The following is a 111,321-nucleotide window of genomic DNA, read 5'->3' as shown; positions in this document are numbered from 1 at the left end:
TTCAGGTCGACCTCTGAAAAAGTTATTTTAAATACTTTCCAGTCCAGTTTAAAATGCTTTCATCCAGTGATTATATGATGTATTTTGGCCATCTAAGAGAACCAGGCTCAGCCTCCTGGTAAGTTTTGAAGGGATTTCCCATGCTTGTCTTCAGTTTGTCTGGTACGCAGCCCTTAACCTTTCTTGACCCTCACCCCTTACCTTTGGTTTACTGTAAATACTGTAAAGTGCATTTTGATATCATTGACATGTTTTGATATGTCAGTCACAACCAATGAGTACAACTGAAAATAAGTTATAAAGAATCTGTTTGTGTTTTTGTAATTTAAAGAGATGCTTTTGCTGTAAAAAAAATGAAACGAAACGGCAGATTGATGGTCACCCCTATTGTAAATCAAATCCGCAATCGGTTTATGCGTTTATTTCTTCAGAAATATTTCCTCAAACACGTAGTTGGTGTAAAGAAAATGGCTTGTTTTGAGAATATTGTGATTTTTGAACGGAATGGAAAGTTAACTGTGAGTCTATATGAATGTGAAAAAACTAAATCAGACCAATTAGCCATCAAATTTGTTAGCGTATTTTAAATTTCAGCCATTTTACATTGAATTTAATGTCCTGAAGGCCTGAATCGTTTAGTTGCTCACTGACCTGCTTCAATGTCCGGTTGTTGACCATCTCTGCACTTCTGTTGTGATGTATAATATTGTAACATTAGAAACGTTTGAGAGGAAAATGTGTATTTTGGAGCAAGAAGGGTCATGGGAGGGAATGACAGAAATTTCTCCTGTAATTTTCATTGTCCTTTCTTGCGACATGACAGTATTCAATATGAAGCAGTCTGTCCCATTGGGTTTGCTTTGTATTTCATAGTAGGGTAGCTCAGATCTCTGTCCTAGGGCCTTAGGTGTCTTGTGTAGCTAAAAATGTCCTTTGTATGTTTCTTTATATTGTAAAGTTTCTTTAGATTGAAAAAAAAGAAAAAAAAGAAAATTTGCTTATCAAAAAGAAATGATTGCATCAATAATAAATGTAATTTGATATTTTTATGTGTTCGAGTTTTGTTATTTAAATAAAAATAATTTGAATGAAAACCCTTTAAAAACCGAAAACCGATATAAATTAGTATACCTTTATAAATGTATTAATATAAAACCGATATATTAAGAATGGTGTATAATACGCATTTATGTTTTAAAAACTAGCGTAAACGTTTCATATAAAAGTCCCTTGCAGTCATCGCAACGACCTTTACTGTGAGACTTTTATTTTGTATTGGTCGGGATTGGACCATTGACATTTAACCGGAAGTTACACAGATTGAGCTTGTTTTGTTGTCGAAGTTGTTGCTCTGCGCAGCTCCGTGTGGGGTTCCTTTCCCATCGCGGTAAGTATGTTCATGTCATTTCTATTCTTTTAAATCGCACTTTTAAAATATTTTCTGTACATAAACCTTTAGACGAGAGTGGTTTCGTCAAACTATTTTTAACGCGGCGAGAAGTGGCGCGTGCAAGGCGCGAGCTCGTTGTCAAAGTTGCAGGAATGTTCTGGAAATACCATCCTTTCTGCAAACGATCGCAGGGTTTCGAAATTATTTCATGAACTCCCACCCGTAATTAAACACAAATCTCCTGAGAGCTTATTAGATACCCGTTTAATTGCTGTCATGCGTCTAAAGAACTCACAACATCAATATCTTACAAATACAGCAACAACAACAAAAAGTAAATACGGTAAATACCATGAAAAGTCAATATGGTAGTCATTCAGTATTAAAGTATTTCTGTTGATGTAATTGTGATGGGGATAACTCTTATCTGTGGCCAGTTTTATGAACGTGACAATATCTTATTGCCAATGAATGTATGATAAACACTTAAACTAATTGAACTTATTTTGTGAACAGTACTAAGTAGGCTTATATAATGTTGTGCACGAGCATAGAAGTTTGAGAGGAGATGACACGGGGAGTTAAAACTCAACTAGTGCTGGTTTATTATTTACAGAGATTGGGGAATAATGCGTGCTGATTCTTCTATTCACGTTGTGTGTAATGTCACAGGTTGACCTTCATGCTGAGGATTTCTGTTTTTTTTTTTTTTTTTTTAAGTTGAGCTTATTCTAGAAATCCATGTATAGAAGTGCATAAATGTGTACATGATAAACAATATGTGGGAGGAAGCATGTTTAACTGTTGTGTGTGTGAAACCCAAAAGCAGACGTTTAACAGAATGTCCAATCTGCTCTTTTTCATACAATGAAAGTTGACTTGTAACTTTATGCTGCTGCTGCTTCTTGCTTTCTGAAGTTTGGTCATTTAATGGTCACTATTTTTTTTTTTTGTATGTGAAAAAATGCTCAGACATTCTGCTAATCTCCTGCTTTTGTGTTCTACATAGATTGGAGTGACTGAAGTAGTTTACAAGAAAATGAAAAGTAGCTGAAAATGTGCTCACCCTCAGGCCATCAACAGTTTGTTTCTTCATCAGAACAACAAATTTAGCATTATATCACTTGCTCACCGGTGGATGCTCTGGAGTGAATGGGTGCCATCAGATCGTGGGTCCGAACAGCTGATAAAAACATCACAATAATCCACAAGTTATTCACACCCCTCCAGTCCAACAGTTAACATCTTGTGAAGCAAAAGCTGTGTTAAGATTTTTTTTTTTGTACTTTAAACCATTGCATTTGTGTAAAATACAAGTCCACAATCCATAATAATGCTTTTTCCAGTGGGTTTATGTGATTTTATTTATTTTTATCATCTGTTCAGATTCTCATTCTGACGGCACCCATTCACTCCAGAGCATGCATCGTTGAGCAAGTGATGTAATGCTACATTTTTCCATACTCATCTACATTTAAAGAAGTAAACTTGAAGCAATTTCTCATTTTTGGGTGACGTGTTCTTTCAGGTAATCTTGTTGTTTTGGCTCTGGTAGTAGTGTGTCCAGATGGCCGACGGTGAGGTCGTGAACGGCTCCGCTGAGAACCAGGAGGTGGCTGAGAAACCGGGACGTGCCTCGCTGCTTGATAGCGGGGAAGACTTCACAATGCTGGATGATATGGAAGACGACGTGGATGACGACCTCCCGCCGTTAGAAGATGCAGGTGGAGGAAAGAAGAAAGACAGTTCTGTTAAAGACGCTACGAAAGCAGATCAGACTCCTTCGACGGAACAGGAAGAGTGGCTGGATGTTTTAGGTACCCCTTTTTACCTCATCGCCACTGTAGCAGCGATAATTCATTAAATGATGGTGATTAACACTCTAATGGACAATTATCCACAGCATTTGTTCATGTGTCCGGATGTTGCAGTGGTGGTGTAAAGTATGAAGGTGAATATTTTTTATTTTTTAGCTTATGAAATATTTTCTGTTTGAAAATACAGGAAATGGGCAGCTTCGAAAGAAAGTTGTGGAAGCCGGAGCCGGTCCAGACAGCAGACCCCAGAGAGGCCAAAACGTCACAATTCATCTTAAAACCAGTCTTACTAATGGACCTGTGCTAGAAGAGCTGCCAAAGCTGTCTTTTACTCTCGGTGATGGGGACGTTCTCCAGGTATTATATTATAATATTATTATTAAATTATTTGAATAATCATTTCATAAAGTATTTTTAATTTCATTATCCACTATAGTTTTTTTAAGCTTTACTTAATTCATACTTATAAATGTTCTGTATTTCAGGAACCTTAATGACATGTTTTGTTGTTCCTTTTGTAATTAGGCGCTGGATCTTACTGTACAGATGATGGAAATGGGAGAAAAGGCCTTGATTGAAGCAGGCGCTAAATACGCATACGGTGCCCTTGGCAGGTTAGATTATTTTACTTATATATTAGGGATGCAACGATTCACTCAACTCACGATTCACATATAGTGTGAGCACTGAACTTCTGATACGTGCAGCATGATTGCGTACATGTATTGTGAGAGGGCCGTGTGTCACAACATCCCTGCTGTCTTCACGTGCTATCGGAAACTTCCTGTTGCCCACATATGAAGTGGCTTCATATGAGCGCTGCTGCAGTCTTAGGCCCACCCCAAATGCTCTGATTGGTTGAGACGTGTGATGACGCCCATCCCCAGCCGGTACTGATCAACATCCCACCCCTCCAGTGACCCATGGCTTGTCTGTATGTGTATTCAGAGCCAGTGAGCAACAGACTTTCATAATAATTCAAAACATGCGCTATTAAAATAATTGTCTGTGTTAATCAATTAATGCGTTAACATGATAATAATGCATTATATTGCCCAGCCCTAATAAATAAATATATGCATTTTCTTTTAAATTGTATTGAAAATTTAGTTGGGTGGTTTAATATTTTTTATTGTATACTTATGCATATGCATACTTCTATTCAGCAATGACGGATTAATTCTTTATCAAAACTGACAGTAAAGACGACATTCAGAATGTTAGCAATACAAATTCTCTTATTCTTTTTTTTTTCTCTCTCTTTCTATTTTATTTTTTAAATATGGTTTCCGCAAAAATAAAAAGCTGCACAACTGTGTTCAACATTGATAATATAAAGAAATGTTTCTCGAGCAGCAAAGCAGAATATTAAAATGATTTCTGAAGGATCGTGTGACTTTGAAGACTGGAGGAATGATGCTGAAAATTCAGCTTTAACATCACAGGAAGAAATTACATCTAAATTTCTATTCTTATAGAAAACTTTTTTTTTTTTGTAAATGTAATAATATTTCACACTATTACCGTTTTACGGTCTTTTTGATCTAATAAATGGAGCCTTGGTGAGCAGAAGAGACGTCTTTCAAACACATTGTATGATTTTTTACTTTTGAACAGAAGTGTGAGGTGTTAACCCTGCTCTGTCTGACTCTCAACCCCGTTCTTCTCCTCTGTCAGCTCTACTCCAGCGGTTCCTCCTGACGCTGATCTCCTCCTGGAGGTGAGGCTGTTGTCTGCAGAGGATGCCCCAGACCTGGAGCTCATGCCGCCCTCTGAGCGAATCAGTTTGGCCAACAGTAAGCGAGAGCGAGGAAACGTCCACTACCAGCGCGCCGACTACGCCTTTGCCGTCAACTCGTACGGAATCGCGCTACAGATCACCGAAGCAACTTCCAGAGGTGATACTGCTTCCTAGTAGAGTTCATTTCCTAATAAATCGCTGTATACATCTGCAAACATGTTACTCTTTTATCTTAGTGGACATCAGTCCACAAGAAGAGGAAGAACTTCTGGACATGAAGGTGAAATGTCTGAACAACATGGCCGCTGCTCAGCTCAAACTAGACCACTATGAAGCGGCGCTGCGCTCCTGCGTCTCCGTCCTGGCGCACCAGCCGGACAACGTCAAAGCCCTGTTCCGCAAAGGCAAGGTTGGTTTCCTGGGTTCAGGTGCATGTCATTTTCACCTGCTTTTTATTTAATAGTAATGCACCTCTGGTTTGGGACCCAGCAAAGTAGGTTGTTTCTGTCGTTTGGTTTCGGTTCCGTTTAGGTTTCCAGCCACAGCGGAGGAAAAAATGAACAGCTAGAGGTGTGTTGAGATGAAAAGTGCTGACCCGTCCCGTGTGTTTTTGTCCACAGGTGCTGGCTCTGCAGGGCGAGTATGCTGAAGCCATTAAAACACTCAAAAGGGCCTTGAAGTTGGAGCCAAGTAATAAGGTAACACAAGTGACAATTTAACAGAACAAATTTGATTAACTCTATCACTGATGATCAATGTTTTGTTTTATTTTATATTAAAAAAAAATTATATTTGTTATATCGTCTTAATTTGTTCTCTTATTTTATTTTGTATTAAACAAATAATTATATTTATTTTATTATTTATAGTTATATATTATTTATTAAAATAATTAAAAAAATGCATAGTGTTTTATAAAAAAAAAATGCATTTGTTGTTGACTATTTTATAACTTATTTTTGTTTTAGTTTTATTTTATTTTATATTGTTTTATTGGAATCTATTTTATATTCTATTTTATTTATACTATATCTATTTATATATATATATATATATATATATATATATATATTATTTTTTTCTGATCTTTTATTGAAAATTGGTATATTTTAGATTTTTATCTTTTGTCTTATTTTAATTTGAACTCATTTTTATTTTGTATCTTTTTTTATTTTCAAATTGTTTTGTTGTTTTTAAAATTGTATATCTTGTTTTTTATTCTATTTCTTAATTGTTTTATCTTATTTTATCTTTATATTATATTAGCTTTTTTTTCTGAAACGTGTATCTTCATTTTTATTAGTTCTTATTTTTATCTTATTAGTATATATATAATATATATATATATATCTTATTGTAATTTATATCTTATTTCATCTTATGTTATTCTATATTGATTTATTTTTTATATTACTTCATCTAACTTAAGTTTTATATCTTATTTAATCTTTATTTTATTTATCTTTTTTGAAAGTTGGTATGTTTTTTATCTTATTTTTTAATATATATTTTATCTTTATTTTATAGTCTTATATCTTAATTTTATTTTTACATCTTATTTTATTTTACCTTATATTTATTTTCGTATTTATCTTTTATAAAAAAATTGGTATCTATTGAGAGCCATTCTTTTATTTTCATTTGTCTTATTTTATTTTTGTGTTATTTCTTTATTGCATTAGGATAAATAGTTTGTTTGAACTTTGGTTTCTATTAAGAACTACTTGTAAAACATGTCCCAGAATCCCATGCGTTCCCCATTATAAGCAGCAGATGGAGCTGCAGACTCTCAGATTCAGTCAGACTGCAGCCAGGACACAGTGTTCAAAAACTCCCAGGATCGCATTTCTTTCCGTGTCTATAAATAGCCGGGTCCCTCCACACACTTACCATATCTAAATCAGCATTGGGCTGCTCTGCTTACACAGGCGGACGGATGAGGTTCCCTGTGTCCCTCCATCTGCCAGCTCCTGACTGCTGTATGACCAGCCTGCCACTGCCAAGCCACCTACGTCTGCACATTTACACCTCTCTCTTCTCATGTGTCTGGCCTTAAGAGACGCTCCAGTGCAGAAGTCCTTCATCCAGTCTCATTCCATCTCACCACTTTGCCTTTACCCTACTTGTTTTAGTCATTAGCCAGTAATTAAACGTTAGCGGTAATTAAACTAAATGGCAGGTTGTCATGGAGTAGTTTGACTCGGGCGGCTCCTGAAAGTCTACATTCAAAATGCCATTCACAGCCCACGCTCCTTACTTATTAATAATGACACTCTATTACATCTAATTACCCTTACTTTGTTAAGCTTCATGCTTTGAACTGTAATTTTGATGTTTGTAGGTTACGCTTTGATTTAGCAGTGTTTCTTCATCGTAGCGATTCTTTTTAAGTAACCATATAAGGTGTGGATCCGGTATTCAAATGATTCAGTTTGCAAACGAATCTTCTTTAAACCAGTTCATTGAAACAGACTGATCTGATCTGATTGATTGAGATTTGTTTGAACAATTCACGCTTGACTGTAACTGCAACATTTTCAAGATCAACTGAAATATTTAGTGATGTCTTGAAATGAATCAATGAACTTTTTTAAAAATCGGTACATTTGGAAGCAAACTGAGTGAACTCATTTGCTAAGTTAAATCAGAATGATTCCGATTCACTTGAACTATTCAGACTCAATTGTTAAACTAATCAATTTAGAAATAAGTCATTCTTTGAAATCACATGAGTTATGTAGTTATGATGCAAAATAAATAAGTGACCTGCTTTTTTTAAACCAGCCTATTAAAGCAAACTGAATGAAAGAACCAGTTCACTCAAGTGAACCTGAATGAATCCGATTCACTTGAATGATTCACACTCAACTGTTGAACAGTTCATACATGAGTCCTTTTGTAAAATCACATTAATTATATAATGATGCAAATTAATAAGTGAACTGATTTTGTCGGCCAGCCTATTGAAGCAAACGGAATGAATGAACCAATTAATTCAAGTGAATCTGAATGATTTAGATTCACTTGAATGATTCAAATCTAATTGTTAAACAGATCGGTTTATAAAAGAATCATTAATCGGTTAACTATTTCTTGAATCAGTTGAATATCCATTCACTCAGATATAGAGAGAGAGAAGAAAACTCCAGGGTCTTGATCTTGAGGACCTATAAGAGGAAAATGATCACATGTGTGTGTGATCCATATAAAGACACGTTTCATTAGTACAAGATGCTTTCACTTCTGCTTTTGTGTTCTGTGGCATTGCAGCTGATATTGGGAAAACAAGTGAATGCGATTTGAATCTTAAATCGGTTTACATCTTGACTTTTGTTAGGCTTTCACTCAATCTCTGTCAGCCCTGTCATGTTTAATCATTTTCGTGCCGCCCAAAATGTGTTGGTGTGCTGCAGTGAGCAACAGTTTCATCAGCCTGACGATACCACACACACACACACACACACACACTTTTCACTCTCTCTGCCCTTTCCTCGGCAGACCATCCATGCTGAGCTGTCGAAGCTTGTGAAGAAACACTCAGAGCAGAAAGGAGCCGAACAAGCCATGTATAAAAAGATGCTGGGTAACCCGACAAACACAAGTGTGCAGAAACACAGTGCCAAGTCCTCGTGGGTGAGAGCTTAAAACGGCCCTTTTTCAACTATTTAACACCATGCACTGCTTATTTAAGAGGCTGCATGTCTGTTTACTCTCAACAGGAAGTGGGTTTTACAGATGACAAAGTGCACATTTATGCCTTATTCTGTTAAAGGGATAGTCGACTCATAAAAAAAAAAAATGATTAATGAATTAAAAATGTTTAATCACCTTCATATTGTTCCAAACTCCTAGGTGGCAATTGTTTGAATCGTCACGTGTGAATGAATCATCGAGTTGAACTGAACTTGAAAACCGGATCAGTCAGATTTTTGCATTAGCTTGGAAAAAATAGCTTGTATTTCTCACAAAAACGTCCGCATTCTTTCGCAAAAATATTACATTACATTTCTTGCGAAACTTTTACTTTTTCTCATAAAAGTATTGCGTTTCCCTATAAAACTTGGTGTCCTCTTACAAAAGTGTTGCATTCCCCTTTGAATTCCCTTGAGAAATTCTGCATTCATTCGCAAAATCTGTTGCATTCTCTCTCAAAAATATTGCATTCCCCGAGAAACTATTTCCAGAAGAAACCTTGCATTCGCTTGCAAAAGCTTTGAAATACAGTTTTTCCGTATACCACATACATTATTTCAATCAGCAGTTGAGCTATGGAAGGAAAAACACTAAGCTTTTGAGTTATTCGTGAGGCATGAAAAATGAATAGATATGAAAAAATTACTTCGTACAAATCATTTCTTTGAGCCATTTCTTTTCTAGTTAATCTGGTTCACAAATCTAACCGAATGATTCATTGACTATTCGGACTATCTGATTCTCAAGTTCAACTCAAACCCTCACTTGTACAGAAAATGATTAGTCAATAATAATTTCAGCACTGTTGCGCTACGGGTGTCCCGAGTTCAAATCCTAAAGCCTCGTTCACACCAAGAACGACACCTATAAAGAAAATGATATTTGTGTCCACACCAGCGGACGATATCGCCTGTTTATTCTGAGCGCATGCTCGCCTGCCACTTTAAATTATTGAGCTCATTACAGCAGAATGGATTCTGATTGGCTGTCAATGTTGGTATCGTCCTAAAAGTGATTTAAACTATATTGTTTCTCTGTGCCTTTATCGTTATAGTTGTGGTGTGGACTCTGCTATTCTGTAATATTGAGAACGATTTTTAGAACTATATTGTTATCTTTAGTTATCATGCTTGGTGTTCATGTGCCTTAACTTTAGCACCTTTCTTTTTACAGAGTCTCAGCTGGAAGTGGCTTTTTGGCGCTACAGCCGTTGCGATTGGCGGTGTAGCCTTATCGGTCGTCATCGCAGCAAGAAATTAAGCAGAATTCACTGTGACGGGATGACATGATGGATGACGGTGCTGAAGACCTTGAGAAAACCAGGCCCCCAAGCACCTTTCTGACCTTCATAAAAAAAAAAAAAATTGTAATTGAAAGTAGAATGTTGTAGTTCTGTTGCTGTCCATCGCACAGTAGAGGTTTTAACTGGCATTCACTTTTTACTTTGAATGCATGAAAGATGAGGTGGGGAGAAATAGATGTCAGAAATATTATATAATTCCTATTTATGTACAGAAAAGTTCCTAGTTATAATAAAGAAATGTATTGATGTACAGAATGATGCTCTTTAGGTTGCTGGACACAGTCATGCAGAACTCTTCAATGATGTGCGTGAAGTTCTGTGATCATCTTTTGGCGAACTGAAACTTGCTTGTGAACATTCAAGAATATGATTGTACGCTTTCTCTTTAGCAGTATCTACAGGCATCTGATGCTAAAGAAAGACAACACTATTTCAGAAGTCCTTACACTGATGTGGTACGTTACTGGTTTTCACGCTTTCTTCTCCTTTATAGGCTCCAAAATATCCCTGGAATCAGCTGCTGTCCCTCAGTGATGTTCCCAGAGTTTCTCATTTTCATGACCAAACACTGCAAGGAAGTTCATACAGACTTTTTCAGTTTATTTTTCAGCTCTTACAAGAATCATTTTCATTTATTGAGTATTATTTATTTAGGATGAACAGACATGTGTCAGTTTTTTTTTTAATTCTTATGATCCTTAAATTGATTGTCTCAGATGGCCATTCTATTCCATTTTTTTTTTTTTTTTTTGTGTGTGTGTTTTTTTTAGTATTGGTAACTTTCCACATTCCCTTTGAAGTTATTTTGTATATCATATAATAAACTTTTGCACTTTCTGTTCATATGGTTGAAAATAAAGTGATTTCTTGAAAATCTGTTTAGAAATCCGAGTTACTGTATGAATTCTAAATTTGCGTTCCCTGAAGGCAATATATGGTTGCTAGGTGAAAAAAAAAGAATTAAACGTGAATGGTGCTAACAGAGGAACAATACAATGCGTTCTTGCATTGCCAGCTCTTTTATGACGTACGCATTCGATGTGAACGTTCTAAGCGAACATTCTATTTAAAGTGTGAGTTGTAATGAAATAGAGAACGTGACGAAACCTCGTCCCTCTAGTTGGACTCTGGTGGGGCATTCCCTATTCAAGTTTTTTTTTCCAGACACTGACGTTTTTCTGACGCAATTCTGTGAAGTGAGAAGCGTTCAATTCAAAAGCTTCCCCCAAGCCCCCAGCCAAGAGTTTTCCAATGTACAAATACTCTACCTAACCTGGTCAAATCACAAATTTAAAGTCATATAAGTTTGCTTTATTAATTTTTTATATATTCGAAAAAATAAATAAATGTATCATGACTCATTGTGATTACGCCATTCATCGGTCATTTCCAGCGAAGTCCAACCCGAGAGAGTCGAGTCGGATCTTTTCAGTGAAACGGTTCATGATGATTCGTTCACCAACTGAACTGAGCGGATCTCGAGTCAACAATTCTGACTGAAATAACCTGTTGTATTATTGAACTTTCAAAGTAACAAAATTCAGCAGCAAGTGCTTGACATATTTCTCATATTAACACATTTTGTAAATACAAATGAAACACTTGTAATAAAAAAATAACAAATGAAAATAATACAGGTGCTTCTCAATAAATTAGAATGTAGAGGAAAAGTTCATTTCAGTAATTCAACTCAAATTGTGAAACTCATGTATTAAATTGAATTCACACAGACTGAAGTACATTATGTCTTTGGTTCTTTCCACCATTTTGATGATTTTGGCTCACATTAAAAAAAAAAAAAAACACCAATTCACGATCTCAACAGATGATGGCATATGATGACATGCCAATCAGTTAATCAACTCAAAACACCTGCAAAGGTTTCCTGAGCCTTCACTCTTCACAAGGAGTGTAAGTCACAAAAATTCATTGCCAATAAGCTGGCTGTTCACAGAGTGCTGTATCCAAGCATGTTAATAGAAAGTTGAGTGGAAGGAAAAGGTGTGGAAGAAAAATATGCACAACCAAACGAGAGAACCGCAGCCTTATGAGGATTCTCAAGCAAAATCGATTCAAGAATTTGAGTGAACTTCACAAGGAATGGACTGAGGCTGGGGTGAAGGCATATAGACGTGTCAGACAGTTGTTGTATTCCTCTTGTTAAGCCACTCCTGTACCACAAAAGATAAGTTAAATTCATTTAGCAGAGACAGTTCTTTGGGCTTTATGATTTTTAAAGACTACAGAGTTTAAATAAGCTTTAAAGGCTTTTAAAACTGGCAATTTTAGTTTGATTATTATAAAATTTCCACGATAATAAAAAGAGATCAATAATAGATAACAGCTTAATAAGCAGAAGTTATGTTACTTTTTAATCGCCAAATTAGCTGGAAAGTTCTTAAAAAAGTTCACGATTTGATATTAAATGTCCATACCTGTTCAGTTTTAAACTAAGATATGTAAATGAACTTAACTTTTGTGCAGAATTTTATTTAGGATCAAGATAAGGTCTAAATAAATCATACGGAGCACAAAACCAGTCATAAGTATCAGTGGTTATATTTGTAGCAATAGCCACAAATGCATTGTTTGGGTCAAAATGATTGGTTTTTCCTTTATGCCAAAAATACTTAAGATATTAAGTAAAAAAAAAAAATTCCATTAAGATATTTTGTAAATTTTCTACTGTAAATATATCAAAACGTAATTTTTGATAAGTAATATGCATTGCTAAGAACAACATTTGGACAACTTTAAAGGTGATTAAAAAAAATTTTTTTTTTAGATTTATATTTTCTTTTATTTATTTATTTTTGCATTGCAACCATCAAATCCAGATCTTCAAATAGTTGTATCTCAGTCAAATATTGTCATATCCTAACAGACCATATATCAACCGAATGCTTATTTATTCAGATTTCAGTTAAGAGTATAAATCCAATTTTCAAAACATTGAACCTTATGACTGGTTTTGTGGTCCACGGTCTCATATTTTATCAGGACTGCAGAACCGAGACGATATAAACCCCCAAATCCCTCAATTTAATTTGTTATAAACATCAATATGTCTTTTTAGAGCGATGATTATGATGCTGGTGTAGAAGAACAGCTGAATCGTTTCAGAACCGGATCTTTGAGAGGAACTGTTCGAAAGAACCGATTCCCGGAAAAGCCTCAGACTTCCCATCACTGGTCATCTCTGTCATGATTACCCCGAAGCCCCGCCCCCTCCCGCCTGTACGTAATTCACGGCTCATGAATAATCATGTCCCTCGCTCGCTCGAGCTGCTTGTTGCGTTCACGGCGGAGGCGCGTGAGCGTGGTGGGAAATGCGAGCAAGATGGCGGCGTTGAAGGAGGAGCAGTGCTACGGACTGTCCTGCGGAAGAGTGAGCAACGGCAGCAACATCTCCGTCTATCACGTCAAGCTGACTGACAGCGCGCTGCGAGCGTTTGAAGACTACCAGAGCAACAAGGTAAGACGCGCGTCGACCGCAACGCGAGACTAGAGAAACCGTGCTAACAGGCTAAGAGCAGGCGACAGTTATTTATTTCCCTGCCTGACAGCAAACCACCCTCTCAGCTGAAGAAATCCCCCTCAGAGCGAGCAGCAGCCTCGGCTTCCTTCTCAAGCACTTTATACACCAGTGAAGCATTAATTAACCAACCCGCTGGTGATAAAACACAATAATTTGTCTAATGTGTGTTGGTCTGCTGGAAGACAGTCTAGTTTGGTTGAAAGTAACTGGGTTCCAAGGATCCTGGAAAAACCTGGAGATGTCTGGGAATTGTAGGATTGTGGTTTCCAGGTCAGGGAAAGTCATGGAAGTTGAGTAAGTCTTAAAGTGGCATGGGAATCCCACTGATGAGTAGGCTTTTTTTTAGTTTTTTGTTATGCTGGACTCTCAGCCAGGGGCCCGGGGCCCTCAGCTAATGTCCAAAATGACAAGATCGCTCAATTAAAGCAAATGGGAAATGAACCAGAAAGGTTGAGAACTATTGTATCGTTTGAATATGTGTATTGCGCGCACACACATTGTAATGTAGATTAAAACTTGAGTGATATTTCAGAGAAAATTGTAATAAATCGAGTTAAATAATCTGTATCTAACATAGTATTCTCTCTCTCTCTCTCTCTATCTATACATTAATATAACTTCAGATATTTCTATTTATTAAAATATATTACAATATGTATTATAATTGTACCAGTCTGAAATAATTATTGAAATTCGTTACTCAATTGTCAACTAAATGCCTTATTCCTCTTTTCTTTTTTTGTCACGGCACAATCAAACAATTATTTGTTTATCTAACATGCCAACAAGCTTATCTACTTAAAAAAATTCAGATTAAAGAATGTGAAGTAGTCAGAATTGTATTAAACCCATGACCTTTGTTGAATATGTAAGTAAAGGTTAAACGGACGCTAGTGCTCAATTTTGCATTGAAGTTTGCATTTGATACGAAAGATGCTTCTTTCCGCCTAGAAGCCAGAACTCATTGTTTCGATGTTAAATCAGCCCTGTTATTAATTGGCCCTCCCCAGTTTTAGGTGGACGCTGTTTTCCATGTAGCAAAGCAGTGAATCCGTGTCTTTGACAGATCGTAGGTTGTTAATGCCATTGGATTCTATTGAGCGTCAACACGGTAGCCACATCTTCAAAACGCCAAGATGAGCGTCCGCAGACCAGCAAAGTAAATATTTAAAGTCATGTTTGGAGTCGATAAACTTGGTTTGGGTTCTCGTTTTTTGGATTAAAGGTTCGCGAGCTGCTGCAGACGCAACCGGGCCGGTCAGGTGGACGATATTTGATAATAAAATGCATTGATTTGTCTGCATGGTTTCTGATCAAAGGGAGGTTTGGTAAAATAAAACAAATGCAACTCGATCCAAGACGCGACAAAGGCCGGGTCTCTCTGTACTCAAACTAGAGTGAAGTTGAGTCACTCTTCTGGTGATCTCAGTAAATTGGACGATAGGAGTAAAATTACAGCTTTCGGTCTACACCCAAGCTTACACACCGGGGGTAACAATTGGATGAAACCGTGAATGTCTGCTTCTTTAAGTCTGCTTTGAGTATTGCTGTCTTATGTAGTGATTACTGTGGCATATTCTTTAGGTGATATGTGAAACTCAAGTCGACTGGCTACATGTGACACTGTGAGGGAGGCTGAAGCTCTGCTTGGGAGTATTTTTAGCTGCACAAATGCTACTAGTAAGTTTAGAGTCGGTCTTGGTTTGGTGTATTTGCATATTTGAATGTGCTTTTATTGCTCAGGGCTATTCTGGTTGCCTGTGAGAGATGTCTAGCTGTATATGGGAATTTTGAAACTTTGTGTAAATGTGGTTGAATCACTGTGCTCTGATGAACTCGATGATTTTTAATTGTTGCAGTAGTCAGAAACATGGATTGAAATGCATTTGGTGTCGTTTCTTCATTGCGTGTTTTAAACTCACGTGACTGGTGTCGCGTAACACGTGCACATGCGCTGACGTTGTATAATGTGTACTGGATTTCACCAACCCTATATCTGTTGATTGACAACATAACCTTTTTACCTAAATGGACTGTTGTAAATAATATTTTAGAAAATTGAGTTAACGTGAAACATTTACAGCCTTAAAAAATAATTCACGCTATTGTTTTTTTTTTAATGCGAGATGTTTGTTGTACATGGTTAATTTTTCACAATTTGGTGTTTGTATATACTCTTTATTTATTTGTTTGTTAATTTTATTTTAATATACTATTATTTGAAATTATTTGTATTGGTCTAAATTTTAGACCTTAAGTATATATTGCTGAGACATTGTAAAAATATATTAATAATAATATTACTATTATTAGCATTATGTATGCATTTAAAAATAATGAATAAAAATATGTTTGATTTATAGATCATATTAAATTAGTCTGAAAAATGTATTTCAGTTCACAGTTGTCAACTAAAGTGCTTTATTCTACTTTTTTTCTGTCACGGTGTAATGAAAAATTCAAATTTCTTTTTTATTAATTTTAACAGAACTTTACAAACTTGGCAACCATATCTCCTAAAGAAGTTATAATAATAACAATGCTGAATTTATTATAATATTCTTGTTATTAATAGTAAATATGATTTTAATCAATCTGTATTGGTCAGTCAATCTCTTTAAGTGTGCACTGATTTTTATTCTATTTGCTCTAATCTAACACTTCAAGTTAATATTTAAAAACACTAATAATTTAAGGCGAATGTAATTTTTGTGAATGCTGTGCAGCTGAAATGAATTTGGTTGATTTAGTTTAGTATTTAATTTTAGACAATTATATTAGAATTTTAATATAGTACATTTTTTGTTAAAATATGTAAAAGTATTTAGCTTTATTTGCCAGACTTTTAGTGTCAGTGCATCCCAAGTGAAAATCAGAATTTTGACCTCCTTATGTCTTCTCATTAGGTTGCATGATTTGCTGTGTCGTTAAAAAAGTCTGCAGCTCAGGAAACTTCTGCTTAATTCAGTCTAATTCTGACCGGAAGGAACCATTGTTGTGCACTTGACTTTCACTTCAGCCGTAGATGACCAGCTTGCCTCACATCTGCACTTTAGCTTCTTGAAGAAAACAACAAAACGTAGAGGTTGTGTCGGTCGCTTGGTCATCTGGTGAATGCTGTATTTGGATGAGAGCTGGGCTTCACCTCTTCTATTCTTGATGCTTGTTTGAGAGAGAAAAACACTGGTAGTCAGAATGACTTGGCTCTGCAGATAAATAGGTCAGCCGTATTACTGGGCCGCCTTGTTGTTTGTATGTCAATGGGGAAATGCATTGTGGCATCTTGGTTTATTGCACATGGTTCCTTTTTCTGTTTGTTGTAACTTTGAGTCCGAAGGTTTTGTTTTATCCAGCAGAGGTTTGTCACCCAGCAAGCAAAGATCGTTTCTATAGAGATTTAAAGGAATAGTTCACATGGAAATGGAAATGCTGGGAAGTCATACGCGTTTTTATTTGAATTTTTAACAACATTAGGGGGAAGCAGAACTTCAGTTTTTGGGTGAAATGTCCCTTTGAGATATGTAATTGCAACAGCATACATTACTAAGAAAATTCGATAAATTCGAATTAGATTTTTTTTATAAACTTCACGCACTTGAGTTTTTATTTTATTTTTTTATAATTGAAAGTGAAGTACAAATGTTTTGGTACTTAAATTTGCATAATTGGATAATTGAACTTTGTGCAGTTTAAAGTGTTTTCTCCGATGATACATTTAAACCATTTGTGGTAAAGTCCTTTGCCAACAAGCCACTTCACAAAGTTTCAGCCAAACAAATTAGACACAAATCTACTCCAGGATTTAATTTAATATTTATTTTTGTTGGTCACAGTGAAGTGAGTCCGTGCTGCTGACATGTTCACCTGTTGTAGTTTATCACATTGTGTGCATGAGATATGGATGCTGAAACGGTCGAAATGTGTCGCTAGAAAAGTGCCAAAACTTGCAAATGTGGGGACGTTAAGTCACAATTACTTTCCTTGTTTTTGTTGTTTAAATTCCACAGTGGAAAGAAAAACAGAATTGCGAGATGTAAATTTAAAATTAAGGAAAATGTCAGAATCTTTAGAGAAACTTTTAAAAAAAAAAAATTTTTTTATCACAATTCAAATTTTTTTTTTTTTTTTTAAGAATTCAGTTTTTTTTTTTTTAATTCTGAGTTTATATTTCTCAATTCTGCCTTTTTTATTTTCTTAGAACTGTGAGGTTCTAAATATGACCGCTCTAAGTTTATGGCTTGCAATTCTGGGGAAGTCTGAACTGTGAAATGAAAAGTCATAAATCCTTTTTTTCAGTGTTTTATTCCGCGGTGGAAACGAGCTTCCATAAGATAAGCCGCATTGCTATCAAACTGACATGTAAGAGAGAATCCAGTTGGACTCGGTCTGCTCTCAAAAGAAAGTCCGACTCCTGGCGCAGAGTTTTAAGGAGTCAATAGTTGAAGTAGTTCAGAGGTTGTTCTTGGATTACAGGTCGGCCGTGCCAGTTTCTACGTTCTGCTCCTCTGGAGACTAGCATGTAGTGTACAGATGGCTTCAGTCAGCAGGCTGCACAAACACTCATTAAAGGGCCATAATGATCTTGGGAGGATGTTTATCTACCCTTTCTTGATGGGTAAACTACATTACATGCTGGGTGTTTTGCCCCTGCATTTGGTGTTTGGGGTTATCGACCTACGTAATGGCTTGTGTGACACCGGAGGGAGAAGCACAAGCATCGGCGTCTTCGCCTTCCTCTTAGTTTGCATTTCTGTGCAGCTCCACAGGTGACTGCCATTGATTTGTTGCTAAAGCTGTAGCTTTATCTGACCGGTGCCAAGCCTGGTGCTATGACACGTCCACAGGTAGTTTAAAAGGCATAGTTCATCTCAAACAAAGTGAAACTCACCCTCATGTTGTTCGACACCCATCTGACTGAGTTTTTGTTAAACGTCAAAGATGAAGTTAAGCAGAATGTCTGAGCTCCTCTTTGATGGTTGTGGTCACCATTTACTTATATTTAATGTAAATGATTTTTTTTGGGTGTGTGAACTTTTAAGCTGTGACTTTAAAGTTGCTGCATGTCAGATTTTGACTATGTTTGCAGATATTTAAGAAACATGCTAAGTTAACATACTTGTTTATCTGAAAACGATAGTCGGTTATTCTTCTTTGAAAATGTGTTTCCGGGCCGGAACGTTGGTCTCCGTTTTGGTTTATGAAACCCGTCTACTGCCAGTTTCCCCAAATGTATTTCTGCACCTCTGGTTGCCAGTTGGTGGAAAACAGTACATTTCATTTAATTAATTCTCAAGTGTGCTCATTCCTGTTTGTGTCATTAATCTGGCAAGAGGCTCCTGGTGGAAAAAATAAAAATAAACTCCAATATTTTGAATTTGGACTGCAATACCTAGTTCAACCACTCGGTGTCAATCATACAAATAGCACCTTTAAATAGTCACCGAATATAATTTTTTTTTAGTAGTGTAGCAACTTTTAGTGAATCGCTTCGCTCCGACAATTCATTTTAATTGTTCAAACACGGATCTTCTGTTTAATTACTTAATATTCATTACTTACTTAATATGCAGCAGGATTTAATGTATTTAAGTAATTACGGTTTCAGTGTTTTGTGAGCTGTTTGAGTTAGCACACCCTAGGGCTGCATGATTAATCGAATGCGATTTTGTCATTAGCATTTTTTCAGTAAAGCCGGTTCTGTAATCAGCAGTGAATCGTCATCACGTGCTTTCAGATGGAGCAGCATTTAGTACAAAGAGCCATAGTTCATTGACACAAAAAGCTTTTCAGTGAACTACGGCTCTGTGTAATAAATGCTGCTTCATCTGAAAGCATGTAATAAAAAAATACCACATTTAAAAGCATTTTTACTCCAAACTCACTTCATAATGTCAGGCGAGTGTTTGAAATAAATCCTTCTGTCATATGATGTAGCTTCTTACATAAAGCATGCAACATTTCATAGAATTCTTAGCAGTGATAAAGGCATTGCATTATCAATATACTTTAATATAAAATAATGAGAACTCCGATAAACCATATATAGTCATAAGTCGTGTGTTTATTAGTTATGCTGAATCAATGAAAGCAGCTAAATCTTCTGTTTATCCAGCTACCGCTATAGGCACTTCCTGGGTTTCTTTCAGAGCCAATGTGGATTTTCAGTGCTAGAGCGCCCCCTTGCCTTCAGATGGAGATTTACTGTGGATCACAGAACTGTGCTTCACTGCGCATGACAATCGAAGCTTCTGTCGGATCGTGATTTCAATTCCATTTTAATTAATCGTGCAGCCCTAGCACACCCCTAATGAAGATTTGTTATTCTACAGTATATGATATTATAACACCATTAAATCATTTTATGTTGTAGTTTTGATTTTATCAGAAAAATCGCAATTCGCAAGACTTTATGGTGACATAACCATGACATTTGATAACATGAACTCAGAACAAACCAGTCAAGTAGTTATTTGTCCATTTAGACTTGAGGATACATTGAGACAACATTGATCGCAAACCTTGTTGCACAACCTGACTGCAGTAGATGGACCAGATTGTGACTGGATCCACGTGGAGGTCAGTCACTGTGGCATGGATATTTAAGGAATGCTGATACTACGTTTTTCAGTGCTGGAACTAGGGCTTGGTAAACCAGAATTAGTGCCAAATATGACTCTGAAATGTCAGGCTGTCATGAGACCGTTGCACTTTGTGTTGAGGTTTCATTTTGACCTTTTGACAGTTTTAGATTGTAAGCCTAAAATTGCTGTTAAACCATTTCAGTCCTGACTATGATGTTATCTGTATATTGCAGTTCCAAGGTCCAGATTTTTCTCATTTTAAAATCTGAAAACGAAGGAAACTTATGCTCATTACAAACAGGTTTTTGATTTATTTAGCAATTTTGGTGCATTCCTACTCTAATTTTAAAGAACCAATCTATTTGATGACAAACATAATTTATAAATATTTAGCTTATTACACACCGCAACTGTTGTTGTTGTTTATGGTCAACAAGTGATATGGTGACTGGTACTATAAATATAGATCAGACAACACAATTGTCAACTAAAACAGAAAACTTTTGGGCCATTTGTTTACAACAAGTGCCTTTTTGGTGGCCAGAAATCAAAATAGTTTAGGCATAAACAAATTTCAAAGTGTCTCTGCATAAACAAAAAAAACGTGAGTTTGCGGAAAGGATGTCATGTGATTTTGTGAATTACGTGTCTGGGCTATAGGTATATGTGTGCAGGTGTGTAGTGTTTCTTTACAAAGTGACATTGCCATCTACTGGCCTGGCATGCAGAAGGTAGTGGGGTTTTTTTTTGCACCTTTTTTTTTTTTTTTTTGAGGCAGTTGTCGTCGTAATTCAGGAATTTTCAAAAAATGCAAAGGAAAAACTCTCACTGTTGTCATGTAAACATACCCTAAATCTAAAAGAAAATAGGCCTATATATTGAAGATAAGTCTAAAAAACACATTTGAGAGAAAAAATGTATATAATTCTTAAATATCCTGCTTACTGCCAACTCCTTTGTATTGTATTGTACTGGTCATCATATCACTTAAATGATTTTGGTCGAGGTCAAAATTTCCATATCTGTGCATTGTGCATATCTTGCGTCGTCCAAAATTAGTGCCAGCGCTCTGCCTAGATCTGCGTTGTGTGATCCGCTGGGGTTCCTACTGTGAGTGTTGGTCCGGAGCCACCCTCTGTCCCAAGGTTAGCGCTGTGGAACATTCTGGGCTCGTGTCCCAGAGAATAGTGACATGTCAGCAGCCCATTCAAATGAACAGGCTGAGGGCTGCACTCTTTTTAGGGCTGTAGAGAGTGATTGGCTCGGTTTGATGCCTGTATTTAAACCGCTTCTGTTGAGATCTGATGTGGATCGTCATGTTTATCTCTAACTTATTTTCTATTGGAAAAAGAGAACTACAGGCCTGAACTTTTTTTTTTTTTTTTCTTTAGTTCAGATTTTTCTTACCTTCCCCTTAGATTTTTAATTATTTTAATTGTCACAGAATGCATTAATAGAATGTTCTCTTAATTAATGAAGTAAAAATTGTAAATTTGTATAGTACAATACCAGCTCATTTTTACAGCTTCTATGAAGACTACACTTCATAAAACACTTGCTGAAATCATTACTGATCACTTTATAATGGAATTACATTTTGCAGGGTAGCCACCATATTTAATTTTAATCAACTGACCTGAAATGCTCTCTCACTGGCCATCGGCTCGTCCATATTGTTGAGCCCTGAAGTAATAAATCCTTCAGTCTTCTCAACTAGACCTAATTATCCTCTGTTGCAGTTCATAAGAACCTACATTGATGTATTATTCTAAACCTAAACAACTGGGCTTTGTGTGTGTAGAATATACATGAAGTACAAATTTCCTGTGTCCTGTCTTCTGTGAATGTACAGATGCCGATAATTACCGTAGCATTGGATTTTGACGTACAAAGCCTGTACTGGCGGTGTAATGTCTCCATTATGTGTGCCTATCTCAGTCGCAGATGGAATCAAAGGGATGATTTATTCATTTCCTGATGAGAGCCAGAACCCTGTTGACTGAACACAGTGCATCACTGCATCTGTACTATTTGAAATGAACCATGATAACATGCTACTGCAGTCTTAAAATTTCAGCTGGGATAGGATGAGATGGTGACCAGTTTTGCCTTTTTTTGCATTACCTGCTTTGTGCCTCCTGTTGCCCAAGTCATGTTGATTTATGAATGTTCTCGATGAGATAAGGGTGAAAATCTTGAGCTAAATTGTAGAGATGCTGTTATTTTACAAAAAGGTTCATTATCTGATTTAAGATGACCTTTTTAGTTGATTTGAAAGCCTGAAACATACTATGTAGTAAGTCATCACGAAATATACTAAAGTAGGTTGCAGTGAGAACAGAACAGACCAGGCATACAGACGTAACGCCAGGTTCACACTCCATACATCTGTGGTGCGTATGCAGTGCATAGTTTTTTTTCCTGTGCTGATGTTAACAGATCAGTCAACGTGTGTCAAAATCGTGATTTTAAACTCCTTTCATTTTATGCTCACGCTGTCTGAGAGACAGATTCTGAGCGCTGTCAGAGAGGCGTATGTAGAAACTTGTTTTTGCTGCTTTACCATTGAATAACCATTAAATACGTACACTGGTATATGTGTCAAAAAGCCCACCTTTGCAAGTATCCTTGTAAACACTGTAGTTTAGGTCTTAAGTTAAAGGGAACAGTCAACAGAGAAAATGTGTAACATTTGATCCGGGCAGCTCTTATAATGACAGCAGTCTGTCATTCCTGTTAATCAAACAACGAAAGCGACAATCTCTCACTGCTTTTGACTGAATCACTTTTGTAACTTTTAATAAGAAACATTTAATTTACACGGGGAAGAATATGCAGTGTTTTTGTACATTTGATTTCTTAATACGATGTATGTAGCCAGAGCCCTAAAATTAACATTTTCCAAGCGCCAAATCAGAGTAAAAATCTGCATTGGTGAGTATATGTAACAGTGTCAGTTGCTAGTTGGCGGGTAAAGCTTTTATGAAGTATAACAATGCAATGTAGTGGGAACAACAGCCCATTTTTTTAAAATGTGCTGTTTCTGATGGAAGCAAATAAAATAATCTTTTCTGAAGACGAGATCTTCGTGATGGTTAAGCTTTTCTGTCATAAGTGTCCAGAGTGAATCAAATAATAGGATACAAACGGACTGATCAGGTCAGAGCAGAGTGTGATGGCCAGCTTGTCCCCAGACACAGTTCTAATAACTTTTACCTGAGAAGATATTGCGGCTTCATTTTGGAAGTAACTTTTCCCTTCTTTATTGTTCATAATCTGAGAATGCGGCGACAAATACCTGGAGTTATGCTGCAGAAACAGTGCAATGGACTAGGCTATAGTTGAAAAGGTTGCTTGTTGACGATGAGCCACTTTAAACAGCTCACCAGTTGTGCTTCAGTGGTTGAAAACCATACAATTATGTCAAAATAAGTGGATTTGGTGAGTAACCTTGTGAACATTATTTGTTTACATAAAATTTAGGCTAGTTTTTTTTTTTTTTAGGATATTGACACTTGATAAGAATTATAAAATGTGTATATGGTATAAAAAAATATCATAAAGACCTTAGTTAAAGCAAAATGAACTAGGCAATATTGTGATTGTTCACCTCTAGCAGTGCACGTTAAAGTAAATAGTGTAAATTTAGGCTCTGACAACCTCTTTAAACAAACCCTAAACCTTAATTATGCGTAGTTGCGATGCTAGTCTGGTGGGATCTGCTTGGCTGACGTCTCTCCAAAACACCACCTGTCCTCCCCGCTGATACAATCTTCCGCTTTTCTTTACGGTTTCCTTTTTTCCCCTCAACGTCATTATCCGAGGAAGGAAGTGCGACACGTTTTGTTTACACTCAGTGGTTTGCGAAACTCTTCCTTCCGAAAAACGAGTCCTCGGTGACTGGTGCAACTAACCAGACCAGATCTTCTCATTCTTTTTTTTTTTTCTTTTCCTCTTTCTCTCTCTCGTTCTCTCTGAACTTCAGTATGATTCATCCAGCCAGACGCTTTCCAGCTCATCTGACTCGCTAATTAACACCAAAGCACCTTGTTTGAGATTCAGTCGTTTGATTGGCTGATTGGATGCTTTTCCGGCCTGACATTAATGTAATAAGTGCCTCGCACTCCGATTTATCCGTCAACCCGAGATGAACCTAGCTTGTTTACTGAAACCGCTTTGAAGTCGATGAATGCTTGTCCATAAAAGATGCATGTTTTAGTCTGAAGTGGGTTGTAGGTGGCATGATAGCTTTAGACAATGATAGCCGGAGTTGAACCTTTCATATTGAAGTAGTCTGTGTTACTCAAGGGCATGTAGTCGACGTAGTTTACTCGTGTGCGTAATTGTCCCAGAACACTCTCTATAAATGTCATCGACTAGACTTTACGGAGTGCCATGGGTCTGGTTTGTTGACTTGATTGTGGTGTTTTTGTTGGTTTTCTTGGCACATTCTCCAGTCTTTCGAGAGCCTGCTGAAGCTGCTCTTGCCTGATCTAAAGCTCTTTATATTGGGAAACAGACCACATGGCTCAAGCGGGGAATTACTTGTAAAGCGTCCTCTTATTGCACTTGTGCGTCCTGTGTTTGACATCTGAAATGCCAGACGTGGTTTCGGGGGTGTAGAGGTTTCTGCTGCATAGAAATAGTGTTGATCAAACAGTCTTCACGTGTTTATTGGTGCTTGATCCCTTCTTGAAGTATCTGAGAGCGTCTTGTAAATTTAAACTGCTTTGACTAATGGAAATGCCAATGCTTGTTAACTTGAAATGCATAAAACATAAATCCGGTTATGATTCCTCGTTTTATAATTTCTCCTAAACTGTGCTTGATGTCTAGAATCTTTTTTTAATTATTTTTTTATTTACTGTACTTCTAAAGTCAGGGTAATAGATGTACAAGTTTTTAAATATACATTTTATTTAAATTAATCAATGTATACAATGCAATAAAAAGCATTTAAGTGCAATTTTAACTATTAATATCAAATATTGTTACATACGAAAATTAAGTTGACAGGAATGGTAATTTAAGTGTAATTTATAGATCCTGTAATTTTATTAACAAATATTTAAATGTTTAATCACATTATAAAATGTATAAAAAATACATTAGGCCTACTTATTAATTGATATACAGTGGTTTTAATTACATTAATATATAAAAAGATTACGTGTAGTCATTAATTGCATTGCTTATATAAAATATTTTTAAATGATTAATTTAAATTATTTAATATAAAGTATTTTACATTAATGATCTGATAATTTTACTTATTTAAATTACTTCTATTTTATATATATATATATATATATCATTATTTTAATTGCATTGTTTGAAAAATTAAGTTTTATATTAATGATTTGAGAAACGTAATATTTAAATGACTTGTATAAATGATTTTTGTTACTTATGAACTAATTGATAAATACCAGAATTTTAATTGCATTGTTACGTTACTTGTTCATATTCATGACAGAGAAGATAAATATAACATCATTATATTTGTGTATATACACAAATAAATTTGGATGTGAATGATGTTTAGTTAATTTCTGAATAATGATTAATTATTATTATTATTTTTTTTTTTTTCTTATTTTCTTTTTATTTTTTTTTTGCAGGGCCTGACGTCTAAACCATTAATAGGATTCAAAGGAAACCAAGGGGTGAGTATGCAACTTTATTTTAAACTTATGTTTGTTTAGTGGCTGTAAACCACTTGAGACGATGATTGTCTTGTTCCATCATGGAGCCGCAGACCTTGCGTGAACCCGGGACTCTCCCCAGTTCTTGTGAAGTGTCCTGGTTGTGAAGCTAATGCGACAGCACTGAGACTTCCTGCTACACAGTCATCCATCGCTGAAAAAACCACAATATCCTCTGCTCGTTGTTGCAAAATCAGCATCGAATCACAGACGGTCATCAGTACGATTCTGCAGTGTGTCTTTATCTCCACTTTCTTGGACGAATAAGACAGGAAGGTGTCTTTAAGATCGTAGTCTGTAGCTGTAAACACATGCCCCACGCTGGCATCAGACATTTCCTCCTCGCTTGAGATCAGAACCCACATGCTTTGTTGTTGTACCTCGAGTTTTGTTTTTTCATGAGTTCAAGCTCAGCTCAGACCTGACAGTGAACAGCCCAAGAAATGTTCATTCTGCTTTTATCTGCATCTCATGTTGAAGAATGCGGTTTTTCTGCCTCGGAGCCATTTAAAGTTCTCCTGCACACATCTTCTGTAAACATGCAGACACACGGCCGCAGTTGATACAAGCAGCCAAATAAAACCACCATGTTCTCTGATTTGGAGAGGTGACGTTTATGGTGGATGTTTCCAAATCTTCCAGCCAGTAAAATTAAGAATCTGTCATTATCCGTATTTTTCGGACTATAAGTCGCACCTGAGTATCAGTCGAAAAATACGTCATAAGGAAAAAAACATAAGTCACACTGGACTATAAGTCGCATTTATTTAGGACCAAGAATCAAGAGAAAACATTAGGGCGCTCTGTTTATTAGGGGTAGACTACAGGAGCACTGAGCAGCATAGAGCGCCTTCTCATGACTGGAGACGGTAATGTTTTCTCTTGGTTCATTTCTCCTGGTTCATGTCAAATTAATTTTGATAAATAAGTCGCACCTGACTATAAGTCGCATGTCCAGCCAAACTATGAAAAAAATGCGACTTATAGTCCTGAAAATACGGTACTCGCCTCATGTCTTTCAAAACGACGTTTCTTTCTTTAGTGGACCAGAAATTCTGTTATTCTTTTAATTAAAAATAAAAAGGTAATAATATTTTATAATGTTACCGTTTTTACTGCAAAATCAAATAAATGCAGAGCCTTGGTGAGCACAAAATTTTTAAAAACAAAATACTGCCCCCAAATGTTCAAAAATCGTGTACATTTAATAAAGTAATTACAAATAAAGTTGAGTAAATTTAATAGTTTATACAGTATTATACATTTTATTTAAAAGTAAATAATTGAAAATTATTTAATTGAAAAGAAATTGTAATCGCAATAAAAATCACTTGGTGTTTTTACTGCATTTTTAATCAAATACAAACAAATGTATCCTTAGTGAGACTTAAAAAAAATATATATATTTCAAAAAAATTTCAAATAGTAATGTAAATCTAATTTTAAAACTAATAAATTAAGTTTTTTTTTTTTTATAAATAAGTTGAAGTTTTAAGTTCAGTCTGTCTCTTCTCAGATCACAGTTTGTTGCCCCGGTGGATTGAGGCGGAAGTTTTGGCCTCTGTAATCCACGCTAAACGTTACTAGCGCTAACTGTTAAGTGCACTGGATTTCACACTTTGAAGTGCGTCATGTTTTTTGGCCTGTGACTCAAGCTCTTCCTCTCTTCTGTGGGTTTTTTCCTCTCAGCGCAGACATCTACAAACTGAAGTCAGGAGCCGTCTCATGCTTTCTGAATGAAGAAATTAGAAGTGCAGTTTTAACGACTAAAGCTGCGACGTTTCAGCCAAAGCGGGTAATAAAACGCAACAATAGAAAAGGCGTTAACTGCTAATACAAGTCGTGATTGTGACAGGCAGAGCTTGCTGAATCTCTGCTGTGGCAGTGTGAAGAGCGAAGTGAAGCGTTGAGCAGAGCGAGTTTATTTCTAATCGGCCACCTGCAGGCCACACACACACACACGTGTGAGGAACCTTGAGTAAACCGTGTGTCTGTGAGCGAGAGAGAGACACGGCACAGTGTGTCCCGCTGCAGGGGTCCTCCAGCGCCTCGGTCAGGGCCACGCTCTCTGACAGCTCACCCACAGCGGTGGAGCGCCACGTTACCAGACAGGGTTTTATTAAGGATTTACAATGTTAATGTACGGTTTTCAATCAAATTAAAAATATATAAAGAATTTGAATGAATAAATTGGTGTGATTTGAATTAATTAAACTGGTGAACTTGGTGATCAACTAAATTTAACAAATAATAGAAATAAATACTTTAAAAATATTTCAATTTATAGCGTCCTTGTTGTCGTCTATTATTCTTTGAATTAAGTCTTATTTTTTATTGATAAAACTGATCATTTTTAGAATGAAATAAGAAAAATGCTAATAACAATAGACTTGTTTTATTTACAATCAAAATATGCCTTAATTACAAAAACCTCAGATATAATCATTTGAAAAATAAAATGAAAACATATATATACATCTTATATTTTAGTCCTTATTTTTAAAAATGTGAATAATTATGTAAATGTAAAGTGAATAATGACTTAAAATGAATAGAGTACTTATAAATACTAATACTAATATAAATACTACTAATATAATGTCATGTAATTAACACACTCTGTAATGGTGTTAAAGGTCTGTTTTAGCTGAGTTTAAGGAGATTTGTCTACTGTGCAGGAGCTCACACATCTAGACCAGTTCACACTTCTCTTGTCGCTGCCTGGGATGCAGTGAATGTTGTATTTTTTCATTTATTTAACAAGGCCGACAGTGTGGCCAGTCACACAAAGCAAGTGTCAGGAAAGTGCTGTAAATGACTGCCGTGTGTGTGTGTGTGTGTGTGTGTGTGTGTGTGTGTGTGTGTGTGACAGCTGCTGCCACCGTTCAGTTGTTGGCTGTAGTTTGGCTCACGACGGCGAGTCTGAGACTCGTTTGTTTGCGGTCATCTCAGGTGTTCTGCTGTTGGTCTGTATGGCTGCACATTAATGGCTGGAGATTACAGAAGACCCCTGAGGGTCACAAACAGCAGTTGTCATAAGTGGTCAAGTGCGGATCTTTAAAAGATGATGCTTTTGCAGTTTGGTCACTGTAGGAAAACTCATGGATGACACACAGACACACACACACACACCATCTACCATGATCTCAAACCGTTTGGAATTTAGTGTAATGTAACTTAATTTATTCATTTTAGTAAATTCATATTTTGATTTGTTTATTTGTATGTTTAGTCATATTTTTATTTTATATATAGATTACGGCTACTGTTTTATATTTTTGGTATTTATTAATAACTTATATTTTAGTCCTTATTTTTTCATTTTGTCATTTATTTGAGGTTTATATATATATATATATATATATATATATATATATATATATATATATATATATATATATATATATATATATATATATATATATATATATATATATATATATATATATATATATATATATATTTCATTTTATTTTTCAAATGAAATATATATATATATTTCATTTTATTTTTCAAATGATTATATCTGAGGTTTTTGTAATTAAGGCATATTTTGATTGTACTCGTATTCATCCATATTTGTATACAGTATTTAAATATACAGTATATACATTGTATTTATCTTTATATTTTTATTTATTTTAGATATTTAAAATTGTTATTTATATTCATATATATTTTAGTTTTTAATTTACCCATTTTGTTATTTGTTCATTTAGAATCATATATTTAATATTGTTTGTAATTATTCATGTTTTGAGGATCTATATTTGATTTATAAATTCATTTTTATATTTTAGTATTTGATTTGTGTATTTAAATTTATTTTGATTTAGGCTATTCATTTTATATATTCATAGAGGTTTTATTTTGAGAGGGATTGTTTATATTTAGGGTTAGTTTATTCGTACAGAGATTTTACTTTTTATATATTTTAGATTTATGCATTTTTATTCATTTTCTTATAGTATCTAGATTTTTGAATGATTGAATTTTTTTTGTATTTTTATTTTTGTAATCTTCATTAAAAAAAAAATCCAGGTAAATCTGTGTAAGCCATTTTGTACTAAGCAGCTGTTTTGAACAGGCGATCTCTCTCTCGTCTGTCTCGGTGCTTATATTGGCTGTTCTTCTGTTCTGCGTCAACAGAAAATCTCAATACCGCAGTCAGAGAATCCAAATGAGCTGCGAACGTTTACGTTCTACCTGTCCAATGTGGGGAAGGACAATCCCCAGGGCAGCTTCGACTGCATACAGCAGTATATTACAAGGTAAGAACAGAAGCAACATTAAACCACATGATTTATTTCAACAGATTCACGACCCTCTCAAGCTACTGTAACGACTTCTATACAAGTGTTTGTATTTGCAAAGGAAATGTTGCCATGAAAACAGTTGATCTGATGTTTGAGTGTTAAAAACTCTTTGTGACTGTGTCCATGGCATCTTTATGAGCGCCATCTGTTCCTTTCTCTGTTCACGCTACTGGACGAACACCAGAACAGAAAGAATAAATGGAATTTGGCCAATTGTCCAACCGAATGAGGAAGAAACAAGAAATCCTAATGCAGACTCGCTGTTAATGTCTTCAAATGTTCGTAAGAAGCCCGAAGGGTCAGCAGAAGTTCAGGCCTAATGTTTCCTTGTGAACTCTGAGATTCCCTTTACAGTGTTTAACTCAAGCCACAATCTTTATTCAACGTCTCAGGGAGATGAAAGACACAGTTTTTCAATCTTACGATGTCGGAGCTAAAACCGGTTGCGCAATTACTGCTCCCTTTCTGTTGAATTGGCCTTTTGTTGTAGATCCGTGTTAATGTTTCACTGGCTTTCTCATATAATTAATCCAACTTTTCACTCCGTTCAGCCTGTTGCGCCTCGTAATTAGCCAATTTGTCATTTAGCTGACGCTTGCACCTAATGAAAGTGCGCTTATTGTATGCAATAAAAAAAGCTCTTTAAGGTCTTTGATATCAACATTATTGGTACCATAGAAGTTTCATTATTCTTGTCAGCAGTGTTAATATCACAAAAAACTAGTACTATCCTTATCCATATATATATACTAAAAAAGCTGAAAACAAGTAAATACTCGGCGATTTTAAGAGAATACGAAACTAACTACAAGAAATAGGACAAAAACAGTAGAAAAAATAAGAAATGCTACGTTGTAGAAATCAGAATTTGTAATCAAACGTATAAATACACTGCATATTCTTCACAGAATATATATTTATTCTTAAAATTAAAGTTACAAAAGTGATCGAGTCAAGAGCAGAGAGATTTTCTCTTTTGTTGTTTGATTAACATGAATGACAGACAGCAGGAATATAAGACTGCTGTCACTTTAAGAGCTGCCAATGTTCTGTTACACGTTTTCTTTCTGCGGCTGTTTGTAGTTTAGGTCTTAAGTGAAAACAGTGTTTATAGGATACTTGCAAAGGTGGGCATTTTGACACTTATTTAATGGTTCAAGGCCTATAAAGGAGTTAAAATAACTCTACATGCGCCTCTCAGACTGCGCGCACATCTAATGAATTGAGCTCTCTTTCACTGCGGATTGCATTTTATTAGCTGAAATCATTTGTTTTTAAACCACAATGCTTAAAAACGCATGCAAACGATATATTTTGTGACCACGTAGCAGAGGTCATGTCTAACTGCGTGTCTCATGCTCACCAAGGCTACATTTTATTTGATGCAGAAATATAGTAATACATTAATATTGTAAAATTATTACACGTTAAAATAACACTTTTCTATTTGAATATATTTTAAAATGTAATTTATTCCTATGATTCAAAGTTTTCAGCAGTTTTTAGTTTACTCCAGTCACGTGATGAATAGAATAGATTTTTAGTGAATAGAATAATGTAAATGTATAAGATTTAAGAGGATAACTTCGGAAAACAACTTTTCATCTCTACTGTTTTTTTTTTTGTTTTTTTTAATGAAATTTTGAAATTAAAACACAACAACAGAGATTCTAGATCAACTCATTAGTCTACCAAATCTATATTGGTAGAAATGTTAATATAGTTTTTAGTGTGTTTATATAATATTTATAAATAAAAAACAATTAATTATCTGTAATTACCTCAACTGAAAAACAGTATCTGCAAACACTTATAAACGTAATTTTATAATACCTCATTGTATATAACTATATATTTGTTTTCATTACACAAATGGATAATCGGAGTCATATATATATTTGATCCTGATGATCCATTTGTGCTTTTGGTATTATAAAAAAAAAAAATTGTTGGACTAAAATGAATCACAAATTTTATTTTAGTCAACCTTACTAACATTCTCACAACACACACTTCATCTGAGTTTTTCTTTAGCGCCGGCCAGTGCTTAATTTGAGCCGGATCCTGTTCTTGAAAAATTGCAGGTTTATGTATTTGGAGCATGATTTGTAGATTATGCATTGGTCCTCAACATATTATTGACCATATTATCAGCTTTTAGTTCAACATCGCTCTCATTGATTGTTGCTACTCCTTAACCAACTTAAAGAGAGCGTAATAATACCAGAAATAATACAAAATAAAGTGAAATATTAAACATTATAACCACTAGTTCCCCTCAGTCCAAAACATGTAAGGCTATGCAGAACCGATCAAGAGCGAAACGAATATAAATCAAAACTGAAAGTACCATTGGGCTAACGTTCCTCTCTCATTCGGCACAAATCCAATGTTTTCATATTCACAATGCATTTCAGTGTTAAACTATTTTGCGTTCGCATATTGACGGAAACGATCATCCTCTTCACATGCGCAAAAACACTTGGCACGCAGCAGCTGTAGACCGGTTATACTACAGACTCTTTAAATTCACGTTTGACTGACTGTGTTGTATTTTGATAATGAACAGTCTGTGATGGCAACACCGGCTCAACACAGTGATGTCTATCAGCTAAACCAGCTAAACTATGCAGGACGTGTTTCGGACTAGCTCGGAAAACCTGCCAACTTGCCTATATTTCAGATGAGCTGTTTTGCTCTGTGCATTGACTGTGATCAGATGTTTTGACTCGGAGGCAGCTGGCAGGGTTTCAAGGTGGATGAGGCGGCTGTAAGAAAGCTCTCTCTCTTAGAGGACGCCCATCCCACCACCCGGGCTGTCAATGAGCCGTGGCCACACATTTGAAAGTGGATAACTGGTGAGCTGGTGGTGCAGTCGGTATCTGACAGTATCTTGGTCTCTCTCCAGCGAGGGGAGCATACAGCTGGACTGCCTGGGAGGGATCCAGGACAAAATCACCGTGTGCGCCACGGACGACTCCTACCAGAAAGCCAGGCAAAGCATGGCTCAGGCCGAGGAGGAAACCCGCAGCCGTGGAGCCATCGTCATCAAGCCCGGCGGGAGATACGTGGGTAGGTTTGACGCACCTCTTGCCGTCACGTTTCCTTGGCCTTCAGCTGGTCAAAATCTGCTGTGTTTACACGTAGTGTGCTTCTTAGACGGGTGGAAGGGGGCGATTGGAGCCACTGCGACTCCACATGTCTGGAACTGCAGCGTGCTACATAATTTATGAAGCTGTCTGTTCCGGTGCTCACTGATGAGACGCCTAAAACTATCATTGACAAACACTAGCTTTCACCAAAGACATGTAATGAGCAAAATCAATCAGCTCAATACATTCCCACCGACCCGCAGTGCTAAGTCACGACACAAATGTATTTCCCCCTCAAATCTGAATAATATAATATTATTTAGATTATGTAATGCTTAAGATGCTTTATTTATTAAATAGGTTATTTTAATGTTTTAAATTTGGGCCACAATCAGCAGTAGTGAAAGAAGAAAATCTTTAATCTTTAAATCTTTAAATTATTCGCTTAAGTCTGACGTCACGTATCAGCGCTTCCGTGTCCAAACGCTCTATCAGTTACCATGAGAAAACAACAAAAGGTGCTAATATAAACTCACAATGTGATAGAATACTAGCGAAAAAAGTTATAATCTTAACCTTTAACTCCATACCGAAGTCCCAGATAGGTAGACAATGAAAATATAAATATTAAAAAATATATATAAAAATGATTTGTGTTTGGGACGCTGTGAGCACGGAGACTGTAGTGTATACCGTAAGTTTGAAAGCGTTTAGTTTAAATTATTAATATGAATAAACAGTGCTCATAAACGGCTGCTGAGGTCGTATTCTCAAGTGAAGCGAGTTGAGGCTTGGACCCGGAAACAGCGCTTCTTACGTCATCACTTAACAACCGAATACTTTAAAAACTTTAATCCAAAATTCTTAAGTCTGAATAAATTACCTTTTTTGCCCCGCAAGAATATCAATTATATTATTTATATATTTGGAATTTTTTAAATGTAGTAATTTAATTTGTAATCTTTAAACCATTTAAAAATATGCACCTTTATTTCTTTTTTTTTATTTAAAAATGAAATTTTAAAAATATAAATATTGCAAGTATATACATTTTATTTAGTTTAACACTGCTGAAGGTGGCCCAAAATGTATTTATTAATCAATTATGAATTTTCTTTTTGTAATGGTTTCTATATATTCTACATTTTATATACAATCTTATAAAAAAAAAATTGTCAAAGTAAAGATGTAAGACTTACTGCATTTTGTATCAGTAAGGTTAAGTCTGTAAATTCTTTTTTGCAGAATGTGTAAATTTATTATAATCATTAATGCAGTTTAAAAAGTGTCTACACGTGTGCAGTAAATGCTTGTCTGTTCATTTAACATTAAATCAAATGTCCTTTTTGACCTCATTACATAACCTCTTCTTTTTTTTTTTCCTCTCCCTCTTCTCTTGGCTGTTCAGGGAAGCGTGTACAGATCCGGAAGCCGATAACGGTTGTGTCGGATGTGGCTCCGTCTCGACGGACCTCACGGCCGGTCATCATCTCCAGCAGTCAGAAGAAGAGCCCGCCGCGGCCCCTGAGGGAACGGCTGGTGCATTTACTGGCCCTAAAACCCTACCGCAAACCTGAACTCCTGGTGCGGCTCACCAAGGACGGCCTGTCTCCTCAGGACAAGGAGACGCTGGACAGCCTCCTGCAACAGGTTCATAACCAGTGCTGATATTACTGTGTGATAACTTTATTCAGCTACATACGTATAGAGCAAGTATCCTATTCTGAGCATAGCCCGAGCAACCAAGAACCTCTTGAGAAGAAGTTATAGTTTTGGTTTATGACTCATTTATTTAGTTTGGACCGCTCAAAGTCATGTTTTTGAATTCTACTTGGACCTAAAGGCTGAAACTAGACACATTTGTCATTACATATACAAACAAGCTTAGCGCTGTGTAAAGCCAGAGTATATAACACACAGACTGTCAGCAGGCCGTTGTTGTGTAGTTTGCTTTTCTGCGCTGGTGTTGAAAGGCACCGCTTGTACTCTTATTTTTAGAAAGTCAGAGGCTTAAGCCTGGTTTTATTTTGCTGTGTTTTTCTGGCCGGGTGTAGGTGGCTAACCTGAATAGTAAGGACAGCACCTTCACATTGAAGGATTGTTTGTTTAAGGAAGTCCAGAAGGACTGGCCTGGTTATACCGAGGTGGACCAGCAGATCCTGAAGAGAATTCTTGTACGGTAAGCTTCACATTTACAGTGAAAAATATATTTTTTTGTCTTTGAAATGAATTGAAATAGTATTTTTTATTATTATTATTAAGTGATTTGAATAGTTTTCTTTGAAATTATTTTATTTTCTGTGATTATTCTGTGATTGTGTGTGAACTTCCTATGATGTATTAATACATAATTTCAAAGCAAAAAAAAGAAAAAGTGTGTGTAACTAGGTGTTTTTTTTTTTTTTATTCTATTTTTTAAATTTTATTTTGACTCCTAATCCTGAGGTTTTCTTTTCTCTTTGTATTAATTTCATGTAACTATGTAGGTGGTGTGTGTTTAGTGATTTTTATTTTATATTTTTATTTTTAAATATTACTTATGTTTTTTATTATTTCCTACTCCTAATGTATTTTCCCCTTGGTATTCATTTATGAAACTAAGTGGTATTGGTAGTTATTTGGAATGTTTGTTTATTTCAATTTTTATATTCTCCCATTCCTTTTTTTTTTTTTTTTTTTTTTTTGACAAGCTGCGCAAATCTAAGCTGATAATGAACGTAGATTTGCACATCTACTCCGTTAACAATGGCTCTGTGTGAAATTACGCACCTGATGGAATTTACCGCTGATTAGAGAACCGGCTTTACTGACGAGATGCGCATTTATTATCGGCCAATATTTATCGTGCACCCTTAAACATGATTTTATTTTGGCTCCTACTCCAAATTTATTTATACATGTACATTGGGCAGCAGGACTTATTTGCCTCACAGTGAAATGGTTAATTATATATTCACCATAGGGCCGGGACTTGATTAAAAAATTTAATCTAATTAATTAGAGGCTTTGTAATTAATTAATCGAAATTAATCGCAGATAAATATTTGACCTGAGAACAGTGAGAAGTAATTTTTTTCACATGGATTTATAGTATACCAATGAATAATGACTGAATACATAAGCTTAAGCAACAAAATATTGTTTATTTTTGTTCAACCAAGTCTAGCAGACCAGTGCAATTTTTGCCATGAAGTGTAGCAATAGCATATTTAGAAACAATTTAGAAATAGTACATTTCAGAAATTCAGGAAGCTTATAGGTGCTGGAACCTTCTGTAAAGAGTTTTTTTTAAGTAAAACACAATACTGTCAATTACATTCAGAACATTGGAAACACTGACTATTAGAAAACATTTCTCTGTTGCTTCAGAGGCCATAACATACTAAGTCCAACTATATATAACCTTGGCCAAAACAATAAAGAGTTCAACATAAACTGTTGCACCAACAAAATAATACATAGTTCAACATAAAGTGTAAAGTCCAGGCTAGCTGCTATATGTTTTGCGTTGAGGTGATACTTGAGACTCGATGAGCTGCGGTGATATGTGAACGCTAGTTGGTGCTTCAGTATAACCGGTCCGCGGAAACTCATCCAGTGAGAAACGTTCAGCGGTGCAAAAATAAGTTATTAAAAATGCGGGATTTTTTTTCTGTAATTAATTAATCTTAGTTAACGCGTTATTTTTTGTGTAATTAATTAATCTCAATTAACGCGTTAAAAGTCACGGCCCTAATTCACCAGTATACAAGTTTTTTATTTTATATACATATACACCCACACACACACACACACACACACACACACACACACACACACACATTTATTTAGTAGTATTTTGCATAAAATGTATACAATTTGATGCTGGTATATGGTGCAATGGTTGGTCACAATACCTCCAAGAACCTTTATTTGCCCACAGTATTAGTTGTACAGCTGCATGCACCCTTGTTCCCCGAGCTCTTGATTGGCTCTAGAGGGAGAAGTCTGGGTTCCCATGAACTCTGGCTGTGGAAGACTGGCCCCTGGAAGCTAAATTTAGAGAAGGCTGTGCTGCGTGCTAGACTGGCGAGAACATGGTGTTGTGATATCTGTTCAAAACAAAATGGAAATATTTGCCAGCAACAAACCCAACACCCAGGTGGAACACACTCCACACGCTTGCACTTTGAGACCCGGTGGCGATGCTTATCAGCTGACAGCCCTTTTACGTCCGCAGAACCCCCTCCTTCTCGCACCCACCCACTTTCCCATCTGTTCGTGGACGAGCTGTGTGCAGTCGAGAGGGTAGTGATGCAACCTTATTCCAGCACATGCTGATCCATGTGTGGGTGGCACGGGTCCAAGGTCCGGCCGTGCATGGGCACACACAGTTCGACAGCGACTGTAGCGACTCATGCCTCCTACTCTCAGGCATAGTCCCCTGTCCGTTTACCCTTGATGGAGGCAGGGCCTGCTATTGGGAAGCATTGGCCCGTGTCATACTGCCCCCTGTTGACATACAAACCTCAAGCAGCATTATAAACTTGTGTTTGAAGGCATTAAGTGTTTTCAAGTTGGTAGTTCTGCCAAAAATGAAAGTTCTGTCATCACCTTGTTGGTCCAAACCTGTATGAGTTTCTCTTTTTTTGCTGAAGTAAAAAAGACAATATTTTGAAGAATGTTGGTAACTAAACAATTGATAGTAGCCTGTAGTATATATTTTTTTCCATACCAGTGGTTTTCAACCTGTGGTCCGCGGCCCACGGTATTGCAGGTGGGCCGCCAATTATTTTCTGTTCATTTCCAGTACATTCTAGGGCTGTGCGATTAAAAGAAAACGTCCTAAAATCACGATTTGAGCGTGCGCATATGCCTAACTCCAGGTTCACACACTGTCTGTGATGCGCCTTTTTTCTGAGCCAATGTTGACGGATCAGAGCGTTCTCACTGCGGTAAAAGGCTAGAAATAAAAACGTGCGAAAATAATTCATGTCTAACACATGAGCATAGAGTGAATTTGTTAGTGAACAGGATGCAGTTTAAGTGAGAGGAGACACGTTTTAAGTGTGCACACTCTCTCCTCGCAAAGCAGCGTGTATCTGAGCAAGCACGACCGGTTTTGTGACGGAGCAAAGGAAATCTGCTGCGAACAGAGAGATTCGCACTCGTGCATTATTTTAATGTGCTTTCGCGTTATATTTATGCGCTCTCACTGCTGACCGCATACACATACTGTATACACACTGCAAACACCTGAGGCACCGCTACAATTAATGAGCTCTATGAACAATGCATGGCAAAAAAGAAAAAAAAGTCCCTGTATACAGGATTTTTTTTTATTTTTTTGCCACAAGTCTATACATTTTTTTACATCTTCACTATAGTGATAATTTTGACTTATGTCTGTTCTAGAGATGTTACAACTTTTTGATAAAGCTCTGATTGGTTTTCTTTTGGAAATATGTTTCAAATTAATCCTGAATGCATTTATGACTGTAAAAGCACAATTGCAAAATTGATCAAAAAAATCGCGATAGTTTTTTTTTTTTGTCCATATCGCACAGCCCTAGTTTATTCAATAAATATAGTTTAAAATCTAGCTTCTGAGTACGAAGTTATTAACCCAACAATAGCGGGGTCAGTTCATTTTTTTGAAGTGGGCCGCGCAAACATATGTGTTTGGTTGTGTGGGCCGCGAGTTGAAAAAGGTTGGGAACCCCTGTTCCATACTATAGAAGTCGCTACCAGCAACTATTTGGTTACCAACATTCTTCAAAATGTTGTCTTTGTGTTGAACCGATGAAAGAAAGAAATGGGTTTGGAACAACTTGAAGGTGAGTAAATGATTTAGTTTTAGCGGAACTGTCTTTTTAAGAGCACTTAGTGCTTTTGACATTAAAATATGCACATTTCGATGGAAAACTAAATTGCGTAAAGTGATTGGAGTGCCTATTCTCTACCATGTAGTGATGTTTCACATAACCGCGACAAACACCACCATTTATACCACTTAACGAATTTGTATTTGTTTGTGCTTGACATATTTTGGTGTTTGTATTGTTTTCAGTGGTATATCACACACCAATAAGTTAGTCTTATTGAGGCCAGTTTATTTAGTTTCTTTCCCTTTATTTAGGGCAATTAATGCAATTCCCAAAGCTCCTTAAACCGCTTCATCTGGTTTGGTCTTCATGGATACTAGTCAAAAATGTTGTTGACAAGTCATGACAATATTTGTATAACCAACATCTCGTTATAAGGAATCACATAAGATTTTCTCGAAGACACTCTTGGCAAGTTCAGATGGGACTAATGAATGTCAAATATTGTCTATTATCCATCAGACTTTAAAGGGATAGTTCACCCAAAAATGAAAATTCTGTCATTTAATTACTTGCCTTCGTGTCGTTTAAAAACCTTTAAAACCTCAGTTCATTTTCTGAACACAAATGAAGATATTTTTGATGAAATCCGAGAGCTCTCTGACCCTCAATAGACCGCAACAGATCTGACCCGTTCAATACCCAGAAAGGTAGTAAGGACATAATTAAAATGGTCCACGTGACAAAGAAATTGTTGAATAAAGGCAGGTCTCTTGGTTCTTTAAAACTAATGATGGTCTTTCTTTCGTTCCCTGCAGAAAGCTGTGTAAGCCTCAGAGCAGTGGCCCTGTGTCTGGGGAGAGTCCGGTCAGCCCACACAAAGAGCCGGCCAGCAGCTCGCCCTCTCAGGTCAGCCTTTTCACCCCTTTCAGACCCGTCAAAGTCTGTTATGATTGATCTGTGTAGATTGAGGAAATATTAAAGGGTGAATCCTTTCCTGTTCACACATTTCTTCATAATTGTTCTTCAAAATGCTCCGCCTCTGATTTCTTATTACTTATTTATTTTTTGTGGACATGCCTAACGCCTCTCTTATGCACTTACACAAGCATTGTTTTGCTACCTAATCAAATCATTTTAGTGTGCCTGATTCTGTATTGTGTTATTCTTAAGTTTTACTAAATCTTTGACCAAAATATGATACTCATGTTAAATTTCATTTTCTCTCTCTCTAAAACGCTGAAATTGAATCGCTATTTAATATGACTGTTTAAACCGTCCCAGTTTTACGAACAATCATTGCTCGCATCCAACAGAAACGACCTGCAGAGTTCATCGATCCCCTGGCCAATAAGAAACCCAGAATATCGCACCTAGCCAGCAAGTCTACAGGGCTCATTAACGGCAAACTGAGCTCGTCCAATGTGAATGACTCCTCTAGCTCTCAATCAGCCGAGACGTCGTCGAGCTCCAGCTTCCCTCCGTTGGAGATCTCCCGACCCTTTGACCCCCTTTCGGACGTCAGCAATGACTCCAACGGCCGAGACTGTGATAGTCAGGAGGCGGCGGTGGCGGAGAGACTGAGTCAGCCCCCATCGTTCGCCCCTCGCTCCACAACGCAAGAGGAAGTGCTGAGCTCCATGTCCCCGGCCCACAGTAGTCTGGACGTCTCTCAGACCCAGAGCGCTCAACCCTCCCTGCATGGCAAGTCTAAGAAGAAGTCCAAAAAACACAAGGACAAAGACAAGTCCAAGGAGAAGGATAGGGGCCGAGAGCGGGACATGAAGAAGGAGAGGAGAGTTGATGAAGACCGTGGCTTGGACCAGAGGAAACCCTGTGACATCACGACGAGCGATAGGAGCCCAGGTGTGGATCAGTTTCTCTGAATCATTTATGATGTCAAGGCTTATGAGCTCAGATAGTAGTACACAGACAAACTTTTGTCTAAATTGAATCTAGTCTTGATTAGATCTGTTTATGTTGACAGACTCTGTGAGATAATTAGGTTGAATAGTCATTTAGACAGTCCACCAACCAGTCGATTACCGTATTTTTTGGACTAGAAGTCGCACTGGACTATAAGTAGAATTTTTTAGCACCAATATAAAACATTACCATCTACAGCCACGAGAGGGCGCTCTATGCTGCTCAATGCTCCTGTAGCCTCTCCCTGAAAACATAGAGCGCCCTCTCGCAGCTGTAGATTGTTTTCTCTTGGTTCATGTCAAATTAATTTTGATAAATAAGTCGCACCTCACTATAAGTCGCAGGACCAGCCAAACGATGAATAAAAAAGGGCAACTTATAGTCCAGAAAATACGGTATTAGTTTAGCAACTGAACTAGTCAGCCAGTGCGACTGATTAGTTTAAACATCCCACCAACAGTGGTGTAATGTAATGAAGTAATAATACTTTAAGTACTTGAGTATTATTTGGTAGTATTTTTTGCATCTCTGAGCAATGGATGGTGTTTACTTATTGAATGAATTAGCCGTTTGATTCAGTGATTCATTTATTAACAAAGTCAAATGGTTTGTTTCTGAATGAATCAGCCGTTTGAACGAATCGGTTGAATCTCAATGACTCATTCATTTCACATTTCGACTTTTTTATTTATTTCAAATATTAGTGTTCAATGTTTTATGTTAAAAACTAAAAGACTCCAGAAAAGTTTTCTTATGTTGAAATAAGTACCGTATAAAGTGCTCCTCCTCAACCAAAAATACAAAATGGAAGAAATTGTTAAAACTGAAGACAATCTTGCTACTCAAGCTGTGTATGTACATTTTTTATATATATATAATTTTTTTTTTTTTTTTTTTTCCATTTTGCATTTACTTGTACTTTAAATACTTTAGTACGTCAAAGATTATAAAAATACTTTTCGTAATGAAGTTAAAAAAAAAATCACATACTTGAAGACTTTTTTAAATGTATGCATTAAGCAGACGCTTTTATCCAAAGCGCCTTACAGTGCATTCAGGCTATCCATTTTTACCTATCATGTGTTCCCGGGGAATCGAACCCCCAACCTTGCGCTTGATACCGTAATGCTCTACCAATTGAGCTAATATTCTAAACGGTGACTTCAACTTCTACCAAAGTCATCTTCTGGTAAGATATCTGTACTTCTATGGCTTTCAGGTACGTTATACACCACTGCCCACCAATTAGTAAATTGTAAAAATGTTGAAACCCCCTTCAGGTTGTTTCTAGCATGTTTTTCTTTTTCTCTCCAGTATAATTCTGGACTGACGTCACAGTGCTCTGTCCTTGTCCCTCAGTCTGCAGGATAAAACTCTGTCCTTGAATTCACCTTATGTTTCTTTTCAGGTCTGAACGGAACGTGCAACAGCTCCAGTATCCCTGCGTCATCGTCTGAGACGGCAGACTATTTATTGTAAGCATCTCTTTGTACATTACACATTGCGGTTACCTTTTGCGTCAGGTTTGTTAGGAGAAAGTGCGTTGTATAACTGAAAGAAAATAACGTTAAACTTTTATGACGCTGATGTTTTTTTATGCTTGGTTTCCTCAACAGAAAGTACACGGTGATAAGCTCTCAAGAGCAACGTCAGAGTTACAAAAACGACTTCAACGCAGAGTACAGCGAGTACCGGGGCCTCCACTCACGGATCGAGAGCATCACCCGACAGTTCACTATACTCGACACCCAGCTCAAACAACTCCAGCAAGGCACAGACAAGTATAAGGTATCTCCACACTCAAAATGCAGTGCATCCATCCACACACATGATTACAACTTCCTTATTTTTTATTAATATGCTGTCAGCCCCTGCCCTGTCCCAGTAGTTGCATCTTCCTCCGGAAAATGAGAAATTAAAGTGTAGTTGACTCATCCGGAGTCCTAGTGTCATTTTTTTTTTTTTCATCTTGATGAACATCACTATGCAAATGGTAAGAGAAGAAAAACAATGTAGTCTTGGAGCGTAATGAATAAACGACACAATCAACCGAATGATTAGAGGCGATAATGTTAAATAACCGGAGCAGAATGTCAGAAGGATCATTTATTTCTCCTGCACGCAGTCATAATCGTTTATGGGGCTCGATAATGAGGATGGCCCTCTGGCGTCGGGCCCAGTGCGAGAGTTTCGGGGTCAGCTGACAGAACTGCCACTTATATTATAGTTGTAAAACTGTGTTGCCAGATCTGGCTAGAAAAACGTAAGCAACATTGTCTAACAAAACCACTAAAAAGGGAAAAACACGAGAGGAAATGTTTGTGCATTATACACCGAGCTGGATGGATTACTGAGAAATTGTAGTGTGTGTTAATAAATCCCAATTGCATGACATTTTTGTAGTTCGTTATGTAATCTTTTCCATTACACATTTTAGGTAATGTAATCAGATTACTTTTGGCCTAAATCATTTATCACATTGATTTAAATAGGATAATCTTGTACCATACTGATATAAAAACACAGAGTAAGAAACGGTTTCCAAAACTGGGGTTCAAATAGGAACTGCAGGGGGTTTGTGAGTTTAATAAAAAAAAAAAAAAAGCTAATTAAATCATGAAAAATTTAAATAAGTAATTTTAAAATAAGTTTAAAAAAAAAGCTTTTTTTTATATATATATAAATATTTTATAATTATAACAAAATAGAACCATAAGCAAATGTTTCTTTTACAAGTGTTAAATTATTAAAATAATTTTACAATTAAATGTAAATAAGTAAAAGAACGCGAATTTGTGCATTTTTTGTGTTTGAAAGACAAAAGCTTTCAAAGCTATACTAATCCATGGTTAACTAACCTACTGAGTGATGATTCAAATAAAAATGTATGTTTCTTCGCTAGTTGAAGCAAACACTTCTTAAACCTGAAATGATTTGTGTAAATCCAGCAGAGAAAAACTGGAAGACTTTGAGTGTTTAAAAGCAGAGGACAGGAACATTTTAATAAAAATAAAAAAATTATACATAATTATGATTATGGTCGTTGGGCCCAATGGACAACTGAAGCCAGCAGAAAGAATAATAGAAAAGAAAAAACGTATGTAATGTATTATTTATTTTTAAAAAATTAATTTGCTTTAAAGTACAATTGAACACATTTTACATTGTTTAAAGGCATTCAACAGACTTTACCCAAGTTTGACTATTATATGACACTACTGGATCTGATTCTTGAAGCTACATTTATCCTAAAGCGTTCCATAGACCTGTAAGAAGAGACTGAACACAATTTGAAGAGTTCATGTAAAAATATCAGACGACTCTGCCTGTATTCAATCTGATAACACATTTCAAGCTACTCTATCCGAGCAGGAGCTTCATTGTAACGATCGGTTTGTTCTTTTCACAGACAATCCACAATCAGATACTTGAAGAGTATCGCAAAATCAAAAAGGTAAGCTGACTGTCTCTTCCCGATTTTCGTTACGTAACATCCAACGTATATCAAGTTTGAAATACTCATCACATTCTTTTTGTTTACATTTTTTTTTCTTCCCAGGCTAATCCAAACTATAGCCAAGAGAAGAACCGCTGTGAATACCTACACAACAAACTGGCACACATAAAAAAACTGATAGCAGAATATGATCAACAGCAACTGCAAAACTGCCACTAATAACAAGATTGGTTTTCTCAATTTTTTTTTTCTCCTTAATCTTTGTCTCGAAATCTCTGGATTTTTTTTTTTTTTTTTGGCTTGCTCTAAAAACAAGTTGTTCTAATGTAAAATGCCACGAAAATTATTTCCTTTTTTTTTTTTTATGGGACTCGGGACATGGGCATACTCAGCCATGCTTACCTGTGTAGCCTAATGCATTATGGGATTGGTTGCCAGCTTCCTTCCCTTATCAAAGGTCTCTGAGTGTGAAAGGAAAAACTGTTCTTTGGAGATCTCTTCCGAACAGGGATAACCAACTCCCATTCCCAGAATCTCATAGTTTAAGAAGTAAAAATTGATTTTTTTTTTTCTGTATGTACTAAAATGGAAGGTCCTATATTTTATTTTTCTTTTATATTTATTTTCGTCTTCCATAGGGATACATAAGTCCTATTATGAGTGCTAAAACATCTCATCCCGTCCCTTTTGGTCTCTCTTTCTTGAATCAGTCAGTATTTTATGCAAAAGCTGCCTTGGATTTTTGAGAGATCCCTAATGCAGTACACCCCCCCACCCCCCCCCCCCCCCGTTTTCTTTTCTTAGAGTGCTGTAATGTCTGAAATAGCACTATTTGGCTCCTTATTTTGTGCAATGTGCTAGACCACGTGCAATGGACATGAATCGGATGCCTATGGGAAGGAGATAACCATCTGTTTAAAGGCTTTGACAGTATCAGTATTACCATGGTAGAGCTCCATATGAATGAACTCGCCATTCTAAAGATGATGGAGCGCTTCGATGTTGGCACATTTTTACAATATTTTACGCTTTTAACTGAAAAACATATGACTTGATCACAACCCAATCATGAATCAGTTGTGGCAAATCTTGTAAAATTGTGCCTCGGGTATCTGCAGTAATCCAGTATTGCTAGTTACAAGTGTGACTGTGTAACATATCACATTTGCGGCCAAACTTTCTTGGTATTCTTCCAGAAAATAGCGATTGTATCCCTTTAACGCAGCCTTGAGGGCTGGTTGGTGAACACGACGCAAAAATGGTAGAAACGCAACCTTGGCTAGCTGTCTGAACCCTTTAGCAATTCAATGCTTGCTTGAATACTGAGTATTTGTGGGGGGGTTGAATACTTCTGACAGTGTTTTCGTTACGAGATGACTGTTAAATTCCATTAAGGCATCTCATCGTGGAGGATCCGTTACAAACCTCTGACGTGCTCCTCACGTTACCTGTGGACGCTCGACCACAAGTTGCTCATCTGTCGGGTCCTGTTGAACCATCAGTTGTACTTCTGATATCTGAACTATTATGTTTAAATATTAAAATTCAGCACTTTGCTCAGCCTCTTGCTGTTACTCTTACCTGGGTTTTGTTGCAAGGAGACACTTGCCTTGTCTGTGTATGCATGCTTTCTGACTGTTGAAGACACAAGAAAGGGTTAAGGCCAGTGTTTGCAGCGGATTTACACTGCTGTTTAATATTCAAGACAAATATTTATAAAATTTCCCCCTGAATTTACCTGGTCCGCTTTGGTTCAGTGTTGCAATTTTAGGAGCGGAATTGCAAAAATTTAAATGGTTGAATTTTGACTCTTACGAATTAACTGAGAATAATTCTCCATTACGAATTTACCACATAAAACTTTTTTTTTTTTTTTTTTTTTTCAGAACTGATCATGATCTGCTTTTTGGTATTTTGTGTTTCCTGCAGAAATGGTCTGAAAATGATGCACAAGTTCAACGACAAATACGAATGACGTTTGTTTGGATTTGAAACCGCTACGATACTTTCAAAAAATGAGACAACTGGGGGGGAATGTGCCAAATGACCTGTTGTATAGGTTTGGATCAGATTAAATATGTTGCTGTTTCAGCAACAACAACAAAAAATAATAATAAAAATAAAGGGAGTGGGAGGAGCTTTGGGACGAAGGCTTGATGTCAATGCTAAAACCCAAAGCGTGCTTTTTGAAATATGGGACTGAAATTTATCTTGGTATTTCAATAAAATTCTTGGAAAAACTTGCGTTTTATTCTAATGTTTTGTATGTCCTCCTAATGATGTTTGTTTACCTCGTTTGCTCTTTTTGCTGTTAACTAATACAACACCAGCACGGAATTTACACTGCAAAAGTGGCTCTGATGCGCTTCTGAAGAGGCATTTAGGTGTCTTTACACAGACGGTTTAATGCAGCTCAAAGGTGGCATAAATGCATTTACACCTTACACAACAATTCCACCTTAATACAGTAGTTTGATACTAGGGGCTGAGGTGGGTCAGAGCAGCCATAATTTACTCTGCCTTTTATGCAGCATTATGAAGTTTATATTTTAAAACAAAATTAAGTAGGCACAGAGCAAAATTACTTTAGCTAAACAGCACTGCTGTGAAACTTGTATATTATATTAATTCATTACACACAGACTTATATATTGCAAATGTTTATTTCTTTTCATTTTTTTATGATTATAACTGACAACTAAGGAAAATCCCAAATTCAGTATCTCAGAAAATTAGAATATTGTGAAAAGGTTCAATATTGAAGAGACCTGGTGCCACACTCTAATCAGCTAATTAACTCAAAACACCTGCAAAGACCTTTAAATGGTCTCTCAGTCTAGTTCTGTAGGCTACACAATCATGGGGAAAACTGCTGACTTGACAGTTGTCCAAAAGATGACCATTGACACCTTGCACAAGGAGGGCAAGACAAAAGTTAATTGCAAAAGGCTGGCTGTTCACAGAGCTCTGTGTCCAAGCACAATAATAGAGAGGCGAAGGGAAGGAAAAGATGTGGTAGAAAAAAAAAAAAGTGTACAAGCAATAGGGATAACCGCATCCTGGAGAGGATTGTTAAACAAAACCCATTCAAAGATGTGGGGGAGATTCACAAAGAGTGGACTGCAGCTGGAGTCAGTGCTTCAAGAACCACTACGCACAGACGTATGCAAGACATGGGTTTCAGCTGTCGCATTCCTTGTGTCAAGCCAGTCTTGAACAACAGACAACATCAGATGTGTCTCGCCTGGGCTAAAGACAAAAAGGACTGGACTGCTGCTAAGTGGTCCAAAGTTGTGTTCTCTGATGAAAGTAAATTTTGCATTTGCTTTGGAAATCAGGGTCCCAGAGTCTGGAGGAAGAGAGGAGAGGCACATTATCCACGTTGCTTGAGGTCCTCTGTGAAGTTTCCACAGTCAGTGATGGTTTGGGGTGCCATGTCATCTGCTGGTGTTGGTCCACTGTGTTTTCTGAGGTCCAAGGTCAACACAGCTGTATCCCAGGAAGTTTTAGAGCACTTCATGCTTCCTGCTGCTGACCAACTTTATGGAGATGCAGATTTCATTTTCAAACAGGACTTGGCACCTGCACATAATGCCAAAGATTCCAGTTACCATGGTATCCCTGTTCTTAATTGGCCAGCAAACTCGTCTGACCTTAACCCCAAAGAAAATCTGTGAAGATTTTTGTGAAGAGGAAGATGTTATAAGCCAGACTCAAGAATGCAGAAGAGCTGAAGGCCACTATCAGAGCAACCTGGGCTCTCATTACACATGAGCAGTGCCACAGACTGATCGACTCCATGCCACGCCGCATTGCTGCAGTAATTCAGGCAAAAGGAGCCCCAACAAAGTATTGAGTGCTTTTCATGCTCATACTCTTTATGTTCATGTTTTTCAGTTGGCCAAGATTCTTAAAAACCCTTTCTTTGTTATATTCTAATTTTCTGAGATACTAAATTTGGGATGTTCCTTAGTTGTCAGTTATAACCACCACAATTAAAAGAAAGAAACATTGGAAATATATCAGTCTGTGTAATGAATGAATATAATATACAAGTTTCACTTTTTGAATGGAATTCGTGAAATAAATAAACTTTTTGATTATATTTTAATTATATGACCAGCACCTGTATAATGCAGAGACTCCTCAGTTCAATCAACGCGCACTAGATGGCACCACAGGCTTTATTTTAATCAAGCTGTCATACTTCCCTTATTTACTTCCAGTAGGACCATTTCTCTGGGTTAATGGGACTTTATATCTGTTCCTAAATATCATAACATGTACTGACCTACACCAGTGGCCCTTTTGTGCCTCATTTGGTACTCGAACCCCTCGCTCTTTATAAACATCCGTAACAAATGCTAAACCCTGAGAGGAAGACGCATTTGGATGTATGCTCAGGGAAATGTCATGTGTGAAATCCTCAGCTGGCTTCACAGAACGGAGTTTGGCTCCAACGCCTCTACGTTGGCCTCAATTTTAGGGGAGCTCGAGGAGAGTCAGTGAGTTCAGTCTGGCGCGGAGCCAGCCTCCCGTTCCTGCCTCATTTACGTCTATCCCTGTCCTCGTTCATCCCGTTACGACACACCGAGCCCCCTGACAGCTGGAAGACGCCCTCAAGATTTAAGGCTTTCCTTCCTGTTTGCTTAGGCCCGCAAATTGCGCTATTAAAGTCCGCGTTTAAGTTTCCCTCAAGGTTGTGGGAATGTAGTTTTAATATAGCTGTGTGTCCATGGTTAGGCTGGGTTTGCTGTTTGTCGTTAGTTGAGTGAGGAATAACACATTTAATTGGGTATCCACATATGGAGTGTGATATCCTGGAATGTTTACATATTTAATATGCCTGGAATCATGTTGACAAGACACAATATGAATCTGACATGTAAATAGAATCGCTTAGTAATAACAGCAGTTCACATTATATTAAATTTAATTAAATTTTATTTATGCATTTAGCAGAAGCTTTTATCCAAAGCGACTGTTCAGGCTATCCATTTTATTATTATTATTATATAGGAATTAAATGTTCCAAACTTAGAAAATGTTTTCATTGTCAAGTAGTTTTGGGAAGTTTGATTCATTTTAGTGAAGAGGTCATTTACTTTGATTCTTCAAGAAGAAAAAAAGAATCTCATAAGCTGAGACATGTTTCCAGATTTTTTCGTTAGTATTTATTAATATTTTGAAATAAACTATGTATTTTTTTTTCTTAAAAATTTATTATTAGAACGGATTTTAGTTTTAGTGGGCCTAGTTCTGTCCTCGGTTTTATTTTTTTTTATTTTTTTTTATTTATTTTAATAGAGTGGCTGAGCCACAACACACAAATCTACTTTAAAATACAGAAGTCAATCACTACTTCCAGTGTTTTTATTATTAACTCAAATTATTTAAATGTGTTTAGTTGCTGAAATAAAATAAACATATTAGATGTATATAAAAACAACTGATAACTAACTGAAACAAAATAAATAGAAATGTCAATCAAATACACTGACAATTGCTGTAAGAGTATTAAGTAACAAAGACTTTTAATTTATATTTATTATATTATCCTGTCGTGTTTATTATTTAGATTAGAAACTAATATTTCGGGAGTGGTAAAAAATTAAATAAAGTTATTTTGTCTTGATGTTGCCTAAACACCTGTTTAGGGGTTTTTTTAAGAATGAAGCAGCTGCTTATTGTTATGATCTGAGATTTTTCAAGATATCTTAACTTAAAACACATTCCACAAGTTTACAGCTCAGGGATAGATAGATAGATAGATAGATAGAGACAGACAGAGTTATGTCTGTGTCTGTCTATCTATCTATCTAGCTATCTATCTGTCTGTGTCTGTCTATCTATCTATCTATCTATCTATCTATCTGTCTGTCTGTGTCTGTCTATCTATCTATCTGTCTGTCTGTCTGTGTCTGTCTATCTATCTATCTGTCTGTCTGTCTATCTGTCTGTCTGTGTCTGTCTATCTATCTGTCTGTGTCTGTCTATCTATCTAGCTATCTATCTGTCTGTCTGTGTCTATCTATCTGTCTGTCTGTCTATCTGTCTGTCTGTGTCTGTCTATCTATCTAGCTATCTATCTGTCTGTCTGTGTCTATCTATCTGTCTGTCTGTCTATCTATCTGTGTCTGTCTGTCTGTCTATCTATCTGTCTGTCTGTCTATCTGTGTCTGTCTATTTACTGTCTGTCTGTCTCTGTCTGTGTGTGTCTATCTGTCTGTCTCTATCTATCTATCTATCTATCTATCTATCTATCTATCTATCTATCTATCTATCTATCTATCTATCTATCTGTCTGTCTGTCTGTGTCTGTCTATTTACTGTCTGTCTGTCTGTCTGTCTCTGTCTGTGTGTGTCTATCTGTCTGTCTGTCTCTATCTATCTATCTATCTATCTATCTTATCTATCTATCTATCTATCTATCTATCTATCTATCTATCTATCTGTCTGTCTGTCTATCTGTGTCTGTCTATTTACTGTCTGTCTGTCTCTGTCTGTGTGTGTCTATCTGTCTGTCTGTCTCTATCTATCTATCTATCTATCTATCTATCTTATCTATCTATCTATCTATCTATCTATCTATCTATCTATCTATCTATCTGTCTGTCTGTCTGTCTGTCTATCTGTGTCTGTCTATTTACTGTCTGTCTGTCTGTATCTATCTATCTATCTATCTATCTATATATCTATCTATCTGTCTCTGTCTGTCTATCTATCTGTCTGTCTATCTATCTGTCTGTCTATCTGTGTCTGTCTGTCTGTCTGTATCTATCTGTCTGTCTGTCTGTCTCTATCTATCTATCTATCTATCTATCTATCTATCTATCTATCTATCTATCTATCTATCTATCTATCTATCTGTCTGTCTGTCTCTATCTATCTATCTATCTATCTGTCTCTGTCTGTCTATCTATCTATCTATCTGTCTATCTTTCTGTCTGTGTCAGTCTATCTATCTTTCTGTCTGTATCTGTCTATCTATCTATCTATCTATCTATCTGTCTGTCTGTCTATCAATCTATCTATCTGTCTCTGTCTATCTATCTGTCTGTCTCTGTCTATCTATCTATCTATCTATCTATCTATCTATCTATCTATCTATCTATCTATCTATCGGTCTGTCTGTCTGTCTGTCTGTCTCTGTCTATCTATCTATCTATCTATCTATCTATCTATCTATCTATCTATCTATCTATCTATCTATCTATCTATCTATCTATCTATCTATCTATCTATCTATCTATCTGTATGTCTGTGGATTTCATGCTCTTTATAAGTTTACACGAATGTTGATATTCCTTTATGCCACTATCATTTTAATTAATTTCTAAAATCTTTTCAAGAAAATTAATAAAAGTGCTATCTTAAAGGAAACCTAATGTATTAGTTTCACTTCACGTTCTCTCCCTTTATTTTAAGTCGAAAGTAACGGTCTAGCAAACTGAACCTGATAGTAAACATGGGTCCTTCACATTCTGCACATGTGCTGGGGGAAAAAAATGGTATATCCCGCCCATTCAACGGTTATTGGCACCGGCATCCTGATTCAAACCGCCCGGTTAATTGTCGATCCGTGTCATCGTTACCCAGCCAATGTGAGAGAGTTGTCGCGGAGAAATCCCCGCCGTGTGTGTGTCGGAGAACAGACGCCTCGCCCCTCTAGTTTTATACATACCAATTTCCACTCTCCCTTTCGTTTCGTTTTTGATGGTACGGCCTGTGCACCACACACGAACGAACGAATCGTTCACGCGAGTCGGATCTTTTCAATGAATCGGTTGAACCGCTTAACAAAACAGTTGAGTTGAGAGCGATTCGTTAGGGATATTTACCAAAAAAAAATACAATTGTCATAATTTACTTACCCTAATTTTATTAATTTATTTTGTATAAACAGAAAGAGTGTGTCTGAACCCGAACGTTATCAGTAAGAGTTTGGAGTCAAATGCGAGTGGACGCCATTAAGCGTTCGGTGACGTAAAAGGTTCATCTGAGCCGTTTTTACAAGAATTGTTTAAAAGAACCGATTCGAAGAAACGAATCGGCCCTCCCACCACCACCAACACACACATACACACACTCGGGCGCATTTTTTTTTCATCGTGAGCCGGTCAAGATGGCGGCGGTACTACCAAGACGGAGCAGCCGCTCGGCTTAATCGATCATTTTCTCTAAATCACCGGGGCAGATCGGGTTCAGACCGACCGAATCGCGTGGCACGACTGTGTGAAATCACCCGCGGCCTGCGATATACAACGTGAGAATCAATCGCGTTAAACCCGGTGTTTTTTTTTTAACGGAAATGCTCTTACTCTAGTTTGTGTCTCGTCCGTTAGCTCTATTTGGGGAGAATGGGAGACAAGCTGGAGTTAAAACTGAAGTCTCCGGTCGGAGCCGAAGCTGCAGGCTATCCGTGGCCCTTACCTGTTTATGTAAGTAACGTATTATTGTAAAATTGTTATTGTTTTAATACAAGCCGAGTCCAACACCGGGATTCCCTTGCGATCAAGCGAAGTGGGTCAGAGTACAACGAGTACATGCTGTGCATAGTGTATGAATATCTTGTTTTGATTTGTAAAATGTGCTTGTTTCAAAATTAGTGTTATAAGAACCAAGAACCGCTTAAAATTGGGACATGAGAGTGTCAGTACATCGTGAAGGCGTTGAATGTATCCTAAACTTGTAACGTTATCTGTTCATAAAGGTGTTCGGTAGATCACTAAACACTGCCGTTAGATAGACTTGAAATAACATAATTGTTTCGTTTTAAAATATATGAAAGCTGTTATCACCTCAGCTAATATTAATATCTGAATTGCAGGAAATGTGTGTAGCCTGCTGACCCAGTTGGCCGTCTCGTACAGTGGCTGTGTTTCAAATCTTAGTAAGCTGTCTTGCCTAGACAACAACTAACGTATATAACATGTTTATTACTGGCTAAGCCGTTCCGATACGATTTAACGCGTAAATAAAAAAACAAAATGACGTCTATGTTGTGATTCAAATCTTTGGAATTTGAATTATTTTCATTTGTTAGTTACCCTTTTCGAAGGACAGCTACGTTAGTTGAAAAGTGGGTTTATTTTTGGATGTTATGAGCAAGTCATAATAATATTCACTCAAACGAAATACCCAAACAAGTCTTAATTCGTTTTTTTTTATTTAATATTGTTTATTTACCATAAGCTTTTGAGTTGATCTCACTAGGTAGTCAGCTCACGAGAGTTTGAGACACCGCCGCAAACCATAACCTGCCATAGCAAAGTGTGTGTGTTTGTGTGTCTATAAACACTTATTAATTCACTTCAGAAATGCGAGGCTATTGCCGAACGAAGTGTTTTACACGTTCATTAATGCACACATTCAGCCTGAAACGATAGTTTGTATGACTCTGCGTTTAAAAAAAATATTTCTGGAGGCTGAAATTCACGTTAGCCGTCATGCTAACAGTCAAATAGCAGGACTTTATCGCGTTTTACCCAACATTAACTGTCGTCCAACTCTAGATAACTTAAACATTGTAAATATCCGCCATAAGTGTGTGTATGTGTGCAGAACTCTAGTGTAATGTTTTAGGGTGAAATAAGCATCGTGCCGGCTCAATATCACACGGAGGGTGTTAAACAAAAGGCGAGTGGACGGTATCTCCATATTGTTAGTGTGTTTTATTGACATCTTTTATTTGTGTCACGTAATATGGGTATCTTACGGGTTTTCACAGTTTTGATGTTTCCTTTACACTGTTTCGCGGTTGTATCTTTCTAAATGACTACGTTTGGGATCTTATGAAGTATTGTGTACTGGACGTGTCAAGTTTGTCGCTGATGTCTAAAAACGGGTTTGCTTGGGATAGCGCTGTGTTTTGGTTACCATTTGGATACATCCTGACAAGGGACTGTGTCATAGTGTAGCCTGTATGGCTGATATTTCTTGAAAAACAAGCTGGTGTGCAGGATTCACTCTAGGAAGTTTGACAATAACTGACTTTTTATTGGGAACAAAGGGGTTGTAAAGCCTGCTGGACTCGAATATTGCCTTTTAAAAGTTGCTTTCCAGCATATGCATTATTATTGAATATTGTTAGCTGCTATTATTACACATCCAATGTACTCCCAACTCTTAGTGTTAAATATTTAGTGTGTTACTTATCCTGTACTGTTGTACTAAAAACACGAATGATGCCTCGTCTTGTTCTAAAAGTCAAAGTATACCTTGTTTTTTACATGTTCTTTAAAGGTTCATGTCATCCTTATATGACTTCTTTATACTCATTTAAAGTAGAGTTGTGTGAATTTCTGAACTCCTCATACAAGCACGGAGGTCTGTTGTTCAGTTTCTTTTCTGAAAGTGAAAGAACAATCAATGCATCAATATGTGAAGCCTGAAAAATTGCTAAGAGTTCACTGCAGAGATGAGTGGGCGGAGCTTGACGTAGTCTAGCCCCGCCTCCGTGGATCTTATAAGGGTAGATTGACCTTTGATTTGGAAATGTGGAGTTGCGAATATTGTGAAGACTTGATGGTGGTGGCTCTTAAACACTGTAGCAGTGCCACCCAACCACCCAAAACGCCCTCGCATTTTGGCGACAAGTTGTTTTCCATTGACATTATCTTTTGAAAATGTATTAGTAATCTAATTTCTATGATTCTAGTGCCCTGAATGGAGTCGAAAAGGCTTGTGTGGAGTCGTATCATCCATTCTGAGTCAGCCGCTGCTCCTCTGTCTGTGTTGTTTCTGAAATCATACAGTCATTGCACATGTACAGTAATCATAACACACAGATTCCACGCAGTGATTAACTCCAGTGATGCTGAACTGGTTGACAGTGGGACAAGACACCCCCATAAAACACACACCCATGCACATGCTATTAACCCTGTTATAGCAGGCAGTGCGAGTAAGAAAAGAGATGAGGAAATGTCTTCGTGTTCGATGTAACTAAAGAAAATACAAGGCGGGGATATTTATTTTAATATTTTATTACGAGAAAGTGTTCGGAAAGTCTCCGCGTCATCTGAAAGTTCACATTTCTCACACCACCAAAGTTGCCACCGCTGTTTCGGTCGTAGACGGAAATTTGGGGTGGGGGGGGTGCAGATCAAAGCCTGTGGTTTCCACAGAAACGGCTGTCTCATTTGTCCCTCCCGATGTTTAATATACTACGATTCATGCTCTTTTCACACAAACCGAGAATGCGGCTTTCTCAGAAGCGTAGGTTATTTTCAGAGCTGCTGCATCACTGAAAACTCCTCTCGCTTTCATTTGAGTCACTCTGCTTGTAGTGTAGTAGTCGTGACCTCAGCCGCTTTACTGTCTCGCTTGGCCTCCGATGACTTCCATCTTTGACATCGGCTGATAAGGGATGGATGCCCCACCTACGGAGAGCCATATTTCTGACCTGCTGTTGGGTAAACAGAGTTACAGAGCGCCTGTGTTTGGAGAGCTGTGGACGTGCCTTGCAAATTTTTGTTTAGGGAGGGGCGGATTGTGTAAATTAGGGAGTCTGGGCGGTGGTTATCCACATGCACTGCTGATGTAGACTTCCCTTACAGGATAAGGCCATTTGGTCACCTTTATGTTGTTCCAAGCCAATATGACTAGCTTTCTTCTGAGGATAACCAAAAGAGATGTTTGACAGAATGTTCACGCTGCTGCTTTTGTGTACAGAAAGTGAAAGGAGATGCTCCTGGGGTGTTTTTTTTGTTTTGTTTTTTGACTCTTATGAGCCAGTTATTTTTAGTGAATCCAAAATATACAACACTATCAGTGTAGCCTGATTCACTAACAAATGATTCTCTTGAGCGGATTCTTTTTTTGTGAATCATATATGTATATGTGTGTGTGTATATATATATATATATATATACAGGGCTTGAATTTCGGTGCGGGAATGCGGGGATTGCGCATAATTTAAACCATTCCCGCAAGGTTAGCTTTTATAGTGCGAGAAATTCCCGCACAAATATATTTGCTTCATCTCAGAGCAAATGATTAAAAATAAATTCACAGATGCGAGAAAAAATATGTCAAATTGTCTTTTATTTTCGAATATAATTCCTCAATCAGCGCTGGACCGGCATTTTCTGTCTCAGCGCTGAGCTCATAGACAGTAAACGGCGGAGCCCTGGCTGCTGTAGACAGATCATGTTTCACGCTGTCAATGCAGCGGTCTGCGTTGCGCTGATCTTATTCACACTATCAAGTGTAGGTGCAGCATTCTAACATTTTGAGTCAAAATGACCTGTTTGTGAAGAAATTATCCGCTTCCAAATTGTCGTTGTAATAACGAAACTGAAACATTAAAAAACATGTTGCTCTTTATGGTGTGGGAGTGATAGAGCGCGGCAGCAACGAACCAACTGATCAGCTTACAGCGTCACAACATTGAATGCTCGGCCGAACAGCTTTATTATTTTTCATCTCCATAAATATATCTATAAATATATCTAGTAATAAAGTTAACGCAAGGGCTAGAAATCAATTAATATTTTGCTGATCCTTATTGTCATCATGGAGAGCGCAGTTGGTTGCATGGCAACGACAGACGCCACGAGAGTGCAAGCGCTTGTGGAAATGAGACTGCGGCGCGCGCGCCCGAGCTTTCCACTTGTTTGAGCATGTGACTGTGCGTTTCCCCTTGTTTTCTATTCATATTTCCCGCGCGCACAAACACGGCCACAGACAATGAATTGTTTGGTTAGCGTAGTAGTTTAAATATGGACCGTTGGCTGAAGCGAAAGACAAGTTCGGATGATGCAGATCACGATCCAAAGAAAAAAGTTTTCACTGAAATGGAGACACTCATTCAGACAGCCATGGTCATACCAGTAGCGAGTGTGTCGTGTGAACGTGGATTCAGCACAAAAAACAGGATCAAAACTAAATTCAGAAATTCACTGAATAATACAAGTCTAACAAATCTAATGATCATTTCAGAGCTTGGACATTCCCTTGAGCAGTTTGACTTCAACAGAGCCATCATCAAATGGAAAGAAATGAAGATGAGGAGACAGATGAGAAACTTAGAATAAGTCACATGAAAAAAAGAAATGGAAAAAATTGACTGAAATAGAACTGAAATGTATGAAAGACATAAATACTTATAGTTTAAACTGAGTTCTTAATATCAATTTACGATATCAATATCAAAAGTAAAAAAAAAGCAAAGAATTGAACTGAACTGAAACACATGAACTGAAATAGACATTAATATATAGCATAGGCCTAGTTTAAACAGAGGTCTTAATGTCAATTTGAAGAGCATGATGTATTTTGTATAAAGTTTTTTTTTTTTTTTTGTTAACTGATTTGAGAACTGGAAATGCACAATTCATGCATACACATCTGTAGATATTAATAAATGAACATGATTAAATTAGATTTAATTAGATTAAATTAGACCGATGCATCAAAAGTTATTCTCCCCCCCATAATCTTTAGATCCCCCCCATGTGACCCATGTAAGGGGGGAATTCCCCCCCAGTTTAAAAAACGAAATTCAGGCCCTGATATATATATATATATATATATATATATATATATATATATATATATATATATATATATATATATATATATATCAGGGTTTCCGTTGTCCGGTAATTGCCGGACATTGGCCGGAAAAAAAAATGAAATGTCAGACAAAATTAAATATCTCCGGTCAAATTGTCCGAATAAAATTGCCTAATAATCCCGCCCCCCCTAACACAATCTGAATTTGAGAATAAGCCTAAAATGTATAAAGCAAAAATACACCGAACTTTGGCTATGTTATGAAGGAACAGGCTCGTTTGAAAGTTATTAAACATTATTACATGGCTTGCATGAATTCCAATGTGGAATGCGGTCTGTTATTTCTTGATATCAGACCGCTGCGAAGCACTAGCGGCGCCAGGATTTTGATTGTAGGTGGGCCTTCAGAAAACTGGATGGGCCAGTTAAAATAAGCCAAAAAATAAATAAATAAATAAATAAAAACGGGTTCCCCTTTCATCTCCGTTTCAGCGCTTTTCTGGGCACTGAGGACAGCGACTCCGTAGCCTACCTGAATTTAATGTGTAATTAGCATAGGTAAAAAAAAATTGTTTTAAATTTTTAAAAAGACATTTTAAGATATATTTCATGTCTGTGAGGCCTACGCTGAGTTTCGTTAAATTAGGATGAGATGCACTCCAGTTCACTAGCAATGCAAGTGGCCGCGAGGGCACCTGCATGATTAGGCCTGTCGTCTGCTATATTTGCTTCTTATGTATTAAATCCAGGCAATTGGTTGATAAAAAAAAAAATATTAAAATTAAGATACAATTTATACAAAACGAAATTCACTTCAAAAAAGTATTTCTACTAAACAAAACTTAATTAAGTGGTCAAAATCATGTCTGACCCGCTCCATGTCTCTCGATATTGCACATCTTATCTTACTCGTGCGGTTCACTTTTCATAATCAACATAAATTAAAAAATAACATTATAATATTTTAACAAATATTAAACTAAATAAGCATATTTAATGTCTACAACATGTATAGTAGACCTAGAATCTATATTTGTACAAATTGCTGCACATTCATTTCATTCTGAATTTTGCACTCATAAGTTGAAAGGCATTTGTTTGTGCATGCATGTAAAACATATCTGCAACTTTTATCAAGTTCACTGATAATTATGCGTGCATTTATGAATTGTTATCTTAATCTATAATGAAACAAGGACGAAACATATGCTTTGTTTGTTTAGAATGGAATGGATCGCAAATAGATCAGAATGAAGAAATGAACCATAGTAGAAAATGTTTTTTTTTCCGTCTATTTGAAAGTTAGGCTAATAAACATGTTGCATTCGGCGGCCTGATTATGTCATTTTTTACGTTACATAGCCTGCCTCCAGTTTTCCTCACCTTGACTAATTAAGAGGCGATACTTGACCGGCATATCATCAAAATGTCCGGAAAAGGAAACCTGGCACCATTTTTTTCTAGCGGAAACTCTGAGATATATATATATATATATATATATATATATATATATATATGAATGAGCTTGTGGATACCCTACCCTAGTCTCCATTCACATTGATTTCATTGTATGGAAAAGAGCAGCGTGTGCGTTCTACAAAACCTCTCCTTTTGTGCTGCTCATGACAAATAAAGATTGTCATACAGATTGGAAACATTACACAAGTAAATAAATGATGCCAAAGTCCTCATTCGTGAGCGAATTAACTCTTCAAACACCCCAGACATGGGGAAAAATAAAAAAACAGGGAAGGTGAGAAACTGAAGTGCTGTGTTTTCCTCTCCCTGCTTTTTAAATATTTCTTGCTTTTATTCGAGGTTACGGTGTGTTTTACAAGGGACCAAAAGCCCTCCATTCATTCAAATCTTGTTTTTCAGAGACTCAACTGAGTGTTTTTTTTTTATTTTCCTCTCCCGCTGTTGCCGGCTCCTTGTCCACTAGCCTCATGGCTTCACATTGTGCTCTGAACAAAAGCGTCCCACTCACCTGGGGCGGGAGGAAGGAGAGGGTTTTTATCCAACACTGAGCTTCAGTGTTTTCTGTCTTCCTTACGCTCCTATAACCTACATATCCGGCTAAATTTACATCCCATATCTGGCAACTGGTCTTTAATTGCTTCCACATGAAAGTGTCAATTCCTTAAACCTGGCAACAAAATGATTCATTCAGGGTATGAGGAATTACAATCGAACACCTCTCACAGTTCGAGCATTACGACCCGGCTAAGCCCATTATGACACAAAGGTGTGGCGTCTTGCCACCCCGGCCAAAACAAACAGTTGTGCAGTGCAGATGAGTGTTCACGAGGCGTGATTTTAAGTTATTTTTTCCTCCACCTCCCTCCGTGAGTCACGTCAGGGGTGTGTGAGCTGGACGAAGAGCCCATTTTTGCCCTCGTGAGTCAAGCCTGCTCGTGACCGAGGGCTGTCGTGCTTTATTTTTTGCTCTCTGTCATCCTCCCCTCCTTTCCTATGGATATTTTTAGCTGTGGCGCTGGTGTTGCTGTGCGCCGGAACACCCCGTACACGCGTCCTGAGCCCCTCCTCTCTGCTTGTGCACGTACACACTCCGCCATCTGTCTTAGCGTTTGCATTTAACGCAGTATTGAAATAATGCCACATCCCTGCTTTAAATAAGTGCCCTTGTTTGGCCTCAGACTACGGCTGCATTATTTCCCAGTCCTGTGACACTGCCTCGGATCTGCAGGGGTGGGCAGAAGAGCACGAGACGCGCCGTACGTGCAGCTGAGCGGGAAAACGGCTAGGAGGAGCTTTGCGAGGCAGAGGAGCCCAGCAGCGGCACACTCAGGCAGGATGAGGGCTTCTCAGGACTCTGTTGACGGAAAGTGGGTCACTGGGTCAGGCAGCAGCAGAGCTCCAGCGGCAGGCTAGAGCGAGATCGACGGGGTCCCGTCCATACGTTGGACACAATCCGGGATTAATTAGCCTTGATAATTATTCATATTGACCTCAGAGCTCTTAAAGGGCCAGTTACATCTTTTTAAGTGCAGCACAGTCATGTGTGATGGCTCTAAGGATTTTTTATTTGTAAAGTAACCGTTTTAATAGTTAAAATGTAAAAAAAAATATATATAAATGAGAAATCTTGCTGATGGCCTTGTGGGGTGTTTCGCTTCGGGCGTCGCAAGTTTAAGTCCTGTCTCGCGGACATTTCCTTTTCCTGATCCTCTCTCTCTCTCTCTCTCTCTCTCTCTCTCTCTCTCTCTCTCCCTCTCCCTCTCCCACTTCACTTCCTATCCACCTACTGTTCTAACTAAATAAAGGCATAAAACACCAAAAATAAATATATATTAAAAAAAAAAAGTTGCTAAATTAAACGTTACTAAAACTGAAATGTAATTTCCTTGTTAATGTTTGACATAATAAGTTAGGTAATTGACAAGCTGAAATAAAATAATATATAAATAGGAGCTAAAATACAGTATTGTTCAAAATAATAGCAGTACAATGTGACTAACCAGAATAATCAAGGTTTTTAGTATATTTTTTATTGCTACGTGGCAAACAAGTTACCAGTAGGTTCAGTAGATTGTCAGAAAACAAACAAGACCCAGCATTCATGATATGCACGCTCTTAAGGCTGTGCAATTGGGCAATTAGTTGAAAGGGGTGTGTTCAAAAAAATAGCAGTGTCTACCTTTGACTGTACAAACTCAAAACTATTTTGTACAAACATTTTTTTTTTCTGGGATTTAGCAATCCTGTGAATCACTAAACTAATATTTAGTTGTATGACCACAGTTTTTTAAAACTGCTTGACATCTGTGTGGCATGGAGTCAACCAACTTGTGGCACCTCTCAGCTGTTATTCCACTCCATGATTCTTTAACAACATTCCACAATTCATTCACATTTCTTGGTTTTGCTTCACAAACAGCATTTTTGATATCACCCCACAAGTTCTCAATTGGATTAAGGTCTGGAGATTGGGCTGGCCACTCCATAACATTAATTTTGTTGGTTTGGAACCAAGACTTTGCCCGTTTACTAGTGTGTTTTGGGTCATTGTCTTGTTGAAACAACCATTTCAAGGGCATGTCCTCTTCAGCATAGGGCAACATGACCTCTTCAAGTATTTTAACATATGCAAACTGATCCATGATCCCTGGTATGCGATAAATAGGCCCAACACCATAGTAGGAGAAACATGCCCATATCATGATGCTTGCACCTCCATGCTTCACTGTCTTCACTGTGTACTGTGGCTTGAATTTAGAGTTTGGGGGTCGTCTCACAAACTGCCTGTGGCCCTTGGACCCAAAAAGAACAATTTTACTCTCATCAGTCCACAAAATGTTCCTCCATTTCTCTTTAGGCCAGTTGATGTGTTCTTTGGCAAATTGTAACCTCTTCTGTACATGCCTTTTTTTTAACAGAGGGACTTTGCGGGGGATTCTTGAAAATAGATTAGCTTCACACAGACGTCTTCTAACTGTCACAGTACTTACAGGTAACTCCAGACTGTCTTTGATCATCCTGGAGGTGATCATTGGCTGAGCCTTTGCCATTCTGGTTATTCTTCTATCCATTTTGATGGTTGTCTTCCGTTTTCTTCCACGTCTCTCTGGTTTTGCTCTCCATTTTAAGGCATTGGAGATCATTTTAGCTGAACAGCCTATCATTTTTTGCACCTCTTTATAGGTTTTCCCCTCTCTAATCAACTTTTTAATCAAAGTACGCTGTTCTTCTGAACAATGTCTTGAACGACCCATTTTCCTCAGCTTTCAAATGCATGTTCAACAAGTGTTGGCTTCATCCTTAAATAGGGGCCACCTGATTCACACCTGTTTCTTCACAAAATTGATGACCTCAGTGATTGAATGCCACACTGCTATTTTTTTGAACACACCCCTTTCAACTAATTCAACTAATTGCCCAATTGCACAGCCTTAAGAGCGTGCATATCATGAATGCTGGGTCTTGTTTGTTTTCTGAGAATCTACTGAACCTACTGGTAACTTGTTTGCCACGTAGCAATAAAAAAAATACGAAAAACCTTGATTATTCTGGTTAGTCACATTGTACTGCTATTATTTTGAACAATACTGTACATGATCTTAAAGTGATAGTTTACCCAGAAATGAAGTTTCTCTCATTAATAACTCCCATGTCGTTACAAACCCTACGTTCATCTTCGGAACACAAATTAAGATATTTTGTCCCTCTCTCTGACATCAGTAAAATAGTCCATGTGACATCAGAGGTTGAACGGTAATTTCACGAAGTTACAAGAATACCTTTTGTGTGCAAAGAAAACAATACAAAAAAAAAAAAAAAGTTACTGTCTTCTGCCATTTTGGAGGGTCTACTGGCGTTCAGTAGACAGCGCGCATTCTGAACGTAAACAGTGCTGATCACCTTTTGGGGTAGAATTGCTGAATAAATTGTTATTATTGTTTCCTATTTCTTTTTATTGTGACTCCCTACTTATTACTTGTGATTTGTAAATGGGGTCGATTTTCTTTTGCACGCACAACATTTATGCTAAAATGCTGTAGATTAAGCTGTGCATTCATGTACTGTAACACACAGGATCCGTGTCAGCTTATAGTGACATAATGCATTTATCAATCCAGCCATGTGTGCCCAATGAACTTGTTTTTCCTCACTCGTTGCTGCGTGTGCAGGAATGTGCTACAGTTGTGATCTGTGACCCGTCCCAAACTGGAAAGGTCAAGATTCTGTTGTAGTTGTAGAAGCTTGTTTCTTGTAGATGGATAACTACATGCCACACGCAGAATGAGTAGTCTGGCGAGGAAGTAAAACATTAAATTTGGACTTTCTTTCATCTCCACAGGATAAACACCATGATGCTGCACATGAAATCATCGAAACTATTCGGTAAGTCCATTGGTTTGATTTTGCCGTTATGTTTGTCAGCTCTGCAAGTTTTATGTGCATAATTAAAACATGACTCTTCTCTTTCTCCAGCTGGGTTTGTGAAGAAATCCCAGATCTTAAGCTGGCCATGGAGAACTATGTTCTTATCGACTATGACACCAAGAGGTGAGGAAACCGTCACCAGTTGGACTCTTAAGATTGGGTGGATAAGGTATCATTGGAAAATGACGCCTAAAAAGTCTTAATAATAATAGTATTTTTTATTATATTACATCTATTTATAATTATTTAATTGTTATTAATACTATTTGTTGTTAGTACTTAACAATTATTGTTTTTATTTAAATTATTGATTATTATCATTAATATTATTAAAAACGGCATTTGTGCATGCTAACGAAACAATTCAATACAAGTTTTGTGAAAGATATGAAATGAAAAAGCTTCATAAAATATTACAAATTGAGTACTTGTACTAATTACTCTCATAATTGTTAATTTAGAAAGTTTAACTGAAATATCATGCATCAATTTATTAGTTGTAATATGATTGCTGCTTATAAGAAAGTGGATATTATGATATAACATGCTTCATAAAATATTACAAATTAAATTCTAATTTATTACTTTTTCATGTTTTATTATGTACCATTTAATAGAATTATCATGAATGGTTTATTTGTACTTTTAATAATTTTGGTAAATTTGATATAAAGTTAAAAAAGCTTCATAAAATTAAGTGACGTGACATTCAGTCAAGTATGGTGACCCATACTAAGAATTCGTGCTCTGCATTTAACCCATCCAAAGTACACACACACACACCCCCACCCACACCCAGAGCACTGGGCAGCCATTTATGCTGGGGAGCAGTTGGGGGTCCAGTGCCTTGCTCAAGGGCACCTATGTCATGGTATTGCCAGCTGAGATTCAAACCCACAACCCTAAGGTTAGGACTGAAACTCTCTAACCACTAGGCCAAGATAATGATAACAGGTTTTTGTTTGTTTTTTTTTTCAGCTTTGAGAGTATGCAGAGACTATGTGATAAGTACAACAGAGCCATTGACAGCATTCACCAACTGGTATGTAATCTTGTTTTGCGAAAAAAAAAAAGTCAAAATAAAACATTTTTAAATGTGTAAAAATCTGTGTTTGTGTGTTGCAGTGGAAAGGGACAACCCAACCCATGAAACTCAACAAGCGGCCTTCCAACGGCCTGCTGCGTCACATCCTGCAGCAGGTCTACAACCACTCCGTCACCGACCCAGAGAAACTCAACAACTACGAGCCGTTCTCTCCCGAGGTGTACGGAGAGACCTCCTTCGACCTGGTGGCTCAGATCATCGATGAGATGGAGATGATGGAAGACGACACCTTCGTGGATCTGGGCAGTGGTTAGTAACATCTGTTATTGAAGGCCTATTCTGTGGTGGCCCAGCAGTGCAAATTAAATTCACAAATCAGAAAACTCAACGGTGAATTGAAAAACACTGCAATTTAGCTACCATAATTGGTCTTGATTAGCAGTTCAAGACTTAAAGTCCAAAATTGGCTAACTTGATTGGTATAAATGAGTCGTTATTGTTGATTTAAGATTGAAAGTTCATCAAAAATGCACAGCTCTTTGGAAAACTCGAAGTTCATGACCATAATTGATATAAACGGATCTTTACTAGCAGTTTAAGAGTGAATTTACAATAAAACACCACAGCAATTTGGAAAGCACGAATGTAAACTGAAAGATGCAAAAGCAAATTCACTACCATAATTGGTATAAAGTAAAAGTTTAACATTGAAAGTCAAAACAAAAAAATGCAACAGATCTTGATTACCAGTTTAAGATTGAAAGCTCATTTAATATGTGACCTACAGTGTTGTCTTTGCTTGATTTGCAGGAGTTGGTCAGGTAGTCCTGCAGGTCGCTGCAGCCACCAACTGTAAACACTACTACGGCGTGGAGAAAGCAGACACTCCAGCAACCTATGCAGAGGTGAAACATTAAACACTCGGATTTCTTATGTCTGCCTCAAAGTGTATGTTCGGCACTGGTATTTATGTCTGAATGTGTTTCCAGTCAATGGACAGGGAGTTTAAGAGATGGATGAAGTGGTATGGCAAAAAACATGGCGAGTACACGGTAAGTGTGTGTTTGGTTAATAAAACAGATGTTATTACTTCTAGGGCTGCAACTTACGATTATTATGATAATCTATTAGTTGGCCGATTATTTTTTCCGATTAATCGATTAAAACGCACTATTCCACATTCTGCCCAATGTCCTTAAAACAAATGTGCCGACTGAATGCTTTGAAAACATACAGTGCGTAACGATTTATTAGACCACCTTTCATAAGACAAAAGACAAATATTAGCAATCTGTCAAAAAAAAAAAAAAATTCTAAAAATGTTATTGTAATTTTTGGACAAACTAAAACAACTAAATAGTATTTATTTTTTGCCTCTGATAAAAAGCTTAAGCGTATTGGAGCTCTAACCAATGCAGAAAGCTAAAAATAATTTTGATAATTACCAATATTGTTAGTTAATAGCAGAAGTGGCACAAAACCTTACAAAATTAGTTGAAAACCTTACATAAATCACTGTGGGCTACAACTGTGGGCTAGACACTGAAAAAGTGTCTGATATTTATATTCGGACAATTACACGCTGCTGTCCCGTCACAGTTCCTACTCTCAGAAATTAGTCGCACTGCATGTTGACTTTAAACCTAAATATAAATGTTAAACAACAGATATTTGTCATCGTGTTCTGTCTGTTTAAAGCGCGCCCACCGCGCTCTTTCAGTAAATATTTCAACTTAATGCAGACTGTCAGGGCGGGCCTTTAAGCAAAAATGGAAAGGCTTGCATGAATTTGTGACATTTACAGATAATGATATGACCGTTAACTAAACCTTTTTTGTGCAGAGGACACACACAAGCATCTGTAAAAGCACGAATGCATCAGCTTATAGCTTAAAATAAAGATTTCTCATGTTTTGGGCAGCTTGGATCACGTACTTATCCTGCAGGAGCTCATTCTGTTTCCTCCAATATTTGTAGATGCATTTTGTCCGTAGAAAGGCGTTATTCAATGCTGTAGCTTGATGCAACCGGCTGCAGCTGCACTGTGGGCAGACCAGACTAATCGATCATGAGAATCATTGTCGATGATTTTCATTATCGATAAAAATCGATTAGTTGTGGCAGTCCTAATTGCTTCATTATTGTGACTGAAGGGATGAAGTCTATATATACTGATGTTGTTTGGTCTTGTCCGGCAGCTGGAGAGGGGAGATTTTCTTTCGGAGGAATGGAAGGAACGAATAGCCAACACAAGGTATGATCACATACAGACTAGTTAACATTTTTCAGATTCGTGAGTTTTTTTTTTTATTGTTATAATTTCTTTAACCGTTTGCTTGTTGTTTATTCGTCTTGTTTAAGTCTATAGTCTGATGTGCTTTTTTACAGTGTTATTTTTGTGAATAACTTTGCCTTTGGTCCTGAGGTGGACCACCAGCTGAAGGAACGATTCGCCAACATGAAGGAAGGTGAGCGGTGTCACGTGATTTCAAAAAGATGACTAAATAATAAGTGCGTCTTCACAGTCGAGTAGGCAAATTGAAATAATTGAGAGATTGTGTAATTCTATTTGTGTAGAATGTTTTCGATCAGTTCAAATCACACTGTTAGTCACATTTGACCATTTTGTGCAGCCTTACCATGAAGTCAATAGCACTTGGCTGCTAACATTTAAAAAAGAAAGGGGGTCTGTGTCAGTGTAGCTCAAAGGCACCTGTGTCAACATGTCATTCTTGACCTTTGACCCCAGTCGGGCTTGTTTTTTGGTTCACATTGATCTGCAGATGTTGAGGGGGTGATATGCGTTTAGGTTTTCGCCCCTCTGTTACTTGGGAGTGTTTTTACTCCATTTTGTCTCTTATAGGTGGAAAAATTGTATCCTCAAAACCTTTTGCACCTCTAAACTTCAGAATAAACAGTCGAAACTTGAGTGGTAAGTATAAAACTTCTCTCACAAAAGATGGTACTATATACAATAACTGCCATTTAACTTTAAAGATGTATTATTTAAGTACCATGGTTATGGTAAAGATGCGGACACAGTTAACGTTGTTTGGCGAAATTTCACAGGTTAAATCCAGTCATTCTGATTGGAATCTCCACGATCGGGAGTGAGGAAAAGTTGGTCGTATGTCTTAACGCAACATGTGTTAACGTTTTTTCATGCGAAATTTCACTAATTTGCAAAAATTTAGCAACAAACAGTTTACAGTGTCAATCTATGTCAATTCTGTAGTAATGTATGAAGCACCACTCACACAGAATTTAAACCGAGCAGCCTTCTGTTAGCCAACGTCGCAAATTCGCGTTAAAAATCTGCGTAGGAAATACCCATCCTTATAGATGCAGCGCAATGTAACTATGACCGCACTTTTCCAATGTTTAATGGTCTTTATTGCATTTTTTTATTATTTATTTTTAGATATTGGCACAATAATGAGAGTAGTTGAGCTGTCCCCTCTGAGGGGATCGGTTTCGTGGACGGGGAAGCCAGTGTCGTACTATCTGCATACGATAGACCGCACCATAGTAAGTGCCCTTTCATTTGAGTCACATGGGTTTCGCTGTTCCTCTTGGTGTACAATGGCTCTCTTATTTGCATTAGCCATAATTGTTAGGCAAATGTTGATGAATGTGGCTTTGTGAGCATTACATGAACTGATATCTAACCAAAGGTGGTGGTTGTTGTTTTTTTGCAGCTTGAAAACTATTTTTCTTGTCTCAAAAATCCTAAACTCAGGGTAAGACTTGATTGGTTCTCATGTTGTTTATGGGTTTTTGGACAAAATATCAAGCTAGATCTCTTCCCACAACACTTGCGGCTTGTTTTTGGTTCCAGGAGGAGCAGGAGGCGGCCAGAAGGCGCCAGCAGAAGGACAGTAAGGAGAATAAGAGCAACACCACCACCCCGACCAAGCCCAAGGAGAACAAGGTAGAACTACAGGAGTTACTCCTTTATTTATTTAAATTAATGTATTTTAGTCATTTACACACACACAAATAAAAATATTTATACATTTCTTTTTTTCAAATGTATCTTTATATACATGCATTTTAAATAATTATCTATTAATAAATTAATTTGTTCAATTTAACTTTTCAATTAACATAATTTGACATTTATAAAAAAAAAATTTTTTTTATTATAAATTAATTTATTTTCAATTATAATTGTTTAATTACATTTCTAATTATATTATGTATTGTAATTTTGTGTTATACGAATATTTTTAATTCATAAATACATTTATACATTCATTTTAAGTGTATTTATTCATAAACATTTTATTTACCTAATTCTATATTTATTTAGAATAATTTTTTTATATTAATATTATTTCAAATTATTTTGTTTAATTACTTTCCGAATTAAATTGTATTTTAAGTGTATGTATTTTAAATATAAAAATAAAACAAAATACTGTTTATCTATTTAAAAGATTTATGAATCTATTTTATTTATATATTTTAAGTTTTACATTTTCTATATTTTAATTTTCTGCACAAGGAACACTATGTAGACCTACAGAAATGAAATTTATTTCAGGTTTAATTTGTTCATCTGAAACCTAAATTTCCATATTAATATATTTATTTTAAATTATTATTAATGTTTTTAATTAATTAATTTTCTGCTTAAGGACCACAAGGTAGACCTGCAGGAGTCATTTTTATTTATGTAAAAATGTCTGTATTTTACGTTTATGCATTGCAAAAGTATGTTTTTGTATTAATAGAAAATTCTCTTTACCTTGTGCAGCAGGCGCATCATGACTCTGGTGGTGAGGAGGAGCGCTCAAACTCGCTCGTGCCAGTGAAACCGTCACCCAAACCCCGCCGGGCCAAACTGCTGCCCAGGGGCCGCAAGCTCAGCAACAGGAAGCGTGGACGGCCTAAGAAAGCTGCCGCTGCCACTGCAGCCGAGCGCAAGAACAAGAAGAGCCAGAGCGCCCTTGATCTGCTGCATGCCAAGACCCTCTCAGCGGCCCCCCCTCAGGGTGAGACACTTACCTAAAACTGACACGCCTTTGATGGCCATTTATCAGCAACAGTACCTTTGACTTTTGTGGTTTGTTTTAATCCGCAGATGCATACAGGTCACCTCAGAGTCCATTCTTTCAGCTACCTCCCAAAGTGCAGCATTATACATCCAGCCAGCTTCTCATGAGCCCCACTCCACCAGGCCTGCAGGCTCTACTCGGTAAGTTCTGAGCCAATCTGTTTCAGTCAAACAGACATGCTCAGGTATCTGCTCTAGTTACGAAGTCAATCACCCAGTTGATGTAAACCATCCTTGCTCTCGCTGCAGATAACGTGAAAGTCCAGTACCTGCAGTTCATGGCCTACATGACGACACCCCAGTACCGGACCAACCTGCAGCAAGCCCTTGAGCAGGAAAAGGTCAATCTGTCTTCTGTGTGTGTGTGTCTGTGTGTGTGTGTGTGTTTATTACTAATGAAATAGTATTTTATAGTTTATAACTATAAAATAACAAATGAATAAAAACGGGATTATAAAAGAATTAATCAAGTAATACGTAATTATATTTGCCATTTTAACTGTGTTAATTATTAATCTCCATCATAATTAATAATAATAAAATAAATAAAATAAAATGACATACCTAATGCTAATATTGTTATTTATACTTTTTATTTGCTTAATAATATAAATAATAATTTAATTAATGAGATGTTGATTGTATAATCAATAAATGATTGCAAAAATTTTGTATGTTGTTTTTAAAAATATTTAATTTAAATGCCATAAATTTGTAAAAATATTGAAAAATATTTGTTTACCAATACTACTAGATTGTATAAATAATAATTAATGGGAAAACATATTTTTGTTATTTATAAATTACTGTGTAAATTATTATTATATTATATATATATATATATTCATATTCAATCAAATTTAAAATAAAATATTTGTGAATGTTCTTTATTATAACCTATTAATTAACAGTATTTTTCCCCACTTTTGTGAATTTGTGAGCTCGAAAATATATGGACTTTATGGTTTTGCCATGACATTATTTTAAATAATAGTAGAAATAATAATAATAAATGAATTGGTGAGAAAATATTTAGATATTTAAATGTATAATACATGTTATTATACAAATGTTGTATTTTGTTAGTTTACTTTTTAAATACAAACAATGGCATGCATTTTATTCAAAATATTTTCAAAATATTTGTTTAATAACAATGCTACAATAGAAATATTAATAAATTAAATATTTGTATATTTAAATATAAATATTTTTGTTATTTATAAATTATGAAAATTATACTTGTTTTTCTTTATAAACGCTAATAAAAAGAACAGGCGAAAATAAATCATTTAAATCATGTCTTTTAATTGCGAATATGTGGATTTACATTTAAGCATAAATGTCAAATATATTATAATTTTTTAACTTATTAGCAGTCTTTTTTCCCCAGTTTTGTGAATTTGTGGGCTTAGAAATGACATGGACTTTATGGTTTTGTCATAACATTATCGTTTAACGTTTCTCTCGCCATGTCTTGTCACAGCTGAGACACACAGAACTGTCGGGTCAAGCCCAGCAGCTGCTCAACACTTGTCACGCTCATAAAGAGAGGATCAGAGACCTTTTCCAGTCCAAACTGGAGGAGGTAAGGCTTTTCACAACCTAGTGAGCAGTCTACCTAGTCGTCACTTTCAGATCGGTGATATGCTAAATGTAACCCTCACAGCTGGGTGTGAAGGCGGTGACCGTGGAGGACCTGGTGCAAGCTCAGAAGGAGATCACAGCCCACAACATGCAGCTGAGGGAGCAGACCAAACAGCTGGAGCAGGACATGGCAGAGCTTCGCGATCAGAGCCTGGTGCTGGTGAGTGAGCCGCCTCAGCGCAGCAGAAGGATACGCTTTCTGGCAGAAGAGGAACTGAACGCCCATTGCTCGTATGTTTGTGTGTTCGTCAGCTGAAGGCTCGGTGTGACGAGCTCAAGCTGGACTGGGGATCTCTGTGTCTGGAGACTCTGTTGAAAGAGAAAGCGGCTCTGCGAAGACAAATCTCGGAGAAACAGCGCCACTGTCTGGAGCTCCAGGTACTCACACGCACAGGTTTCTCAGTCAGCTCAGAGCTAATAGGCCATTGCTTCTTTAGAGCTGTGGCACGCTGATTTTGGTGCTCGTGCAGGTTTCACTGGTTCAAACCTGGCCTGCAACATGGTACGATCTCATTTTCCCTCTCTGGTCTTTAGCAATTTTCCTGTTTCCCCTCTATTTCGGTCTCATAACGATGCACTAGGATGTTTTTGTAACCCTTGTGTTTTACATGAATTATGACAGCTTGCACGCGTGTGTACCATTTTATATCCAATTAAACATCTGAAAAAAAAAAAGGATTACAATTTAAATGTATTATGAGTTAATCATTTTCGTTACTTAGATTCAAGAAGATTTCAGTTCTTTGGGTCATTAAAAAAAAAAAAAAAAAAACTTGCTAGCAACAGTTCATATTTGCATGTTAACATTTTATAAATTGTTATCTTAAAACATTTATGCCTTATAAAAAAAAAAAAGTCAGATCTTTTGACGATATGAATATACTACTAATAGTTAATTACATATAAATTATAAATCTTTATTTTGAAATGATCAATATTTAAAATCCCAGCAAAATGTGTGTATCATTTTACATGTAATTATATAATAAAAATAATAGCCATAATAAGCAAACTAATTTTAAATAGTTAAATGTGTAATTTCTTTATTTAAATATATATTTTGGTGCTGTCAAATGATTAATCGCAATTAAGCGCAGTTTTTGTTTACATTATGTATATATAAATACACACACATGAATGTATGTATTTCAGAAAAAAAGATGTTGTTTATAGATTTATAATAAATTTGATAAATATAAACAAAAACATGTTAATACATGTAAATATTTTCAAAATATATATACTGTATGCGTGTGTACTAATATACATAATAAATATACACAGAACACGCCAATATATTATGCAAACAAAAACTTAAATTGTTTTTGTATGCAGTTTAATCACGAGTAATCATTTGACAGCATTAATATTTCTCTAGCTTTTATCTTTCTTGTCATAGACTTGTTTGTAAATGTTCCGACAAAAGCTTGTTTACAGAAAACTGAACTAGCTCCTGCAAGGATATATTTGTTTTTATCATGAGCAGTGTGGGTTGACCGTGTCTACATCAACGGCTCCCCCTGGTGTTTATTTGCAGATCAGCATCGTTGAACTAGAGAAGAGCCAGAGGCAGCAGGAGCTCCTGCAGCTCAAGTCTTACAACCCGTGTGAGGACTCCCCCTACCAAAAGGCCCTTCCTGGTCCAGATCCCCGGCCCACACTGGATTCCGACACCCCCAAACTCACCCCGCACGCTTCTGTAGCGCTCAACGGCCTCAGCCCAGAACTGTCCATCAATGGCACGGCCTCGCCGGGTTACGAGAGGGGCAGTGGCAGCGGAATGGGCAAAAACAAGCTTCTCACCCGTTACCTGCCTATTTCCCCTGACCACGAAATTGTGCCGCCCACCCCCGACTCAAGAACCAGGCAGCTAGGGCAACCCCTGCCCGACTACACCCGTTTCTCTCCAGCTAAGATCGCCCTCCGCAGGCACCTCAACCAAGATTCGGCTGCCAATCAGTTTAGAGCCCTAAGCAACATCCACTGGTGAGTAAAATTAACGGTTAGTTGACTACGTCTCTGTTCATTGGTCACTGATCACTTGCGGCTTTTTTCAGGGGTGACACCAGTGCCGTTTCATCTCCAACGCTGGGATTCAAACATTCTTGCTCCTCACCCAGTTCAGCGGATATTCATGCGACCACCACACCCAAGAGCACAGATAAGGAAAAGAGCCCAGCTGCCCCCGGCGACACCATAACCAGTCTACCAATCAGCATCCCCCTCAGCACTGTGCATCCCAGCAAACTTCCTGTCAGCATCCCACTGGCCAGCGTGGTGCTGCCGAACCGTGCTGAAAGATTGGTATGGATCTGTGTGGGAGGAAGTCATGATGTGCAGTCTTGTGGGTGTTTTCTGCAAACATTTTAGCAGTTACTCAGACTGTGGTTTTCTTTTGGCAGAGAAACACTCCTAGTCCAGTTTCAAATCCTGCAGGACAGAGCAATGGCAAGCCGCCTCTCACGCCTACCTCAGGTACAGTCCCACTGCCTGCTTTGTTGGTCATAGATGAAGCCTAGCAGTTAGTTAGTGCATGTAGTTCAAACCATTGCACTAGGAAACATGACTTTTGCCACGTTTTGGAAGTCCGCATAAAATAAAATGGCCTGTTATTAAAATTAGTATTCCTTTTTAGAAATAAATAAACCACAATTTAATGAACCCTTTTTTTTGCCCCCATCATTTCCTGTGCTTTCTTAATTTTTGTAATAAACTGAATTGGCCAAATGGCCAAAGGCATGCTTTTTTTGACCACCTCTATCATGGAACCACATAACCAGATGTCCAGAAATGGGACAAGGATTTTGCAGTCTTGGAAAACCTGTATGAGGGAGCCTCATTTAAAAAGTGTGATTTCTAGACCTAGATAAGTCATGTAAATAAAGTCTTAATTTCTATACAGCTAGTTTTTTCTAGTCATTCCAAACTCTCAATTCCAAAATATTTTATCACATAAAAATTGATTAAAAAATATTTGGAAAAAAAATCCTTATCCAGTCGGTGCCAATAGCCTCATGGGCTGTGTGCCGACATAAAGCACCGTTGTGCTATTGGCATCCCGAGTTTGAATTCCTGTTTGAGGACCTTTCCCGATCCCAGCACCCTCTCTGGCCCACTTCGTTTCCTGTCAACTCTAAAATGTCCTATAAAAATAAAGGTAATAAAAAAAAAACCCCATTAAATAACAAGTGACAGCAGAAGGCTTGTAAATTCATGATTTAAAAAAAACAACTAACTTTGACGCCAATAGCTTTGTGATTAGCGCATCAACATACTGCACTCGCGGCAACCCAGGTTTGATTCCTGTCTCAAGATCCATTGTCGATCCCACTCCCAAAATATAAAAAGAAGAACATTCAACTCTTTAAACATCTGGAATTGTGATATTTAATTCACACAAACCAACAAGTGTCCATACGTCTAAATGTAACTTTTGCATGTTGGCATAGACACTGGGGGGCCTGTAGTCAGAAAGAATTGAGAACGTCCAATCTAATCTAACATCATCCATCCATGTAGTTTACATCGTTCTGTACTAAATCCAAAATTTGTTTCCTCTTAGTAGAGCTTGCACAGACCATTCGACTAGTTCACGTCAGTGCTCTGCCATTACACTTTACGTCGCTTGACATCGACTAGTCGCCGGTCCTATAGAGGGCGCTACATGATGAAAAATATTTGAAAGACTTCCACATTTACATTCCGTTTCCAAACAGTTAAAATGACACACAAAAGTCACTGCTACTACTAGAGAGATGCTGCCATGTAGAATTAATTCACACATGCATACGCTCTCACTAATGCATTCATATAAATGTAGTCATTACTGTGCTACTTTATCTATATCTGATTTAGAACGAGCAGAAATCTGTGAGAAATATAATGACCCAAAGACAAAAGAAGTGCTTAAAATTAGCTTTTATAGGAGCAAAAGCCATGTGGGGAAGCGCTGTGTTATATGCCATAGCTGTGCACACAGTGTTTGAGTCTCAGCTCCACACTTATTTGTTTATCATGTCATCAGCGACTAGTCAACTTTGACTTGACTTTCATCACATAAGTCCACTTAAAAAGAAAAAAAATCAGAAGTCATTCAACCCCTACCTCTTAGGGTATTCCTCCAGCTCAGGATTGGTGAATGGCTCTCACTCCGCCATGCTGACCGAGGACCAAGACTGTGACGCTGCATCCCCTCCCCCTCACAGCACTCCCATCATGAGCCTCCAGCCTCGCGGCCCTGGCCTCAGTCCTGCGCTGGGCACCGGAGGTGTGCTGCAGTACGCTGACGGCCCACCAAGGCTTCCCCCCGAGGACGGCCATGACCGGCATGGCCCCGAATCCGACACAGATCTTTTGGACAGCGAGGCTCGTCGCCGTATCTTTTTCTCCTCGTCCTCTTCTTCCTCCTCATCCTCGTCCTCCACAGGAGGTTCAAGGCTCCACCACGGATCATTAAAGCAGGGTCACCATCATCACAGTAAGCAACATCACCACCACCACCACCACCATCATCATCATCACTCTCCGAACTCCCACAGCCAAGAGGGCCGGAAACGAGGGCGGCGGAAGCGCAGCTCCTCTGGGGCCATTCCCATTAGTGGATCCCCCAAAAGAAGGGCATTTCCGGGACTTGGCTGCTCAAGCCATTCTTCTGGATCACCGCTTAATATCAATTCAATGGTGAGTGGACAAAAATGGCATTTATTGGTATTGCTCAACTTACGATTGGCTTGAAATCAGACCTCAAAATGTTTGTCGTTTTACCAGGTGAACAACATAAACCAGCCTTTGGAGATCTCCGCCATCTCTTCCCCAGAGCAGTCAGGACGAAGTCCGTGCGGGACAGATCTAGATCAGCCTCCTGTGCTCAAAAGAGAGCGTCCCCTGGAGCTCAACAACACGGGTCGTTATTCCTCCGCCCCTAGTTCTGATGAAGAGGGTGCCAGTTTTGCCCCGGACACCTCTAGTTCAAGCCGGTAATTGCTCTCTTCTTTCAAATCCAGTTCATTAATCAGTAAGCTTTGTAGATTGTTGAAAAGATGGTTGATGGACAATTGTTTTCTCTTTCAGAATTGAACGGAAAATCGCCACCATTTCTTTAGATCGAGATGGACCTATCAGAGATGTGGAAAGAGGTAAGTTCGATGCATTTTGGCTAACAGACATTTCACGTTCTCCACTATTTATTTCTCATGGAATGGGGCGTTTTACAGGCTCGCAAGGACGTAAATCAGGTGCCAGTAGCGTGAGCAGTGAGGTATCATCTTCCTCTGGGGCCAGCAAGTGGAAATCCACCTTCTCCCCAATCTCTGACCCCAAGCCAACTTCTACGGATCTCCGCCAGGGTGGCTCGCCTTTTGGTGTTGGGGATTCCCGAGGCGGTACGGATTCCGACTCGGACCAGAAACCGCAGAGGAGAGGGGAACGGGAATGTGAGCGTGAGCCTTACGGGAACTCGAACCTCTTCCTCAGTCAGGATGGCAGCGGTCGCCCAGTCGTCAGCGCATCAGAGCGGCCACAGCAGAAACAGAAATCGCGAGAATGGGACCTGAAATCCGTAGGCGGATTGGCCAGCCAGAACCTCTTTATATCTGCAGCGGCCAATGGCGGCATCTTGAGTGGAAAAGTGGGTGGGGCCACCACCATTTCCTCCGCCTCCTCAGTGGGACAGTACTTCCCCCTGGGTGGGGCTTCGGTCCTCCAGTCCTTTTTTGGAGCTCAGACGCCTGGACCCACCACCGGCGGAGCCCCCCGGTTGGTCAACGGACATTCGGCGCTCAGCAGTTTCTCCAGTGCCGGGCTGGCAGGGGGCGCTGCAGGAGGTGAGTTGAATATCTTCGCTTTCTCATTCTATTTTCCGGTGAATATTGAGCTCATGGTCAGAACAGTCGCTTGGGTGTACATAAAAGGTAAGTTATGACCCAGTGCTGCCACCTTGCCTGGCTATCCCACACCGCTTTGCTGTGCTGATTGTGCAAAGGCTAAAGCTAAACACCTAGAGGAAATGATAGCAGGTTGTAATAATGAATTTCACAGAAACATGTCTGACATATATTTCATCCCAAAGTCGAAAGGAAAAAGTATACTTATAATTTAAATTTTTTTTGTTGACTTTTTGCTGTGCAATGTAACTTGTTCTTGACGTGCTTCGTGGGATTCACCCAATTGAAACATATACTATTTGAATACAAAACTTAAAGAGCTCAGGCCTTTTAAATAATTTTCACTGGCCTTGATGGTGTAAACTGCTGATTTACAGGCCTGTGAAAATATGTTAGAACTGTTAAGCGATCTGTTGTTTATGGGATTGGCGAGAAACTCCTCGACTTTTATGGCTGTATTTCAAGCCTTCACATTTTCTCTGGGTGTTTGACTTTAATTGCAGGTCTTGTTTTTGGCTGTTGAGGCATTTCACCATTTATCCGCACCTCGTAGACCACAAAGATAAAATTATTTCCTTAATCAGATAGATAGATAGATCTAGAATGAGAGACATTTATAATCTGACATACAAATATGGAGATAGATGGATTGAAGTGTAGAAAGAGATATTTGCATATAGATATAGGTAGATGGATATTGATAGATGGCTAGAGAGAGAAATGTTGGATAGACATAGATCTGGAGGTAGGTAGTTGGATTTAGATGGAGGTAGATGGATGGGTTGAGATAGTTGGATATAGAGGATAGAGAAGTGATAAAAAGAGAGATGTGTGGATGGACAAAGGTAGTTTGATTTAGATTGACATAGATGATAGTTGCATCGACTTAACGATGGCTATAGATGAATGGATGGATAAACGGATATAAATTGATATAGGTAGATGCATGTAGATGGATAGAGAGTTGCATATAAAGATATAGATACGTAGATATCTCTACCCATGAAAATCCACTATTATTATAACTAATATTTATGAGGATAGATGGATATAGGCAGATGTAGAAATTAAACCATGTATTTAGAATCTTTACATGAAAGCTTTACATTTATGAACAAGCATTAACTGCAAATCATTTATGATCCTTTAGAAGAGGTGTGCTGCTCTCAGGTTTGGTGTCCATCATCCCATCTGGTCTGTGCTTGCTTGTCTGTTGCTCTGGCTTGCTACTGTGCACAATCTGGCTCAGCCCCATCTTCTGTCTTTTGCTCCCTCTCTGTGCTGTATGTCTGCAGGGATTTTTCACCACATGGTGCCTTCAGTCTCCTCACAGCAGTCTGGGGCCAATCTCCCGGGCCCCGGGGCCCTCAGTTCCCAGCAGAGGCATCTGGACACAAACCCCAAAGCGGGGGCCTCGTTCTTGGCCTCGGGCCCCTCGCAGCACAGCCGCACACAGACAGTCCTACACACACCCTCCCCACCCGCCCTCCCCCAGCCCCCTCCCCTCCTGAACGCGTCCTCTGCCGCCCCATCCCAACCTCCCTCCCCACGTCCCGAGCGCCACCAGTCCTCAAGGCCGCAGTTGTCCCTCCCCGCCTCATCCTCCTCACCGTCTCTGGCCGCCGCATCAGCTTCTTCCACCTCCTCTGCTTCCTCCCGGCCCTTCACTGTGCACTATCCCTCGCACCTGCCACCTCCACACCCTGCCGGCAGCGCAGGTTCAGGTGGGGCTGGGATGTCCTGGAGGACTCTGGGTATGCAGGCGTCCTACACAGCCTCGCAGATCCCCGGCAGTCACCCCAGATAGGACCCGTCCAGTCGTAGGAGGGTGGGGGGAGGGTGCGGTTTGATGTGGAAGTAGACTATTGCTAGACGGACACAGGGAAGCTACTGCGCTCTGCCGGCTGTAATGTTATGAGTCCCAACAAGGTATGTGGTGTTGGCATGGAAATGGGCTACATGCTTTGCTGCTTATTTTTTCTTTATTTTTTTCTTTCATATTTGCATTTCCTGCGAGTTCTTTGGGTTTCAGAAAGCGACTGTAAGACCATTTATGTCAGAATTGCCATTTTGTCTGAAAATATCATTACATGTTCAGGGCTCAACAATGTGAGGAGTTATTTCTACTTTTACTAACCCACAAAAACGCGATTTTAATTTGCGTAGTATAAATACACAAAACCTATAAGTAATGTATTTTTGGAAGTAATGTATTTTTGGAAGTGTTTTAAAAAAAAAAAAAAAATATATATATATATATATATATATATATATATATATTTTCTCCATTAAATGCTTCTTCCCCTGCGAAAAAATGGATGTTTAAAATGGGTAATTTGGATATTTTACTATGTTTCATTAAAATAAAATAATTTAATATTTTTATAATGTAACTAAATTTCATAAACTTTTTTGCGGTTTTGATTATGATGATTGATTGTGCAAAATCTAATTGAGATACAATATATAAAAAAAATGATTTCATAATATTTTTTTGTTAATTGATTGATAAATGTGTGTGAATCATTAAAATAGCTTATTTAACTTGATTTAATTATAGATTTTGTTATTAATATTTGATTTTATATAATTATAATAATAAATTCAGAATTGGAAGGTCCATATGATGAAATGTAGCTAGTAAACATTGTTGCACATTTGAGTAGTGCATGCTATGTACGTTTTCGACTGTAATTATAAAATATTAACCAGTTTATTAATAGTTCATTATAATATAATGTATAACTAATTATCAAAAAACAACTTTAACATTTAATTTATTCAAATTTGTATATTTGTACATAAATCATGTTTTGCACAGTAAGTCATAATAATCACCCAGGACAAATAGTTCTAAAACAGCTTATGTATTATTTTGTTGTATGTAATATTATTACTTGTATAAAAACAAGATCAAATTCATTAAATTTTTAGCTCATTGTAAATCATTTACAAGCAAGTCCGTCTTGCAGAAACATTGCAGTCCAAATACCCAAGTTTGTCAGGCATGTGAATTGTTGAGCCCTGATGCTGATGAAACATGTCCACGTTTTTTGTAATTCCTGGATTCTACCCTCGACTGGTTACAGGTAACTGAAGAAATCTACCTCAACCCAACGTAACCTATGCAACGGACAGGTGTGGACCAATGGGCTCGACTCGCTCGCTCACCGGTGCTCTAACATTTGCTAAAAGACGCCACTGTAAACTGGCATGGGTATCAGAACTTATCACAGGTGCAGCTTAACACACACACACACACACACACACACACACAGCCCCTGAATCACATTCAGATTGACACAGTATGCAGCTTCCTTGTTTTTCCGAGTGTTTTAAGGTGGCACCATGTTGGGCTGATGCTAACCTCCATTTATCAATAATTGTGAGTTTAACATGGCCTTACTGATGAATGGTTTGCTAGATTTGTAGCCATCCTCTGGTGGATTCACAATCGATGTGAAGTGTTTTATATGTCAGGAATATAATTACAGTCAGCCCGGTTTCAATGGGCCGTACACACACACACACACACAAAGACTTGTGAATCTCTGTAACCTTGCTGCTGTTATCAGTGGAAAGAAATGTGGCTTTTTGTGATTGACAACTCCTATTCAGATGGACTCCATGAAGCCCCTGGAGCCCGATACTGTTCCCCTGCTGGGACGTCACCCTCACAGCCCGAGCGTTTGCGCTGAACTCACTACTTTTGTGAAATCGATGTTAACAAATCTGTCCGATAGTGCAGTAGTCACCTTGGCTTGGGCATTTTAACTTCTCATCATATGAAATCATTTCTTTGTAAGGTGAAATGAAAAGGAAACCACAAGCTCCAGCTGTATAAGGGTGAATCTGCAAGTGATATTTGACCTCAGAAAGACGACAATTCGAAATGATTGCTTAATATTAAACCAAGATTTTTTTAGTTAATTGTACATTTTTCATGACTGTTAAGCACATTTTCCCAAAATTTTGATTACAATAATGAAAAAAAAACAATTGTCATGTACTGTAATTCATCTGAATGTTTATATATATATATATATATATATGCATATATGTATATGCTTGGCAGTTTTACCTAATTTAGTTAAATTGCAATACTATTTATCACTGCAGTACTAAACATGCTTATTATGTAACATTTTTTATGCATTACAGTATTGGGAGGTGAAATTCACTACAAATATTTTTTTTTTTTAATTTCACGTTCCTTTCTGGGGTGAAATATGACCTGGCATGTTCTTGATGGGCTTCATGAGATGCACCAATAATTCAATAATTTCACGTGATTTGTACACTGGATAATTTACCTGTGGAGCTGTTAATGACAAACGTATTCAAACAGCATGTCTTTTTTTTTTTTTTTTGTAAGCTTTTTATTAATCAAAGGGAAAATGGTCATTTTACACGCATGTAAAATAAATTGTAATTTAAGAATGAGACGGACACAAACGCACCTTCCAGGAACACACGATTAAAACACAATCTGCAGGGAGAGCCACAGAATGAGTGACGAACCTGTAAGGAGCTATTTAATCCGGTTAGTTGCTTTAACTGCCGGCTCTTATTGAATCACTACGTTTAGCGTTTGGTTTAGGGCCCTGTTTTAATACTCAAGCTTCCATGTTCCTAACAGTTAGTTACTGCTGAACCTTTAATACAATGCACATATTCTGTTCAATCGGAACGCTTGGTCTTACACGGTACAGGCTTATTCAGGTGAATCTGGTGCTGAACCATACTCCTGGCAGATTTCATAGGTGTTTTCCTTTGGATTACCAAATCCGATGTCATCGTGGTGCTCTTCGCAACCTGGAAAACCAGCACACGCTTGTACATACAAACACACTGATTAAAAGATGAACACACACTGGGAAAAACGCAAGATCACAAAACTACTGGGCAACTTCAACTCATCCTTTTGTTTCTCTTTTATTCCTGTTTTTTTTCTGTACTGTGAATGGATGTCTTTCTCAGACTGTATAATTGTGTATATAATTTTAGGGTTATTTATCAATTTAATTTCCTGTCTTTTTGTTGTTTCTTTTGGTTTGTGTTCGCTCTTATTTTGTGTTGGAGCAGAGCACAACGTGTGCAAAGTGTATGTACTTGACTTGCAGTCTAAAAAAAAATGGTGCTACAATCTGTACAACTTTAGACTGTGCTTATTTATATTAAGATCCTTAACAACAACAACAACAAAAAAAAGAAATGAATAAAGATTTTTGGTGCTTCTTTTACACAGGGATGTTTTCAAGCCTCGCGGCATTTATTTTCTCAATATTTATAATGTATTATTTGGCGCCCAGCATGAAACAGCCCCTGTCTGTTTGGATCGGTGTCGTTTTTATTTAGAAGAAACACCTTTTGGTCTTAATCGAGCTTAAAGAAGCATGAAAGTACATTGCAGAACTTTATAGGATGATAAAACTTTTTTCTTTTGAAGTATTTACTTCAATGGTGCTCCGGAGTCGACCTGTGTTGGCAGGTAGTGAATGCTTTGAATTACACCTATGGCACATTGGTGCCATGTGGCATTTCATAACATTTTTGATTTCTCGTAAAGAGATCATGTGCTAAGCCTGTTTGCCTACCGTCTTGGGCCCGTACGGCTCGGTGCTGTTTCTAAAAATCGTTGAAATCTTCGCAAATGTAAAGCATACAGCTTCATCTTTCACAAACTGGTGCTGCTGTTCACACGGATGTCGAAAATACCAGTGCGCCCATACCAAAACCTACTATCCACTGTCAAAGCCTGTCCTAGAGTGCGTCGTGTAACCTAGAGTTTGAGCCTATTGCGTATCATGACGTAAAGTTGTTCAGATGTGACCGGTCGTAGATTTGGCTAGTGTTTTGTCAGTTGGCTAGTTCTAGTGGTTGACCGATATGGGTTTTCCAATGACTGTTATCATATCTAGAGTAGAGGCTATTAAAATGACTTATGTGAAATATTTGGACAATAAAATGGGTAGTTCACCAAAAAAAAAAAAAAGAAATTTGACATTGTCATTGTTTATTCACCCTCATGTCGTTGCTAACCTGTACGACTTGCTTTATTCTGCGGAACACAAAAGACAATATTTCAAAAAAAGGTGGAAAACCGTTTTTGTTCACACAATGAAAAAATCAAAGTGGTCCAAAATTTTGACCCCATTGACTTTGTATGGACAATTTGGGAGATTTCCACTTGCCCGATATATCGATCTGTCACTAACTGGTACAGCGTTCATAAAATAGTAATTGGCGTACAACATCGCCAACTTGGAGACAAAGCAGGAGTGGATGTCCTCATCGTTTTGCGTCCTTATTTTCTTTTTATTGTGTTTTTGTTGCTTAAGTATGTGCTCAAGGAAAAATCAACCTCGCCTAAGCTTTAGTCAGAATGCTGTGGAATAGACTTTGGTGTATAATCCTATAAAAAAACAAACAAAAAAAAAACCAATGTGTAAATGGTCTTTCTGTCCAATTAACATGACATTGTGATGAAATCACAATGACCAGTACATGAGTACATTGTTACCAGCACTGATGTTTTTTTTTTTTTTATTGATGGTAATTAATAGTCATTGTTAATGGTACCTGTTTTAATGGCCAATTTGTGTTTTAATATCTTTGCGACTCTTTATCAATGATGGTTTTATGATTTGGTAATCCTGACCATTTGGATACTCCATAGAACAGTAAGGTGCTCTCCTACACTTTAAACAAGGAAAATGCAGCTATAAAATCCATGCACCTCTTGCACTGCAAGGGGTAAACATTTAATAAACATCAATGCAAGCTTTGCTTGTTTTACATCATTGTAATGTCTCATTTGAACTATCTTGTCCATCGACGCTGTTTCCTGTTGGGGTGGCAATTCTTGAAATTGATGTTAAACTATTTAAAATGTAAACCGATCATAACTCTTGATGTTGCGTTTTCTCAGGTACATGTATGAGGTTGCATTGCAAAAGGCAACTCCAATCCTTTCGCATGTTATAAATAGAATAAAGAATATGTACATTTAGATATGTCTAAAAATGTAAATTCATATAGGCTTTGTCTAGTGTCTCAGGAATGTCAGTTCTGATTTTTTGTTAATAGTTTTGCATAAAATGAAAGGGAATGTTGGAAACCTTGGCTGTCTTCCTAGATGACAGATATAAATGAGAATGAAATTGCTTTACTGTGCATTATTTACTTGTGATAGAAATTTCCACTGAACGGCATATACTATTTTGTCTGTTGTAACTTGACCCCTTAAAGTTGTTATTTGTAATACATGCATTCCCAATTTCAGTTCATCACATTGTTCTGCTTTTTCATGGTTCAGAAATCAAACGTCACAGGATAATTGTGCAACAACAGCAAACTCCTAAGAGTCGTCATATTTGTGACACTGTTTGGTGCTTTTAACGTAATGACAGCCTAATTCAGTTGAAGTTTTTAAATCTCAGCTTTTTGTTAATAAAGTGTTTCTAATGAAAGCTCAGTTTGATTTCTTTATTTATTCTTATTGCCTTACTAGTATGATGTACAAAGATGAATGTCCATCTGGGAAAGGTAATAACACCCATTTAGAAATGAAACAATTGCAACCCAATTTAAAAATGATCTGAGGCTTTTGTGAAGGTCACTATACTGTGGCCACATTCCCTGGGACCTGCTGATGAATCACGATAACAGAATGAAATTTGAAAAGTCCTTGACATGCAATGAAGACCATTCCCTTGCAACAACATCAAGCGTGTAAGCATTCAAGAAATACCCCTTTCCCCTTTCATCAGGAATCCCAGATATGGCAAACAATCTAGCATTTTGTCCTCCGTGATTTGTTCCTGTTCTTTTGGCTAAAAGATACCTGCCTTATCTTTTGGGACTGGTCAAACATCTAGCACACCAGCGCTAGAAGGACCTTGAAAGTCTGGAAAACAAGTGCAGCTGTATGCCTTCCAGAGATCAGGGCTAGGAGTAATGAAAGGATAATTGTTGCTGTTCCTTTGACAGTCAGCAATTCACCCAAGTCAACCTTTAGCACTTTTCATTTTAGGGCTTTTTACCTTTGTCATAAAATATGCCAGAGATAGGCAAATGTTAGGGCAATTGGGAAATGGTGCAGGCGTATTTGGACCTTAGTCCCCTTGAGAACTACGGCTCTTGAGTGTTGTAATCACCCTTGCATATTAGCGATCTGTCAATATCATGCCCAGTAAGGCACTTAAACTTGGGTTGCTCGAAATAGATAAAAACTAAAAGCTGCAGGTGTCATGGCGCTGTCTTGTCTAAATGGTAACCCATGTTTTGCAGAATATCTTGCAACTTTGAAAAGCCATTGAGATTGTCTTAAAGTTTTTCAGTTCAAAGGTTTGCCATTTAGATACAACGGTGCCCCTGTTCATTGTTTTTTGATCAACTCCTTTCAGGGTTTGAACCTACACCCTTTCAGTTACTGACCCAGATATGTCCTGTTACCATGCAATGTTTAATGAAGTCGAGAGCAAAATATAGGAAATTACAATGAGGATAACAAAAATGTACCCCAAGAGATGAGGACACTCGTAAAAGTCTTAACTGCGTCCCATGGGAATGAAAGGAAGAAATTTAAAAATAGAACTTTGTTTCAGTTTGCCACCAAGGAGGACCAAACTATTATTCGATACTACATCCGTGTTTCTGGGGTCTACAAAGTAATCCATTGTCTGTAAGAGTTCCTCCTCACCTTATCAAAGCTCCAAGGCATGTGATGTCAGGTCACTATCTCTCGAAATTCACACATCCACTGCATGCTTCAAATACCCACTGTTACTCCAAGGACGAGCTTTCTTGGCGGGCTGGCTCCACTCAGGAGCACAGGAATGGGGTGTATATAAAACACATCCCCGCTGGTAACCCACCCTAAAACAAGTGCTGGATTTCTCTGTGATTGAATCGGAAGATGCTCTTCCACGCAGGATTTTGGCTGTTGCTGATTGTGGCGACTGGATCATGTGCCAGTGTAGAACACACAGAGCAGGATAACAGCTCAAAGGTTACCCGACTATCAGGTCAGTCTTTTCCATTTGTCCCGAATCTGTGTCTTGAGGTACATTGATGCATTAAACAGATGGTTCACAGCAACACAACTGACAGATTCAAGGCCCAGAAAGGTAGTGTGGTCATTGTTAAAAGTTAATGTGACATCAGTAGTTCAACCGTAATTTTATAAAGCTACGAGAATACTTTGTGCAAAAAGAAAACAAAAAATGACTTTAATCAATAAATCGTCTCTTCCGAATCCGACTTAGACGTGAGCTCACGATAGTACCACGATGCATGCATGTGATGCTGCTGACGCAAGAACTGGTGTTTTCACATGTGTTTGCAAACAGATGAATGCACGCGCACGCATCCAGGTACTGTTGTGAATGTGCATTGAAGTCTGACACAAAAGAGAAGAAATTGTTGAATAAAGTTATTTTTTGCTGTTGCTTCATAAAATAAATGTTAAACCACTGATGGCACATGGACTATTTTAACAATGTCTTTACTAACTTTCTGCTCATTGGACGTGGTATTTACGTTGCTGTCTGTGGAGTGTTAGAAAACGAATCTTAATTTGTGTTCAGAAAATGAATGATCTTATGGGTTTGGAACAATATGAGGGTGAGTAATTTATGATAGAATTTTCAATGTTAGGTGAACTATGCCTTTAATTGAACTGATTGCCTTTTTACATTTCACAGACCAATTAACGTGCTTAAGCAATAGCTTTTAACTTGCAGTGCACAAGTTTGTTTTCTTGATTACATTTCTTGAAAATAGTTCCCTGAAGTGGTTGCAGGGGTGAAGGAACCATTTGATAACTTTTGGGAACAAGTAAAGGCAGGGGTGTCCACTAGTGGTCTAGGACTGCCACTTTCCGGTAGAGATTAGATCCAACATATTTGACTGGAAGTCCTTGATTAGCTGGTTCAGGTGTTTAACTGGGGCTAGAGCTAAACTCTGCAGGGGAGTAACTCATCTGTAAAATTTGAATTGGGTGTGACCAACGAGGAAGACATCCAAAATGTGCAGTGATCAGGGGTCCCCAGGACCGGTTTGAGAACCACTGCTTTAAGTGACATGTTCTGCCCTTGAATGTATATCTGACTGACCAACAGGATGGAATGGAGATGAGCAGGAAGTTGCAGATATGGTACGCGTACCCCGCAGTGCCAGCGAACGGCTGATTGGTCCGTCAGCTTATTCAACACATTCCATTGAAAACGTGCCATGTGATGAAGAGCAACAAGCTCACAGTCATGCCATGGATGACTTCCTGTCAGCCCTGAACAGGGAAAGTGAACTGGAGAGGATGGATCACCAGCAGTTCGGAATATGTTCATCTGGAACTTCAGGTTTGCAGATTTCACACCTAGTACCGACTTTGGACCAAAAACGAAGTGGCCTCAAGGGTGTACATGCCAAAAAAGGTAAATCCCAGTAATTTTATTTCCAGCTAAACCCCTGTTTAAGCTGGATATTCATTCTTGTCGACTAGTGAACACCATTAGATGAGTTGTGGTTAATTTTTTTAGTAGATATTTGGGATGCCGAGAAGGAAGGAGAGATGACTTTAACCCTCACGTTCCCAAGGCATCCTCAGCCGAGCAGCCCAGCCTCTGTGACGCTCCTGTTCAGTGTCGATTCCATTAAAGGAGATGGTTTGAGAGTGAAATTCAACAGTCATTCCATCCATCCAAATACACAGGTTAGCTGCATGATAATGATTTCATATTTTTGACACTTTTTGACTGTTGTGGTAGAGAAAGACCATGAAATGGAGTGAAATGTCATATTGCTGGTATATGAAAGCAGGCGTGTAGTGACTACGTACATTTCATAGTCTTCCTCAACTGGGTAAACATTATCTTCCCTTAATACTCCTTATAATAATGTATGCCCTCAGCATTCCTATGCTTTCTGCCTTTCAGAGGGTTTGCATTTCTGAAGCTACACGTTTCCTGGTCCTTAAAGCAGGACAAAGCCATGCCCACGCTCACCTTAAGCTAAGTGTAACAATTGAGACCTGGAAAGATGAAAACCGTGAGACCTTTTCCCTTCAAAAACAGCCTTCTCTTAAGAAGCCTTCCACACTGTACATTTGAACTCTTTCTGTTACTTCTCAGAGCCAAAACCCAGTGTGTCTGAGCTTCGGGACGTGTTGATGAGAAAGGTAGATGGCAGCAATATGTCAATGAAGCCGGTTTTAGTTTTCCTCTCTGACCGTGACGAGCAAAGGACACCGCACTTACAATTTCAGGGGTAAATTATTCACTTGCTAAAGGTTTAAACTGCTCAATTTAATCAAATTGTGTGGAGTGCTGTATATCACAATGCTGACACATATGCTACACAGTATTCCCTAAGCTAATATTCCATTCAGAACATTGCCAATGTTTTTCTTTTTCTTCAGAAATCCACTGGATGAGAAACTCCCATCCAGGACTTATCTTTTCCTCTGCGAGCTGCAGAAGTTCTTGAGTGACGTCCTTCCTCAGAAAGAGGGGCCGACATCTCAGGAAGGTGCAAAAATCGTCTCTTTGGAAGCGCTGCATTCCCTTCCACCTCTCAGCCTCGGAGCGTCATCCACAGAGTCCCTGCTATCAGGACTGGTGAATTCCTCCACGCCGACTGTATTTGTATTCCCTGAGAGGCAGCAAGGCCTGCAGACTCACAGAGTGGAGGTGACACTAGATTCTCCTCTGCTGTCTGTGCTGCAAATGAGACTGGATGAAGCCATGGCTCAGGTGAAACAGCAGGAGGTGGGGCAAAACATGATTGACAGGCTTCAGAAACTGAGCGAACTAAGTGCTCTTTCTCCGAAAGGAGAGGACGAGGAAGCAGGTGAGCATTTCCATATATATACTATCTGTCAAAAGATTTTTAAGCATCAATATTCTCAGCTCTATATGTTCCCATTGAGTTACTAAAATTCATTTAAACTATGATTCATTTATAGTTGCTAAGGAACAAAAACGGGCCCAGTACCGATCCGTTTTGCTGTTGAAGGCCCTGCAGTTGGTACTCAGTACCTGGGAGGTGGAAAGAGCTCAGAGAGCAGTCAGAGCGGATGAAGATGGCCCATCAGTGCCCAGTCAGTGTCGGCTTCAGAGCTTGTCCGTGTCCTTGAGAAAGTTCTTTCTTGAGCCGTCTAAAGTCAACATCAACAACTGTGAGGGAGAGTGTGGATTCCCCCTGAGCAGCGGCAACAATCACGCCATCCTCCTGAACAGCCATATTCAGAGCGGCCATCCCGTCAATCGCTCTCTCTGCTGCGTACCGGTGGAATTTGATGACCTGTGTGTGATCGAGCTCGAGAGCGAGGGCACTAATATCTCCTTCAAGACCAATGTGGTAGCGACCAAGTGTGAATGTCGCTGACGTCCTCCTTTTGCCCTTTGAAATGCACTTATGCATGCGTATATAGCAACATGAATAAAACCTCAAACATCTGCATTTATTTTTGCTTGTTAATACACAAAGCTCTAGGTTTTCTTCAACTGACCTAGTACATTATGCAAACATGCAACTTAAAATGTCATTTGAAGTGTAAATTAGGTATAATTAGGGGGACGTTTTCCATAGTCAGTGATATAAACAATATTTTAGCCAACTTTAGCTGTATGAAATAATGAGCTGTCCTGTTACCATAGATTTGCATCATTGCTGAGAGCATTAAAATATTTGGCTGTTTTAGAATAAAGTTAATATTCAAAAAGCATATTTTCTCTGTCTATTCACTACAATTCCTGCATAATTCTCTCAAAATGTTACAGGTGGTTTTAGGTTTATATGAAACATTTCAGATGAAGATTTTTATATGTGTGTGTGTGTATGTATATATATATATATATATATATATATATATATTTGGAAAAAATAATATTTTAAAACGTTTTTGAAGTCTTCTACTTTGCTGATTTGGTGCTCAATTGTCATTAATGGTTCTCATTATTGAAAATGAAGAAAAGAGTTTTGGTTAATATTTTTGTAGAAACGGATACATTTTATTCAGTATTCTTTGATAAATATCAAGGTCAATGAACAGTATTTATTTGACAAAAAAACTAAAAAAAAAAAACTTTTGTAAAATAAATTCCTTTGTTTCCTTGCTGAGTAATAGCAATAATTTATTTTAAGTTTTTCTTTTTAAATTTAAATGGTAGTATATCAGTTTCCACAAAAATACTGAACAGCACACAGACAAAGAAATTTTGGCAATTATTATGTAATGATTTCTGAAAGATCATATGATGCTGAAGACTGAAAAGTTCAGCTGCGATCACAGGAATAAAGTACATTGTATTTTATTAAAATAAAAGGAGCAAATTTTAGAATAAATATTTAGAATATTACTGATTTTTTTGACTGGTATTGTATACATATTTCATCTGAACTGTTTCAGGAATATTCCCTCCCAGACTATTCCCTCTCCTTGAGAAATCCTTTAGCCATTTCTTTGTTACGGATCTTGCGTGGTCCAACTTTCTCTCCATCCTGCTTAGGCCTTGCTGCTCTTTTCTTTTTAAATTCTTCCAGTTTATCCTCAGATCCCCAGTTCCAAAAAGCAAAGGTGTCCCACCATGAATCAGACTACAGCAAAAACAGACAATTCAGAAACAACAAACTAGCCAAAAACTGTTCAAGCAGATTGAAATAAGCCTTACCTCTCCGTCACCAGCCTGAAGCTCTGATTCAGCTTCTTCTTCCGTTGCTTCAAAGTATGGCTCTATTGTCTCTGTTAAAACAGTTGTGGCAGTTTTGATCAATTTAATGTGTCCTTGCTAAATACATTTTAAATGACCCAAAACTTCTGGGTCCGTATTCACAAAACATCTTAGGGCTAAAAGTAGCTCATAACTCGCCAATTTAGGAGAAGATCTTAAAAATAATGGGCATGTCAATCCTAAATTTAGGACTCTAAGGCCAGGTTTCACAGACAGGGCTTAGACTAAGCTTGTATTAGACTGTAGTTCAATTAGGACTTAGAAGTAATTTAAAAAAAAAAAAAAAAAACATTCCTGGTGTGCATCTTGAGACAAAATAAGGGCACTGACATATTTTAAGATCAAAAACAAAAATAACGGCTTTATTTGACAATTCCTCTCCTCTGTTTCTCTCCACATACACTCTTCTGAGTCATCCGCGCCACAAGATTTATTCTTCGTATACAACAATTATCAATATCGCTTCATAACAGTAAAACTACTGATGGTAGATGGATAATTCTGATGAGACGTCTTTCATACTTTTCTGGACTTTGATAGTGTAACTTTTGCATGCATATGTTTGCATGCACACATATTTACTTCATAACTCACATTCAAGAATTCACCTTGTACTATCTCAACCGCTGAGCTGACCACCACAACGACCATAGCCACTAATATACAGCGATTCAGAGTAATACCCTTCCATGGATTTTCCACCTTAGACAAGGATTCCACTGGAAATATGCGCCGATACTTCACTGTTGAATAGAGATAGTTGAGAAACTCAGAAATTCAATCTAATTATGACATATACAGTAATTTAACTTAAAGTGTTGTATATGTAAATCAAGGGTCAGAGATACATACTTGTTCTGATGATCCTTTCTGGAAGATTCTGTGGAATTAAAACAACGTAAATATCTTGTAAAATATATAAAATTTGTAATTTTAAAGGGCATTTTTAACTTAAATATACCCTTATAACATGTTGTTATTTATTATATGATCTTATTTTACAGATTCACACGAGTCTGATGCATTTATGTATGGTGTCGCACAGCTCAGGTGATGTTCTCGAGGTGGCTAACGTTGAAATGCTAACTTAAAACGATTTACAATTACGAGAGCTGACTACTGAGTAATAGTGCTGATTAATGTAATGCATATAATTCTGATTAATAAACAAGCAAAAACAACTGCATTAGTGATAGTTAGTAGTTAAACGAGGATTTCTTACCAGGCAAAGCCGGAGTGGACAGGAAAAAACTGTGTAGGGAGGAGTGTCAAGTTCTTCAGAGCCCTGATGGACAGCAACAGCTGCGACTTTATTATTAAAAATACAAGCACTTCTGATTTTCCATGACCGATTTGCAATCTTGAATTCAGTGTTGGTATTAGCCTGTGTTCATTTAGATACAAAGTAGACATTTTTTAGATGTTTTCCAGTTAATTTTGTATTTTTTTAAGTTAATAATTAAAAAAAGTTAATTATAATGAATCTTAGATATAGTAGCCTACATCATGCTTGCACTGCTTATGATACTGTAACAATGAGAAGTATAATTAATTATTAACAGATTTTGTGTTAGTTTTTTTTTTTTTTTTTTTTGCGTGCAGCACAAATATGCATTCATAAACCAAAGTTAGTCTTATCATTACGAAATGTGTGACTGATAAATTTTAATTGGTTTATTTCCACTCGGGGCTTATTTGTTTGCGAAAGCACATGACGTAAAGCGGAAGCAACGCCCACTCGTGTTTCAGAGTATAAATACTGCGGGCCTACAGCATTCAACACTTTCATACGGCGCGCGGACGGAGAAGAGTAGGGTTTTGACGTTGGCCGGATGGTTAAATCCAACCTCCAGACGATCCTGAATAGCCACTGTTTTGTCAGAGAAAAAGAGAGTAATATATCCAAGATGCCAGTGATCGAAATGACTCGTAATAAACCCGAGAGTGACAGGTAATGTGGGACTTTTACGTAACGTTAAATAGCTCACGCGCGGCCTTGTTTGCGCTGTACAGCCTAACGAGCTATAACGTGAATTGTATGACGAAATACAACGTAATGTATATTCGATCTAATGTTTCTAGCTTTCGAAATTAGATCTACCGTAAGTCCACCCTCCTATCAAAATTCCTTCAATAAAGGTATTTCTGAGTGGATTGTCTTAAACAAGTCTGTTTAACGTTAGGTGGTTATGTTGTCAATCAGTCAAGGATTAGAATGATTGACAGGTCTGTTGCCAGGTAACAAGTTTTGTCGAGTTCGCTTATCTTTCCGTCTAGAAGCTTCCAAACCACAAACTCTAACGTACTTCAAACTGTCGTTACTGCCATTGTCTGTTTAAATGATTTAGGAATCTCTATGATTTCAGTTCGGCTTTTGAGCTAATATGAGCGGATTTAAACTTCATTATGCACCATCATAACATGGTGTTATTCATTATGATATTATTTAATAGTTTTACAACAGCTCGGCATGTTTATTCAGGTGACGCTCAGCTCCGCAAGTGACTGACGTTGTGTTCGCGAGGTGGCTAACGTTTAATGCTTAACGTTTATTGTATATTACCCTTATGTCACTGTTATAACCCGAATCCTACGTTGAGTATGAATAATATACCGTTATATAAATGATTAATTTCCCGCTAAATGGCCATTAAACCCGGTGTGTAGTTTAAGAATTGTAATGTGCTAATGGCTAAACGTCGCCTCGCCCATCCCCCTCTTGTTTGTTCCTCTATCACGCGTCGTTGCTGAACCGCATGGAGTACATTACATTTACATACCATGATGATTGTGTTGGGTTTAAGCTATACTTTCTTAATTGTATCTGTATCGTCGAATGAGAAATTAACTGCTCAATCAACCAATGTAATCCGAGAGAACTCCATTTTGGGTGTTATCTTGAACCACTCTCCTCAAAGAATAGCCGGTTAAAAAGGGAAATATTGGTTAGTGCATGTGATTTTTAGATGTAGTCATGTTTCAACTTGTCTGTGTTGTTGTAACACCAGTTACCTCTCCTCTTTGGGAGGAAGTAGTCCACTAGATTATTCATTTTTGTCTTTCATGCAGTGAGGTGTCTCAAATCCAGCCCTAAAAATATGGGTGGGTGTTTTAAGCTTCCTTTATTTTGCCTATGCCTTCATCCGAGTCTTTCTGGTGTTGCAGTAACCCCTTGTACTCATCGGGTTTGAATGATGTCGGTGTTCATTCAGCCACTGCAGGGTGTTGTGTAACTACGGTTCCTCTCCTCCAGTGTGATCCCAGCCTCTGTAACAGGCTCGCGGTGTCCCTTGTGAATGGGGAGGCAAAGTAGTCTGACTTCAGGGGTTAGGCTGCTTTCAACAGGACACCTGAAAGTTGCTTTGCTGAAGTGAAATGAGGTTGCGCTGGTTTACAAGATGCATGCATTTTTGTTCAGGTTAAAGATTTGCATATGCCCAATTTGGCCTGTGATCTTATTGGCAGAAGCACCATTTTATAATTAAAACTCTCATGATCTTGCTTAGACCAGGAGTTTTTCACTCAAATCTCAGACTGGACTAATTAACTAAAACTACTACTAAACGCACTGAAAAGACTTAGCCAGGTTTTCTGCATATTCCCATAATCTTTCATGTATTATGTATAGCAGAAAATAATTGCGTTTGATGTTCCCAATGTGCTAAACATTTTAGCATTGGTGTAATTTTATTTACTAGTTGAGCTACTAGAATTCAGTGAGTAAGGTTGTGTTTTTTATTTATTTTTTTTTTATTTTTAAATCCAGACATTGTGTTGATGTAATCCTGTCGGAGTATTAAATGCATTGTGTTCTGGTTACAGTCCCCTTCGCTGCAGTAACCCGTGTCCGGGGCCTCTGTGGTGTTCCTGATGTCCCTCACCCACCCCTGAAGATCCCAGGTGGGCGAGGGAATGATCAGCGGGATCACGGTCTTTCAGCTAAGTTATTCTATTCTGTGAGTATAAAGGGTTTGGTTCATGCTTCACATCACATGAAAATATATTTGTGAATAAAGAACATTAATTTAGATTAAAGGAGAATGTATGCATGATGTTTGCTCTTTAGTTATCTCTCTGTTCAAGGGTCATATCTTATCTGCATATTAATCTAATCACCTTTGGGAATTGACGGACATTTCCCCTCGCCTGATTTCTCATGTTACTGATTTAAATGGCTGTGCTGTAGTTATTGTCCCTGACTACATGTATGCATATAACTGTTTTTAAAGGATGCTCGGTTACTGGTTCTTGAGGAAGCCCCGCAGTTGAACAGCCGCGTACGTTTTTTGCTCTTTGAGCGACGCTGCTCTGTGAGCAAGCACTTAGTTTGGAGAGGAGCACTGAAGGGGGCAAACCTTTACATCGAAATCCCCACTGGTGTCCTCCCAGAAGGGAGCAAAGACAGGTTAGTCAAACACTTATTTTTATTTTTTAATCCTACAGAAAACGTGTGGCTTAAACTGTCCCATCTTTTGTTTTTTTTCGCATCAGTTTTTCACTCTTGCTGGAGTTTGCAGAGGAGAAGTTACAGGTTGATCACGTTTTCATCTGCTTCCATAAGAGCCGAGATGACAGGGGTAAGCCTTTTTCTCTTCCTGTATTCTTGCCCCTTTCTTAATGAACCCTATTTTTAACTTCCTTTGCACTTCTGTCTCTAGCATCGCTGCTGCGGACGTTCAGTTTCATGGGCTTTGAGATTGTGAGACCGGGTCATCCCCTCGTCCCAACCCGCCCCGACGCTTTCTTCATGGCTTACAGCATCGAAAGAGACTCCGATAGTGACGAATAAAGCTTACCAATCACCTCTTGCTTCTAATTACTATGCTGTATCTCACTCAACATGGTCACCATTAAAAGAACATAGTAAGAATGTCAATCTGAGTAGTTTTGTTTTTCCTGTTCATTACTACGCTGTAGTTCTTGTAAGGGTTGTGCAGGGTTTTCCTAAGTTTCCTAATCCTATTTTTTCTTTTTTCTCTTCAGTCGTTTTTTGCACTAGTGTTAACCAAATTTGTGACCATTGGTTTAAGACATTACCACTGGGCTTAACTTTCAATGCAATTTGATTCTTTGCTGATTTCCCCTTCACCATTCCCACACTGATCCTTTAGTGCATAATATTTATGGTTAAGATCCTTCAAGCAACAGTGTTTGTAGAATCGTGGTTTTCATTGCTGATGTTAATTGTCTTTTTACCAGTGTCTTAAAGATGTTTTCTTGTGTGCATGAATTGGAGTTTAGTTATGACTCCAATAGGATCTGTCCGCATGTTTGACAGTGTGCAGAATAAAAAGGCTCACCTTACATAACTACCTTCGTTTTACTACCTTTTCATTTTCTTAAGCATAATGTAAATTTATTATGACTTGTTTTAGTGGTTTTCAGAAGGCTTTATTGTGCACTTAACCCTGTTGAATGTTTCATATTGCACTTTTTTTTTTCCCTGGAATTGTTAAGTAAATGCCACAAGGTCAAGGTCCAACAATAAGCTGATTTTGCAATACATGGTTTATTGCCATCAGCCTGTACTGTAAATCAGAGTAACTTGATCCCTCTGACTATGATAAAGCAGAAAAAAGTGTTTTGCATGTTTCTTCTGTAGCAAGAAGAATTGGGGGGGGAGTGGTTTCGTATGTATAGGCCTCGTACATGACAAAGGAAAAAAAAAGTTCCTTTATATTGTGGCAATGATGTACCTAAGCGAAGTCAAGTTAGTACAACATCGTAACAATTTACCCCCCCCCCCCCCAAAAATAAAATGTGAGGACACTAACTCAAATTTGGCCCCAATTTAATAAAATATGGCACCAATTCTTAATTTTTGGCCACAATATCTAGATTTTTCTGTGTGTTTTGCAGGGCTTCTGAAGTATACAGAATCTCATGAATATGACTTTACAAATATGGGAAAAGGTGATCTGTTCTTCAGATTGTAAAACTGTTCTTTTACATCATATCAGTGATATTACAAAGTATAGATTAGTTACATCTGAGGCTCACCAACTCACAATTGCTGTCCTTACTATTTACATTTTTATATGTTAAGCAGTTGTAACAAAATCATGAAGGCCCATTCGTTCAGTTATGGTACGCATAGTCTCTGGGTCAGTAAGGGATAGATATTGCAGACAGAGATAGTCTTCCCAGTCCAAGCCAGACTGATCCTGAAAGAGTCCTTTTTCGGCAAGCTTGAGAACCAAAAGAGAACGCTTAAGTAGTAGCCAATTAGAAAACACAGAATTCTCCATTTGGTTCTGCTGAAAGAGACCCTGTCGAGGACCCCAAAGCAGGGCCTGGAGGACACCCGTCACATCGGCTATCAGTAGCCCAGGTTTCTCAGATGTAAGCTGGGTGACCAGCCACAGCAAGCCTGGAGTGTATGGAGTTCCTCGAGGCACCTTCCACACAGATGAGCAACTGTCACTAAGATGTAGGCAGTACCTCAGCAAAGTCCCCAACTGGAACTCTTGGGATTTTGCTTCTTGCAGATCCTCATCCTCAAAATGACTCTTCAGGACCAAACGAGGTGTGCCCCACTTCTCCCATAGGGTTTGACAAATCTCACTTTTCGTCCTTACGTTGTCTGTGTGCTCTTTGGACACTGTGATTATGGGTATGCCTGTAAAAGTGTCTACATTCATGCTTCCCCTTTTCATCTCACTAGGGTAATCATTAGAGTCAGCCTCTTTGCACATACTAGGCCACGCTAATGTCACACTCTGTGGATTAATTTGCCTGTAAATGACTTTTAAACGTCCCATTTGCTGTAGTCCTAGCACCAACTGGAGGGCAAGAAGACAAAGCCTCCTCTCATAAACCTCAGGAAGGGTGGAGTGCAAAGAGTGTCCTTCCTCAACAAAGTCCTTCAGAGTTCCCAATGGAAAGTCTCTTAGCACAGTCACACTAACACCTTTCTCCAGAAGATCAGAAACTGTTCGCTGTTGGCATACTTTATCGGTGTCCACGTGTAAAGTCTCTGGAGTGGTCTGAGCATGCTGTGAGGTGGAGGTTTGATCCGTAGCTGTGCACTGTGAAAAATGGACCAAACCTTGCTCAGTGTTAGGATGTGGCATGGACATGGTGCAGTCTGATACTGGATCTCCTCTGTGAACCTGACGAAATATTTAGGAGTCATTTTGAGTTTTCACACATAAGTAACATTCAACATTTAGGATTCTTTGAGTTCTCCTAGTCCTTTACCAGAAAACTCTTGCATTCAAAACATGCTCTAAAGTCTTGGTAGCACATGTCAAACTGTCGATGTTGTTGCTCGACACCTGGCATGATGAAGGAAGTGTGGGTTTTTTGAGGGTTTCTACTGCAAGAAAGGGCTGCCTTATAAGGGTGTGCATTCTGCTTGTGGTTTAGGGGCTCTGCCTGGGAAGCATCGATGGCCTACTTACAGCTTTGGATTGAAAACCCTTGTGCATTATCGCCCACATATACACAAACAAATTCAGAGTGCTACAGTTACTTACTAGATTCAGATTGGTGTGGTGTCTTATGTTATTATACTGTTGATGTTCTTACCTTTGCTGAAAACAGTCTCCCGGGAATCTTTAGACAATGCACCAAGTAGAAACCATCCTTCTCAGTCCACTGCCGCTCATACAAAATAAAGTCATTAGGCTCAGAAGTCTTTACCATCTCCATTTCCTGTTCATTAAGGAAAATGCTCGATTCAATGTTCTGCAAAAAGTTCTTGAGAAACTGGAGATAACACTCTTGGATGCCCATGGAAACTTCCTCATATCTCTGGAAGCTTCTGAAGACATTTTGGAGGTGCTCATCTGGTGTATCAAAGGACAGACCCTGATATTTCTCCTCTTGTACCTCTTCCTCTTGTAGTGCAGGAGCGTTGTGGAATGGTGTTATCATATATAGGGGATTTTCATAGTTGCAGGTTCTTGTATGATCGCGGTATGGTGGGTCCAGAGTCTCCTCTGGGAGGGATCGGGTTCTCGTCAGACTCTTTTTAGGCACTGGTGGAGGAGTTTCGTCTGAGAAGAATCTCACCTGGTGATTTTCTGAGTGTCAAGATATAGGTAATACATTTAGCAATGGAAGACACAACAAATACACTTAATGCATGCACACATACATGCTCAGATGTTGTTTCATCTCATGTATTATGGAACCATGAAACGAAATTCAGTGGGAAGGGTCTCAGTTCCCACATTGCCATGAAACACAGACTACATGTGGTTTAGCTGTCTGTCTAGTGGCTTGCTGTATTGGTTTCAGGTGTTACTTCCCTCAGTAATACTTTTGTATTCAATAAATAAAGTCTAAAAGAACATAAAAAGAAATGAGGAAGGCTACGCATGTGAAAAGTTACAGAATCCAGTTCTCATTTTAGTTAGATCCTTATTACTTGCCTCAAAACCTTTTTGTATACTTAAAAAACATGTCAATGCTCACCGTAGCGATGATGTATTGGACAGTGGACTGCATTACAGTAAGTAGGAGTGAACACTTCACTAAATGGAGACACAGGAGTCTGTGGTCCAGGCAAGTGTAGATCTCCCAACTTCAGCTCTAGATCCTGGATGGAGCTTGAAGAGGACCTGCTCCTAAACATGTGCACATTCGTATTTACAAAAATCCAGGAACGTTAGAACATTATGAAGTTGCTAGGCCAGATTTGCCTCACTTGCGTGATATTTCACATTACTGAGCGACGAGTTAACTTTCGTGATATGAGGTTTCCTGTAACACAGCTCACATGTTTGTCAAGTCATAACACTAGCACCTCTTACCTGCGCTGTTTGATGGGCAGTGCAGGTGGCGATGTCCCTCCTGATGCTCCCAGGAGAGAATAGTCTGTTGCTTGATGCATTGTAGTTTAGCGTGTGACAGTGTGAGCGTCCGTGAATATGGTTCACCCACCTCCAACTGTCAGTTCCTGTAGTTTTCTTCTAGTACATTAGCAGACATGCAGTTCCCTCACTTACTCTCTCTCTCTGTGGCTGTCTGAGACATTGCGACAGCATATCTAGCATCTGAGGTTGGTAGCGGAAAAGCAGAGTGCATTTTGTGCACATCTGTTCACTGTACTTTCAAATAAGGAAATTATGAAATAAGGAACTAGTACTTACTGTCATTGGGTGACACGATTATGTACATTGTGCTCATCTACTGAGAAAAAATTGTGTTGAAAGATGAACCTAAGGGTATTTTTCGCACTAATGTGGTAGGACCCAGCTCACCAAGATAAAGAGTTTCCATAAATTTGGGCAAACATTTGGTAATTTTGATATTATATATCTATATTTTCTACAGAACATAACATTAATTAATTTCCACCAATCACAAACTCCTTGCCAAACTGATTTGAAAAGTGTTTAGATGGAGATAAACTATTTGCAAGATACCAGTGACTTACCATGTGATTTTTTTCCAGCATTGTCGTTGTCAAGTCACTAGGGGAGGCTGTTGTCTCTTTATACACAAAGAGCAACCTCGACTTGAGACCTTGTTGGGGCTCAAATGGACCCAATTAAGAGTTGATTCAATTGCGTTTCAGATGATTCAGTTTAATTTGTCTGCACCATTTACACAGGATTTTTAACAATATACAATATCCCATTTGAGCCTTACAGAGTGGCACTAGCAGGAACAAAATCCTTCCTACATCTAAGAATAAAACCTTAGGAGGAACCAAAAATCAACACAGAAGGTAGAGCCAAGAGGTATATCAATTTAAGTGAGACTTTTAGTAAATTTGTTCTTTACTTTGGACTGGTGAATAATGATGACGTGGGAAATGTGGTTGGGTCATATGCAATTTCATATTTTGTACAGGCTGGCCCTTGTTACCCCCTGTTGGTAGATTCTGTAACTACACCATATGCACTGCATAAGGGCTTATCCTGTGCAAGTATACTGACCTTTAGTATTAATGCTATTATTATTAAATATTGGCATTTCAAACAACGTTTTGTGTTTAGGTGTGATATGTCTACTTTCCAAAATACAATATAGTAAAATTATTAAACACATCTGTAGGTGGTGAAAGTGGTGTCAGACTGAATTTAAAAAGTTCAATATATAAAGCCTCCATTGGAACTGTGCTCTGTGAACAATCTGTATTGTCTTCTTCAGATGGCTCTGGATGTAGCTCTTTTGGCTAAAGGATGAGAGTGAGTCAGAGAGGGCTTATTGTTTGGGTCTTTTGTCATCATTATGTATAGCTCAGTCTGCTTTAGAGTGCTTGAAAACACCCATAGAAGACCTATGACTAAACAGATTTAATAAATTTCCTTAAAAGGTGAACACAGTTATGAAATACTATAGTTGCAATAAGACAACAAACAGCTGATGAAAGGATTAAACCTAAGGAGCTAAACAGGAGTTTGTAAAGTAAAAAGGTGATTTTTTTTTGTTGTTGTTGCTATGAACGTGTAGAAAGTATAAATTACAGTACACTCAACTTTATCATGCAATATCATAATATAATCTTGGGTTTAGTGAAATTTATGTATTGAAACTTAAATATTCATCCAGAACTTTGTTGTTTTATGCATTTTATTTTGGCAAGACCACTTTTGCAGATTAGCCTACTCGTGCTGTCATCATAAAGAGTCTAATAGAATCCAAATTGGATTTTTATGTTCTGATGCGCAAAATGAGTGCATTTCTTGCTAGTCCATTGTGTTCATGAAGTGCAGATCAAAAGATAAATTGCCCATGCAGTTCTAATTTGAGACATGAGTGCGGGGAAGAAGCCCTCATCAAGATGAAAAAGAAACGAGGAAAGAGTGTGAGGGTGAGGAGGGGACAATAACAGAGCACGCATTGAAGAGACCCTGAAGTGGACCATCATTAAGCTCATATGCTGCTTTCAGTAGAGACACTTCACAAGCTGTGGTCCTGAGTGCTGGGGTTCCTACGCACAATTATTTTTTTTTTACCACAGATTTACATCACCCAAATGAAAAAATAATATAGTAATTATAGTAAATACTATAGTGTTTTTGAACCATACTATAGTAAAGTACTTAATTTGTTGTGGTAATATGGTAGCTGCTGTAATAATATAACAACTAAAGTAATATAAAAAAATTACTTTCCCCAATACTGTAATAAGTTTTCTACAACTATAGGGTATATTACACTACAACAACACTACAGTTTACTGTAGTTAAAACTACAGGATTTATTACAGTTTATCAGTATGCTGTAGCATTCATTAACAAAGTGTTGTAAAATACTATAATATGTACAGAATTATACACTTTACTATAGAATGGTTCAAAAACACTTTAGTATTTACTATAAATTACTATAGTATTCAACCTTGTAATAGTCAGTCAATACTGACAAACTTCAAACTGCCTTAGGAACCCAAGTGGATTTTATAGTTTTATAGTATAATTTAAAAACCAAAGAAACATATTTCCATAAAATGTTTTGTTTAAAATGCGTTTGTGCTATATTTCTTTTAAAAAAAAGTCATTTTATCTAATGACATTTCTACATTTTAATTGGCTTTGCTTTTGGGGTCACTGTAGATCAGAAGACTGAGGCTTTTGAAACAATTTGTACATTCAAAACATTTATTTTCCTCATAAAGTCACGGATAACATCTATAATGCCTAATCTGAACATTTGGACGTGAAATGAATGCATAAAATAAATAAATTCTCACGCAACAAAACGGACTGCATCAAAAACTAGTATATCTACAATTGAGCAGCACTGCTCTGGATTTGTTCATTTGAGGTTTGAATTGAAATCGAAGGACTTTCTGTCTGCTTTGCGAAGAATTCCCCAAAGGCTTCGCTTGCTTTTGCTGACCTGTTTCACTGACCCATTGCTCTGAGAGAGCTGCTTCTCTATTTCTATTCCAGTAACGCTGTGGCTTCTAAAGAAACGATGGGCGACGGGAGACTGATGTGGAGGGGTGCTGGCATGTGTCTGGATGGGTGATGTTCTGACAGTGATGCTTCTTTTCATTTCCAGCTTAGGGTGTCTGGACGAGTTTATCTCTTCATCTTGACCCCAACGTCTATGGCCCTGGAAGAAGAGTGCCTCTTCATTGGCCATTTGTGGGCTTTTGCTCAAAGTTACGAAGCCGTATGGGGTGGTGACTTTGCGAAGGTGAGGTAAAGAAAGAGCCGCTCGGCTGGCAGGGTCAGAGCAATGTTCAGCTTCCACCAGAGAACAGTTGCTCTGAGTCTGAGCCCGTCTGATATCTGAGATGGCTTTTCTTCCAGGTACAGGAGATACACTGAACCCCGAGGATGAGGACGATGACGATGAAACTGAAGATGAAGGAGAAAGCCTAGAATGATAGGATCCACCAATGTTATCAATGCTGCCCCAGTCCTCATCTTCTTCACCTCGTCGTTGTTTCTCATTCCCTCTGGATCTATACCCATTCTCCAGGGCGAGTTTAGGAATGGTGAATTGTGGGATGCTGTCCGGTGTCACGACGATACTGCGCATGCTGTCTTTACTCCCGCGGTTTTCTGACGCCAGCGAACTCCCAAACGAACTGCTTCTCGCGGTGGCCCATTTGAGCGCGAGGATTCCCGCGGAACTGTGTCTGCGCGGGAACGGGAATCCCGCGTTTTCTGACTGGCTTTCGGCGCTTGTGCAGTATCCAGCACTGATGGTGCGTGTTACCGTCATGTTGTTGTGCAATGTTGCCATTCTTTGCTCTGTCTTACTATATAAAATATAGAAAAAGTGTTGGTTATTACCTGCTTGTATAAAGTTGTGACTGAAAGAGCATCCTCGGACATTTATAGTCCTCCAGACCCTTCAAATCTGCCCCTCTCTGTTTGTTTTGGACGTGCGTAACTGTGACGAGTGAGCCGTGAGCCGAAACATGTCCAAATGTGGCTCTCTTCCGCCTGACGGGTCTCCTTCGTGACTGACGGTGATGACAGAGACGACACCCTCACGACATTACTAGCTGTTAATAGAATAAACCGGAAAACAAAACCAAACAAAATAGCATTGACGATTTCTTTGAAGAAATATGTTATGTTAATATATTAATTTAAATTCTATTTTACATTTAAAATTGTACTTATAGCCTGGCACGTTCATAAATATCCTAGTTGCAAATAATTACCATACGTATTGTACTCTAAAATAATTCAGATAATGAAATAGTGTGCACAAGTTTTTAATTTTAGGCTAAAATTTTTATGAATGCATAAGTTATATTTTAGCTTTTTATGACATCTTGTGGTAATTTTATAATGAGGCAATTTATTTAAGATAAGTTACACTATAACTAATAGAAACGAAAAGGTAAAAGTACCTTATATTACTCTTTGAAATATAGCCTACTTATATAGATTTATATCATTTAAATTTTACATGTTTGTTTTTTTTACCAAGGTTTAACAATTTTTTTTTTTTTTTTACACATTTTAAACATTTATTATTAAGTTCTAGTAACTGTTGTTTTGTGTGGTGTACCAACGCGCACACGAGTATCATAGTGTGGTTTTCGAGCATACTTTATTTCTAATATCTAGTGTGCAGTATGCAGTGCACAGCCAATGTCTCCGCGCATGCGGACAAGCGCGCCAACCGCAGTGGGCTGGAATGCACCTGTTTTAATCAGCACGTGCATGGCTGCCTGGTAAATTGGCGGTGAATCGGTGCATTAGTTCATAGAGCATCGAGATGGCTAGCCAGAGCAACTACGCCGTTGAGTCTGAGAGCATTGAGGGCCAAGAGGCAAGTTTATTTGATTACTTTTATTGTTCATTTTGGTCCTACGATACGTTCAGACGTAATTAAGACAAAACTTTTTTTCCCTCAACAGAAGAAAACTGTGGCGAAGAGAGGTGGAGTCGTGCCAGCCATCTTCTGTCGAATTTCACAGTTTTGGCCGATCAGGTTTACTGTGAGTAGTTCTTAATCGCTAGTGAACTAGCGATGCACCCCGGGTCTGAGGACTTGTTTGGGTTGGTTACTACTTTTCTGTTTGCTCTTTATTTGTTTATATATATATATATATATATATATGATATTGTAACGCATACCAGTTTGCAATTGTTGTTTTAATTTCATTAAGTTACTGTTATAAAATTGAAAGTGTTAAACTTTATTATTTATTTCTCTCTTTTCTTCAGATGCGGGCTCTCCGTGGCTTGTGGTGGCTATTTGGGTTCTCCGCTCCAGTGAAGGCTATATCTCCGGCTCGGGAGGACAAAAGTGGCTCCCCGAAAGAAAGGCAGTGCAGAACAGTCCGGAAGCGTCTCCACCGGGTCACGCGGCTGCTGTTGGCCGTGCTTCCCCGGCGTATCCAGAGCGCTCTGGGTTATCCGGTCTGCACCAGCATTGGCTGTGCTGTGTCCCCTGGTATGATTACCTATTTACATCAGGTAAAAATCCAATCTTGATCTGAAAAAAATGCAGCAGGTGTGTGTTTGTTTCTGCTCTAGAGGTGCGTTGTTCCCCTACCAAGCCTTGTGGCAAAGGCAGCAAGAGAAAACAGGATGACCTGGATGAGGAAGAGGACGTAGAGCAGCAGTCTTGGGTGGAGGCGCTCAATCAGGAGTTGGCTGAGGAAGACCACGCAGCTGATCCGGACTATGAGGTTTGATTCTCCAAAATCCCATTGATATGCATCACTTGTCTGTGCCAAATTCCGGGATGCTCCTTTTCTCCTGCAGCCCAGCGCAGTTGAGACGGACAGTGACGAATACCGGTCGCACAATGACACTGAGAGTGACTTGGAAGTAGAAAAGGGTGTCGTGGTGATCAAAGATTTGGAGACGGTACAGTTCTCCTCGTTCATCCACCACCTTTTTGCTGTTTTTCATTCATCTGGGCTCTATATTCCAAGTTGCCTGTGTTTCTTTTTTTCAGGTAGTTCCTCCTGAGGCCTAATGATGGCAGTGTGTACTAATACTAGTATGCCAATCAAGAATAATGCAACCGTTGCTGAATGTGTTCGTTATGTTCGTTCTCTGGCCTTGTTTTTTCTGACAGGCTCATTTGATGGCAAATTGCTGCTTGTCTTCAGTTAATTTTGTATCTTTTGTGTGTTTCAATGTTAAACTGCCAAATAAAAGGATTTGTAGTACATCTAGTTTGATTTGGAGTGTCACTTGCATTTTGGCCAATAGGTGGCAGATAATCACTTAGCATTTGAATGATCTGTGGACCATTTTGATGGAAGGGGAAAATATATATATACACACTTTAAAGAATTGAAGTTATGGTTTTGTGCTCTTCACCGTGTGTGTATATACATACGCAATGCACAAAATAATAAATGACTTATATATGTAGTGTTTATATATATATATATATATTTTTTAATATTTGCTTTCCACACAAAAACAGTTAAGATTAACATATTTATGTGTACGTCTGTTTTTGCATGCTAATAACGAAGTGCAAAGACTTGGAGTTCTATCATTTAAATGCACAACTAGTGTCTACATGTCTAAATATTATACATCTGGTTTGATATAATTCATTTAATGCAAAATGTTTATATTCCATGCATTTAGTTTTAATATTTGCCACAAAACTGTTTAGCACATCATGTTTTTTTTTTAGGTTTCATATAAATTAATGGATTAAAAATATGCACAAATAGTATGTATCCACTTAAAATGCTAAAAAAAATCTATATTCATGCGCGTGTGTGTATTTATATATAAAATTACAGAATTATGTATATTCAACTTTAATTTAATTATACATTTTGAGCATAGCCAGAATATGGTAAATGGTTAATGGACTGCATTTATATAGCGCTTTCAACAGACCACATGGCCATCCAAAGCGCTTTACAATTTGCTTCACATTCACCCATTCACACACTCATTCATACACCGACTATGAATACGGGCTATTTGAAAGTTTTTGGACTCATTACATTGGACTGAAAAATCAAGTATGTCTGTTTCTCTCTCTTTTACATTGGGTTTGGGTTTTAAAAAGCTAATTACTATTTTCAAAGATAACTGGACAACACTTGAACTAAATGTGCGACATGAGTGGATTTCAATCTATTTTGCAGTTTAAAAAATTGGCTCAATCTTTCAAGGGTTAATTGAAACGCACTAGCTTTCCCAGAAAAAAAAAGCAGTTCTGCATAGACATGAGATGTTTTGAAAATATTTTAAACATCAGTTTACTCCAGACTCCACCTACCATTTATTAACCTTTCGTCATTGGTGAGGTAGAAAACAACTTGCGACCTCTTGGGAGTTTGCTCCTCAAGGCACTACCACCTACACTGGCTCCGGCCTGAGAGCTTTAGCCAAAGGTGAGCGGTGTTCATGCTCCTCATGAGAAGATGAGGGGGTGGATGGCTGCCAAGGACTCTTAACAGCCTTTGTGCCACAAGAAATCATTTTCCGGTTACATGTAAGAAATAAAACATGCCCTTGAGAACAGTCTCAAGTTTGCAAATGAAACGAGCACTTAAAATTCAGTTGTAAGGCATTGTTGCAGTGTGGACATGTCTGTGTGAAGGAACAGAGTGAATCGGGCCGGCCATCAAAACAGCTCTTGTTTGTTGACCTAGCTTGGAGGTTTTTTTTCCCCCCAGATGTTTTTTGACAACTATAAACAGGCGGCGAAGGAAAATGGTAGTGAAATGTGATTGTTCTTGGAGTCTTTGAGAAGAACAGAGATGCTGAGGGGGGTAAAAACAGGGAAAAGTCTTCAAAGTGTATATCAGATCTACAGCCTGCTGGGATTTCTTAGCTGTCGGGCGTTTTTTGAAGAGGAGATGGTTGAGTCTTGGGAGAGCCGTGTTTTAAGTGTGCCTGAAATAGCGCTTATGCACCAGGAGCTCCTTATCCCCCATTTCTCGATTCTTCCTTTAATGTAGATGTTGCTTTGAAAGATTTGGCTGTGTGTGAGTTTGGGGCTGATACGATATGTTTTTTTTTTTTTCCGTAGTGCAATGGTTCACAGGCTCCATTTCCTTAAGCTATGCTTAGATGCTGTCTTATTGACTGTAGATGCAATTTTATGGTGATATTGTGTCCCTTTCATGCCGGTGTCGGTTTTTATTCTTGTCCTCGGGGTAACCTCAGGCGAGGTGTCGAGATACGCAGATGCCCTGCTGCGATTTGGCACACAAAACCACTTCCCTCAGCACATTCTGACACCGGCTCATTGTCACCTTCTTTGAATGACAACGGCAAGAGTGCGTTGTCTGACCTGAATGCTATTAACAGCTCGATTATCTCATACTCGCTGTGATTGTTATATGAGTCCATTTGTTAAATGTAGGGCTGTCAGTGCATATCTAATCAAATTAATTACATTGTATGTGGTTTAATTGGCGAACTTGTTTATTAGCAAATTTAGCATGTATGTGTTAGCATGTCTGAGGTAGATTTAGAGAATGTTCTTACAGCACCCATTTATTTTATATTACTGTTTTATTTTAGCAATTATTTTGGTTTGTACTTTTTTAAGGAAGGTATATGCAGTATATCCTTTATCTATCTATCTATCTATCTATATATACATATATACATATACATACATACAGTATATAGTATATTATATACTATATGCATTTAAAATCTGCAACATAATATAAACCATTTATTATTACATTTTATATATAAATCTTATATAAATCATAATGATAATACTATAACTACAATCGTTTCATATTTATGTTTTTTTGCTATCATTTTAAATTCCTAATTATATAAATGTAGCTTACTGTATATGAATGCATTTTATAATTTAATATTATATGTTTACATTGTAACTATTAAATTATTAAAAACTATTGACTATAAAACAAATTACTGTGTAACTGTTCCTGTAAAACTAAAAATATAACTTTTAAAAAATACTTTTGTAACAGATACTATACTGATAGATTTATATTTAAAATATCTGCTACATTTTTTTTTTTTTTACTAACTTAATGTCTGATATACAGTGGTTTACTATCAGTTCATCTCTCATATGCGCGCGCAGCCTGACCACTGCATTCATTATCGCTTTTTATCAGCGTCTTGGGCCACAAACAATTGTGTGTGCCATCAAGCAGAAGAAAAAAAAATGCATTAATGCTTGCTCTTAGTTGTTCAAATCAGATGCATGCGTTTGTAGTTTTTCTTGGCAGATCAGATCAGATTTGTCTTTAGCTCAACTCTCCCTCGAGCATTACAGCTGTTACTTCACATCCAGTCAAAGCTTACTCCAGCTGATTTCTACACATTCACAAGGGGCTTCTCAACTGCTGCACTATTTAACGTATAGATGCAGAAATATTTAGCTTCAGATGACACGGCTGTCACATCGTTCTTCTTTAATCAACGCATCGACGTCTAGACCCCGATCACACAGAACGCGTTTTTAATCTTCGCAGCGAGAGGCGCCTTTTTAAAATTGTTTTCGGTTGAAGTGGGCGTTTTGCGCGCCATTTCTGCGCCTCGCGTTTACTGCTTGACGACACCGTGACGTTTAGGTTTTTCCAGCACCACTCTCAGCAGCCGTTTTTCCCTCGTATCCCAGAGGTAATTACCTTACACGAGCACCACAGAGAGTACTCTGCAATTCAACTACAAACTGTCCGATCGATTGGTTTGAGCTCAGGGAGAGAAGACGCCGTGCCACAACTGTTAGTATTCAGATGGAAGCTTTAATTAAAAAGCCTCTCACTGCTACCGAGCTTTCTGTTGAACAAAGAAACTACAAAACAAAGATGTTTAGTGATCAACTAAACAGCTGCTTTTGTGAGTTTTCGGCCTGCATTTCGTGACCGTGCAGTTGAACACATTTAACAACAGTCTATAATTAGGCGAATGAACTATATGACTTAGTGAAAGAGTTGTTTACTTCAATAATTAATGTGTTTAATTGAGCATCTGTGTCTTTCATTGTTGCTTTTACCGTCTTTGTACTATAAAATGAAGACTTTCTGAACGTTTACTCACCGTGGTCACGTCAATAAAGATTCTTCATCTGAACAGTTTTGGAGAAATTTAGCTTTACATCATTTGCTCACCAATAGATCCTCTGCAGAGCAATATGTTGATTTCTTCAGTAAAATGTTGTCTCATCTGAATTGGGAGAGAAATATGCACAGTTCAAGCACAAGTGAAAACAGCCCAAAACAGCTCTGAATGTGTCAGTGGTTTAAATATGAGAGGACAACGTTTTCACTGGAGAAGACAATGTTATCGATTCATATTTTGGCTGGAAGCAACTGTTAAAAATTTAAACGTCTTGAGTTTAATTTTAACTGTAAAATATAAAAAACTGTTAACAGTAAGTTCCTATACTAGGCTATATGTGTAATGTCTAACCAGACATTACACATTTCACAGACGAGTTTACAGTAAAATGCTATTAATTGAACACTTCACACCTATAAGCTGATATTCCCAGAATTCCCTGCATGACACTTCACATCTGAGAGTATTTTGTTTAAATAATCATGTTTCTTAATGTTATCAGTTATGCACCTTTGGGTTTTGTTCGCTTCTGTTGTTTGTTGAATGTTTCTTACATTATTCAGCTGCCGTGTGCTTCTTTTACGGGGTTTTGTGTTGGTGTGAATGACCTTCTGTATATTAGTATATACTTCAGCTTGTGGAAAAGCTACTTGTGCTGAACTTTGGTTCTTTGTGTGTTTTCCTTTTACCACTTGCATTATTATGGTGGTTGTCAGTATGTTAAAGGTATATAACAGATTTCAGTAGAGGTGTGTGTTGTTTGGATTTACTGGTTTAAATTCAGATTTTCTTGCTTTTTAAATTAGTTTTATACTGTAGCATTAACAGTTTGTTCTGGAAATATCTTAACACTTTTTTATATATATATATATATTTTGAATTTTTTTTTTGTGTTCACTTCTTTTGTTCTCTCATGTCATGAACTGGTTTTGTGTGGATTATTGTGATGTTTTTATCAGCTGTTTGGACTCTCATTCTGACGGCACCCATTCACTGCAGAGGATCCATTGACGAGCAAGTGATGCAATGATACATTTTCCCAAATCTGTTCAGATGAAAAACTCATCTACAGTACATCTTGCATGGCTTGAGGGTAAGTACATTTTCAGCAAAGCCTTTTTAGGGTCTTTTGTCTAAAAATGTTTAAAAAATCATGTGATGCATTCTCTCTATCAAGTAATTTTTATTTATTTATTATTATTAATATTATTATATATATTTTTTTATTATATATATTTATTATACTA

The 111,321-nt window shown here is 37.8% G+C and overlaps 7 protein-coding genes across 18 annotated transcripts; 6 read left to right on the top strand and 1 right to left on the bottom strand.

Annotated features, from left to right (window-relative positions):
* Nucleotides 1-1,277: 1,277 nt before the first annotated feature.
* Nucleotides 1,278-10,005, top strand: fkbp8 (FKBP prolyl isomerase 8). Of its 9 annotated transcripts, none has more exons than XM_026197518.1 (10): nucleotides 1,288-1,387; nucleotides 2,400-2,472; nucleotides 2,946-3,207; nucleotides 3,395-3,564; nucleotides 3,733-3,821; nucleotides 4,885-5,105; nucleotides 5,185-5,357; nucleotides 5,569-5,646; nucleotides 8,447-8,581; nucleotides 9,815-9,901. In XM_026197518.1, the coding sequence occupies exons 3-10, from the start codon at nucleotides 2,958-2,960 to the stop codon at nucleotides 9,899-9,901; spliced, it is 1,203 nt and encodes a 400-aa protein (XP_026053303.1). In that variant the 5' UTR covers nucleotides 1,288-1,387; nucleotides 2,400-2,472; nucleotides 2,946-2,957. The 9 variants fall into 9 exon arrangements, with proteins under 9 accessions (XP_026053300.1, XP_026053299.1, XP_026053303.1 ...); XM_026197513.1 differs by having other exon boundaries at nucleotides 2,919-3,207; XM_026197519.1 differs by having other exon boundaries at nucleotides 1,293-1,387; nucleotides 2,400-2,448.
* A 3,208-nt stretch (nucleotides 10,006-13,213) lies between these two features.
* On the top strand, nucleotides 13,214-46,606 carry ell (elongation factor RNA polymerase II). The gene is made up of 12 exons (XM_026197511.1): nucleotides 13,214-13,419; nucleotides 25,685-25,729; nucleotides 29,918-30,039; nucleotides 32,993-33,156; nucleotides 34,585-34,826; nucleotides 35,231-35,355; nucleotides 39,799-39,889; nucleotides 40,297-40,846; nucleotides 42,315-42,381; nucleotides 42,523-42,694; nucleotides 44,316-44,360; nucleotides 44,466-46,606. Exons 1-12 carry the CDS (start codon nucleotides 13,285-13,287, stop codon nucleotides 44,580-44,582), a joined length of 1,875 nt encoding a protein of 624 aa, XP_026053296.1. The 5' UTR covers nucleotides 13,214-13,284; the 3' UTR covers nucleotides 44,583-46,606.
* Nucleotides 46,607-52,422: 5,816 nt separating this feature from the next.
* dot1l (DOT1-like histone H3K79 methyltransferase) lies at nucleotides 52,423-83,515 on the top strand. 3 transcript variants are annotated; one of them, XM_026197506.1, is made up of 29 exons: nucleotides 52,423-52,629; nucleotides 52,709-52,804; nucleotides 63,703-63,746; nucleotides 63,837-63,911; nucleotides 64,767-64,830; nucleotides 64,914-65,142; nucleotides 65,644-65,738; nucleotides 65,823-65,885; nucleotides 67,032-67,087; nucleotides 67,222-67,301; nucleotides 67,697-67,765; nucleotides 68,255-68,361; nucleotides 68,532-68,573; nucleotides 68,672-68,764; nucleotides 69,593-69,830; nucleotides 69,920-70,033; nucleotides 70,142-70,233; nucleotides 71,379-71,480; nucleotides 71,562-71,699; nucleotides 71,792-71,917; nucleotides 73,077-73,525; nucleotides 73,597-73,843; nucleotides 73,942-74,014; nucleotides 75,651-76,219; nucleotides 76,307-76,515; nucleotides 76,610-76,674; nucleotides 76,753-77,361; nucleotides 78,717-79,350; nucleotides 80,511-83,515. In XM_026197506.1, exons 2-28 carry the CDS (start codon nucleotides 52,724-52,726, stop codon nucleotides 79,226-79,228), a joined length of 4,641 nt encoding a protein of 1,546 aa, XP_026053291.1. In that variant the 5' UTR covers nucleotides 52,423-52,629; nucleotides 52,709-52,723; the 3' UTR covers nucleotides 79,229-79,350; nucleotides 80,511-83,515. The 3 variants fall into 3 exon arrangements, with proteins under 3 accessions (XP_026053291.1, XP_026053290.1, XP_026053292.1); XM_026197505.1 differs by having other exon boundaries at nucleotides 52,423-52,804; XM_026197507.1 differs by lacking the exon at nucleotides 78,717-79,350 and having other exon boundaries at nucleotides 52,426-52,804.
* A 1,483-nt stretch (nucleotides 83,516-84,998) lies between these two features.
* On the top strand, nucleotides 84,999-89,825 carry amh (anti-Mullerian hormone). 2 transcript variants are annotated; one of them, XM_026197510.1, is made up of 7 exons: nucleotides 84,999-86,450; nucleotides 87,546-87,857; nucleotides 87,966-88,135; nucleotides 88,359-88,470; nucleotides 88,554-88,689; nucleotides 88,841-89,271; nucleotides 89,387-89,825. In XM_026197510.1, the coding sequence occupies exons 1-7, from the start codon at nucleotides 86,342-86,344 to the stop codon at nucleotides 89,806-89,808; spliced, it is 1,692 nt and encodes a 563-aa protein (XP_026053295.1). In that variant the 5' UTR covers nucleotides 84,999-86,341; the 3' UTR covers nucleotides 89,809-89,825. The 2 variants fall into 2 exon arrangements, with proteins under 2 accessions (XP_026053295.1, XP_026053294.1); XM_026197509.1 differs by having other exon boundaries at nucleotides 87,963-88,135.
* A 3,096-nt stretch (nucleotides 89,826-92,921) lies between these two features.
* Nucleotides 92,922-96,458, top strand: LOC113039585 (ornithine decarboxylase antizyme 1). The gene is given in 6 exon segments (XM_074559787.1): nucleotides 92,922-93,105; nucleotides 94,977-95,022; nucleotides 95,024-95,110; nucleotides 95,384-95,559; nucleotides 95,646-95,731; nucleotides 95,813-96,458. Coding segments are annotated over 6 exon segments (645 nt in total). The 5' UTR covers nucleotides 92,922-92,986; the 3' UTR covers nucleotides 95,944-96,458.
* Nucleotides 96,129-100,953, bottom strand: LOC113039584 (inactive tyrosine-protein kinase PRAG1). Its single transcript, XM_026197504.1, has 4 exons — nucleotides 99,914-100,953; nucleotides 99,576-99,727; nucleotides 98,685-99,181; nucleotides 96,129-98,266 (listed from the first exon to the last, which is right to left on the bottom strand). Exons 1-4 carry the CDS (start codon nucleotides 99,991-99,993, stop codon nucleotides 97,196-97,198), a joined length of 1,800 nt encoding a protein of 599 aa, XP_026053289.1. The 5' UTR covers nucleotides 99,994-100,953; the 3' UTR covers nucleotides 96,129-97,195.
* Nucleotides 100,954-104,709: 3,756 nt separating this feature from the next.
* On the top strand, nucleotides 104,710-106,211 carry org (oogenesis-related gene). Its single transcript, XM_026198930.1, has 6 exons — nucleotides 104,710-104,855; nucleotides 104,944-105,024; nucleotides 105,254-105,482; nucleotides 105,566-105,720; nucleotides 105,797-105,901; nucleotides 105,993-106,211. Exons 1-6 carry the CDS (start codon nucleotides 104,802-104,804, stop codon nucleotides 106,011-106,013), a joined length of 645 nt encoding a protein of 214 aa, XP_026054715.1. The 5' UTR covers nucleotides 104,710-104,801; the 3' UTR covers nucleotides 106,014-106,211.
* Nucleotides 106,212-111,321: the final 5,110 nt, after the last annotated feature.

Source organism: Carassius auratus, chromosome 22, assembly GCF_003368295.1.
Source record: "Carassius auratus strain Wakin chromosome 22, ASM336829v1, whole genome shotgun sequence".
In the NCBI taxonomy this organism is placed as follows: domain Eukaryota; kingdom Metazoa; phylum Chordata; class Actinopteri; order Cypriniformes; family Cyprinidae; genus Carassius; species Carassius auratus.
Note: the sequence above shows the minus strand (reverse complement) of the source record. Positions and strands in the feature narration are given on the sequence as shown.

Excerpts from the sequence above, each read along its gene's own strand:
- fkbp8 (XM_026197512.1), top strand. The coding sequence starts at position 2,958 with ATGGCCGACGGTGAGGTCGTGAACGGCTCCGCTGAGAACCAGGAGGTG. Across the intron at positions 3,208-3,394 it reads AGAGTGGCTGGATGTTTTAG|GAAATGGGCAGCTTCGAAAG; the intron begins GTACCCCTTTTT and ends TTGAAAATACAG. Across the intron at positions 5,106-5,184 it reads CACCGAAGCAACTTCCAGAG|TGGACATCAGTCCACAAGAA; the intron begins GTGATACTGCTT and ends CTTTTATCTTAG.
- ell (XM_026197511.1), top strand. The coding sequence starts at position 13,285 with ATGGCGGCGTTGAAGGAGGAGCAGTGCTACGGACTGTCCTGCGGAAGA. Across the intron at positions 40,847-42,314 it reads GACGAGCGATAGGAGCCCAG|GTCTGAACGGAACGTGCAAC; the intron begins GTGTGGATCAGT and ends GTTTCTTTTCAG. Across the intron at positions 44,361-44,465 it reads AGTATCGCAAAATCAAAAAG|GCTAATCCAAACTATAGCCA; the intron begins GTAAGCTGACTG and ends TTTTCTTCCCAG.
- dot1l (XM_026197506.1), top strand. The coding sequence starts at position 52,724 with ATGGGAGACAAGCTGGAGTTAAAACTGAAGTCTCCGGTCGGAGCCGAA. Across the intron at positions 52,805-63,702 it reads CGTGGCCCTTACCTGTTTAT|GATAAACACCATGATGCTGC; the intron begins GTAAGTAACGTA and ends TCATCTCCACAG. Across the intron at positions 67,766-68,254 it reads AAACAGTCGAAACTTGAGTG|ATATTGGCACAATAATGAGA; the intron begins GTAAGTATAAAA and ends ATTTATTTTTAG.
- amh (XM_026197509.1), top strand. The coding sequence starts at position 86,342 with ATGCTCTTCCACGCAGGATTTTGGCTGTTGCTGATTGTGGCGACTGGA. Across the intron at positions 86,451-87,545 it reads AAAGGTTACCCGACTATCAG|GATGGAATGGAGATGAGCAG; the intron begins GTCAGTCTTTTC and ends ACTGACCAACAG. Across the intron at positions 88,690-88,840 it reads CCGCACTTACAATTTCAGGG|AAATCCACTGGATGAGAAAC; the intron begins GTAAATTATTCA and ends CTTTTTCTTCAG.
- LOC113039584 (XM_026197504.1), bottom strand. The coding sequence starts at position 99,993 with ATGCATCAAGCAACAGACTATTCTCTCCTGGGAGCATCAGGAGGGACA. Across the intron at positions 99,728-99,913 it reads CTGCCCATCAAACAGCGCAG|GAGCAGGTCCTCTTCAAGCT; the intron begins GTAAGAGGTGCT and ends GCACATGTTTAG. Across the intron at positions 98,267-98,684 it reads GGAGACTGTTTTCAGCAAAG|GTTCACAGAGGAGATCCAGT; the intron begins GTAAGAACATCA and ends ATATTTCGTCAG.
- org (XM_026198930.1), top strand. The coding sequence starts at position 104,802 with ATGGCTAGCCAGAGCAACTACGCCGTTGAGTCTGAGAGCATTGAGGGC. Across the intron at positions 105,025-105,253 it reads TTTGGCCGATCAGGTTTACT|ATGCGGGCTCTCCGTGGCTT; the intron begins GTGAGTAGTTCT and ends TCTTTTCTTCAG. Across the intron at positions 105,721-105,796 it reads CAGCTGATCCGGACTATGAG|CCCAGCGCAGTTGAGACGGA; the intron begins GTTTGATTCTCC and ends TTTCTCCTGCAG.